The following is a 140,025-nucleotide window of genomic DNA, read 5'->3' as shown; positions in this document are numbered from 1 at the left end:
CCTCACCTCCTCTCCTCCCCTCACCTCCTCTCCGGGAGTGGCTTTCAGAGCTGTGTGGGGCACAGAGGTTTGCAGGACAGTGTCCAGTTTGGTCCTTTGTATAGTGGATGCCCCAGTTATCAGAGCATTGGGACAAGGGGTTGGAATGAGATGGGAGCGGGGGAGCCTCCGTGTTCATAAACATGGAAGATACAAGAGGGTGAGCTGTGACCCAGCCGCTGTGATCCAACAGAAGAGACCGAAGTTCACCATCACCCAGCTGACTGGGGCCAGCTGCTTTCCCTCTCCAAGACCCAGTTTCTCAGATTTTGAATAGGGGGCTCCTAACTGCTTGGCATGGTTATCACATGGGTGTAAATGGTGAACACACTGGGCACAGGGCCCAGCATCTAACCTGGGTGACCTGCCCCTAGAATAAAGATGCCAGATAAAATATATCTTCATATTTTTATTTGCTAAATCGGACAACTGGACTGCTGGGGTTATTGGCAAGTCTTAGAGATATCTTGGTGGTCACAACTGGAAGACGGGTGCTGCTGGCATCCAGTGGGTGGAGGTCAGGGATATGACTCAGCCTCCCACAGGACGGCCCCACATCCCTGGGTTATCTGCTCCAGAATCTCCCCAGTGCTCAGGTAGAGAAACTCTGATGTCAACAGTGCCCAAGAAACCTGAGTTGGATTAAAAAGTCACAAGGAGATGGCACATTTTCTGGAGCCGGACCACAGGGGTGTGGTTGTCGATCATCTTCAGGACAAGCTCTTCAGGTGTTTCTCCCTTCTTGAAAGAAAGAGTATGGACAATAATTGTGTTTGATCAGTAACTGCATAGCTAATGGCATAGTAATGGCATAGCTAACACTTAAAGAAAGTGAGGATTGAACCCAGGACCTCGTGCATGCTAAGCATGCGCTCTACCGCTGAGCTCTACCTTCCCCAGTACTAACAGTTATATGGCACTTGCTGTTCTCATTCTCACAGCAGCCTGGGGAGAGGCCGTATTATTACCTCCATTTTGCAAATACAGAAATTAGGTAACTCGCCCAGGGCCCCATCCTAGTAAGAGCCTGGATCTCGACAGAGGCGGTGTCTGAGGCTGGTCCAGCCGAGGAACTAGTTTGCTCTCACAGATCTCGAGGCATCCCCGACGCACAGGAGTTAGGCCCCGGGCTAAATGCCCCTGTGTCTGCTGTGTGGGTCCTGAGGTGTGTCTGCATCTAGGGCTTTGGGTCCCCAGACAGACAGAGGGCCCAGCTGGGAGGGGCAAGGAGACACCAAGCCAGGTTTTGCCCATCAGAGCCCATCTCTTTCACCAAACATAGGCTCAGTTTCCCCAGCTTCTCCAGGCCGAGGTTGGGAGTGGCTTGGTGTTTCCAGGACTACCTTGGTAATAGCCTGTTCTCAGCTGGAGCTGGTGCGCTGCTGCGGGGGAGACAAAAGGCAGAAAGTCAACAAACCAAGCAGGCCAGCTAGGGGAAGATCAAGCCTGGTGCTCCCAGAAATCTTGGACCCCTTTCAATTTGGTGTCCACTCGCTGCAAAATAAATGTTTGTGTTACAAGGAGATGCAGATACTATCTCATCAGCCCTACTAGTTTAGCACTGCCTCTGCCAACCTCTCACTCCACGTTTGGCAGGGGAAGGAGCGTGGAGAAAAACAGGACAAGGTTCTGTTTGCAAAGCATTTTCATCAGTCAAAAAACTGCCAGGGTTGTGAATATTAAATCAAGCCTGCCTCACGGAGACATACACCGTGCCGTGCTCTGCTGATTGGCTGGGTAGCAGTTATGTTACTCTGGAAGTGACAGCTCTAACACTCTGCAGACTTCTCAGAACTGCTCTGGCTTTTTCTGAACAAAGAACAATCCACAAAAATGCCCATGGTTAGCGATACGTAACAGTCTTGTTTACAGGACCACAGACTCGGGCCTTCTCCTGGGTCTAAAGGGACCCAGTGAGATCACCCATTTAGTCGCCCTCCACCTACACGTGGGGCAGGGTGGCCTGCAGGTCTTCTGCCAGGGGACTGAGTGAGAGCGTGGCCCAAGTGTCAGGCCCTGACAGCGACTTCTCTACGGGCAGGCCCCGTTTTTCCCATTGTAGAATTTATAAGTGGGTTTGAAATGAGAGCAGAGTGTTGCTTTGCCAGGAACAAAGGTTTTCACTGTGTTTCAGTCACTAATCTAAGACACCACAACATAAGCCAGGCGCCCCAGTCCCCAGCTCTAGCCAGTCCCGAAGTAAAAGTTCATCCAAGAGCAATAGCAGTAATAGTAGGGCCGAAACTCACACTTTCTACTTGCGACGTGCTGTTCGACTCCTCACAAAACCAGGAGGGAGGTACTGTTAGTCCTGCCATCTTGCAGAGAGGAGCCTTCCTGTTTTCCTTCTTCTTAAGTCGGGAGAGGCTCCCATCCTGTTCCTGAGCTCTTTGGCAGCTTGTCCGCCTCATTCTGCATGTAAACGATGTCTCCTGTTAGTCTTGAAACAGGCCAATCTCGCTCTTTCGCGTGGTTCTCTCCTCAAGAACCATTTTTCTCTTGCTTTTTAAACCCATAACCCCAGCCTACACCGTAACCACAGAGTGTTTGTTCATGTAGTGCTTTGCCTGGCTTTCTCGTTGTGGAGACACATTTAAAAGGCTTCATAGCATCGGGGTTAAGTGTGTGGATTCTGACATTCAGCTGCTTGGGTTTGAATCCAGCCCTGTCCTCCCTAGCTGTGTCAACTTGGGCAAGTTACTCAACCTCTCTGATCCCTGGTTTCCTCACCTACAAAGCAGGAATAATAGGCCTTCCTGACCCCTTCCTTCCCTCCTTCCTTCCTTCTTTCCTTCCAAGAAAGGCCCCACGGTCCTCCTCCAGCATTTGGGAAGAGCGTTAAGCACAGATCTCCTTAGATACAGTCCTTTATTCAAGGTGGAAGCCCTTTGTGAAGGGCCCAGAGAAGCTGGGCTGAGGCGAGGCTAACTGGCTCCATGTTGAGCTTCTGACAAATCATGAAATGAGTAGGAGAGGAGTGGGGAAAGGGGCGTCCCGAATGCAGGTGGGGCTGAGAAGGCCTGTGAATGGGTTTTTCCAAAGGCCTTTCTGTGCCGCCTCCCAGTCTGGGACCAGGTCAGGGTGCTAATTTCAGTCCCTAAGGCCCTGCTTGTCACCAGGGAGATTATTGGCTGTGGGGCAAGCAGAGAAAAGGCTTTGGGCCTTAAGTGTAGGCAGCTCAGAGCCAAACGCATGCTGTGACCTAGAAGGGGGACGAGACAGAAGGTCCCACAAAGCCGAAGTATCTCCCTGATGAGTCTGCTATAATTCCTGAAAGTCCGCTCCTGGAGCGCGATCACCTGAGATCCTGGGAGAACCAATCATAAAGCTGGTATCAGCTACTGACACCTTAGATTGGATTAGTCCACCCAAGCCTTTTCAGCCTGAAAACTTGCTGAGAAGCCCACGGCCAGTTTACATCAGCAACTCGGAAGAATCTGGAGGAAGTCTGTCTCTCTCTTCATCCCACTCCCCTCGTTAACTAAGGCAGCCCCTGGTGCAGGGAGGCAAGGGACAGTGAGTAAGAACACAGTGTAAATTGTTCTCCATTCCCCTTGTGAACAACCCTCTCTCCAGAATCTACATACCGGGGGCTCTCTCCCTCCTTGCTTCCCTCCTTTGCTGGCATAAACGTGAATGTCAAGGCTAAATCCAAAACACAAGCCTCTGGCTTCTCCAGGCTCCTACTTCTGCCCCAAGACAGCAGGCTTTCTTCTCCTGGTGTCCTCTCCCTACCCAGCTCCTGGACCCTGGTCTCTCTAGCCCCCAGGGATGCAGTTAGACTGAGACAGTGATGCAGAGTCAGAAAGGAGTTTCCATTTCTCCTGGGAAGTGTGGTACCCAGAACCCCCAGGACTGGACAGACAGTAACTCGGGAGCAGGCAGGTGGTAAATGAGCTGGTCAAGGATGTGGTCAAGGGAGAGGATGGGGCACGGAAGAGGGAAAGTGGGGAAGCTCAGTGGTGGGCGCAGGGCGTGGGGTTGGGGAGACACTTAGGGCAGGCCGGCGTGCCCCGGAGAGAGTGGGGGTCCAGGCTGCGAGCAGGCTCTGGGAAGGGCAGCTGATGGATGCGCAGCGCGGAGCCCGAGGTCCCACGTCTTTGGGGACTCTGAGGCACCTCGTGGGAGGAGGCAGGGTGAGGTGTCAGTGACACGATTAAATCTCTTTGACAATGAGCCGCCGGGGCAGGTGAGATGCAGCATAGCAGGGAGCAAGGGGCGCCAGCACATTTTCCCAAGGAAGCGGGGTCCCTCGCATCTCTCAACCTCCATCCCCACGGAGCGCCCGCGAGAGACAGTGATTTATGTGTAAGGAGAATCAAGAGAAATTTCCCGCACAATGTATCTTTCTCTGCCTTCACAGACTCAGTTTCTTCCCAGCCCCAGGGAGCTTATTTTCCCTTCCCCTCTGTAAAGCTCTCTGCAGACTGCATTATCATTTGCTAAATACATTACAGTTCGCCATTTATTTCACTCTGTAGACTTTTGTTGCATTCTCTCCACATCTAGGAATTTCAGTAATAAATCACGAAGGGGGTTAGAGAGGCTCTCTTGCCGTTCCCTTCTTTGTTCTCCCTAACCCCACCAAATCAGGTGGAAGGCTCTCCAAAAGGAGCTTTCTCTAGAATGCCTGCCTTTCCCAGTCCGGATTCCAGAGGGTGGCAGGTACATTAAGGGCAGGCTGTTTTTTAGCTGAGATCTAGAATTTAGGGAATCTCATTAACAGAACCTCTGTGTCTTAAATCAGACACCTTGAGAAACGGAAGATTGGATTAAAAGGTAACATGAGATTTATTTTCAAGCCGATGGCCAGGAAAGATGGAAGAGGCCAGTTCTGACTCTGTGCCTCACTGATGCCACAGCCCTCAGACTCCCCAGCTGACACTTGGCATACCTAGTGGACAATGATTGCTAGGAGAGGGTGGGGAGGGGCCTGGAGAATGAAATGGGTTTATTCTAAGTATAACTTTAAACGTTCTATTACATTTTATAGCTCATTTTGGGGTGTAGTCTCTTTTAGCTGAAAATGTGGGGTAGTTCAACTTTTAATACAAGACAGAAGAAAACTACAGAAAATTTCTGAAAAATTTAATTTAGTGCTTAACTAGAAAGCATTCTTAGGAACCCAGAGAGGCACCAAATACTGTGGTCTCTGTTATGCACGTGTTGAAATTAACTACCTCATACTGTAAGTTACATGAGAAGGATAAAACCTGTTTCATTTTGTAAAGACGTGCCCTGGGTGTGTGTTTGGCAGTGTGTAGAGCAGAAACATTTATATTTCTATTTAAAAAAAAACGCACAAGTGTATATTGTTTAACTTGCATGCAAAAACTTGGATATAGTATTTGGGAACTCTGTCTTTGTTTGAATAGTTTAGTCAACCAAGAAAATCAGTTACTAGAGGTACTGTGCTATTGTTTGTCTAGGTGACTCACTTGGGATGCTTTGATTGATTGCCGTGGTTCTCATCAGCCTCCTCTTCTGTGGAAAGTACTTAAACAGCTCTGACTCTCAGGCGGGGAAGCACAAAGAGCCCTTAGGACTTGGCGCAGACCCCTCTAGCTTGTGTAGGTTGGCTTCTAAAGCAATCTTTCTCCTTGCCTTCTTTGCAGGTGGTCTGACTTCGCATGGAAGGAATTAAGTTCACTTTAAGATAGGACCCCATCTCCCCTGCCACCCCCGCCCCATCTGCAAGATTATATATAAAGATGAAGACTTTATGTTGGGTAGGAACTTCTTCATAGGGCTGTGCTCTAAAGAGATCAGGTAAAATTTGTTGACTGGTTCTTATTCTTTCTTCTCATTTTTCCACTTTTTGCCCTTAGGCATTCATGACTTTCTAGATGATTTTGTTTATGGTTTTGTCAAAATAGAAGTTGAAGTAAATTCTTTCTTCCCTAGAAATGTTTCTTATGCAGGCAGTTAGACTAAAATCAGTGTTGTTTCTTAGTAAGATCCTGGAGAAATGATTTCAGTAATCAAACATTATCTTAGTGAAATCAGGCTGGAGATCGGAAAATTGAAAATAATTGGGTGAAAAATTTGTTATTTTCAACACATCTTTATTTTAGCCATTGCCTTGTTATTAGCATTTGTACTGTGAAGGGGCGTAAATAAGGCAAAACATCAGAAGAGAAGCTGAGTTTTCTGCCAGGTAGTCCTTAGATACATGATCTTGCTACTTAATAGAAACTAATTAGATTAGAAAGGGAATTTGGAGCCTGGTTGCTATACAGATTGCTCTGAAGGACTTGGTTTGACAGTGGTTTTCGATTGGTGCTTTTTTCAGGAAATTTTGTTAACTTGAATTAGAGAAGGTTTTATAGTTTTTATTTAAATTTTTATATTGTATGCAAACATTTCATTGATTTATAAACATTCTGTTTATGAATTTTTATTGTGTATATGGTACTAATTCACTTTCAAGACAGAGGGGAGGAAGGCTTTGCTTGATTCTTTTAAAATACAGTAAGAGATGGTGTATGGAATACACTTAATGTCACTTTAAAAATATAGGATTATAATTAAATGAAAACTGGTTTGTTGGGGTTTTTTTTTCTTTTTTTAATCCTTCAAGTTTTCCCTCATTGTGCTCTTTTCCCCATTGTCAGGGCTTAAAACATACAGTATCATTGTCATCTGTCCCCTGAACAATGGTCCTGAGGTGATATTGTTAATGAGGCTTTTTAAAATCAAACTAATTATACTTGCCTAAAAGAGCCTCATGTGTGTGATTCTAGCTGCCTGGTGCCTTTTGAGAGCCCTGGAGACAAGCTAGTGAATAGAGCTGAAAATTCATTCTGTATTTGATTAAATGGAACAGACTTGCTGCTCCTTACCCCAGCAGGGGCAATGAGATCTCTTGATCCCCGAAGCGGCTCCAAGACCCTGGGAATTCCATTAGTGAGCACCTGAGGAATTTCTGCCCTGCAGTGCCTTTTTTTGCATTGGGTATGTGTGTGTGTGCGCAGAGGGAGCCGAGCAAAGTGGAGATGGGCGGGTGGCGGGGAGAGAGGCTACATTAGCAGACTCCATATGTTAGCAGATCTAAAATCAAGGCATGACTTAACAGCTTATCTTGTAAGAGAAAAGCCCAACCCAAAGGCAGATTGCTAGTCAGGACTTAATTTCAAGCGCGGCTGGGGTGATGTGTCTTTCCCCTGAAGTGAACACCACTGTAAGTATCGAAAAGTCAATTTTCTGCTTTCTCTCCGAAGCACAAGCTAATACACGTTGCAGACTGGGTAAGTTTTCTCTGAATGATCTTTTGATAAATACGTAAAATTGTGTTACGGTTTGGTCTTGCCTGCAAGGGTTGCTTGATGGTTTTAATAACTTTTTTCAAACCGAGAGCAAAATCAGACTTTTCTGTGAAGCAGATTATTTTGCAGAGATGTAATACTTGTTGCAGTAGGCGTATTTGAATTTGCTTTTTTGCTTTTTATGATTTTTTAATTGTGTTTTTGTAACATTTTTGTAACGTTATTGTTACAGAATTTAAGTTCATTTAGGGTATGTCTCTCTCTCCTGCTGTCTTTTTAAGAATTTTTTTCTATCACTGCTATTTTTTAAGGCATCACTTTGCAGACTTGCCAGCAGCCAGCCACAAGTAAATGAAAATATATCTACGAAAAATACTCTGTAAAATCTTCTGAGCAGAATTTTTGAGAAACATCAGTGTGTCCTCCTCCCCCTGCCCCTCCTCCCCTGCCCCCAAATAATTTTTGGACACATTTTTCTGACTATTAGCCCAGTTTGTTTCTTGTGTATTTTTCAAGGAGGAGCTGTTCTGAATCTTGGATAGTATAGTTAATCAATTTGCATCTGCTGGGAATAGTTTAAAATGAATGTGAATTCCAGTGCTTGTTGTTTTTAACTAGTGCAGAGTGCAGTAGCCTATCTGATCGTTAATTTGATATATTTTGTTCTCGATTAAAAGCATATTGTGTGTCACAGTTCTTTCCATCCTATTTCCGTGTAGCCATCTACCAAATTCTCCTCACAATACTTAGTATTTAGAAAATAAAGAAGCCTGTTAGAGAACATGTTTGATTTTTTTTCCCACCTTCATCCTGAGCTTGCCTTCTACTAGTATGGCCAAATGGAAAGGACTCTGGAATGAATGGGTGTAAACACTAAGGTGAGCATTGGGCCTGTCTTGGTTCACAGTTATTCAGGCACTTTGCTGTGTGATGTATTTTGATGGCCAGAGATAATAAAAAACTACCCCAAAGCACATTTTGTTCTGCTGCATATCAGTTGGAATGTGAGTTAGGACTTCAGTTCTTGAGAACCAGTGATGAGCCTTTTAATCACAGAATTAAGGGATTATGAAGTTCCTCATATCTTACTTGAGAGGGGATAAATACACAGGTTATACTACTGAAGTTAGATATACTCTGCTTACATCTTGTTGTCATATTTTTATATTGCTTAATATAAACAGAGAATTCAGAAGCTGACATATAGCTGCTTTTCAGCGATTCTTGTCATAGACTAGCTGATCGCTTTTTATTTTTGTGAGCTGGGGCAGTGATCTTGACCTAAGCCTCAGTTTCCTCATCCATGAAATGGGGATAATAACAATCATATGAGTTACCGCTGTTGTGGGGATTACAGGAGATAATGAAAGTAAAACACTTGGCATCTAGTCAAATCTCTATGAATGTTAACTGCCGTTATTTTAAGTAACTCCTCCTGTACATGTTAGTCTGTTAACTTTGATCCAGAAGTGATTTCTTTTGAAGATGAAGTAATGAGGAATTCTCAGAAGTTAGTAGTAGTATAATGGCTGTAGTTTCAAGTGCGCTACAGTTTCCTTCATTCTGCAATTGAAACTTAAAAGACACTGGGAAAAAATGTGTTGCATTTTTTTTTCCAATTGAAGTATAATACAAAAATGTACACAAGTGTCCAGTCAATGTGTACTCAGTGAACAGCCAGATAAGCTTTTATACGTGCATGTATGTGTGGTAACCCAGATCAAGATGCGTAACATTTCCATCCTCTTGGAAGGCTCCCTGGTGCCCCTTCCCAGACCCCATCACCCCTAGCAGAAAGCGATTCTGACCAGTCTTACCATATGTGAATTTTGCCTCTTCCTGAACTTTATAAAAATGGACTTGCATGCTAAGTTCTCTTTTATATCTGGTTTCTTGCACTGGTCACTCACACATGTCTGAGATCCAGCTCTGTTACTGTGCATGGGGGTAAGTCATGTTTTTAAAATTTTTAGCACCTTTTGCATGTTTTCAAATTCATAGGGGTTCGTTTTATTGGCCCATTGGGTGTGTAGTCATTGGGAAAACAAGGAAATAACAATGCTTCTTCCTAAATTGTTAGCAAATCAGATTCCAGTCACTATCTTAGAAAAAAAGCCATGACCTTATTTTTATACACGAAGTTGGGTTGAAGGTAACATAATCACCTTCAGTCACAATTTCATAAAGCAAATCTTTTGATAACCGCATTCATTTTGTGTGTATTTAGAAAGGAAGGGAGGGAAGGAGCCTCAAACAGAGAAGAAGAACCATCTAAGGAGCTTATATCCTCTGTCCTTAGGATTTAATGCCATAAGCAATACTTAGAATTGTACTGAAGTAACCATTAGCCCAGCATTAGTGTCATATTCTAGAAGAAAACCAAACAATACAATGCTGTCTTGAAAAAAAAAATCCACCAATAACAGAAGAAAATGGAGCAAGGATGTTATTATACTATGGGAAAATTTTGAAGATTGGGAACTCACGCTTGTATCAGGAAGAAGAATTTTGGGGACTAACCTTCTTAGCAGTTGCTGTCAGGCTATGCCTATATGTTTGAAATCTCTGTTTGTATTGTTCGGATTCCCTAATATACGAAATAAAACTTACTTCACCAAACAGACAAGAATACAAGATGATCTCAATGAACCAGAAGTGTTGTCTGTTTTTTAAAAATTTTATTTTGAAGGGGGCTGTGGTTGAGGTTAATAGCTCTTTACTTCTTTTTTTTTTAATGATTTTTTGGACCTAGGTTTTTTATTTTCCCTTTATTAATTTTTGGGGGGGTAATTAGATTTTATTTGTTTATTTTTAATGGAGGTACTGGGGATTGAACCTTGTGCATGCTAAGCATGCGCTCTACCACTGAACTATACCCTTCTCCCAACAATTTCTGGTTCTTGGAAATGTTGATCAAAGATTTTCTGGACATTCTGCTTGGATACAGCCCACTTCTCTCTCCACACGCATTGTCTTTTTCAGCATTTTTAAATTTATTAAATTTCATTATTCATAGCTCCTGGACATAAGGTCATTCTTCACATAAGCCATGTGCAGAGATGGGCTCCTCTGGACTCCAGAGGGGCAGGTCACCCCCTTTACTCTTAAATCGGAGCACCAATGGCCAAGATTTCAATGAGGGTAGAGAGTGTTGAAATAGTGATATACCATTCATCTTTTGTCCCATAGGGGCACTCAAAAGATGCAGATTTTATTTCAAAAGAAGGAAGAACTGTTGACAAATAAAGCTGCCTCGTGAAAAACGCTCTCTTGAAGGGGCCTGAGCTCCTTATGCCTTGACATGTTCTAGTGGCCTTTGCAGAAGAGAGTGTGGAAAGAGTCTCTGCCTTGGGTGAGAGGCGGGACCACATGACCTCCAGGGGCCTTTGCAGTAGGACCCAAGATGCAGGGTGTGGTGGGGAGCTGTGCTCCTTCAGCACCACCCACCTCAGGTTTCAACTCACTGCAGTTTCATTTACCCGGGGTCAGCCACAGTCCAAAAACATTGAATGGAAAATCCCAGGAAGGAATAACTTATAATTTTTAAGTTGTGTGTCATTCCGAGTAGTGTGATGAAATCGCAGGCCGTCCACCCTGAGATCCCCAAACCCTCAACGTGGTTCTGCTCCCAATGTCCAGCCGTCCCCGTCGTCATGGCTCCACGATCCAGGATCACCCCCAGCGGGTGGTCCTCCCTCTGACTCATCATCATCAGGTCAGTACTAGCCTAACGCCACGTCGCAATGCCTGCATCCTTCACCTCACTTCATCTCATCAAGTGGGCATTTTATCACCTCACATCATCATCGTCATCATAAGAAGGATGATTACAGTACAAGAAGGTATTTTGAGACAGAGGGAGACCACATTCATACAACTTTTATTACAGCATATTAAAATTGTTGTTTTATTGTTAGTTATGATTAATCTCTTTCTGTGCCTAATTTATAAATTAAATTTCCTTGAATACACCTTGTTTTGTCTCTTGCAGGCTGTGAACACGTCTCGTGTTCGTGCTGATAATGTGTCGTCATTGTGTACACGCCTGTCTCATCCTTTTCTCACTCCCTAAGGATGATGTGATTTCCCCCTTCATGCAGCCATCCCTCTCACCCCTCTCCTTGCACTGCCTTGCAAATATGACACCCAGATGTCCCCAGTGTATCCGAGTGCTAAAGCAGTGCCTCTCAAACTGTAATGTGCATTTGAATTTCTTGGCAGGGAGGGATGTTAAAATGCAGATTCTGATTTGGTAAGGTCTGGGGCAAATCCTAAGATTCTCCCTTTCGAACAAGATTCCGAATAACGTTGATGATGCTGGGTGGGCCACGCTGAATAGCAACTGAGCTGTCACTTCTAGACCCATGGATGATTTCAACACACAATTCTGCTCCAAAATCCAGTGAGATCAGTGACTCTGCAAGTTCAGATAGACCACAGCTTCAAGTGATAAAGATTAAAGTAAGCTTTAGATAAAGAAAATGTAATAAATGTTGAAGATACTGGGACATCCACTGTCACTATTACTGAAATGCTTGCCAAACATTTTACATATTTAAAATGTGTATTTTAGTTTGGTGCAACATTACTTTGTGCCCAGAGAGCTGATGCCATGTTTTGTCTATTTTTTAAATACGCCGTATTACAGGAGTTTTCCTGGATGTATAGGTCCTAAAAAGTACATTCTGCCTTCTATCTCTTGCCAGGGAAATTTCTGATAGTTATTGGCTTTTTAGGTATCAGAGTAAAAGTAATTAGCATTTTCTATTTTACTACAATTTGATGTCTGTTCAGTGAGTGTGCACACTACCTGGGGGTGAAGCTGGCAAGGAGGATGAATGTCTAGCGGACAAAATGCTACTTTTCTCAGGCCATGAAATTACTGTAGTGGTATCAGAATTTGGCAGCCTCTTTTATCCCAATCAAAAGAAAAATAGCATCATAAGCTAGGGATAAGATTTTTCCTGCCCATTTATTTTGGCTTGTTTTCATGGTTTTGGTCCAAGGACGTGTGTACAACAAAATAACACAGTGAATAAGAGGCAATAAGAATCAGGGTGTGAACATGGTTTCAGCTGGAACAGACCTACTGTTTATCACTCACCACTATTTCAGTAGTTTCAACTTCCTCTCAGATTGGTGACGATGAGAGTGGGTACGAGGAGTCCTCCTCTTTGGAGTGAAGTTAGACTTCATTATTTGGCTTGATGTTACATAGCTTGCAACATATTCAGAAAGTTTGACAATTGGCTATTAAAATGGTCTTGTGAGAGTGAATGCCTGATTGTGATTATGGATGTGATTGTACGGTTTTGTAAGAAAGGTGCTATTTATTCCTCTTTCTAAACACCAGGAAAGTGACATCATTTGATTGAATCTAGTGTTCCCTCCTGCCCAGATTACCCTGTTCACTCTTTGTGAAATTAATGACAACTCATACACCAGAGTTTCGGTTTGGCTTCTCTGCATCTGAGCAGTAATTCCAATAGATCTTGGGGCTGCTAAACCCCAAGAAGATATTTTTATAGTCCTTAATAGGTTATTAAAACTCCTGTGTAGACTGACACTAGATTTACCATTATATTGTGCCCATAATTTACCTCACGGGCTCATGTTTCTTAACTGTGATCACTTTTTAAAACAACGTCATTTTATTGTTTCTTCCATTAAACATTAGATGTTCTTCCAAAATGAAATTACAGGTTTTGTTCTCCAATGAGGAGGATTATAGTACTGATGAGTTAAATATATTTCAGACCTAATTTTAAATATATACTTCTACTTAAGAATGTATTTTCAAGTCATATTACAATCTGATTACAATGGTTCTTATCTCTAAGTTGGTTCTTTTGGTTTCTATTTGTTGACTATTAGGCACTCTTTGTTATGGTTGAGTTTTTTTTTGAGATTAAAACAAAAACAAACATCAGACTTCTACCCTGAGTTCCTAAATCTAAGCTCTAGTCATTAAGTTATTCATGTTTGACTGTAGACCTGTGTAAGCTCTTCCATATAATTTTCATCATACATTTTAGAGCTGAAGTTTTTTTTTTTTTTAATCCCATGGCTAACTAAAGCCAATTTTGAGTCATTCTAAGATGAGTTGTTAACTGCGGTCTCCTATTAGGTTAGCAAACAAAATTGTCATTATTGGTTATTTCTTTTGTATTTAAGGATGCATTTTAAAAGAGCTATTGTCACAGTGGTTAGGTCTTAAAATAATTTCACATTTGTCTCTGTGACAGCAGCCACGGTGGGGTTTTTAATCATACAATACAGCTTGTGCAGAGATTTGATACTCGTTTTTTGCAGCATCAAATAAATTTTAGCTCAGGGATTTGACTAGATACACGTTACTAATGTTAATAAGAGTCTTGTAGCTCACTCCCAAAATGGTTTCTAAATGTGAGCTTTGTAAGTCCAGGCTGTATCCTGTCCCACAGGAAAATAACAGAAATTGTCATAAAGAGAAATTTCCACATTTTACTTCTTTTGGGATTTTTCTTCCAGATAGGTAGATTGTTAGGGAAAACATAAGGAAATGAATGGCCCTGGGGAACAAAGATTTTATCACTTGATCAGATCCATGCTTTCTCTCTGCTACTTATTTTATTTTTTTAATTTAATTTTATTTTATAGTCAGTTTACAGTGTTGTGTCAAACTCCAGTTTCTCCGCTACTTACTATACAAATCAGTTGTCATTATGGATGTCAGCTGGTCATGGACCAGGCACCATGGATTGAACTCCTGAGGCCATCAATGACCAAGAATGAGAAACTGAGTTTTGATGAGTTTTGAGTTTTTCATTCATGCCATTAAGAATTTTTCCCCCTTCATGTTGAAATGCTAGTTTTCCGGGGAAAACAAACAAACAAACAAAAAAAACTTCTCACTTGACGTCTTGTAGAAAGACAGAGTCCCCATTTGCTTGTAAAATTTTCTTCCTAATACCGTCACCCATCTTTGAATCAACTCTCTTTTGGTGAACTTAGTTCAGTACTCTTCAGTACCATAACCAAAGGTTTCTCACAGTCATCTATCAATACTGTGTCTTCAGTTTCCAGCAAAATGACTCCATTTCTTGCTCCATAAATTATTTGTAGTCAAGTTTTGCATTCCCTGTCTTATTTGAAATAATCAGTTGAATTCATCATTTTATATGTCTTTTAAAATATTAAGCCATTTTTACTTCTAGGGGGCTGGATTTTTTTTTTCTAGTGGGCAGTACTCTCCCCATTAGGAAAAGTGATCACATAAAAATGAAGTAGAAAGCTTATCTTGAAATGCTGGAGACGGTGTGGAGAAAAGGGAACCCTCCTACACTGTTGGTGGGAATGTAATTTGGTGAAGCCATTATGGAAAACATTATGGAGATTCCTTAAAAAACTGAAAGAAGATTTACTATATGATCCAGCAATCCCACTCCTGGGCATATATCCAGAGGGAACCCTAATTCAAAAAGATACATGCACCCCAATATTCATAGCGGCACTATTTACAATAGCCAAGACATGGAAACAACCTAAATGTCCATCAACAGATGACTGAATAAAGAAGTTGTGGTATATATATACACATACACACACACACACACACATACATACACACACACATAATGGAATGCTACTCGGTCATAAAAAAGAATAAAATAATACCATTTGCAGTATCATAGATGGATCTGGAGATCTTCATACTAAACGAAGTAAGCCAGAAAGAGAAAGATAAATACCATATGGTATCACTTATTTGTGGAATCTGAAAAGTTAAATACATACATATATACATAAGGATACAAATGAACTTATTTACAAAAAAGAGACAGACTCACAGACATAGGAAACAAACTAGTGGTTACCAGGGGGAAAGGGGGTGGGGCAGGATAAACTGGGAACTTGGGATTTGTAGATACTAAGTACTTTACAGAAAATAGATAAACAACAAAGTCCTACTGTACAGCACAGGGAACTACATTCAGTACCTTATAATGGCCTCTAATGAAATAGAATATGAAAGGAATATATACATGTAATGTATATATGAATCACTATGCTGCACACCAGAAATTAACACAATGCTGTAAACTGACTGTACTTCAACTAAGAAAAGAACAAGAAAGAAAGCTTATCTTGAGCTTGGAAACTAAGACACTGAGTGCCCCCCTGTCAGCAGAGATGAAGGCGTATATCCTGGCTTGGCAGCACAGCCATGGGCCTCTCAGGCAGAGAACTCTGTTGCTGGACTCACAGAGTCTAAGGCAGCAACTGGCCTCCCCTCCCACCCAGCACTCCATTCTGGCCAGCTGATTGCCAGGCCTCTCTCTGTTGTCCTGGAGGAAAGGTTAGTAAACTCAGTCTGTGAGCCAAACCTGGCCTGCTGCCCTCTTGCAAATAAAGTGTTATTGTACCATAGCCACACCCAATATTTGCCATATTGCCTATAAGTGCTTTCATGCCACAGTGGCAAAGCTATGTAATTACAGCCAAGACCATATGAACCACAAAGCTGAAAAGATTTCCTATCTGGCCCTTTATAGAAAAGTTTGCCAAGCCCTGTCCTAGAGCACTGGGACTGTCAAGGAATTTTGGTGTTTTCCTCTTTCTAGGTTATTCCAGAGGCCTAACATGACATCAAAGTGTGATTATTGCCCTCAGAACTCTTGGCTCCTCTATCCTGGCTGATTCTCATTTCCTACTTGCTAACAAAGCTTAGCATCTTAATTTGAGTAACCCCAGAAGCAGATTCTGACATAAGGATATAAATGAAAGTAATTTATTTGGGAAGGGCTTCCTAGAAACCTCATTAAGGGTGTGGGAAAGTAAGATAGGAAAGGAAGTCAACATTTTATGTTATCAAGCAAGTTACCATTCCGAGCAACTGGAGGTCAGTCTGCCATGGAACTCTGGAAGCCAATGTAGAACACCGGGCTCAGTGTTATGCCCGCTGAGGAGTGAGTGAGCTGGCGTATTTATACACCAGCTCTGGCCTATGATTAAGTAGAGGGTTGCTACGAGGAGGGATGAGCTCTGTCACTTCTGGGTATTTTCTGAAGGTAGGATGGGCTCCAGAGAATGTTCTCAGGCAACTGGATGCAGGTGCTGGCCTTCACAAGTCAGGCCAACATACACAGGAATGATAAAGCTAAGTGGGTACAGGTAGGGTACTGAGAATCTGCTATGGAAAAATACAAGATACCAAGATAACTACCTGGAGGTCCTCAGGACGGAGGGTCTGGCTCCCAGAAGAAGAAAACCAAAAAGTTCCTTGTGAAACATGTAGTTGAAGAGAGGTGATCACACACCTCTGTCCGTGTGATCCTGGCCAACCTCCCTACACTCCTGGGGTTCAAGGTGCCCATCGGGACATAAGACTGAGGTGAAATGACTGGCATCGTCCCTGGCCCAGAGAGGGGTAGTGTTCTGTTTCATTTTATTTTGGCAAAATTAATGCTCAGGGACTGAGTCTGTCTTTGCCAGCAAAGTACTTAACACACGTTCACTGCGCGAATTTCACAAGCCAAAAGCACACGGGATAATATCTCTTAAAAAGCCGATAAAGAAATAACATACCTCAAACCAATGAGTGATTAATCACACCATTGTTCCAGGCAAGGGGAGGTGAAAGGAATAAAGTCCAAATTTAGTCTGAGGTGTCCCTGTGTACAAGCTGGGAGAGCACAGATGCCTGAGCCAAACGCTAGCTGACGCCCAGCTGCCAGCACAAAAGGAGAAATCTCCAGTTGCTAGAGCTCATTTTTAGGGAACGAGGGCGCTGCTGTTAATGGGCAAGATGATCTCTTTGCGGAAACTGCTGAGTGGCTTTCCCCACTGCCAGTAAAACAGTCACCCTTTCCACACAAGAGCTAATGCCCCAGACTTCGGAGAGCTGTTTAGATCAGCAAAGGGTCACCTGCCCAGACAAACACTCTCGGATAGCCCCACAAATGCTCAGCACTGACAGACACACCTCGTTTCATTGCGCTTCCCTTCATTGCACTTGGCAAATATTGTGGTTTTTACCAATTGAAGGTTTGAGGCAACCTTTCTTTGTCAGGTGATGAGTAGCATTTTTTTAAGCAATAATGTATTTCTAAATTAAGGTATGGACATTTTTTAGATCTAATGCTATTGCACACCTAATAGACTGCAGTACAGGGTAAAGGTAACTTTCACTTGCACTGGGAAACCGAAAAGTGTGTGTGCCTTGCTTTATTGTGGTGGCCTAGAGCTCAGCCTGTAAGATCTCCGAGGCACGCCCGCATTGCTTCCTCACGTGCTCTCATCACTGAATCCCCAGCAGGGCCGCCAGCAGCTGGGCTACTGGGTGCTCATCGGTGACAACAGTCCGGGTGACGACATCCTGACACAACTGACTTCACTCTTATATCAAAACCATTTTACCTCTAAAAACCACTTTTTTGGTCTCTGCCACAAACAAGTGGATTAAAACGACTTCACTTAAGTCATAAACAAGTGGATTTAAAATCACATCAAACCAATACACAGCTAACTCCTAAAAACCAAAAGATGCACGGATTAAAGTGTTGAAATACTTATTTTCTCCACAAATGGAAATCCTATTATTTTTACTGATTATAACATTAAAAAATATTATAAAAGGTTTTTTTAATCCAGAAGAGTAGAAAATAAGAAATTTAAAATCCTTCCCAAAGATAGCCACATGTAGAAGGGTACTGTGCTATGTAACTTCCCAGACCTTCTATGCACATACGGATTACTGTTTTTACATAGATGAACTCATAGGGAACATACTGGTTTTTAATCTGCTTTCTTTACTTGACAATACGTTGCGGGTAGACTGGCAGACGTTAAGAGGCATGAATCTACCGTATGCTTCTTAACAGTTACACAGTGTTCCATTGTGTGGTTATACCAGCGTGTAACCAATCCAGTCTTCATGGACTTTCATGCTTTCTCCAATGTGCCTATATAATAAATAGTGCTGCCAGGGAAATCCTTGCACATCTGTCTCTGCTTAGTTGGACAGATGTTTCCAAGGATAATTTTCTAGAAGTGGAATTGCTTGATCAAAGAGTAGACACATTCAACAATTTTGAAACTATTCTCAATTAAAAGATTGTATGAAATTACATGCCCAGTCATAGAAGGTGGAGGCCAGTTTCATCTAATACAGGGCATCTTTAACCTTTTGTGAGTTATATTTTTCATGTCTTTTGCCCATTTTTCAACTGGGATTCTCATTTCTTATTTGATTTATATGAGCTCTTTATGTATTAAGGATAACACACCACCAAGATATTGATGATATCAACAGTAAGCTCTGACTGATGGCATGACCAGACACATCACTTGCTTAAATTTACGTATCTCAAATTTACAAAAGGAACTCAGTGGTACCAGGATACCCCATAAAGAGATTAGATACCCATAAAGAGATTAGATACCCATAAAGAGACTAGAAGCATTCTGCAGGGCAGATGAGGGATAGATAAATTCCCAGGTCTCTCAAAATCCTCTCCTGGAATGCACAGTTGCAGAAGATAAATCTATGCCTTGGGCTGCATAATGTCTTCTGGAAACTCAATTACCCCCGCTCCAAGGCCAGCTTCTGTGCAAAAAGCTGAAGCACTTCTGCACCTAGTCTGGTCTGAGCTGAAAACTCCTTAACAATTGGGGGACGAAATTACATACAGTCTGACTGTGGTACCCCCAAGCCTGGCCAAGTGCACTTCTTGACCTTATTGCTGCATGACCCTTTTATCTCTAACATTAAAAAGGAATTGTTTAGGAGCAAACAGGGACAGGGGCAGAGGAGAGGGCAGGACCAGAGGGCTTTATCTCCCTTATTCCCCATCAGCTCCCCTCAGGCCTTCCTCCTCCTCCTCCTTCATCATATTCAAATAGCTAATTACATACATTTTCCGTTGTGTTGCAGTGAAATGTGTAAATAAAAGCAACTTTGGAAAATTGTGATTTGTGTTGGTCTGTAATATACTATTTAAAGGAAAAGGTTGCGCAATGCTATGCACATGTAGCTTGCAACAAAGTCCCTTGTGCCTCTTCTGGAGTCTCTAAAACAGACATGGGCTTCCCATCTGGGGTGGACAAGTCTGCTCTGGGGCTGGAAACTGGCAGAGAGGAGTAGGAGGAGGAACCCCCCTCCCTGGCAAACGCTGGGCACCTCCAAGTACCCGTATCACCTCTCACCAGAATTATTTGTAAATGACAAAAGGATCTGCTTGAAATTATACACCGGGTCCTGGCCTGCTGCCCGGGCACCCCCATCCCACCAGTGCCTGTGGGAGGGAGGACTGCGAGCAAAAACGGGCGTCCCCTTCCAGCAATGGGTGCTGGCAGTAAGCGCCCACCCACCTCCAAGCCTACCACTTGGGCTGCCCTGGACTGAAGTCTCCAGTTACCAACCTCAGTCGGTCCATCTTTGCATGTGTTTTGTTTAAGTCGATTTTCAGCCGTTTGAATGTGGGTTTCAGCAACATGATGGGTTAATTTCTGAATAGAAAATTTGAAAACAGAAAGTCTTTGTTCCATCTTTAAAAATAGAATGAAAATACATCTACCAGATATACTGTTTCCTTGCTGCAAAACTCGGCCTATCAAATTTTACAGACTCTGTGGAGATGAATTGTTCTCCAAGGACAAAGATAGATCCTGGCTTTCCAAGGGCCCTGCCCAGAACTAAAGCAGCCGAGGGAGGGAGTCGGCTGCCCCCAGCTGCCTCATTTCCCAAAGAAGACCGGAGAGCGCCCTCAGGTCAACAGGAAACAACAGGGGCTGTTCTGGTGCTATTTGACTTACCTATCCCCACCCTGTGGCTTCTGACTGACGTTTTTCATTTGCAACATAGTTATGCACACGAAAGTCCCCTTTACAGACGCAATCACTGAGTCCCAAGAGCTATGGCGTCTGGTCCCAGGTCCCGCAGCAAGGTGGCCCCACAGCTGGGACCAGAGACTGAGCTCCAGGAGGGCCAGGAACTAAGAGGACAGGAGGTCCATAGTATTTCATCCCCGCCTGCGCTTCCAGCATTTGCCAGTGGTCCTAACACCAGGGGCCTCTCTTCTGTGTCCCCTGAGCTACGTGCTTACCAAGATGCAGGGCACCAGGGAGGCGGGGCGTGGGGGGCGGGGACGGCCCTGAAGCTCCAGCGCTCAGAGGCCCAGGCCTGCAGCCCCAGCCGCCTACCCGCTGATCCCCTGGGGCCCCTCACACCCCTCTCCACACCACACCCCGCCACCCCACGTGGGAGCCAGCACCCTCACAGCCATCCGGTCCGAGAACGGCCTATGGACGAATCCTACATCGGCGCTCAAATGCCGCCTCCCGCCTTGGGCCCTTCAGTGGGAACCAGTTTTCGGAGCAGTTAATTAGTTAAGCATGTGACTATGGGTCCCACCGTGGGCTCCTGGAAGGCAGGAACTATTTCTTGTACCTCTTGTAACCCCAGTGCCCAGCACACAAGGGCCCAGCTGTACTCCCTCTCCTTCTTGCGGCCAGTATCGCTGTGGGCGCCCTTTCCTTTCTTGAGGAGCCGCAGCGCCCCCCGGTGGCGGGCTGGCTGTACTAAGGCTGCTCGCCGAGGGCGCTTCCGCCTCACCCCCTGCTGGTGGAGACCGGTTACTGCAGGAGTTGAAAGTGATCAACGGGTCACCTTCCGGGCAGGGCCCTCCAGCACTCCACAGCCAAGGTCAAAACGCGGGTGGAGTGTCAGAGAAGCAGGTTCAGTGCCTTTGGGATCCTTGGGCATAGAGACTGGGCTCTGTGTTGCTGTATCTGCGTGAGGCTCCTGTTCTTCCTTTCCTGCTGTCCTTTTTCCCTTCCCGTGCTACCAAAATGCTCTTCCAGGCTCAGCTCAGGCACCACCCTCCTATGCTTGCAACTGCAGATATCTAGCTTAATCAGCCTAGATTCAAATCCCAGCTCTGCTCGTTATCTGTTGTGAGACTATAAGCAAGTTACTCAACTTCACTGGCCTCAGTTTGTTTGTCTATAAAATGGGTCGTAATAATAATACCTGCCCTGCTGGGTTATAAGGAACAAATGCGTCCATACAAGTAAAGTGTGTGCAACTGTACTGTTCCTTGGTCAGTTTCACCGCCTGGGGGCAAAGACCAGGACTGATCCATTGTGTCCTCATATGGTAGGAAAGCAAAAGGTCCCGCACCTGCCAAATGCAGGGAGACAGTCAGACTCTGACTTGAGTTGCAGTGAAAAGAGGGGACAGGAGAAGACCCTCGTCCTCATCTGGGCTATGACACTTTCTCATTGGGTGGCCTTGGACACGCCCCACCCCTCCCTGGGCCTCAGTTTCCTCATGAGTAAGTGGAGGAGGGGTTTAGGCTGTATTGTTACACGCCATTCAGACTAGGGGCCCCAGGACTCCTGATCTCAGAAGAGGAGACAATTTAGGAAAATAGCTTACAACAAAAAAATACCCTTACCCAAATGACGAAGGTAACACTCAAGGATGCCCCATTGCTGACCAAAGACAAGGCTAGACACTAACCCTACAAATTCCCATTCTTTGCCTAACAAATGATTAGCTGAACTGTTTCATCCCCACTGATCAACTGGACAAAATGCCTGTTAACCACACTTTGGTTAAGCTTCTCTCCTTCCTCCAGGCCTCTGAACTGTGGTCCATTCTCTGCCTGGGGCAGCATACAGCCTCTCCTGACAATTGACTGGGCTCAGGGTGAAAAATTCCCTAGCCCTGTCACTCCTCTCTATAAAAGAAAACCACTTTTTGCCTAACTCTACACACATGCATGCTCCCTGTGGCAGTAGTCCCTTTCCCCCTTGCAATAATCCTTTCAAATAAAATCTGTCCTTACTACAAACAAAAAGAAGAAGAGGATACAATTTACCCTCAAGCCTTTTCCTTGGATTGGCTAGACTTTTAGCTACAGCATAAGGCTCCCTGCTCAGGGAAATAGATAAGAGGTGTATTCCAGAGAAGAAGGAGTGAAGTTGGCCTTGAGAGAGCAGGGAGCAGCTCTGGGATGAGGGGGAGAGATGGAAGACCTTCTGCTTCCCCAGGAAGGATGTATCTTTACAGGGTGAAACCAGGGAGCAGAGACACCTCCTGCCTGGGTCCAGGTGGAGACTGGAAAGGAAACCCTGGCTGTGCAAAAAGGGGATGGGGCTACCCTTGTGCACTAGAGGAGGGGGGGGGGTGACACGCACAGGAACGCAGAATCAGCTTTAGGCTTTTGCATCCCGTGTCCAGCCAGCAACACTGCAGCACTGCTCCTGACAGCTAGGGGACTGGCTACAAAGTCAAGTAAACAGAGTGATTCTTCATGTGGGGAGTGCGAGGTCCTGCTTTCTGGGACGAATGCCAGAATATGACATGTGCAGGAGACTTCAAAGGTTAAAAACATATTTAATAAACCAAGGATTTGAATCAAATAAACAACAAAAGGCAAAGCTCAACCAGTTCTCTTAGAGATGCAGAAAAGTTGGAGGGAGAAAGTGTATGGTAGAGACCTTGGTTCAAATCCTGAGAAGGGTTGCTCTAAAAAGTTTGGCCATGTTATTGGAACTGTTGACAGCAGGCAGGCCATGCATGCAAGTCAGCCAGTCACATACTAGGGTCCAAACTCCCACCACTCTGAGAAATTGATTAACCCCTGATACTGTTGAAGAAAAGTATGTGACAGCTCAGTGTTATAGCTCAGTGTTACAGCTCAGATGTGACAGCAACCTGGATCTGAGTAAGAGACCAAGCAGCACTCAGAGTTGGAGAATTCAGGTTTATTACACCAGCAGGCCCAGAGAAGTTAACACTCCAAGCTCTGGACCCGTCAGTAGGTTTACACAGGCTTTTATAGGCTACCAGTCTAGACTTTGTAACATTTTGTAACATCATATGCAAATAAGGCATAACAAAGGTGACTAATTAGAAATAAGCTTTGTAGAAATGGACCAATCAGGAGTGAGAGAAATGGACCAATCAGGAGTGAGGGAAATGGACAAATCAGAAGTGAGAGAAATAACCAATCAGGAATGAGCTCCATGCAAATGAAGCACTACAAATGGACCAATCAGGAGTTAGCTCAGGGAACCAATAGAATTTTAGGGGTAAGTTCCACTTTCCTAGAAGTAAGCTCTTTCAGGGGCAAAATGTGAGATAAAGCTGCTGGGCCAGGGAACCGGATGGTGCTGGCAGGAGAGTAGTGGCCCTGCCTGGGGGGTCCTGCTGGTCCTTTTTATGAGGCTTCCCACCTCAATACCAATGACCCTTTACAATTATACTTGTACTTTGTCTTAAAAATTCTGCTTCTAAGAATCTCTCCTAAAGAAATAACAGTACATGTGCACAAAGATTTCTTTTTAAGGAGATTTATTACAACATTCTTAGCAACAGTCGACAGCCGGAAGTAATCAAAGAAGCCAACAACGGGATAGAAACAGATCCATGAAATGGTATGTCAGGCAGCCTTTACAATGGAGATGTGGGAGAATGGCATGGGAGTTTGCAATATGGTCAGGTACAGTGATTGTGATTTTTATTGGCTTCTTTCTACTTTACTGCCTTCCCACGTTTAATGCATAAAGATGTATAACTGTTATTGAAGTATAGTCAGTTACAATGTGTCAGTTTCTGGTGTACAGCATAATATTTCAGTCATACACATACATACATATGTCTATTTTCATATTTTTTTATTATTGGTTACTACAAGATATTGAATATAGTTCCCTGTGCTATACAGTATAAATTGTGTGTGTGTGTGTGTGTGTGTGTGTGTGTGTGTGTGTGTGTGTGTACGTAGGTAATTAGGTTTACTTATTTATTTTGGGGGGAGGTGCTGGGGGTTGAATCCAGGACCTCATGAATGCTAAACACGCGCTCTACCACTTGAGTTATACCCTCCCCTAGTTGTTTATCTATTTTATATATAATAGTATTTGCAAATCTTGAACTCCCAATTTATCCCTTCCCATTTCTCTCCCCAACCTCCAACCTGGTAACCATAAGTTTGTTTACTATTCCTGTGAGTCTGTTTCTGTTTTGTAGATAAGTTCATTTGTGTCTTTTTTTCTTTTTCTTTAGATTCCACATATGAGTGATGTCATATAGTGTTTTCCTTTCTCTTAAGATGTATTTTTTTTGATCAAGCAAATAATTATTAAAAGTAAAATTTACTGTGGCTGAGGTCAACCACAGCTAAAACCACAACTGGAATCTAGTACAGCTGAACTGAAAAGCTCATCAGTAAGTCATCCGCAATCCAGATATAACTAATATCTGCTGAACATCGTCAGTGCCAGCTTGTTTTCCACCTACCTGCTCCTTTCATCCTCACAATACTCCTGGGAAGTGGGTATCATCAGCCCACTTTCCCCATGAGGACTCAGACACAGTGAGTGAGTGATTGGACCAAGATGCCAAGATTTTGACCTGAAATCTGGAGCAGCAGAGATGTTTGTCTGAAGAGCTTAAAATGCATCTTTTGGTTCCAGGAGGAAAAAAGAACTCGCTCCATGTGGGACAGTTATGCAGCTGAGTGTCCCAGGCAGTTTTGCTGTGGCACCAGGTGAGGCACTGATTGCTGCCCATCAGGGTATGTTATTCTTGCATATTTAAACATGCTGAAATGACTTGCCTAGCTCAAAAGCAACAAAACTGTCACCACCTGTCCTCTTTTCTCCTTGCCCTTTCCCCATCATAGGCTACACTTATAAATCCAAAGGAGGGGAGGGTCAGCTTGATACCAAGAAATATAAACGTTGGAAATTTCTGTTCATGTCCTGGGAAGTTGAAGGTGGAGGAGCTCGACTTGGACACAGTGAAAGGAAAGACAGATGACTCTACAACTGAAAAATAGAGTGGCCACCCCTTGGGAACCCTCCTAAGCCCAGGGCCTGTCTTCTGAACGTGCTGACAGTTCAGCACAAGTGCCTCTTCCCAATAGGAACATCCCTCGGAGCCGTGTGTGTGGTGGGGCGGGGGGTGGGCACAGCAGGTTTGTCAGCCTCTGAGCAGCTGGAGAGCAGTGTTGGCTAAATCCTTTCTGTGATTACTCTTCCAGGAGTCACCCTGGGCTCCCCCACCTACCGCGTCTCCGACAGAGAACCGCCGTGCACATTCGTGGACTAACGGCCCTGTGACGTCCCACAGCAAAGATCTATTTAGCTTTTGTTTGCAGAGAGCTCTCCTGAGGTCTGTTTAGCCAAAGAACTCTTCTTCCTGGAAATAACTCCTCCCCCCTGTTCCAGGGACCATAGTGAACTGGGACGGTGCTGCCGTCCGGGTGGTCTTGCCGAACAGCCTGCTCTCTGCCAAGCCTTGTGCTGGCAGAGGGGCTGACCTTACCTTGGGGCCTGCATGCGTGCTGGGGGAGACAGGCATAAACACACAAATATAAAATTATGAGTAAGGCAGTTACTGGGTGTACTTGATACAAATAAGGGACGGAGCTGCAGAGTCCCCTGGGAGTGGAATGGGTGGCAGGTCAGGAAGGCCTCCCTGAGGAGGAGGCATAAGACCTAGTTTTGAAGGATGAGCAGAAGTCTTCACTCCTGTGGTGGGTGAGGGCAACTCCTTCTCAGAAGCTCCCTGTAACCATCTGACCAGCACTGAGACCTGGACTCTACCTCCAGCTAGGATGCTGGAAATACCTGAAGCGGGAAGGGCAGAGAGACTGAGCTAACGTCTGCTCACGCTCTGCCTTTGTCACCTGCAGCCCCCTCCTTGCTAGGAGCCTGGAGGTCCAGGAGAGAGGGCACTGGTGGTGCTTCAGCCAGACTGGCTATTCACTGGGACCTGGCTTTGTCCTTTGGGTTCTGTAACCTGCCCAGGGAGGAGCCCCATGGGTGTGGCCATTGGCCTGCCCAGGTGATGGGGAAAGGGGGCTGTGACAGGGCTCCAGACTGGGCCTGGCAGGGCCATGGTTTGCTTCTGAAGACCCCAGGCTGTGGAGGAGGTGCAGGGAGGCACTGCAGTTCGTGCGACCCTGACCCTGGACCAATCTTCCCCTTGGACAGGTGACCTCTCTCTCTGCCCTGGATTTCCCCTTCTGCCTGTGACCTGAAACTTCTTCAGATCTTCTCCCTGTTTTTTAACTACCCCTAGCAAGCACCCACTCCATCCCCACTGATTTTTCAGCTCTTAACCCTTCTCAGGCAGGTTTTCCATGACGCAGCCCCCTTTACATCACTTGCAAGCTCAAGGTGACACCACACAAATTGGAAGGATGGTACTGATGCAGCGAAGTCACAGAAGCCCCACAGCAGAGAATGAAAGATGAGCAGGTAGAGAGGAAGGGAGATGGGGAAGGGCCATGGATGCTAGAGGACCCCACTTCCCTTTGCAGTGGTTTGTTGAAAGGAAAAAAGTCAACCAAATTCATCAAATGCAGCCACTTCTGAGGGCAGCAGTTGAGTGGAAATGCTGATGGGGGGTAAGTCACTGGTGGACCAGTTCATAGAAGGATGGATGGGATCAGAGATGGCTGAGACTGGAGGTGTGGGGTGCGGTGGGTCTGGCCTCCTCATCTTTGCTGTCAGCTCTGGCCTCTATGTACACACCTCATGTAAATAAAATCACACAATATTTGACTTTCTGTGTGTGACTTATTTCACTAAGCATGTTTTCACAGTCTACCATGTTGTAGCATGTATCAACATTTCATTCCTTTTTATGGCTGAATAATATTCCATCATGTTTAAATACCACATTTTATTTATCAGTTCTGCTGTTGATGGACACTTGGGTGGGTTCTACTTTTTGTCTCTTGTGAATAGTGCTGCTATGCACATTGGTGCACAGACATCTGTTGGAGTCCTTGGAATAAGTTATACTTAAAAATAGAATGGGGGGAGGGTATAGCTCAGGGGTAGAGTGGGTGCCTAGCAAACACGAGATCTTGGGTCCAATCCCCAGTATCTGCATTAAAAATAAATAAGTAAACAGATAAATCTAATTACCTCTGCCTTATAGAAAAGAAGACTTTAAAAAATCTTTTTTTTTAAAGTACGATTTAAAAAAAAAAAGTTGAGAGAATAGTGTAATCATCTCCCAAATAGCTGTAATAGAGGAGAACGAATCTGACTCTATGTTGGATCTGTTCCTTTCATTGTAACCACCGTGCCCTGCTTTCTAGGCTCAGTCTTGCTAGCTCTGCACCTTTTGTGAAACAATATTGCCTTTAGCCTGAAACACACAGGAGGGTCTATTCTTGGGGCTCTGACCCTTAAGGATGTTAGAACTTCTGCACTTATGTGGAGATTCCAAATTGCAAAATAGAGAATAACCTTTGTTTTGTTGGAAGTTTACAGGGACACCATGACCTGGCCCAGGTGGACGGCTGCAAGAACAAAGAATTCCTGCAGCAAGAAGTTTGCAACAATGAACCACACTCCCTCCTCTATTTTTCTGTATTAAAGGAGCCTGTATTCTGACTGGAGCAGGATGGTTTTCCAAGACATTAGTCTGCCATCCCCTCGGTTGGCCATCTTTCTGAATAAAGTCACTATTCCTTGCCCCAACAACTCATCTTCCGATTTATTGGAATGTCGTGCAGCGGACAGAAAAAGTTTGGACTCGGCAACAACCCCTGCTGCCCTCCCACCCACCCCAGCAGCTGGACTATTTGAATCCCCTGAACACCCCTATGCACTTGCTATTTGCTCCACCCAGAATGCTCTTCTCACAGACAGACAATTCCATCAGAGCAGTTGAAGCAGAGTCTAGACAAGCCTCTGACAGTGTTATCTTTAAAGGGAAGGAGAGATAGGGTAGCAGTTGGAGGGAGGGGGCAGGGGTCCAGCTCCAACAGAGATGTAAACATACTGATGGTCACTCTCCCCACCCTGGGCTGTAAGCTCTGAGCAGGCAGGCTCTTTGTAGGTTTCATTCCCCGCAGTATTCCCAGTGCCTGGAGTAGTCCCAGGCAGCTGAAGAAAAAAATTAAGGTGACTTGTAGCAGCCACATAGTAAAACAAAAGAAGTGAGGATTTGCACCCAGGTGACTCTGAGCACTGAGCCCTGAAAGACCAAACAAGGAAACTGAAAAAGGAGAGGGGCTTGTGATGGGCAGGTCAGCATCTGAAAGCCCCGCCCACCGCTCTGGCTTTTTCCTCTTGAATTCCCCTTGGAAAACTAGCAGGGAGGAGGGGCTCTGAAGGTCTGCAAGGCCTCTTCTACCAGGTTGACAGGGGGTGACAGGGCCCTCTGGGGTCACCTGCAAGCTAGTGGCAGGAGGAGTCACAGGGCTAGGCACCGGGAGGTTTCCCAGGATCCCGGGCTCCTTCAGCTTCCCCAGGCAAACTCTGGGGCCCAGGACACTGCAGTGCTGACTCCCTAGAGGATGGAAAGAGCTGGGGGAGGAACTGAGGGCCCAGGGCAGAGCACCCTCCAGCATTTCAGATAAACCTGAAGGAGTCCTCCAGGTAATGAGCTCTATGGGCTCCCAGCCTGGGGCTTTTGAAGGTGGGGCAGGGGGTGGTCCTTGGAAGAACAGACAAAGGCCAGTGTGGCTGGACTGAGGGGAGCAAGGCCAGGTGGGCTGCTGGCAGGAGAGGCTTCAGGTCTGGCTGAGGATTGGGGCTTTTCCCCAACAGTGCCTCTGAGAGATTTCCTGGGTGTTAGCAGAGGGACAGGAACAGATCTGTCTTTTAAACATCCCTCTCTTGGGTCAGAGGGAGTGAGAAAGGGAAGCAAAGAGCATGCATCCAGGACAGTGTCAGTGGTGGCCTGGACAGGGAAGGGGAGGGGGATACAGAGAGGTGATGAATGCATTTGGAGTTGGGACCCAGGGACGGAGAGGAGCTGACTGCATGTGGGGTGAGGAGGAAAGAGGGAGCAGACAGAGCCCCAGGTTCCGTTTTGAGCAGGTGGGGAGATGGAGCTGCTGCAAGGATGGCGAAGGGGAGAGAAAGAGTTCCAGAAGGCAGCTTGGGGCCAACTGAACCTTAGGCACTTATGAGATTAGATCAAATCTGATACACATTCCTCATGAAATCACTGGGAGGAACTGATTACCGAGGAATTCCCACCGAGGCTAAGGATCCTCTTCCTCCAGTGCATACAAATCCTGTTGTTCCTGGGGAAGGTGACTGTTTATACTGGGGCTGGAACTTGGGGGGAGGGATGTGAGGACAGGAACATAGAGGCAGCACCAGGTGAGACTGTCAGATCTTCTGGTGACAGCAACCCTTCAACTGCCCATCTGTTCCTGGACCACTGTGTGTCCAGCCAGAGAAGATGACTCTGCCAGGCTGTGTGCCCGGGAAGGGGACAGCCTCCCTGCCCCCAGCACTGTGGTTCTGAGTGTGGACAGTGGAACCAGACTGAGTGGGTCTGTAATCCCAGCTCCAGCCGCTGCTACCTGCATGGCCTGGAGTCATGGGCTCTGACCTGCTGGCCAAGGCTTGAACCTCTCACATCAGGTTTGCTTTGGAAATTAGAAACCCTCAGACCTCAGGAAGCTCTTGCCCAACCCTCCCATGCGGGGCCAGTTTTCTGCAGGCCACACACAGTGTGAGCACTGGCTTACACGTGTGCACGAGCGTACACACACACACACACACACACACACACACACACACAAACACATAGACACACGGGCACAGTGACATTAAGTAAGGGCTATGGGCCGGGATCAGGAGAGAAATTGATGTTAGGGTGGTAATAAGACCAAAAACAGGGGGGTTGGAGGCATCACCTACCAGTGACATCACCCCCACACTTGTCAGGTCTTATCCCACACGCGCCTGAGGACATCCCCAGAAGCACGAGCTAGAACCAGCCCCGCTGTGCAGATGGGGAGCCCGTCTATAGAAACACCAGGGTAAATCCAGGATGGAGAGCAGGTAAGAATGAGGAGTGGAGTCTGGAAGCCGGGGCGGCTCCTCACAGCGGCACGCAGACCCGCCCGGGAGCCGCGGAGCGGGCGGGGCGCTGTAACTGCGGGAGCAGTGGGGCTGCGCGAGGAAGGCGGTGCACAGGCAGCAACCCAGAGGGCTGTGTGTGGAGGTGCTGTCTAAGGAGGGGGTGCAAGGAAGTGGACCCCAGAAGTGAGGTCACTTCCTTGACCACAGACCCCAACAGAAACGGAACCTGGTTACCAGGCACCCACATTCTAGTGACGGCCCCAGAGCCAGCTCACTTGGCTGGAGACAGTTGAAGACACAGGATGTTCTCCTCTTGTTTCCCGGTCTCCCGGGGCTTCTCTACCAGGAAACCCTGGACTGAGAGGTTGTTCAGTGCCTTTAGGCGGTGGTTGAACCCTCAACCCCAACGCCTCTGGTCTTTTAGGAGGAGGGCACCTAAGGTAACACGCAGTGGCCTGGAGCAGGCCAGTCCAGGCCCAGCCTCCTCTGGGGGCCCTCCTTGGGCAGGCCCACTTCCCCTCATCTCTGTGTCGGGGAAGGGCGACCTGAGGGGAGGTGTCCCCTCTGGGCGGGAACAGGTTGTTGAACACTTGGTAACCTGGTGGTCCTGTCATGACCACACCCAAGGACAGGGCTGATAAGGGGAAAAGAGGACTCCTGAGGGGCATCTTGTCTGTGCCAGTGGGAATCCAAGGCCCTCAGGTTGACAGGTTTTTTTGTCCCTGATGGAGCTCTGTGCAGAGTGGTGTGTCTGTGTTGGGACTGGAGATGTCTTATGGGTCTGAGAACCAGTCAAGACAACTAGACAGGGCTCTGAGGTCTCTGCCTGGCCGCTGGGCACTGTGTTTGCAGGACTCCACACACGGGATGGGACAGGACCTAGTCCATGGAGATCCCCGCTCCACCTCCCTGCAGGAGGCGCAGGTGCCCCACGACAGCAGCAGAGCCCAGGACGCGCTCAGGGTGAGTGCGAGCGAGGAGACTCCACACCCAGGAAGCCCCGGGTCCCACAGCTGCCCTGCCCCTCCCCCGGGCTCCCTCTTAGAGACCTGCTGGCAAAGGGATCTGATCCCCGTCTCCCCCACCTGCCCTCACAGCCCAGGCCCTGCCTTGGCCAGATGCAAAGTCAGTGCCCACATATGAGTCCGAATTTCAGAAAGAGACTTTGACAGAACTTCAGTTTATATAAGTCAAGGGTGTTTCTGCATTTTTCTATAGATTGTCCTGTTTTGTCTCGATTCCCTAAGTGTCCATATTGGCCTAACAATCCTGAGCCCTCTCACCCCGGGATCAGCCTCTGTGTTCTCATCTCTAGAATGGGTTGCTATGATAGCAGTCACAGGGATGATGCAGTGCATGCAGGGAGGTGCTGGCACTGTGGTGCTGACACAATGATCTGAGACACTAATGCATTTCATCATCGCTCTTTTCCCCTTGTACCGGTGATGCCAAGAACCGTGAATCTGCTCAGGGCTCCCCTAATCCACCTCAGGCACAAGACCTTGAGGCTTGAGGATTCAGTCTGAGCTCCAGCCCCAACCTCCTGGTGGTCCCCAGTGCTGCCTCTGACTCATGTCTCTCCTCTTTCCACCCCAGGGGGGAGCTGGACCATCAGGGAGCAGGGATGAGACCCACAGGGTGTGGAGCCTCCAGCAACAAAGGCTGGAGAAGCTGGTGGCAAACCTGGTGCCCGCCATGCTGGGCGGCAACCCGTCCTACGTGCGCACATTCCTGGGCAGCTATAGATCTTTCGCCACCGCCCAGCAGGTGCTGGACCTTCTGCTCCAAAGGTGAGCACTCTGTCCTCATGGGACATTGGTGACTCCACCACCTACTAGCAGTGACATGTGGGGTTGGACCTCGAACTCTCTGAGCCTGTTTGCCCCCCTGCACACTAGGGTCAAGAGAGGATCGGGCCCTGGGAGGGTAGGAACAGAGGGGGTCCTTCATGGAAAGTGCTTTCTGGGGACCTGGCCCCTGGAAAGGTCAGCTGGAGGGGTGTGGTTGTGCTAATTGGTCACTGTCCTCCTGCCCATGAGGAAGCCCCTGCCTCCTGTGTCACTGGGACTTTGGCCTTGGGTGGAACTGTTTTCCCATGTCAAAGGGGATCGGTGATGCTATTAGCTGTCCCTGTCCTGGGAGAGTGAGAGCAGGGATCCCTTGGAGGGACAAGTGGGGTCCCAGGTCCACTCAGATGTGTGCTATGGGATTGGTTGGGCTCATTCATTCCTCAAATATATAGGAAAGGCCCCTAAGGACAGGGGCTTTTCTAGGAACAACCATCATTTAATGCATCGAGCAGACATCAGCCCTGCCCTCCAGGGCTTCCATTCTCTAGGGTGTCACACTGTCACACTAGACAGCACATCCAGCTAGTATGCTTGGGACAGTCCATGTGACACCTTCCTGCTCTCCTCTAGATATGGATGCATCCTCCCTTCTAGCGAAGAGGACGGGGGACCCCTGCACCAGCTGAAACAGTGAGTTTCTTTGATTGAAGCGGGAGGGACTCCTTCCCCCAAATACTGTGGGAAGCTGTGGGCTGTGTGGATGGACAGGGATGGGCAGAACCCTGCAACCCACACATCCTCTGATTCTAGCTTGAGAGCAGAAGTCTTAGGGCTTCTCCTGGCAAAGAGGAAAGGAGACCCAGAGAGCTGCAGATGGGGCTGTGGTGCTGTGAGGGGCATCTGGGAGGTCAGAGGACTGAGTCAGCCCCTAAGAGAACCCACAGCCATCCCCTCTCCATCCCAGCCCTGCCCCCACCCCTTCCTGGGACCCAGAACACAATGAGTGGACAGCATCCTGCTCACCATCTGGTGGGGCCTCAATGGTGGGGACTCAGCTGGCGCTCAGGGGACCCAGCGAGCCTCAGGGGACAGCTGAGCCCACCCTGTGGGAGGTGAGTGGCAGGGGCAGGAGGAGGCCCAGGCAGGGTCTCTGGAGGGTTAGGCAGCAGGCAGGTGCAGGAGCTAATGTCTGAGGTGTGAGGAGGCCCGGGGGAAGCCTGGGCGGCAGACACAGCCTGTCTGTTCCCTCCTGGGTCAGACACTCATAGAGCAGCTCCCATGTTCCCAAGAGGGCAGTGCCCAGAGCAGACAGCCTGCCTGTCCTCACAGAGGTGCCACCCAGTGGGGAGGGGCAAGGAGAGGGACAGAGCAGAGTGACATGTGTCCCTGAAGAGGTAGAGAGGTGCCCACACCGCTGACCAAGGGCTGTCCCTTCAGAAGGCTTGTAGCAGCCCCTCCTGTGTGTCCAGGCCCGCCTCTGCCCAGATGGCCAGGTGAGATGGGACGTGGAGCAGAGCCGGCCTCTGGATGGGGAGGAGCCGAAGGCAAAGGGGCCCAGGTCCCTGCTGGGCTGCTCTGGGAGCCCAGTGTGTTGGGCAAGGCCCGGTCACTGACTCTGCTGTCCCCCTCACTACCCCCAGGGCCATGACCTCCATCCTGGGCACCTGGTTGCACCAGTACCCAGAGGATTTCCTCCAGCCTCCAGGATTTCCCTGCCTGAAGCCCGTGCTCGCCTACATAGAGCTGAGCATGCCTGGCTCTGGCCTGGAGCACTGGGTCCAGTTTCTCCTGGCAGAGCTGGAGCACCTGGAGCTTCCGGACGCAGAGGGTGATGGTGAGGAAGATGCTGGGTGGGTGATGGGGTGAGGGGAGCGGGGAGGGCAGTGAACCATACAGATTAGAGCCTCCCGAGGCTGGAACTGGCTCAGGAGCAATGAGGAGGCTCAGAACACTCATCCCCTGGACTGCAGTCTGGGAAGGCTTCCTGGGGGTGGAATCATGGACGGAGAGTTTATTGATTGGCAGTGAGGGCTCCCCTGGCTTTGGGAGACACGTGGGAAAGCAGTCCTATTGATGAGAGTTTCCCTTCCTGGAGCTACAGCACCAGCTCCAGAACCCGCTGGGGAAACCCCTCTGGATGGAGCGCCAGCTCCAGCTCTCCTGCCTGCGACAGCGCCAGAGCCAGAGCAGAGGGACGCGCTGTAAGTATCAGTGAGGCTCTGCTGCCTCCCCTCCCCTTCAGGGCCGGGACGCCCGCTGTTCCTGATGCGTCTGTGAATTTACAATTTCTGATTATTCTTAGAGGTGGTAACATATCACTTGCGGCCTGTTGTGTCTGTGTTTCATTGTTAATATAAACATCAAAGTGCCCTACATGTCTTTGTTTGGGTAGACGCACTTCTCTGCACCAGACACACAGGGCGGGGACGTGGACAAGTGACCCAAGCACGTTCCCACCCTCTCCCTGCAGGTCCCGTGAGGCATCGACCTCCTCTCCCTTGTCTGCTGTGGACCCAGGGCCCGACCCAGGGCCTCCATCAACACTCCCTGAGACCCTGCCCTTGGGAAGTGCCCAGTCACCTCAAGATGAAGGGAAGGATTTCAAATAGAAGGCAACCCCAAACCTTTGATCTTAGAGAATTTGTTTTCTTCTAGCAGTGAGACTGATGTGTGTGTGTGCGAATGTTGCCTGTTTGTCTGACATCCATGGAGCTAGCAGCACGCATGCCATTCCTCACACGGCCACCAGAGAGAGGTGTGTAACTGCTTATGACAAACACTGCTCCATTCAAATACGGTCCTTTCCAATTGAGCCTTCATCAGAATATTTTGTAAACTGAGGATTTCTTTAAGCTATAGTGATTTGCTTTTCTCCATTTGGAAGCTAATATAAGTACACTATAAGTCACAAATATGAGGTGAGGCACTGAGTGGACATTGTCCCTTGTGACACATAGACATGTATATAATTCTGTGTCCAGCCCCCATCTGTGTCCACCTCTGTCCCTTCCTCTCTCCCTCCAACTATCTGTAAATATCTATTTAAATAAAACACTTTGACAATCAGTGCAATGTAGTAGAGATATTTTAATTCATGTTGCCTTGTGTGTGTATGATGTAGATTTGGGTAGAAAGAGGTCTGCTCACAGGACAGTGGGGTTGTCCCTGAATCCCTAGGAGACTATTGAAGTGGGGCAATAGGTCTCAGTGGGAGTCACTCACCAGGGAAGATCTCCTGCTCAGCACAGCCAAGGTGGGTCCTCATTAACTCCTACCCCCAGAGCACTGAGTCTGCTTTCCCCTGGGAGCTTTGCTACAATCCTGTGTATCCTAAGGTGTCAGAAGAAAGAACAGTGATTGTAGGAACTGTGGGAGAGGGACAGGTTATGATTTTAATGCCCTGGTCCTCTACCTACAACGGCTTTCCCTGGATTGTATTATAACAAACGCTCAGCCACCTGGGAGCAGAGTCTACGCCTTGATTTTGAGTACATTACAGGTCTCTAGCCCAGCACTTGGCTGAGAAGATGTGCATGTGTTGCTGACTGAATACACTTGAGAGGCAAGATGTGACAGGTTCGGGAATGTATTTGAAATGGAGCCTCTCCTGCAGCTGTCCCGACAGGAGGTCATCATACATAGGCACCTTCCTCACCTGCCGGGCCCTTTACTCCTGAAGACCTTCCCACAGAGCCCCTCAGCCAGGACCCACCTGACCCCAGGGCTCTCCCACGTCACATCTCACCATCTGCTCTCACTTCGCTTCTCACTTCGGCCCCCTTGATTGTCCTACTGTGTGACTCTCCACTCTAGGTCTCAGGGGACAGCTCTCAGGAGATCCCTCAGGGATCCAATGTCAGAATGGTAGATCCTATGGACCTAAAGTTTCATGATGGGACTGAATTTATGAATCAATTACCACATGGAGAAACACAGCTCTGCATGACTGTCACAATGGTTGGTGTTTCTTGAGCAATGAATGTTTAACTCGATATCATAAAACAAATATATTTTTCTTTGCAATGAGCAACCCTACCAAATTTTTCCCTTTCTCTGTTGAGGCTGTAAAAGACCTGACATACAGCAAGAGGAACAGAAGGAAGTGATACTGTGCTATAGTGCAGTATATAATGGTGTGATACTTCTAAAAATTGCTATTAGCCAGTTGTGCTAGAGTTACATTAAAAAAAAACATTGTGTAAGTATTACCGTTTCAATTTCTCATGTTTATATGAAATTCAGAAGATGGTGGTGAATTTCTTCAATTGCTTTCTCACTGTTAATTGAGATGCTTCTGCTTTTTCTCCTCACACTGCTAATGTAGTATATTACACTCATGCATTTTCCTAGGCTGAAGCCTTCTTGCATTCCAGGAATCACTCACACTTGTTCATGGTGTGCAATTCTTGTTACACAGATGGATTATGAATGACTAGAATATAAGTATTTTTCTGCTCTTGCTATCTCAGCTCAGGCTTCCTGAGCCCTGGTAGGGTGGCCGGTGATGGCCAGGACACAACACTGAACCACAGAGGCTTGTGCCTTCTCATTAGTCATGGTAAGTGTTCTTATTAGCCCCTGATTGTTGATTTACATAGTTGTGACTGTCAGACCTGCACTCATCCATTTCCTGCCTCCATGTCTCACTCTCCACTCGTTCCTTCCGGGATTCATCCACTTCTTCCTTGAATCCATCCTTCCTCACTCTCAGTGACAGCCTGACAGCGGCAAACTCTCTTAGGTACTTCAATCTGAAAATGATGTTATTTTGCTTTTACTCCTGAGTGATGGCTAAGATGGAAAAATATATGGACGTTCCTGTGATGTGTCCCTTGGCATCTGAAGATGTCGTTCTGTCACGTGTTCTGCCCTGACTTGGTCCTGCTGCCTGGACTGCTCTTTGCGCTCCCTGTCCTCAGCCTTCCCTCCTCTGTGACAAAGTCTTCAATTGCCCTTCACAGTACAGCACAGTGCTTCAGTCATACATGACATACGTATATTCGTTTTCATATTCTTTTTCACCACAGTCCCTACAAGATATTGAATATAGTTCCCTTTTCTCTACATCCTCTCCGGCATTTATTGTTTGTGGACTTTTGAGATGGCCATTCTGACTGGTGTGGCGTGATACCTCATTGCAGTTTTTTATGTGCACTGTCTGATAATTAGCAATTTTGACCATTTTTTCATGTGGGTATTGGCCATTTGTATGTCTTCATTGGGGAATTGCTTGTTTGGGTGTTCAGCCCATTTTGGGAGTGGGTTGTTTGTTTTGCTGCTATTACGTTGTATGCACCATTTGTATATTCTGGAAATTAAACCTTTGTCATTCGCATCATTTGTGAATATTTCCTCCCATTCTGCAAGTTGTTGTTTTGTTTGGCTTATGGTTCCCTTTGCTGCAGAAAAGCTTATAAGTTTAATAGCTCCCATTTGTTAACTTTTGCTTTTATTTCTATAGCCTGGCAGACTGCCCTAGGAGAACCTTCCTAAGATTTACGTCACATAAAGTTTTGCCTCTGTTTTCTTCTAAGAGTTTTATAGTGTCTTGTCTTATGTTTAACCCTTTAAGCATTTTGAGTTTATTTTTATGTATGGTGTGAGGGAGTGTTCTAGCTTCACTGATTTACACGCCACTGTCCAATTACCCCAACACCATTTGTTGCCTTTACTCCCTTGTATAATCTTGCCTCCTTTGTCAAAGATTAATTGACCAGAAGCTGTGGGTTTATTTCTGGGCTCTCCATTCTGTTCCATTGGTCCATATGTCTGTTTTTGTGCCAATACCATGCTGTTTTGATTACTGTAGCTCTGTAGTACTGTCTGAAGTCTGGGAGGGTTATTCCTCCAGCTTCATTCTTTTTCTTCAGTAATGCTTTGGCAATTCTAGGTCTTTTGTGACTCCATATAAATTTAAGGATGATTTGCTCTACTTCTGTGAAACATGTCCTGGGTTATGTGATAGGGATCTCATTAAATCTGTAGATCACTTTGGGCAGTATGGCCGTGTTCACAGTATTCATTCTTCCAGTCCAAGAGCTCAGGGGTGTCCTTCCATTTCTTTAAGACACCTTTAATTTCTTTAGTCAATGTGTTGTAGTTCTCTAAGTCTTTCACTTCCAAGTATTTTAATTTGGGGGATGAAATTTCATATTATCTTTATTCATTTATGTTTCCAATCGGAACTTTTATTTCTTTAACCAATTTAGAGGAATTTCTTTTATACTTTTACCAAATTATTCTATATCACGAAGGTCTTGGTGTTCCAATCTCCCCATTCATAGTATCTGCTGACCCTTGTTTGTGGTAGATCAGGGTATGTTTGGGTGATAGTGGGTCCTTGCTGGGTTTGGGGTTTTGATGTATATACATGTTTTTTTGTCATGTTAAGGACATTTCTACCTATTGTCATTTTGTTAAGTGTTATCTTGGTTTTTAATCAGACAACAATATGGAATTTTCTCAAGTGCATTTTCAGACCCTATGGAGATGAATATACAATATTCTTCTTAAATATCATTTCCTTCATGTTCCTCCCAACACAAAGGCTTCAGTTACCACCTCAGTAAATATGTCCCCCATCCTCACCTCCTCCCCTTCCTCTGTGTACTTATACCCATGGCACTTATAATCCAGCACTGGCTGCCTGAATTACAGGCTATCTTCCTCCATGTGAGCTGCTATAACAAGTACCTTACACTGGGTGGCATATGAACAACAAAAATTTAATTCTGTCAGTTTTAAATCCTGAGATATCCAGGATCAAACTGCTTGCAAATTCCTGTCAGGTGAGGGCATACGTTCTGGTTCACAGGAGGCCATCTTTCGCTCTGTTCTCACCCAGCAGAAGGGGCAAGGGGGCTCTCTCAGGTCTCTGTCACAAGGGCATTCATCCCATTCATGAGGGCCCTGCCTTCTGACCTAAAGAGCTCCCAAAGGCCCCACCTCCTAATGCCTTCACCTTAGAGGTTCAGCTGCCAGCATATTAATTTTGGGGGGAAATAAATATTCAGTCCTCAGCACAGAACTAGCAAATATTCCCCTCAGAGGAGTCTCTCTTCTAACCCAGAACTCAGACATCAAATATTCCTCAGTGAGTAAAATGTTTTCTAGTCAACGTCTATTAGGGGCAGAATCCACCCACAGACCTGGCTTTATGTGCCTTTGTGTCTCCATCTCTGATCCTGCCTTCTCTCCCATCAAAAGCGGCAAAAATCAGAAAGATGCTCACCTGGCTCCATGGACCAATAACAGGACCCCCCTGCCCCACCACCCACAGCTGACACACTGGATCACAAACTGGAACCCTGTTCTCCCTTCCTCTTCACTCTGAGGCCTCTCCCTTTCTCTTTCCTGAACTTGGCCAGACCACCCAACATCTGGGTGTTTGTAGCACAAGGGTGTTTGGACTGTCTGGTCTACATTTTGCCTGGACCAGGAGCTGTCACATCTTTAGCAGTTGAAACCTGCTTTGTTAACAATGAGAAATGCATAAGCATTGAGCAAACAAGAGTCTCCTGTGGGTTTTTTTAGTGTAATATTTTTTAATACTTTCTGTACTTGAAAAATAATTCTTGTCCTCCATTTGTTTTTGAAGTATCCTTTTAAAAATAAAATAAATTTAAGAATTCTGGGACGATGTCTATGTTCACGGAAGCCCAGTTTTTTTCTTCCAGAACCTCCACATAAACACAGAGCATATTATATTAAAATCAAAACCCATTTACAACAAGTCTAGGTTACAAGGTATTGCCCCGTGACTGTAAAACCCAAGTGGGTGAATAGCAGCCATGAGACCCGCCCAATATCTCAAAAGTCTGGGCAAAGTAGACTTAGCAACAGTGTAAGTAAATGCCTGAGGGCCCTGCGCATGCTCAATACAGTAGCAGCGGGATCCACTTCCCCTACGTCCAAGGCGAGCCCCACGCATGCGCGGTGCTGAGGCCCAGTGAGGACCCACAGCAGGGCCTTGAGGTCGTGCCATGCAGAGTCAGGCAAGGACTTGCAGCTGATTCGAGGAGGAACTTGGTTCACACCGCCGCCAGTGACTGAGGCAGAGCTCCAAGGTAAGGTATGAAAGTCCTTGAATTCTCAAACTGCGGTGCCTGGGCTATGTTAGGACTGAACCCCACAGTGGATGTCAACTATAAGGAGTGCGGGGAGAAAAATTAGGCAGGATGGGAACCTATAAGACCAAGGACAGAGAAGCTTCAACTCAGGGCTAGAGCCAGGGAAAAAAGCAAGAAGTCACTGGGCACAGGCACAAAATTTCAGGGGACGACAAACAACTCAGAAATCAAGATAAATGAGGTTTTAATGCAATAATTATTCAAAAAGCAGAATCAGTGCCAAAAAGTCCTTCATGAGCAAAGTATCAAACTGTAAAGTGAAGATGGGATCATGAAGACCTGTACTGAGTCATATTGGAGCCGGAGGCAAAAGTAAAGCTTAGAAATACCGCCCCCGCCTTTATCACTGCGCGTCAGGAGACTGTTCCGGGAGCCCTCGGAGAGGACTCTGCTCAGAACCAGTTTCCCAATCAAAGTAACTGAAGAGACCTTGCAGGAAGGATTAGTGTGAGCAGTAAATATATGGTTATTTGTAGAAGCAGGATGATGTGAGGGTTAAAAGAAGAGAATGCCTTATGTAATTGATGCAGTTTTGGGTCTTAGATCCTTGAAACAATAGAAATTGAGAACAGGTGGGCGAGGCCTTCAAGTGAGGCTTTGCTGGGACTCGTGCTCCAGCACAAGGGAGCGAGAACAAGGAACAGGTGCCCTTTGCTCTCAGATGAGGCGGGTTGGTTCCTTAAATGGGGGAGGGTGGGGGCTGACTGGTGGGAGGAGCCAGAGGGCTGGCTTCGGTGATGGGCCCACCCCCTTGCTGGCGCTGTGTGCTGGGCCACGTTCAGTGCTCTGCGTTTACTTCTGGTGCCTGCGAGTGGCAGCTGTTTTGTGGCCTTTGTGTATCTTACTGATCATGAGTGCCCCAACTGCGCATGCGTGCAGTTACTTTTCATCCCTTTTAGTTTAGTTGATTTTGTCTTTGATTTGTTTTTGATTGTCTTTGTCTTACCGATGCTGAAAATGCATTCTTCCCTCTGTCACTCACTGTAACTTCGCTTCTGGTGTCTGTTTTCTTTTATGGAAGCTGTGCTTCCATTTTTTCAGTGGAAACTTGAACTCTTTTCTTTGTTTAGAAAGTTTGAAATTATACAAAGCATACATTCAACCTAGGAATTGAAAGCAAAATTTTAAACATTGGAAATGGGGGAGGAATTTAACATAGAAAACCTAAAATAAACAGTTGGAAAGCAAACACTGTGCTTGATGGTTTTGGAAAAGGAAAGTATTGTTTTTCTAATTGAAAATAGATGAACCCTGTCAAGCAATTTTTTTTTTAAAAGTTTATTATGAATAGGACAAGAAATACTGTAGAAAAAAAGTCTTATGAAAAAGGTAATGAACAACTTCATACCCATATACTGACCATATTAGGCTACATGAATAATTTTCAGGAAAACAAAATTAACCCAAATTAAATCTAGGAAATACAAAAACTCCAAACAACCCACTTTCTTAAAAGAATTATAAAAGTTGGTCATGCATCCACCTCGGGGGAGGCCTCAGGAGCTGCTTCCTTCGAGCTGTTGGAAAGCTTGGCAACTGTTTTACAAAGGCAGCTGTATCCCCCCCAGCGTCCATCAGCATCTTCAGGACAGAACTGGGGCTTGTTTATGTTTAAAACATACATGTAAACATTCCTAACCACACACAGCCTGATTATTTTATTCATAGTATTTTCTGTCTCTTAATCCTTTACCCATGTCTTGCCCCTCCCCACCCTCCTCTCCTCCCCAGTAACAACTAGTTTCTTCTCTATCTCTGAGTCTGTTTCTGTTTTGTCATATGTGCTCCTTTCTCTTATTTTTTAGACTCCACATATAACTGATAACATACAGTACTTGTCTCTCTCTGACTTGTTTCACTAAGCATAATATCCTCCAGGTTCGTCCACGTTTCAAATGGCAAAATTTCTATTTTTATGCCTGAGTAGTGTTCCATTATATATATACACACATATATACATATATGTGTGTGTGTGTGTGTGTATATATATATATATATATATATATAGTGTATATATTTTTTATCCTTTCATCTCTTGGGTGACACTTAAGGTGCTTCCATATCTTGGCTTTTGTAAGTAGTGCTGCTTTGAACATCTGGGTGCGTGTATCTTTTCAAATTGGTGTTTTTGTTTTCTTTGGATATCTATTCAGAAGTGGAATTGCTGGATCCTATGGTAGTTTTACTTTTAGTTTTTTAAGGAATCTCCATACTTTCCTCCATATTGGCTGCACCAATTTGCATTCTCACCAGCAGTGTACAAAAGTTCCTTTCTCTCCATATCCTCTCCAACATTTGTTATTTGTAGACTTTTCAATGATAGCCATTCTGACAGGTCAGGTGATGTCTCAGTATGATTTTGATTTACATTCACTGATGATGAATGATGTTGAGCATCTTTTCATGTGTCTGTTGGTCACCTGTATGTATTCTTTGGAAAAAAAACATCTATTCAGTTCTTCTGCCATTTTTAAATCAGGTTATTTGGTTTCTTGAGATTGAGTTCTATGAGCTGTTTGTCTGTTCTGGATATTAACCCCTTATCAGGATGTCATTTGCAAATGTTTTCTCCAGTTCAGTATTTTGCTCTTTTGTTGTGCAGATGGTTTTCTTTGCTGTGGAAAAGCTTCTAAGTTTAATGAGTCCCATTTGTTCACTTTTGCTTCCTTTGCATTAGGAGACAGATCCAAACATAACTATGGCTACAATTTATGTCAAAGAGTGTTCTCCTTTTCTTCTTAGAGTTTTATGGTTTCTGGTCTTACACTTAGATCTCTATTTTGAGTTTATTTTTGGATATGATGTAAGCAAATGTTCATTCTTCTCCATGTAGTTGTCCAGTTTTCCGAGCACCACTTATTAAAGAGACTGGCTTTTCCCCCATTGAATATTCTTGCCTCTTTTGTCCTAGATTAATTGACTGTAACTGCATGGGTGTATTTCTAGGCTCTGTTCTGTTCCATTGACCTGTGGGTCTGTTTCTGTGCCAGTGCCATGCTGTTCTTCTTTCTGTAGTTTTGTTGGATGGTTTGAAGTTAGGACACACAACACGTCCATCTCTGTTCTTCTTTCTGAAGATTGCTTTGGCTATTCAGGTCTCTGTTTCCATACAAATTTTAGAATCATTTGTTCTACTTCTGTGAAAAATGCCATTGGTATTTTAATAGGGATTGGATTGAATCTGTAGGTTGCCTTTATGAGTATGGTCATTTTAACGGTATTCATTCTTCTGATCCTTGAAGTACATCTTTCCATCTGTCTGTGTGATCTTCCAGTTCTTTCATCAATGTCTTATACTTTACTGTGTAGAGATTTTTTTTCCTGTGTAGAGATCTTTTACCTCCTTAGATTTATTCATAGGTATTTTATTCTTTTTGATGGGATGATAAATGGGATTATTTTCTTAATTTGTCTTTCTGATAGTTTGTGCTTAGTGTATAGAAATGTGACAGATTTCTGTATATTGATTTTTTATTTTGCAACTTGACTGAATTCATTGATGAGCTCTGGTCGTTTTTTGGCGGCGTCTCTAGGCTTTTCTGTGTATAGTATCACGTCATCTGTGAACAGTGACAGATTCGCTTCTTCCTTTCTGTTTTGAATTCCTTTGATGTCTTTTTCTTATCTGGTTGCTGTGGCTAGGACTTCCAAAACTATGTTGAATAGAAATGTCAAGAGTACGCAAACTTGTCTTGTTCCTGATCTTAGAGGAAATGCTTTCAGCTTTTCACTGTTGAGTATGATGTCGGCTGTGGGCTGATCCTATGTGGCCTTTATTATGTTGAGGTGTGCTCCCTCTATACACACTTTGTGGAGAGTTTTTATCATAAGCGTGTTGAAATTTGTCAAGAGCTTTTTCTGCCTCTATTGAGATGAACATGATTTAAATTCTTCAATTTGTTACTATGGTGTATTACATTGATATTGAACCATACAAGGTTATTCTTTTTGTAAGAATTCACTAAGCTTCACATTTGTTTTGTGTCATTTGCTATATATCGGGGATTTGATACAAACTAAGAATTCCAACTCCAACACCCAAAGGCTACAGCCCGCGGAGGCAGTCCGTCAAGGAGAAGAAAGGAGGACCCAGGGAGCTCTGGCTGAGGCTCAGGTGGGCAACGAGCCGGGCAGCCCTGTTGCAGACTCACTGCAGGGGGCGCTGCAGGCACGCTGGGACCAAGGAAAGGGCTGCAGTTCCTGTATCTGACCCCTGGGAAGCCCAGAGGGGTGTCCCGTCCAACTCAGAACCGGAAAGCAGATGGCAAGGAGGGCTTCCGGGGGTCCTGGCCCCACGGCTGGTTGGCACAAGCCCTGCGCTCGGAGAGTCAGGCCTGTGCGCGGGGCCCCGAGCACCCGGAGAACAGGCCGGGCCTGCAGCCCAGTGTGGGAGGGCGGAGGCCTGCAATCCCAGGCCGGGAGGAGGCGGCCCACCCCGTGAGGCTGGTTGCTGCCAGGCTCTGCTTGTCCTGGTGGCTCCTTCCGTTGGGCCGACTCCGTTTCTCTCCAGGCCTCCGCATGCAGTCGCCAACCTCACGGACTTCCCCTGGCTTGGGCTCCAGATCTGTTTGCATTGGTTTGGAGTCAGCTTTGCCTCCCGCCAGGATCCCCCATACCCACCCTCCTTCCAGGCCCGGAAAGGATGGAGGCCACTACGCCCCGCCACCCTCAGGCATCACCCTCCATCGAGGAGGCCCGAGCTGCTGGCCTGGGAACAGAGGAGGTTGGAACTGGGGTCTCCCCTCAGGACCACTCGGTGCAGGAGAAGCGGATGGGCCATCCTTCCCTTCTTTGGAGACTGGGAGCATGAGGCTGTGAGCTTGATTGGGTGCCCAGGGACCCCAAGGGAAGGAGCAGGGCAGTGAGAGGTCCGGGGCGGCATTGCCCATGCCAGGACGCCTCACTCCGCCCACTTACTTATCCAAGCAGTGACCTCCACAAATCCCGACCATGGGCTCCTGGCGCCAGGATGCTGGCGAGACCCCAGGAGAGGTCAGACAAGGACAGGACAGGCACTGGGCCTAAGGCTGCCCTCACCACTCGCCAGCACCGGACTCCTTTCCAGGTAGTCCTTGGGCGGTGCGCCCCTCCCAGGGTCTCCGATTGCACCGCAGGGTCATAGAAGTTAACACGGAGGGGACAGCCAGCTGCCTGGGGTCAGTGATGTGGTTTCTGCCACGATCTATTCAGTGTAGAGATGCACACAGGGACTGGAGCCTGGACTTGGGGTCCACCAAGGGCAGTCTCCTGCCCTCTTCACTGCTTCTTGACAGCTTTGAGATGGTTTTGGGGGCAGAAGGGTGAGTTAGACCCACTCGGCTGCCCACAGAAGAGGTTCCAGAACAGGCACACCGAAGGGAGGGCAGGACACACTAGTGGCCCTGAGCAGTGAAGTGCCCCTAAAAAATGAGGTCTGACCCTGGGCTCCAGTCTCTCCCCAACCCACACTGGAAGTCCTTCAGTGCCCCATTCTTTTCCCTCTTTCTTCCACTTGGACCTCTGTTGTCAACTCACTTCTGTGCCCTTCCTCAAAGGACATCGCTCCACTCCGTGGACTGCCGCTGCTGGTCCCTCTGGCGGCCTCCCACAGCTCTCCCTGCACCACAACAGCCCCAGACTCTTAGATCTGCCTCCGATTGGGCATCGTGCCCTAAGAGCTGGGACACCTGGCAAGAGACTGGTCCCTTTTCTCTTACAGCCTCCAATCAATGAGGAGGAAGCAGAAACTGACACGTCTGCTTATATCAGCTGGTGACGAGTGTGTTGGAAAAAAGTTACCCAGGGTAAGGGATGGTGAGGGAGGGGTGTTAGATGGAGAAGCCTTGGTCAAATGACAGTAGTGACGGAGGTTTTTTGTTGTTTATCTATTGCTATCTTGTACATGTTGGACCATGTACATCTCTCTGTTCAAAATACTATTTTGGAGAGAAAGCAAAATTAACAATAGTAAACAAAAGTGAGATTTGTCGATACATAAAATACGATGTAATTTATGTTTAAAAGCAATGGGCATCTGTCACGCCCACCAGCACTTCTAAGGAAAGGGGTGTAGACAGACTCTCCCTGGTGAGTGGCAGCTTCGCTGGCTGGCCAGGAGCCTGAGTGCCCACCTGAGCCTCCTAAAATGAGAGCAGAGAGGGCAGGAGATGGCACAGGGGAGCCATAGGAGGGGACATGACGGAGGGTGCATGAGGCATGGGGATGACAGGACAGCTGGCAGGGGACTGATGTACACATGCTCCTGAGGGCTGGTCACCACTGCTGAGATGTGTCCTGAGTTCCCTTGTGTCCATCCCTCAGGGACCTGAGAGGTCTTTATTCTGTGCAGCCTGATAAGACCTAAGGAGCACGGCGGGGCGGATGGAGTGAAGCACAGGAATGAGGGCTGGCGGGGACCAGAGTGTGAGCACACCAAGACCCAAAGCAAGTACAGTTCTGATCAGCTTGGGTCACTTGTTGCTGAGAGGAGGGATAAGTTTGAGAGGCAACGAAAACAAACAGTGTGGATCCTTGAAGGTCAAGGGGAAACAGACTCCAGAGGGGATGGGCAGCCATGGCCAGTTGGGCAGGGGTAGTTTCAGAATTTGGTTGCAGCTGGATGTGGCTGGAAGCGAGGAAAGATGATTTGCCTAAGGGTGAGCCTAGAGACTGGCTTGGCACCAGCACAAGGGCCCTAGTGGGACATGAGAAGGACCTAAAGGAGCTGGTGGAGATGAAAAAGGAGGAGAGAACGTGACATGCTGTGGAGGCTGCATCACAGGGGCTGATATGGAAGAGATATAGGTCAGGCTTATTTAATCATGTGATCAAGCCCATTCAGGCTGTTGGTAGTGGGGCCAGGGGTGTTTTCTGTAAGGGCAGAAGTGGCGAAGAGCCAGCCCTCATGGGAACAAGGCTGGGATCTGGAAAGCATTACGATCAGAGGAGGCTCCTTGTTTCGTGTGTATGGTCCACGTCTCTTATTTCTGAGACTCTACCCCGAGCTCTGTGGGTTCCAGGTTTCTGTTCCCTGTGATTTCATCCTGCAAGTGGTCCAGGGTTGCCATGGCACCAGTTCTGACCTACATCTCTGTGACTCAGAAGTTCCCATGCTCCACACTTGTGAACACAGTTTGGGGGCTTACTCTTTAAGTCAAGGTATAGTTCCACGGCAGTCAGGCCATCTGCTCCATCTACACATTCAGAAACTGGGGAAGTGACCCTAATGATCGCTGCTTTGTGGGCTCTGTTGTTGACTCTGGCCAAAGTTTCAGTTATCATCTGATGCTCCTAAGCCCTGATTGGTGGACCAACTTGGTGGTCTAAGTATTATCGACTGACATAAATGTGCAGCCTAAAAGTTGAGGGTTATGTTTTATTTGGAGGGAGGGCTCGAGCCAACATGACAGCCTCTCAGATCACTCTGAGGGGCTGCTCCAAAGAGGTAGGTGAGGAGCTAGGATAAATAGGAGCTTTACAACAAAGACCAGGTAGTTGGAACATTAAAAGATTACTTGTTAACTAAAGAAAACCAGGCATCTCAAGTTAAAGAATTTAGCACTTTTCTATGTATGGGAGGAAGCAAACATTTGGGCTCATTGAATTCATTCCTTTGACAAGCATCCAGCTACGTAGGGCCAATATGGTGTCCTTTCTTAGAAATTCTGAGTCCCCTCAGAGCGCACCATTGTGAGTGGCTGCAGAGGCTGGGCTGCAGGCTTGCCTTCACTGGGAGAGTGGTGGATGACTTGATGGCTTCAGTGTTCTTTGTTTACTGATACGTTTTGCAGTATTTTTCGTTCACAGTATCAAGGAATTAATTTTATCTCAGAGCCAGTGTCAATTGTAACTGAAAAGTTTGGGGTGTTCCTCTGTTTTGGAGGGGGGAGGTAATTAGGTAGATTGACTGATTTTTAATGGCACTACTGGGGATTGAACCCAGGACCTCGTGCATGCTAAGCACGCGCTCTACCACTGAGCTATACCCTCCCCCCCAGGGGTTTCCTCTTTACCTGGCACAGTGACCTGGCAAAATCCCCACCGGTTCCTCGGCAGAAGACTAGGAAAAAAAAGTGCACAGTGTGTACGTGTGCTGTTTAAGCTGGTCAGGGGCATCTGAAGTCTGGAAATGGGCTTATGAGGGGCTGCAGCTCTGTAATGTTCGGCCTCTATTCCTCAGACCCAGAGCACATTCAGTTATATAGTTTATATGCAGTTGAATAGTTCATATGCTGGTGCCCAAGTTGTCTCCTGCTCTCTGCCTTCGGGGCACCTGGCTGTTTGCACTTCCTGGCCCCCTTGTGGTTGCGTGGGGAACTATATGACGAGTTCTGGCCAATCTGCTATGAGCCGATGTGTCCCCTTCTACAACAAACCCTCTGCTTTTGAGTCTGGCAATGCTCAAGATCATGACTGCTCCATCAGCCTAGATCCTAGAGTGAGAAGGTGTGAAGTGAAGAGGACCCAGCAACTGGCAATCAAATAGCATGAGCAACATATAAACCTTTGGTATTTTATGTCATTTGGATTCTGACATAATCTAGCGTACTTTGATTGATCCAAGAATTGATGCTGAGAGATGGAGTGACTGGTAGACAAGAAAGATGATTTTGGAAGCTGTTTCATGTGGATACCTTTGACAAAACTGTCACCTACAATAACTCGGAAGGCAAATAATGAAGATAGTAAGCTTGGTGCTCCAGGAGAGGGAGACTAGAAAACAAAATGCTAATAGCATGTGCTGGTTGGTGTTGGCTGCAGCCTGGCCCCACCACATCCTTGAGGCACAGGAAATGAACGCTTGGCTCTTCACTGGAGGGAGTTTGCTGAGCTGGGCACAGCCTTGAGGTTTGGGCCAAGTCTGCCTAGTGCCCCCCGCTCAGCCACCTGACTCTGCAGCACACACACCCCCACCCCCATCATGCTGCACATCTCTTCCTCCTGTCCTGAAGCTTGTCCCCATGGAAACACAAGCAGCTGCAGACCCACTTGGCACCTCTGCATGCTTACTGGCCTGCCGGGACAGCCTGCGGAGATGCGGGCTGTGCCACTGACTTCTGCTCCTGCCTGGCCCACCCCACGAGCAGCAGCCGGCGCTAAAAGTGCAGCACCATGGCCTTGGGGTTCCTCTCTTCTGATGCCTGCTGGGGCCACGGGGCGCCTCCCACAAGTGCAGGGGCGGAGAGCTCCTGGCAAGGCTACCCAATAAACACAGTGACTGGGACATGGGAGTTTGTGGGCCACTTCTCCCTCCCTCCTCTGAGGCAGACCCCTTGGCGTCATGATGGTTCATGGCCTCTCAGAAGACGTCTTCTGAAGCCGAGCGTACCCTTTTGCTGTGGCCAGCTCAGTCACGCCTTCCCGATGCCTCCCCTCCCTCTTTGCCGGTGTCTCATTCCCACTTCCTTGGGATTCACTCCCTCTAAAAGTGTTAACATCTCAGCTTTCGTCTCAGGCTCTTTTTCTGAGGAATGAAGGCCAAGACACAGCTCATTCTTCACACTTTGTTTTACAAAAATTACCCTGTGACATCAGTTCTGCTCCACGCCCAGTCACTTAGCACCTCCTCCTGTTTTCTGGGCACCAGGAGAGACCTCAGGGAGACAGTGGTGACCACAGAAGGTGTGGTCCTTGCCCCCAGAGTCCTTGGGGTGGGAAGCGCCAAGGGAGATGAAGGGAACAATTACCCATTACATAGAAAACAGGAGAGGTCAACTGTAGAAGCTCAGATCTTCTACTATTTTTTTTTAAATTGAAGGATAGTTGATTTACAACGTTGTGTTAGTTTTGTTGATGAGTCCAAATTCGTTCTGCTCGCCGCAAGACATGCCAATAAATTGGGAAACAAGGTGTTAGGGCAAGGAATAGTGACTTTATTCGGAAAGCCGGCAGACCAAGAGGATGGCAGACTGATGTCTTGGAGAACCATCCTGCTCCAGTCAGAATACAGGCTCTTTTAATACCAAAAAATAGGGGAGGGGATTGTTGGAAACTTCTTGCTGCAGGAATTCTTTGTTCTTGCAGCCAACCAGGTAGGCCAGGTCATGGTGTCCCTGTAACTTCCAACAAAATAAAGGTTATTCTCTATTTTGCATCTTGCCTTCTCCACATCAGTGCAGAAATGCTAACATCCTTTAAGATCAGAGCCCCGAGAATAGGCTCTCCTGTCTTTTTCAGGCTAAAGGAAACATTGTTTCACAAAAGGTGCAGAGCTGGCAAGACTGAGCCTAGAAAGCAGGGCACAGTGGTTATGTTAGAGCAGGCAGATAGCTAGATGTGAGCAGAGAAAGGGAAACACAGACCAAATGGCAGGAATTGGGCAGAAAGGAGGGGCACGGGCCAATGCAGAAGCCACACATCATGTAAGCAGCAGGGATCCTTGGGCAGAGAAAGAAAAGCAGGAACCTTGGGGATGATAAGAGATCATTCCTTTTGGGATGACAAGTGGCCTGGAGAAGAACAAAGAAAGGTGAGAAAAGGCAGAAATTTCTGGTGTCCGAATGTAACCTTTTGCTCATTATGCCCTCATTTCAATAAAACTAGCCTTGCAGATCAGAAGTAACCATCATGCACCGACGCCAGGACACTTCTGATCCAGACTAAATAAGGATAAAAACCCCTTCTCCCTGTGGGAAGGAGGAGTTGGGATGATAATCAGGAAATACGACCCCAAACCCTTCCCTCCCCAATGAATATTCTGCCCATTCACTTTTACACCCTATGTAGCTAACTTGCCAAAGAAACTCAGGGCAGCTGCTCACCTGAGCCTGCCCGCTCTCCCCTGAGAGTGTACTATCCATCCTTTAATAAATCCTCACTGTACCTTTTTTAAACCTCTAAGTCTTGTCTCTGAATTCTTTCTGGGACGGGATAAGAACCTGGAACACCAGTTGCATCTATCGGCGACATCTTAAGCTAAAGGAACAGATCCAACATAGAGTCAGATTTGTTCTCCTATATTACAGATTCTGGTGTACAGCATAGTCATTCAGTTATATGTGTATATATACATATTCTTTTTCATGTTCTTCTCCATTACGTTATTATAAGATATAGAATGTAGTTCACTGTGTTATACAGTAGGACCTTGTTGTTTATTTGTTTTACATAGTTTGTGTCTGCTAGTCCCAAACTCCTAATTTATCCCTCGCCACTCCTTTCTCCACTGGTAGCCATAAATTTGTTTTCTATACCTGTGAGTCTCTTTGTTTTGTAAATAAGTTCATTTGTATCTTTTTTTTAGATTTCACATATAGGTGATATCACACGATATTTGTCCGTCTGACTTACTTCACTTAGTGTGATAATCTCTAGGTTCATCCATGTTGCTGCAAATGGCATTATTTCATTTTTTTTATGGCTGAGCAGTATTCTGTCACATCTTCTTTATCTAATCATCTGTCAGTGGACATTTAGTTTGCTCCCATGTCTTGGTTATTGTAAATAGTGCTGCTATGAACACTGGAGTGCATGTGTCTTTTTGAATTATAGTTTTCTCTGGATATATGCCCAGAACTGGGGTTGCTGGTAAATCTATTTTTAGTTTTTTAAGGAATCTCCATACTGTTTTCCATAGTTGCTGCACCAAATTACATTCCCACCAACAGTGTAGGAAGTTTCCCTTTTCTCCACATTCTCTCCAGCATTTATTGTTTGTGGACTTTTGAATGATGGCCATTCTGACAGATGTGAGGTGATACCTCATTGTAGTTTTAATTTTAATTTTTCAGATAATTAGTGATACTTTAGAAGCTTAGGTCTTTATATCCATCGCTGATCGACTGTAAAACCTGTGCTCCTGGAGAAAGGGTATAGTGGCTAGATTTAGAGACATTCTGCAAGCCAGATCATCACTTTCCTGAAAGCCAGCTACAGTGGATGGGCAGGGGCTGGTGAGGTGAGTACTTGGGCCATGGTAGTCATCTGCGAAGACTTGGCCAAAGGCTCTTCTAGCAGCTTATGGGTCAGTTCAGTGACACAGGCTGGAGGACAGTACACTCTGGTGACTCGAGAGAAGATGACAGATTTGGAGTGTTAAACCTTTGGGAGGAAGGGACTCTCCCCCAGAGAGAGTGGAGTGGAAGCTGGGAGTCCATATGTCATGACCTCTGATCACCTCTTCTCATCCTGGGACTCTGTGCTTCATTGAACATCAGTTGATTTTGGAGAATTTCATTCCAATTACTTACTCAATGGAGCAGAAATTTTTCGTGCTCTGCCCAGGTCCTGTGGCCCCCATCCACTGGTCCTGTATGCCCACCCCCTTCTAAGTGCTGGCATCTGGGTTTCCTCACCCCTTGGGTTCTGGACTGAGCTGGAAGTGCTTGAGTGTGTATGTCCCTCCAGGGTAACCTGTAGCCAAGCACTGCCAGTGAAGGGAACACAACTTCCTTGTCAAGGTTGGGTCGACTCCCAAAGGTAATTTATACTCCAGCATTCCCAGCAGAATCAGGCAGAGGCTATGACTTCACCTGAAATGGCACCTTTGACTGCCTTTCCCCTTCCCTACTCTGCTCACCCCACTCCCAGGTCTAGCGGAGCCCATCCCATCCTGATACTTCAAATGTGTTCTTGAATTTGAAGTCCCCGAATTTCTGAATCAAAAGCAGCAAGAGGGCCATCTAGGTGGCCATCAAGAGTGCCAAGAAGAGTGTCCCCACTCCTGGGGCTCTATGCAGATGGGCAGGGGCAGGGGCTAGTGGCCGGCAGGGTGGGGTCATGGCCTGCAGAGTGCCGGCTACAGTCCCTCCCCCTTGTAAAGCTTCAGGGGCACAGGCAGGAAGGCTCAGGAAGAGTTCCCTGGGCCTCTCCTGGGTCAACCCCACTCAAACACAGCACTGGTGCATGGTCTGATCGGGAGCCAGTTCTGAACAAAGGACAGTTGAGGCCCAAGACCAGGACAGAGGGGGAGGCAAAAGGGTGGGGAGGGGAGCTGTCCCTCAACAGAATGTGCTCTGGCTGATGTGGCCCTCAGTGAGGCACATACGTGCTCAGATGGGTACCTCCACTCTTCTCAGGGGTGTATGAGGCCCGGTTCTAAGGGGAGGCTTCATCACTCCTGATGCCAGTTTCCTCCTCAAAGCCTAGCTTTGCCCCCACCTCCTGCAGACTTCTGTCTCTGCGTCCTTTGCAGGTGCTGGACCCAGCAGGGAGCTTTGCCGGTGTCATGGAGCTCAGAGGTATCCAAGGCCTTACGCCCAGGCCCCCTTTCTTCCAGCATCTCCAGGAGCACTGACCGGAGGCAGGGGCAGCAAAATCCATGATGGAGAGAAAAGCAGCTCAGCTTCCTTCCATGAGTTTGGAAACAAAATACTCAGGAATCCCCAAACCTGGATTCTTTCTCATAGGGAAACATCACTTCTGTGCAAAAGTCTAAAGATCAGAAACCTGAACCCAAGGAAACTCCAGTTCAGGGCTGGGCTGCTGGGGAGAGGGGTCTGAAGCTCTGATTGTGCTTTTTAATCAGACCCAGGATTTGAGGATGGGGTGGGGGATGATGGCCATTGTGCTTAAAAAAATGTTTAGGTTTTTAGGCTCTGTAAAATCAAATAACATTCTTATTTCAGGTCCCCAAATTAAGGTAGTTTGTTATAATTTGGGCTTTTCCATCCAGCCCAGCCCTGGGTGCTGCTGCTGTGCTGTGTGGAGGGTCCCGACTGCGGAGGGGAGCTGGAGAGGGTGGGAGAGGCCAACCCTCAGAGCAGGGGGCCAGATCCCTGAGCAGGCCCACATCCCGAAATTCCACTTCCAGCGCTGTGGGAAAGCAAGCTTCAAGAGGGACCAAGTCAGTGTTTATGGAGAGACTTCCTGATATGGATTCCAATAGTCAATTAAAACTTCCTCACGGACAGTCTCTCCCTCTAGAACTAACAGAGTGAGCTAGCAAACCAACAACAAAACCCCAGCCTACTACTCAGCCATAAAAAAGAATAAAATAATGCCATTTGCAGCCTCATGGACTGACCTGGAGATAATCATACTAAGTGAAGTAAGTCAAACAGAGAAAGACAAATACCATATGACATTGTTGCAGAAAAAATGTGTTACAGCTCAGTTGTGACAGCAACCTGGATCTGGGCGAGAGACCAAGCAGCACTCGGAGAGTTGGAGAACTCAGGTTTATTACACCACCAGACCCAGAGGAGTTAACACTCCAAGCTCTGGACCCCATCTGTATGTTTACACAGGCTTTTATAGGCTGCCAGTTTACCCTTTGCAACATCATATGCAAACAAGGTATAACAAAAGTTGACTAATTAGGAACAAGCTTTGTAGAAATGGACCAATCAGGAGTGAGAGAAACAACCAATCAGGAGTGAGAGAAATAACCAATCATGAGTGAGCTCCATGCAAATGAGGTACTACAAATGGACCAATCAGATGTGGAATCTTAAAAAAAAAAAAAAGATACAGATGCACAACTTATTTAGAAAACAGAAACAGACTCACAGACATAGAAAACAAACTTATAGTTACCAGAGGGTGAAGAGGGTGGGAGGGGATAAATTGGGAGTTCAGGATTTGCAGATAATAACTACTATACATAAAATAGATAAACAACAAGGTCCTACTGTATAGCACAGGGAACTACATTCAATATCTTGTAATGGCCTATAATGAAAAAGATTTATACAATATATGTATGTATAAATGAACCACTATGCTATACACCAGAAATTAACACATCATTGTAAATCAACTACACTTCAGTTAAAAAAAAAAACATTTTGAGAAGAAAGCGTAGAATACAGGTAGCCTAAAAAAGACCAGAAGTGCCTAAAAAAGACAGTGTGTGCCTCCTCGTCCATTTCTGCCCCCGCCTCTCAGCCTACAGGACATAAAATACACAGTCTCATTATATCTCAGAGCAGAAGTCAAACTGGGCACGCCTAAAGGTGGCAAATGGAACACGTGTATCTAATTTTGCTCTCTCTCCAAAACTTCCATTAAAATCACAGTAAGTGGAATTTTTTTTTTTTTTACTAAGTGGACATTTTTAAAGGCATATTTCCCCAAAGATGTAGAGGAAACCACAATAAAAATCTGGAACCTTGAAGCAGGTGGATGAGTGGAAACCAACTCAGTAGCCTCAAGAAAGCCAAGTCCTAACTTAGCAACGGGAACAACCTGGAACCATCCATAATCATGCATGATCCCCCGAAGGCTTTGCTGTGAGCGGCACCAGGTGCCTCAGGAGAGGTGACGGGGAGGAGGGAGGACTGCAGCACGCTCTTCAGATCTTCAGCGTCCTCCCCACTCTGCACAGCTGCCTCCACATCCCAGCAGACTGGAGGGTCGTCTCTGAAACGGCTGAGAGGGTCTGTGTTGGGGGACGGCCGGCAAAAGTGAGCGTGGGGTTACTGACCCAAACCAGGAGGCGGGTGAACGCTGAGACTGCCCCCTCCCCCGCCAGCCCTCTTCTCCGCCTGGCTGCTCTCTGGAAAACTGGTATCAGGGTCCCCTGACAAACAGCCCAGCCAGACATCCCCGTGAAGAGGCGGGGTGGGGGGACTCACCCAGCCTCTGGCCCCACAGAGGAGGAACACCAGCACACCCCCTGCAAACACTGAGGCCGGCTGGGGACCAGGGGGCCGGAGCGTCAGTGTGGATCCCTCTGAGGTGGCTTTAGAGGACAGTGGAGCAGCTCTGTGACACCCTTTCTAGAATATGGGGTCCCTTAAGCCTCTTGATCGGCTTTGAGGCTTTAACAACAGGAGAAGTCTCTTTCCACATCCTTCTGAGTAAGAGTCAGCAGTGTAAGCCTTTTATTTATAAATATGGAGGTAAATAGCAGGAAAAAAATGCTAAAGGGTTGAAAATGGTTGCATCCAGGAAGTGGAACTGGGGGAGCAGCGGGGATTGGACTGGGCACTATTTTTTGCATCAGCCTTTCAGTACGACTTCATTTTTAAAGGAGGTGCTGGTATCAGTTAGATCACACAAATAAAAGCTACAAAACAAGTCTAGGAATTCCCTTCCCTGGCAGGTCCTCGAGGATTTATGGGGCGGGGGTGACGGAGGGGAGACGGCACTCTTCAATCCAAACAAATCCTGGTTACTCACCCCTGCCCACTATTTGCAGGTGCACAGTCTGAGCAGCGACTCAGGGGCAGGGTGGTGGGAGGAGCTGCTTTTCAGCTGGTGTGAAATCGTAGGCTTCCTGGTCCTTGGGGAGAAGCTGTGAAGTTTTTGTTCTCAGAACAAGGATTCCGAGAAGCTTTTAGATGATCAGTGAAAGGCGAGGCTCCTGGTGGAGACCACAGCCTCTCGGAGTGAAAAGAGCAGGGAGGCAGGGCTGGCTGGAGGGTCCGAGCTATGGGGTCGGAGTCCGGGCCTCCATCCCCTTTGGTGGGGGTGACCCAGGCAGTGGAAGCCAGTTCCTACCTCGGCCTCTGTCTCCACTGCCATACTCTGTCCACCCCTCCCCAAAATACCCAGCACCTCCTGTCTCTCCAGTGAGGCGCTGTGCCAAGCGCAGCTCACCTGCTCAGACTCCCTCTCCGGGTGGCGGGGCTGCCACACACTGGGGTCCCCTTGTCTCTGGGCAGCCCAGGCCCCCTGCAGACTCCGCCCGCACAGTGTTGGTCAGCTCTGCCGGCTACAAGGACTGCAGTTTATCTGAGGAGAGGGAGAGGCAGGACCTGCAGCCGCGCACCAGGGCTGGGGGATGGGATGGATAGTGGGGCCTCGAGGCCTGGAAGTTCTGGTCAGACTCCGGCTGGCTTGGCCAGCTCAGGGGACCAGGCAAAGCTGAACAACCGGGCCTGGCGCAGATGGAGTGGGAATGGGTGGTTCTGAAGACTCCCAGGCAGCCCTTGAGGGGACCCAAGAGAGACGGCCTCCAGCCCCTGGAATCACGGCCCCCACCTCCTGGCCTCTGAACACCCCTCGCCTCGTCTTCTACTCCACAGCCTTCAACTTTATGGCGTCGGGGACCCCTCTGGAGTTCTGTGCTGCCTGTGGAGAGAGCCCTTTTCCAGAGTGTTTTCAATGCACAGAATAAAATAGACACCCCACCAGAAACTAACACAACGTTGTAAATCAGCTATATGTCAATTAACAAATAAATAAACAACAACAAAAAAACACAGTTACAAAGGAAACCAATCAGTGAAATATTGTTACCAAAATGTTAAATAATAAATCTGCGATGGAGAATATGTGTGTTTTCTAACAAGTCAGGAATAAGACCGGGTTGGGGCTTCAAGCAGGGCCGTAGTTTTGAAGCAGTGATGAGCAAGACCAGTGCTGCGTCTCGCCTGCAGCGACTCTACCGCCATAGAAAGGGAGCCGCGATCTCCACTGGTGACAAAGTCACGGGTAATACTAATGTGGGGTTTTGTCCACGTTCATAATAACGGGAAATGCTAAACTTCAGCTAGAGGTTAGGGCGAACATCAGTATCTTTTTTTCCTCACCCAAGCTCATGGATGCCCTGAAGTCCACCTGTGGACCCAGGCTGAGAACCCTGCCTCTCCCCCTGGCCCCCACACCTAAAGCTTCTGCTTGTCACGGGCTCCTCTCCTGTGCCCCTCTGCCCCTCAGCCCCTCAGCATCAGGTACTAGACCCCCTCCGCCACCCCTTTCCTCACTTTTCAGGGGCTCTGACAGGCTGGCGGAGGTCTGAATCCAGACCTTGCCCTGAGCGGTTGCAGGCTGGAGAGTTTGCAAAGCAGTGGCAGCAGGGAGAGCAGACGGAGCAGGGAGCCACGGGGACCTGCAGTGGGTGGGAGGAGTGGGACTCACCGCGTGTCCAGGTGTATGCGTGGGTGGCACTGGAGTAAAGGTGTGGGTCAGTGCCCATTACTTTGTGTTCAGCAGCGTTTTTTAGAAGTCCTGGTGCCTAGGCCACACCCCAGGCTAACTGAACCAGAGTCTCTGGGGGTGGCCTGCCGGTGTCATAGTTTGTTAAACTCCCCAGGGACTCCAGTGAACTTTGGGGCCTTGGCGTGGAGGCAGAGGACAGAGCAGTGGGCGGGAAGAGAGAGGAGAGAGGCTCCAGAGGGCGGGCATAAGGACACCTGTGTGCTGACAGGGAGCTTGGCCCAGAGCCTGAACTGGCCCCCAAACAGGGAAGACGGGACAGGAGAGGGGACTGGGGTTCCCTGAAGTTTTCTGCCAAGTTTGAGAACCCTAATGCAGAGGGTGTCAGCCATCACCAGCCCCTAACTTTGGCTGCCAGAAACTGCTAGCAGCTTCTAGAATGAGCTGGTCTTCCAAGAGGAGAGGACGAGCACTCTCCCTACCAGCCCACGGCCCTGCAAATAACTCAGCTCTGCAGCCCCCGAAGGTGGGGACGCTGGGGTCTCTGGACGCTGTGGGGCCAGCCATGCTGGGCTGGAAGCAGCCATTCACGCCAGCTCACTTCCCCTCTCTGGGAAAAAGGCTGAGGCCCGCAGACCTGCCTTACCTCCTGCTGCCCCTCGGCGCCCTCCCAGAGGGTCTGGGTAGGGATCACTCTGCCACCAAATGGCCCATGACAAGAACCGCCTAGACCCCAGAGGGAAAAGGGAAGGCTCGCTAACCCGCCTAAGCCTCAGCAACCAGGTGACTGAGAAGGGGCCAACACTGCTGAAACCTGCTGTGTTCCACACACCATGCCAGGTGCTCCAAGTCTCTTGTCAGATTTAAGCATTGCATCCAACCGGGCTGGCGTTGCTCTCTCCATTTGATTGATAAGAAAGGAGGCCCAGAGGGCAAGAGTCGCCCGAGTTCATGGGGCAGGCCTGGCTGGCCCCAGTGTCCTCTGGGCATGGCGCAGACATTTGTGCTGTGCAGAATTGGCAGCCCCAGGCAAGGCAGCCCCTGCGAGCCTGGGGCCCCGACCCTGGGGGGGGGGGGCAGGTTAGCATGCTCTGCGTACTTTCTTCTGAATGAAGCAGGTTTTAATACCTGACTCTGTGGGTGAGGAACCTGAGTCTCAAAGATGTTCCTTGTCACTTCCTAGATTCTTATTGCAGAGATGGGCAAAGCTGGGCTGATGGGAGAGGGAATTCACAGTGTTCACAGCTTTGGGATTCTGCTGGCAAAGCTGACATGTCACATCAAAAGAGAGGCCAATTCATGGATAAAGAAGATGTGAGATACAGACACACAGACAGACAGACAGACAGACAGACAGACACACACACACACACACACACACACACACACACACACACACACACTGGAATACTACTCAGCCACAAAAAAGAATAAAATAACATCATTTGCAGCCACATGGATGACCTAGAGATTATCAAATGCATGAAGTCAGTGAACTAGAGAAAGACAAATATCATATGATATCACTTACATATGGAGTCTTAAAAAATGGCACAAAAGGACTTGGACTTTCAAAACAGAAACAGACTCACAGACATAGAAAAGAAATTTATGGTTACCAATGGGAAAAGGAGGGGAGGGTTAAATTAGGAGTTTGGGATTAGCAGATACAAAGCACTATGTATAAAATAGATAAACAGCAAGGTCCTACTATATAGAATAGCTTGTAATAACCTATAATGAAAAAGAACATGAACAAGAACATATGTATGTATAACTGAATCACAGTGCTGTGCTCCAGAAACAAAACACTGTAAATCAACTGTACTTCAATTTTAAAAAAAGACAAAGACAAATCAAATGCAAGATTCAGAAATCTCCCACTGCCACTCGTGCAACGCTCAGATAAACGAGGGCTTGTGGGGTGGTCCCTGGGAAGAGACCCACACATACATCATACGCCAGAATTGTTCCTCACTGAGAACACCTCTGTGTTTCGTGTAGATTTCCATCCTGCCCCGTGTATCTTCATACCTGTGTTCTCTGGGCAGCCAGAAATCGCTCTGGGTTGTCATAAATCAAAGTGGGTATCTTCTTCCACCCTAAATTTCATTTTTTAAAATCCAGTAGCAAGTTCTCGCTTTTGCTGGGCTGCTGGATATGCCCAAGGGATGTGAAATCCGGACCACCCACTTGATGGGTGTTTTTACACCCACATGCCCCTCTGGATACGTAATTAGTTCTCTAGTTAAAAGTTCGTTCTTTTGGCTAAAGCTCTAAACTGTTCTTAGAAGCAGTGATCAGTACATATATGTAAACTGAAAAAAATGTGCAGTATGCTGTATGTATGTGTTTGCATGCAATATACTGTATATGTGTCATCAAATTGTAACAATGCTACCTAATATAACTGAAAAATAGGGGGAATAAAAGTTCGTTCTTTCGGCCTTACTCATGTTTTCCTTGACTTTCTGTTTCCAAGTCCTCCCTTGCACCTGTTAACCGGTCCTGACTCCCCCAACAGAAGCCTCCAGCTAATGGGGGCTGGGGGGCTTTCTGAGGGGTGACTGTATTGTCTCCCTCCTAATTACACAGCAAGCTTGCCTGGGGCAGCCTCATGACTACACTCTGCTGTAGTTTGCTGAATGCATGGTGGCGTTCGGATGAGTATGAAGTTGGAAACCCACGGACTGGACTCACTGAGACAACACACATGGACCAGGCAGGGGGGACACCTCTGAGTGCCCCGGGTCAGGACCCCAGGCCAGGAATGTGGACACCAAGAGGTGTCAAGCCCAGGAGCCACCACGGTGCTCCTGTGGGAACAGGAAACTGTCCCCCGTGCTGCGCAGACTCTGCCCCCAGCTCTCCCCACCCCACCTCCCGCACTTTGGTAGCACACGCTGCGCAGGAGGGAAACTGGGGGGGGGGGGCACCCCAGAAGGGGAGTAAGGGAGGAAAGAGCAACAGAGAGAGAGGTTGGCCACAGAGACATTAACAGGGCCACTGGGCCACCCCGCTGGCTCTGGGAGGGCAGATGCACACTGGTCGGGGGAGGAAGGGGTGCATGGATGGAACTTCTAAGCCCAGAGCAGGTAAGAGGGCAGAGGTATGCCTGCTGCTGTATGGCACAGACAGCAGGAAAGCAAGGGTTTTCTGAGTTTCTGCGTTTATGGCCCCTCCTTCAGCCATGGGAAGGAGGGAGGGCTCTGTCCTGACAGGGTTTGCCTGCAACCCAGCAGGTTCCAGGTGAGGGAGGGCCCAGGTGAGCTGCTGGCCAGGTGCCTATAGGAACATGTTCATTGAGACATTTAATATTCTCCTGGCAAATCACCAGGGAGTTTCCCAGGAGTCTCTGAGTAACCAGATAGCCCTTGCCAGCCCCGGGATGAGGAAACTGATCCCCAGGAGCAGACAGGATGGGAGTGGCATGGGAATGCCATTACAGTGCAGCTTGCTAGGCCAGGCCAGGCTGGAGGGCAGGAAGACCTGCCTCCCCAGACCCTGGGTGCTGCGGCCAGAACTACAGAAATGCAGGGACCACGGGCTTTCCTTCCAATGGCTTTCAGGACTTCTCTACAAAGGACAGGAATTCTGGGGCTCAGAACACCCGTAAGCAAAGTCGCCAACAGGGGCCTGTGGACAGTGTCCATGATGCTGGTTGAGGCCAGTCCCCCAACAAGTGTGGTTTTGTGCCTGCTGAGGGCCCCCTGCTGAGATGCTTCTAACTCCTGCCTGATCTAACATCAAACATCCACCCTACCGCCCTGGCCCCCCAGCTGTGCAGACACCCAGGCTTCCTTTCTTCTTTTTCTGTATATATATATTTTATTGACGTATAGTCAGTTTACAACGTTGTGTCAATTTCTGGTGTACAGCGCAATGCTTCAGTCATACGTGAACATACATAGATTCGTTTTCATATTCTTTTTCACCACAAGTTACTACAAGGTATTGAATATAGTTCCCTGTGCTCTACAGTATGAACTTGCTTATCTATTTTATATATAGTAGTTAGTATCTGCAAATCTGGAACTCCCTATTTATCCCTTCCCACTCTTTCCCCCCCAGTAACCATAAGTTTGTTTTCTATTTCTGTGAGTCTGTTTCTCTTTTGTGAATAAATTCATTTGTCTTTCTTTTAGATCCACATATAAGTGATAAAATATGGTATTTTTCTTTCTCTTATCTGGCTTCCTTCACTTAGAATGACAATCTTCAGGTCCATCTATGTTGCTGCAAATGACATTATTTTATTCCTTTTTATGGCTGAGTAGTATTCCACTATATAAATATACCACAATTTCTTTATCCAGTCATTTGTCGATGGACATTTAGGTTGTTTCCATGTCATGGCTACTGTAAATAGTGCTGCTATGAACATTGGGGTGCGTGTATCTTTTGGAATTAAGGTTCCCTCTAGATATATGCCCAGGAGAGGTATTGCTGGATCATATGGTAAGTCTATTTTTATTTTTCATTTATTTATTTTTTAACTTTTTTTTATTGAGTTATGGTCATTTTACAATATTGTGTCAAATTCCAGTATAGAGCACAATTTTTCAGTTATACATGAACATACATATATTCATTGTCACATTTTTTTTCACTGTGAGCTACCAAGATCTTGTATATATTTCCTTGTGCTATACAGTATAATCTTGTTTATCTATTCTGCATATGCCTGTCAGTATCTACAAATTTTGAACTCCCAGTCTATCCCTTCCCACCCCACCCACTTGGAAACCACAAGTCTGTATTCTATGTCTATTAGTCTATTTCTGTTTTGTGTTTATGTTCTTTTTTTTTTTTTTTTTAGATTCCACATATGAGCAATCTCATATGGTATTTTCCTTTCTCTTCCTGGCTTACTTCACTTAAAATGACATTCTCCAGGAACATCCATGTTGCTGCAAATGGTGTTATGTTGTTGGTTTTTATGGCTGAATAGTATTACATTGTATAAGTATACCACATCTTCTTTTCCAGTCATCTGTTGATGGACATTTAGGCTGTTTCCATGTCTTGGCTATTGTAAATAGTGCTGCTATGAACATTGGGGTGCAGGTGTCATTTTGAAGTAGGGTTCCTTCTGGATATATGCCCAGGAGTGGGATTTCTGGGTCATATGGTAAGTCTATTCCTAGTCTTTTGAGGAATCTCCATACTGTTTTCCACAGTGGCTGCACCAAACTACATTCCCTCTAACAGTGCAGGAGGGTTCCCTTTTCTCCATACCCTCTCCAGGATTTGTCATTTGAGATACTCAGGCTTTCTATGCCGGCCCAGGGCAGCTCTCAGCCCTTCCCCTTTCCATGCCCCTGGTGCTCCCCCATGGGAGGGGCCTCAAAAGCTTTTCCCACCTCCAGCCACACCAGCAAAGCGTGAAGAGCTGGCCGTGAGTCAGTGCGGAGCTGTGGGCGAGGGCTCCAGGTACCGCAGCGCATACTTAGCTGCTTCAGAGCTCCCTGGTGCGGCAAGTGGGATGGTGGGGGGTGAGTGTGATTGCTCATAAAGTCCCAGGTCAGGCTGAGCAGAGGGTGGCTCAGGCTGGTCCAGGGGGACCCTGGAGACGGGCCAGGCAGAGAGCTGGCACCACTGCCCACACACAAGCAGCCCCTGGGGTGGGGTGAGAAAATAAAAAAGCAAGAACATCCACAGGTGAACTGGGAGGGCTGACCTCCCAGCCGACAGTGGGAGAGGAGGGGACCCACACTCTGCTGGCTACGGGGGCCGGTGGGGGCGGCATGGAGGCATAATGCACATGGGCTCCAGGACCCCTCCCTGCTCTGCTCTCTCAAGCCCCACTCCCTCTGGCTTCCAGGCAGGTCTGGCCATTGCGAGGCTCCTGAGAAGGACAGGAGACCAGAGGGGAGAGTGGTGGGCAGTCTCACCTCAAATTCTGCTCATCACAGTGCCTCTGCTGGTGACCACGTCCCCCCCAAGGCTCCAGCTCTCTCTGCCTCTCCCTGTTGGACAGCCCCAGCCCCTGGAATCCCACCTTCCACCTCTTGTCCTCCCAGCCTCGGGTATGGCAGTGCGTCCTACTGTGGCTGATTTCTGGATGCCTCAGTGTCCCCTCAGATCGCCTTCCACCACTTGTGACCAGTCCCTAAGCCCTCTAGAAGGTCTAGATCAGCATCTTTCCCTCTGAATGTGTGACGGATCACCTGATTCGATAGGTCTTGAGTGTTTCTAACAAGCTCCAGGTGAGAGTGATGCGGTCAGCCCTTGGACCACACTTTGAGAATCGAGGACCAGGGAGATCTTTACTTTCCTGAAACAATATGCCAGGCACTCTGCTGGGCAGTAGGTCACCACAGTGAAACAAACAGACCTGCTTGCAGTCCAGAGAGGGTGACAGACCCAATCAGATGATCATCACTGTAATTGATACCATTGGTTGGTAAGTGCTCCAAGGGATGGACAGGAGGCTGTGAACATTGGGTCCTCAGGATGGCTTCCTCGACACCGTGATGAGGCAGTTTGAGCTGAAACCCAGAGAAGGGGCAGGGGAAGGTTTCAGGGCAGTACCTGAGCAGGGGCTGGGTGACCACAGAACGGTGTGTCATCTGTGGCCTGAGAGGAGGCCAGCCTGGCCAGAGCGCAGTGAGGACTCCCCCGTGAGTGGGCCAGAAGCTCAGGTCACCAGACACTGAGCTGGCCCCTCCTCCCCCACCAGGAGGGTCTGCACCTGGGCTTGACTCTCCCTGCCGCGATCAGACCTCCCCTTCCCCCACAGCCTGACTCCAGCTTCCAGAAAGGTCTCCAGGTGCTGGCAGCTGGCACTCTAAGACACCTCCCTGCTCTGCTGGCAGCCACACCCAGACTGCCTGGCGCCGAGCCTGGCTGCTCTTCCCTGATACAAGGTCGTCGTGGCTGCATTAACACAGGGGCAGCAGCAGGGGGTGCAGGTCCATGCCCAGGCACACAGTCCGCTGCAGGGGCCGCCTGGCCCGTGCACACAGACACACAGCGGGGGACACGTGCCTCTTCCTGTTCACCTTCAGTGGTTTAGTTTCCGCTACAAAACCCACTTCGTATCTCTGGGTGATATTGTAGTGTTTGCCTTCACCCTCTTGCCACATTTGGGCCTTGTCGATAAACGGAAGCCATCGAAGGGTTAACCATGACAGAGTCTGGGTTTCCAAAAGCTTTGCCTTTCAGGTGCGTCTTGAAGAATGGCTGACAGAGTCGGGCAGCAGAAAGGGGGAAACCACGGAGGGAGGAGTCGCGTGCGGGCATGGCAGCGCGGCTATCAGCTCAGGGGTCCCTTGGGCCACAGAAGCACCAGGGGCCAGCGGCTGTCACTGAGCGCTGAGACCAGCCTGCTCTCAGCACTGGGAGAGGAAGTCTGCCAGGCCGGCCTCTGAGGGCATGGGCACTGGGAGCTCTTGGAGGACCCCCCAGATCCATTTGTCCCTGCGCCAAGCCTCTTCCCCAGCCCCACACCACCCACCCAGTGAGCCTCTAAGCCAGAGACCCACCACGGAAGGGCCTCGGGAGGACGCGGGGCTGAGCTGAGAGCTGCTTTGGTGCCTGTTGGGAAGCGCGCTCCCCGCTCTGAGTGCGGGTGCTCCCACCCCAGCCCAAACCTGGGGCTCTCGCGGAGCTGTTGAAGACTCAGGGACTGTGGAGGAGGAGATGGCATCTGTCTCCACTCCAGGGCTCCTCAAATCTCAGCACAGTGCCTCAGGACACGGCACCCACATGGGACGTTCCTGGAAGCTGAGCAGACCCCCTGGAAAGGGCGACGTGCACAGCCTCCATCCTCGCCAGCTCCAAGGCTCTGCCTTCTGCTCCCACTGCCTCCTCCAAGAGGCAGGTGTGGACTGGGGTCCCCTCCGCCTCTGACACTTCCCTCAGTCGAGGCCTGCAGCCCTGGGTGAGCTCCCAGGTTTCTACCAGCTTTGTGGAGGTTTTTTTGATTTTTTTTTTTATCTTTATACGTCAATGAAAAAGTTTATTATCAAACAACAAAGAAATGCTTCGTGATCTGATCTCCCCCTGATTGTTCTCTGTCCTGGGGCATCCACTGAGCTCCATTTCTGACACGGGTAACCCATCCTGGTGGTGGGATGGTTGTGAAGATGTGACGGGTCACGTGAGCAGACATGAGGGGCAGGTGCCCTGTGAAAAGGCTGAGGCTGGGCTCCGCAGACAGCCCTGGGGGTCCTGGGGGCAGGAGAAGTCTTCCTGAGGAGCTCATGGAAGGAGAGCCTGGCCAGAGGGGAGGACAAAGGCGAGGAGCCAGAGCCCGGCAGTCTCCCCTGAAATACACACGGACACACACTCTCATACTCACTCGCACGGACACACACACACACACATTCACACATGCGTGCTGCCATCGTCAGGGACCTGTGTCTGAGGGAGCTGGGGGCACCGAGTGACGGGGCATGTGCACTCCCAGCTCTGCTACTTAAAGGTGGGGACGGACCCTGTGACTGTGAGTCGCCATAACTGTGACACTCTCCTGTGTGCGTCACTGGACACAGAGCAGCACCAACCGCAAGAACAGCTTTGGACTGGGTCCACGCGGGACACAGGAGCAGGCAACCGGCAGACCAGGCAGGGGTGCTGAGGATGGAGGCAAGCTGGGAGACTGGACACAGCTAACGTCCTGAGCCCTCCGTGCCCTTGATTTCTCTGTGGGCTTGAGAAAGGACCCCCCCACCTCAGGATGAACCCTCCTTCGGGGCCGAGAGTCCCGCCGGGCCCAGCCCAGGAGCCCAGCTGCATGGCCACCCCAGCCTCCCCCAGCAGGTGGGACAGCTCCCGGAGCAGTGCCTCCAGCCTGGACCACCCTCCGCCCATCAGCCCCACGGTAAGCCTGGGGCCAGGGTGTGCGTGCAGAGCCTTCCCTCCCCAGCCCTGGTGCCCTTCCTGGGGACACACAGGGGCTTTGACAGGGAAATAGAAAAGACCCAAGCTGTGCTGTGGGACCCTGGGCATGTTGCTGGACCTCGCTGAGCCTGTCCTACACAGAGAGGCCAGTAGAGGAGATTGTGGCAAGTTTTCCTTCCCTGCGGAGAGCATTCAAGGAACAGAAGGGCCAACCTTGTGGGACAAGGGGCTAGAGTGGGCCAGGCCTGCCCTTGGCTGCATCCACTTCTAAGGGCGGTAGGATGCCCCCCGAAGCCTTCCAGAGAGGAAGGCATACCCGGGGCCTCTGGATTTGTCCCAGCCCAGAGTGAGGTGTTGCATGCCTTCTGCTGCCTCCAGCATTCTAGCCAGGGCCCACCATTAACTGGAGAGGGATGATGGTACCCTCAGGACTATGGGATGCTGGCCTAGGTTCTGGACAGGATGGGAAGCTCCAGGAGCTGTAGGAGCCAGGGCAGGACAGAAATTAAACCACTCGCTTCCCTGGAAAGGAGCTGGGAGGGGAGAGGTCTTTAAAGCCCTCTGTACTGGCCTCATAGGATTGTGACCTCCCTGCAGTGACCCGGGAGTCCTGAGTTTCCTTTTTAGAGGATCATTCTTTCCCTCAGTCTCACGCCAGGCATCGAGGTCAGCCCTGCAGTTATGTAGCCGGGGGAAGACAACCTCCTTCTTTGAAGTCTGGTGGGGTGTGGGACTCCTGAGGGGAGGGGCTCCACCCCACCCCACCTCCCTGGGTTCAAGGGGACTGGAAGACCACTGCTGACTGTCTCGGGCAATTGGGAAGGGGCACATAGAGAAGAGAGGAGCCCACCCATGAAATGGCTCTGCCTTCTCCCTAAGGAGAAATAGAGTCACTCCAGCCACGTCCCTGCTAGCCAAACATGTGTCTGTCCATCCCACCAACCTCCAGCAGGTGATCTGAGCACATTCCTGGAAGCCTCTGGGCCATAGTATAGGAGCTTGGCTTGGCTTTAGGGAGATCTGTGTTTACCCTGCAGCTCAGCCACTGTGTGGGCAAGTGTCTTTGCCACTCTGAGCCCACCCACTGGGGCGGTTTCTTACCTGCTCTCCTGGGAACCCTAACCCTCCCTTCTTAGGACTATCTGAAGGTGACAGGGTCACGTGACGTCCTTGTTTCTCTGTCTCTCCACAGGCCGCCAGGGCTCAGGCTGCTGCCTGGGTCCCCTTCCCCACGGTCGATGTTCCAGACCACGCCCACTACACCCTGGGCACTGTGATCCTGCTGGTGGGGCTCACGGGGATGCTGGGCAATCTGACGGTCATCTATACCTTCTGCAGGTGTCTGGTCGGCAGGGTGGGGCCTGGGCACTGAGGGCAGCCAGCCATGCAGAGACAGGGCAGAATGCAGGGCGGGAATGCTAGTGCCAGTTCTGCCAGGGCACAGTTGAGCCTGGGCGGGGAGGCCAGGGCCAGTGGCCTCAGGCTCAGGACTCAGGCCTCTATCTGCAAACCCAGGGAAGGGGCCAAAAAGTAGTCCAGGGAAGCTTGAGTGGCACATGCCATCTGGGCCCCAGGCACGCCCTCTGTGTAGGGCGAGTGTCCCAACGACACACGTCTCTGCATATTCTGCCCTGCTCTCAGCTCCCCTCCACCATCACCTACCCCAGTGGGCAACCTCCCTCTGCCTCAAAGAGCAGCCCTGGTGCCAGGGTCCTGAGTCCTCAAGCCCTTCAGCAACCAGCCCTGGTCACCAACCCCGGCTTCCTTCCTTACCTGCCCCATCCGCATGCTGAATGGCTGAGACAGGCAGGTGGAGAAGCGAGCCCCTGGGTCCGCCACCTATTAGCTGAAATGCCTTTGGGCAAGTTACTGATCCTCTATGAGCCCACTTTTCTTGTCTGCAAAATGGAGATGTGATTTACTTCCTGGAGTCAATGTGATGATTAAGTAAGTTTGTGTGAGTGCGGTGCCCAGCAAATGAGTGAATCATGGCTGTGCCACTTACTGAGTCTTGTGATCTGGCACAAGACACTTCACGGGTGGGAGCCTCAGTGTTCTTATCTGGAAAATGGAGGAGGGGCAGGGTAGATGTGAAGACTGGATGATTACAGGAGATGAGGTTTGTGGAAGTACCTGGCCCATAGGGCACAATTGTCAGCTCCTCTCCCCTTTGCCAGCCCCGAGGGTGAGGACTGCAGAGACACTGAGAGGAGGGGGACAAGGGAGGCAAGAGTTGCTGTCTTGAGGGGTCTCCCCTCTCAGCCCACACTACCAGGCTCCAGCGCTGTTTGGCTGGTACTTGCTGAGCAGTGGGATGGGTCTGTGGTCCAGCAGCTCTTGCTTGTGTGCGCACGCGTGCGTGTGCACTTGTATTTGAGGCAGAAGAGCCTCCTGACAACTTCTGACCCCTCACAGGAGCAGAGGCCTCAGGACACCTGCCAACATCTTCATTATCAACCTCGCAGTCAGCGACTTCCTCATGTCCTTCACCCAGGCCCCCGTCTTCTTCGCCAGCAGCCTCTATAAGCAGTGGCTCTTTGGGGAAGCAGGTAGACACTCAGGGCGCCCTTTGGCTGGAGGGAGGAGGAGGGTTGGGGCAGGGGATGTCCACAGTGGCGGGGAGCCCAGGTGAGAAGGTGATTTGCTCTACCTGGGCAAAGAGTGGGCAGCCACGCCCAATCTCATGAGTCAGCAGAGGGAAGACTCCACTTCCACTCCTGAGGCTTCCGCCAGCCTCTGGCCGACGTGGCGAGCGGGCAGGGCAGACAGGAGCTCAGGCTTACTTTCCCTGAGAGGTGAGGGCAGGAGCTGAGCAAAGCCATCCCCAGACCCTCCCTCCCCTGGGGTATCTGATGGGCTCCCTGCCAAGGACTGAGGTCAGGGAGCTGTGCCCACAGGCTGTGAATTCTATGCCTTCTGTGGGGCTCTCTTTGGCATCACCTCCATGATTACCCTGACGGCCATCGCCCTGGACCGCTACCTGGTGATCACGCGCCCACTGGCCACCGTCGGGATGGTGTCCAAGAGGCGGGCGGCGCTTGTCCTGCTGGGCGTCTGGCTCTATGCCCTGGCTTGGAGTCTGCCACCCTTCTTTGGCTGGAGTAAGTGGGCTCAGGGAATCAGGGGGAAGGAAGGTAGGCTGGGAGGGGCGCGTTCAAGGGGCAAGTAGGTGGACTTGGGTCAACCAACTGGCAGGGGGGCCAAGGGACTGTCCAAGCCTCCAAGCAAATGGATATTCAGGGGGCACAACTGTCAGCAGGGGGAAGCGTGGCTGTATTATCAGCGGTCAGTCCCATCCCCTAATACCGAGGGGAAGACCACGTGGTTCCTGGCCGGTGGGGACACGTGCGTCTGATGGGGAGTTTGCATTGAGTCAGACAGGCAGGGGTTGGGGTGTGGGGCCTCAGCACGTAGGAGGGTTAGCCACAAGGCATCTACCTGTCTGGGGCAGGACCGGGAGGCTCGCTGAATTCTGCGGGAGTAAGAGCCTGGGGCTGCAGTGAGGTCTTTCTCCCTAACTGGCAAGACTGGGCAGCAGTGGACTTTGCCAGCTGTCTCCTGCTAGAACCAGCCTGGAAAACTCTGCTCCACGTGCCTTGGCTTCCTCACTCCACTGAGCAGGGCTGGGGCCGGGGCCAGTGTTTGAGACTCAGACCCCACATCCAAAGCCTCTGCTGGATGAGGAGCCCGAGCCAGCGCTGCCCTGAAGGCCGAGCACCCGCCCCTGGTTCCCAGGTGCCTACGTGCCCGAGGGGCTGCTGACCTCTTGCTCCTGGGACTACATGAGCTTCACGCCGTCAGTGCGCGCCTACACCATGCTGCTCTTCTGCTTCGTGTTCTTCCTGCCCCTGCTCGTCATCGTCTACTGCTACATCTTCATCTTCAAGGCCATCCGGGAGACAGGCCGGTAAGCGCCAGGCATGAAGGAGGGGCTCGGTGCGGGGGGGGGGGCCATGCCCCTTCTTCCGGGCTGCCCGCGGCTCACATCTGTGCCCGCCCCCAGGGCGCTCCCGGCCCCAGGTGGGCAAAGACCAGCTGAGCACATGTGCTTGGCAGGGGAGGTGCCTACAGACCAGGACAGCCCTGCAGCTTAGAGAAGTCTCAGGAGACAGGGTCTTCTGAAGCGGGGGCCGTTAGGCTTGGTCAAGGGATCTGGGGGGCAGAGAAGACACCACAGGCAGAATCACTGGGAGGCAGCTTAGGCTGGATGTAATGGAGAACTTTCTGGGAGTCAGGGCTGCCTGCACTGAAAGGGATGGCTAGGTCCAAGAAGGCTCTCTGACTGTAGCCATGACCCTGGCAGTCACTGCAACCCAAATGCGGTCAGACCCAGACTCTGCACGCTTCCTAGATCTCTCCAGACATTCAGGGCCTGCGAGGGCAGCGGTGAGTGCCCCCGGCAACGGCAGCGGCTGCAAAATGAATGGAAAATGGCCAAGATCGAGCTGCTGGTCATCCTTCTCTTTGTGCTCTCCTGGGCCCCCTACTCCACTGTGGCCCTGCTGGGCTTTGCTGGGTGAGTGGTGACAAAGGGGCTGGGGCAGAGGTTGAAGGGGTGGAAGAAGGGTGAGGAGACCCTGGGACAGTCTCCCCCGACCCAGCCCAAGCCCAAGCCAGCCATCCTCACACGCTAGGTCCAGCCTCTCAGCCTGTTCTCCACCTGCTGTGAGATGCCCCTCCTGAGCTCCCAGAGGCACTAGGAGACGTGCTGGGGGAGCTCTGGGCCCTGCTGGATTTGGCCTGAGGGCCTGCCTGTGGGGCTGCCAGGTCCGCCAGACCCCTTGGGGATATGCAGCTCTCCCTGAGGTTCTGGTTCCTTCTTCACCTGGCCTGCGGGCACATATCCAGGGGTGCTACTCACCTCCTACCTTAGTCCTGTGGGGCTAGAGTCTGCAGCAGCACGGACGTAGACCAGACTTCAGAAGCACTTTGACACAGTGAGACCTATGAATCCTTGCCAGTGTTTGGGTGTGATGGGCAGTACTCCTCCTTGTGCAAGGATGGCCTGTTCCCTTCTTGGGCTCTCCTGTGAAGTTACTCTCAGAGAGCCAGGGGAGAGGTGGGCCTCAGGGTTGGGGGGCTTGGGAAGAGCTGCACAGAGGGCCAGAGTCATTGGGGATGGGGAGGGCTTCTTGCCAGGCAGCACAGGCTCCGAGGGACAGTGGGACCTGGTGAAACCCCCTAGCCTGGCACGTCTTCTCAGCGCCTCTCCATCAGTTGCTCCCTGGGATCCCTGCTAACCTCAGATCGGAATTCTCCCTGGCCTTGCAGACCTTCCCCTGGGGGTGACTTGGTCGTGCTGGTTTGGGCCAGGCTGGGCTATGCCCTGAGAGGGCTTGGTTGGCCTAGAGGAAGAAGGTTCCTGAGACAGTGGGTGGGCTGTGGAGTCTCCAGGGAGGGCCAGCTGGCAGGGGGCCCACGGCTGCTCTGTCCTAGGTACGCACATGTCCTGACGCCCTACATGAACTCGGTGCCAGCTGTCATCGCCAAGGCCTCTGCCATCTACAACCCCATCATCTACGCCATCACGCACCCCAAGTACAGGTGTGGCCCTCCTCCAGGACCCTGCCCCAGCTCCCCGGGCCCACCCTCACGGCATGGAGAGCCTGGGCCTATAAATGGGGGCAGAGGCCAGCCATCTTTCCTGTCTCTTGTATATGCATTGGGTGGGGAACTCCAGCCACTGAGAGCAGCCAGCGACACTGGGTGGGGTGTGGAGCTGGTGTGACCCTCTGCTGCCCCAGCTTCCCAGAGGCTCAGCTTCGAGAGACATCAGAGCTCCCTGGGCAGCATCCAATTCCTAACTGGGATTTTCAGAACTGAGACCAAAAGGCAGCTAGGATTGGCTAATTCACCAGTGCTGCTCGCTACAAAAAGAGGCCACCAGACAGTGACAGGCCAGAGAGAGCACAGCAGGGCGAGCCCCGCTCTGCCTCAGGGGCCCTGAAAGAGGCTCGGGGGTGGCTCTGGCCCAGAGCGCTCTCTGCTGATAGAATCCCAGCGCGGCTGGCCTCTTCCACCAGGGGGCCTGCAGGGCTTCCATTCGCCTGGTGGTGTCGGTGACTCCCTGAGGCCAGCTGCAGGCTTGGCCCGTCCAGCTCAGGAGCGTTCCTGGTCCTCATTTACAGAGATGTGGCTTGGGCCAGCCACTTGAGGGCTGAAACTGAGCATCAGGCTGAACCTGCCACCCTACAGCTCTCCCTCCATGCCCGGGACCCAGCGTCTGTCTGTCCATCCCCCACCCTGTGAGCCTGTCAGTCTCCTTCACCCCAGCACTTGTCTGTCTGTCCTCCTAATCCCAGTGTCTGAATGTCCTCAATTCCCCACTGGCTCTTTGTTCACTCCCATTAGCCCAGTGTCAGTCTGTCCCTCCACCCCTATCTATGCAGTCTGTCTGTCCATTCCTTCTAACCCGAGGTGCTGTCCTTGCAGAATGGCCATCGCCCAGCACCTGCCCTGCCTGGGGGTGCTGCTGGGCGTGTCGGGTCAGCGCACTGGCCCGTACACCAGCTACCGCTCCACCCACCGCTCCACACTGAGCAGCCAGGCCTCGGACCTCAGCTGGATCTCCGGACGGAGGCGTCAGGCATCCCTGGGTTCCGAGAGCGAGGTGGTAAGGAGGCTGGGCCCTCACTGGCTAGCACCTCGCCATTCTTTCCTCAACCAGGCCAGCCTTAGGCCTCTGGGTGGGGCTGCTTCTGAGACTCGGACCCTCAGAAACCTGGGACGTTGGCAGGAAAAGCCCTCACCACTGCCTCATGTCCTTCCCACACATCATGCTCCCTGACAGGCAGGGGAACTGGGGCCCTGTTCAGCCAACAGAGGCAACAGTTCGGCCCAAGGTCATCCAGCAGCAGAGCCAGGACTGAACATGGCTCTTTCCAACTCCAGGTCCACTTTTCTTCCATACTGGCACTATCCCAGGGCCTTAGAGCCTCAGATCGAAAAGACTAGCATCTCTCGCCCTAGATGGGCCTCTAGAGAAACAGGCAAGAGCCAGCTCAGGGCCCTCTGTCCATAGCATTAAGCCCCCTCCTCCTGGGAGCCTTGAGGATCTCACTGGGGTAGAGTGGAAGGAGCGTTGGCCCTGGAGCTAGGGACTTGTGTTCAAATCTGAGTTCAAGTCCTTACCGTGTGAGCTTGGACAGGTCAGTCACCCTCTCTGAGCCTCTGTAAAGTAAAAACTGCCATCTCTACATCCAAGACTAGATAGAGTGTCCACATGATGGGCGCTAGACCCCACAGTTGTGGTCAGCCATGGGAGCTACCAGTCCGCCAGCCCCTCCTTGGGGCCTGGAGCTATGATGTCCCCTGATATCCCCAGGAGAGTTCCCTGTGCCTTGGGCTTCTGACCCAGCTCCTCCATCATTGTGCCTCCAGAGTCCACTGTGGGCCTCACCAAGAGCTTCCGCTGACCACTTCCCACTGCCTGCGTCCCTGGGGGTCTCGGTTGAGGGGCTGAGAGAGGAGTGGTCAGACGGACCTATCCCTGAACCACTGTAGTGAATGTACATCAAGGCATGAATCTTAGCCATTAAGAGAGGCCTAGACCCTCGTGAACCATACCCATCCTGTACACTTAAGCAAGCACACAAGCCCCCAAGTGCCTGTGCGCACGCATGCACACACACGCACACCCCCTAGCACATGCACTCACAGTTTGCAAGGGTTTGGGGACCAGCAACCCTGCAAACAGTGTCATGGGCCTCACCCCCGTGAATATCCATAGGAAGGATGGAGAAAGGCCTGGTCCAGGAGAGGGCAGAAGCAGGACTGTGGAATGTCCCCCTCAACTCACAGGGACTCTCCCACTCCCCCCAGGGCTGGACGGACACGGAGGCCACTGCTGCTTGGGGGGCTGCCCATCAAGTGAGTGGATGGTCCCCCTGCGGTCAGGGCCTGGAGGATGTGGAAGCCAAGAGCCCTCCCAGGCCCCAGGGGCAGGAAGCAGAGGCTCTCGGGAAGGTAACTGGACCCAGCACCTGCCAATCTGTAAAAGGGGTGGGAACAAGGAGCAAGTAGCCCAGGGAGTGGTCAGGAAAGGCGGGGGACTTATTCTCAGTGTCAAGGCCAACACCCTCTGGGAATTGCCCCCTCCCTGGACCTCCCAGCTTTCCCTTGCCCACCTGTGGGTCCTGGGGGTCTCTGGGACACCAAGGTGTTCTGAGCAGGCCTGAGTCTGAATGCACCCGAGTGTGACTGTGTCTGAGAGCATCTGTGTGTGATTGTGTGACCTTGACTGTGCAGGTACATCGCAGGTGGTGACTCTACTGTGCTGTGACTGAATGTCCAGCATGGGTGCAAGTGTGTGTGAGTGACCATGTGCCCTGGCACATGCTCTCTGTCACTGTGACACCCCAGGGCATGGGATTGTCTGCTCTGAGCTGAGCATGTGACCGAGTGTGAGTGGCAGCTACCTCTCTGTGTCATTGGAAGTAGGACCTACCTGGAGGGGGTGGAGCTGCTGAACCGTGTATGTGCTCGCTATGAATGCCCTGAGATTAGGATGTTGCCCAGAATACTTGCAGCTATTAAAAGAAAGCCAGCTGTCAGCCCAAGTGCCTATGGAACGGAATGTCGATGGTGATTAGAGAAGGCCAGGTTCTGGAACGCTGGAAATGCCGTGTGCACAGGCCCAGAGTCTGCCCTTCCCCCTCAGCTGACAGCTCCCCACCCTGCCCTTCCACTCACACCCACACAGCGCCCCCAGCTCCCGGACTCTCTCGGGCTTCCCCAGCAAGACCAAGACCAGAGGCACTTTCCTGCCTTCCTTCCCCAAGGCCGCTCCCCTGCCTGTCCCCCAGAGGGGGAGCCCTGGGGGGGCTGCTCCCTACCGTTGCGGGGGGGCCCCTGCCTCTATCAGCGTTCCCATCCCAGGGAGCACCACTGCCCGGAAAGGACTCCCTCCCCAGCCCTGGGCCCGGGCACTGTGCGTGACCACAGAGGCCAGGGCAGAGGCCGGCAGCATCCCCCAGGCTGGCGGGCGAGGTAGTGATGAGAGGCACTGTGGGCTGGGGTGGGGCACCAGGCAGAGAGGGACAGCACATCGGCCATCACCTAACACGTGTGATAAGCGCCACCATCGAGGTATCAGCACACGGGGTGCTGAAAGCAGGGGCAAGTCCCCAAGGGCTCCCAGGAAAGATGGAGGTAAATCAGGGATTGCCAGGCAGGATGGGGCCGGGGGGGTGGGGTTTGGCTGGTCCAGGCTGGGAAACAGCCTGTCCAAACACAGCGGGGCACAGGGGAGCTCGGCATGTTCTGGAACAGAATGTCTCTCTGTGACCCCGGGAGCAGTCAAGGGACCCTGGGAGCAGTCAAGGGACCCTGGGAGCTGGCGGTAGGGACGTAGATGGAAAGAGGGGCCGGAGGTAGTAGGAGCCATGGGGAGGCCCAACCAGGTGCTGGCCTGAGAGTCTCCTGTCAGGACCCTGGAGGACAGGGAGCCCATGGAGGGCTTAGTGGGGCACTGAGGTGGGCTTGGTCAGCTTGGCAGAGTAGCTGGGCCTCTCAGCAGTGGCAGGGGAAGGACAGGTTGAGTGGAAGGAGCTGGCAGAGAAGACGGGAGAAGCCAGTAGGACAGGCAAGGAGTGAGGCATTTAAGGCAGCAGGGAGAGAGGAGACACCTGCGCGTGCGGACAAGGAGTGGAGGGAAGTGGAGAATTGGATGGTGGGGGTGAGGAGAGCTCAGTCTGGACCCCAGGAGTCTGAGAGCCTGGGGACATCCCAGGGGGCTATCCCACAGGCCGCACTGCTGGAGAAGGCCCATCACCCGGCCAGGACAAAACCTGGTCCCTCCACGCAACCTCCCTTCAGCACGCGGTACCCCAGACACAGAGGGTCACTGGGAGACTATTCCCAGGGGACATTCCTTGGCTAAACAGATGTATGCTGTTTGCTTTCAGACCAAGGGGCTGCTCCCCAGCCTGGACCCCAGGATGTAGCGTGCCCATCAGCTCTGCCTTCCTCCTGGGACACGTCCAGCCCCCTCAGGTCCCCCTCACACACACAGACCCAGGATTACCCTGTGGGCCTGGGGGCTTTGGAAGTGGACTTGTCACCCACGCTGTGCTGGATTCATGGCCACATCCCACACGTCCCTGCTCTGCAAAGCGGTCTGCACCCCACTTCTCAGCTCAACAGGCTGCACCCCAGGCTCAGTCTGAAGAGTGGACACCCTTCCGTTGCCTGCAGTCGTCTGCCTCTCCTCAAATGCTGTGTGCTGCCATTGTCCAAGTGATGACAATGCCGATGGCTCCAGGGGACACAGCCAGCTGCTTATGAGCTGCCCCTGTGCCCCGGCTGGGCATTTCCCTGGCACGGGAAGGGCAGCACTGCTTCTCCCGCAGCCAAAGCCCAGTGCAGACCTTTATGCACTGGAAACTGCTACTCAGCCCTGGCTTTCCGCTCAGTGCACGGTTCCCACCACCGCCCGCCCTCTTGTGCCATGTGCGTTTGGGGCACACGCTCCTGTGTGTATGTATTTGCTTGCACACTAAGCATAGGCGTGCACACACGGCGCCTGTGGCTTGTTTCAAATCAGTGGTCTGAGTTCATCCCAGGGCTGTGTGGCTCTGGCAGGGTGTGGAGAAATAAAAGCAGAGAAGGTCTCCTTGGACAGCCACGATCTCTTCTTGTTGGTGCTGCGATGGGAGAGAGACCCCAGGCTTGGCCTCTGACACCCGCAGCAGCCTCTCTTCCTCCTCTCCCTCTGTCTTCCACCTCGTGAATTTCACTCCCCAAACCCCCACCTCATACTGCAGGGAGCAGACTGGAGGAGGGGCAAAGGCCAGGCTTGCCCCATCCCTGCTCCCCAAGGAGCTGCTCTTCTTGGGAAGCAGCTCACGCCCAGCCTGTGAGCACCAGCTGCTCTCTGGCTGGCTTCAGTTCTCCCAGGGGAGGCAGATGAGGGAGGCTGGCCTTTCTCTTTAAGAGCATTCTTCCGGCTACCCCTCCCTTTCCCCAGAGGCAGCCTCAGGCATCAGATGGTTGCGTGTGTCCAGAGAAAGAGCCTGCAGCTCCAGGTACAGCCTAGCCCGGGGCTCCCCGACCATGTGCCTTTCCCCACACCTGTCATGCCCTGCTGCTGGGTCCTCTTCAGCCTGGCAGGACAGATGCCCCCTACCCCCAGGAAAAGGGATAAAGCCAAGGATGGATTGGATGGGGCCTGAGGAAGGGGCAGGGGACGGGATGGGGGAGGTCGGGGTGCTGGCCATGAGCTGCTGGCCTCCTGGGCCAGGGCCAGGCAGCGAGGACAGCTGGGCTCCTGACACAGGGCAGAGGAGGTGGTGAAGTGAGGGAAAGAACACAGGTCCCTCCCTGGCCTCTTCCACCTGATAGTTCTGTGGCCTTGGGCAGGTTACCGAATGCCCCTGTGAAGTGGGGACTCCTTGCCATGCTGGTTGTATGCGCTAGGCCCAGGGCGTGAGGCGGGGTGCTGGCAGCTGCGAAATTACTCACACCCAGGCCCGCATGAGTCTTCAGGGCCCAGCTCAGGCCAGAGTCTTCCAGGAGGGCCGAGAACAGCCAGCCCGGTTGCCTTCCCTGAGCCTCAGTTTCCCCAACAGGGAACCAGAGTGGGCCTTGAGCTACCTCCAGACCACACAGGGCCTGAGATCTCTTCTGAAGAAAGGTATCTTGGCCCAAAGACCACACTGGCAGGAATCCCCAGGGGCACTTGGAACACACTGTCTCTGGGTTATGGGCTGACCACACCACACACATTTTCCCTTCCTTGTCCCTTCTGGCCCCTTGTCCCAGCAGCTGAGCAAATGGCCTCTCCTCCCCTCCTTCCTGCCCCCTGCCATTCCGGCGCAAAGGGCACGGGGGCCTGGCGTGCGACACTGGCAGCTGGAGCTTTCCATGCTGCTGTCAAGTTTTCCAGAGCACAAATGAGACAGGAGAGCCAGGAATAACTGCTGGGCCCCCAGAGGGTCTGGAGGGTGTGGGCCAGCCTCAGACCTGTTTTCAGACCCTGTGCTGAGGGTGCAGGCAGGGCCCCCCACCACAGCCAGGTTTGGGCATCCGGAGGCGCCTGCAGCCGCTGGGAGCCCATTATCTGGCATGAGTTCCCATAGGAATAAGCTCAGGCTCCAGCCGCTGGGAGCCCATTATCTGGCATGAGTTCCCATAGGAATAAACTGGCCTGGGTTTACTACCTGTGTGACCTTAGGGAAGTCACTCAACCTCTCTGAGCCTTGGTTCCTGTGGGACAAGTAGCAGCTTCTCAGGATCTGAGGGGATTATGGTATGAGGGGCCTGGAGCTGAGCTGGGCCAGGTCCAGAGCTGCTTCTCTTATTGTGATTGTTTTCGTGGCTGGACAACCCTGGGCCAGTTACCCAGCTCCTGAGCTGACACTCTGTCCAGACAAGAGGGAGGCTCAGCTGGGTCCTAGCCACCACCAGGGCTCCGCACTAGATAAGGCACAACTTCAAGGTCCTCGCCAGGGAACACAGGGCAGCAAAGACCCAAGTCACAAAGCCCCCTGGCCGAGGGAGCTCAGCCACGGTCTTCCAGGCAAGGAAGTGGGTACAGCCAGGTGGAGAGCGGGGCTGGGCAGAGTCTAGGCTCTTCAGAGAGTGGAGGGAGCAAGGAGAGGAGAGCAGGGAGGCGAGAGCATTATCACTAACCTGTACATTGCCCACAGCCTGGTACCCACCGGGGCGGGGCATGCTGGGAGAAGGGCGTGTGCGTCTGTCCATCCATCCTCCCTGAGGTTCTTGGAAAGATGAGCACGCTTTCCTGGTCTAGCGGCTGGGACTAGACCCACCTAGATACTGCCAGCCACAGGCCCTTGGTTTGGGCCACAGCTGTTGCCCACCTGAGCTGGCTGGCCTATTAGAATGTGAAACAGGGACAAGCGGCTGGTGTTTTGAGCAGAGGAGGAAAGGCCAGGCAGGCAGGTGGGCAGAAAGTACAGTGCCTTCCTTTCTAAGCCCTACCCTGGGAGGGTGGGCTCAGGGTGTCCCCAAGCCTGGAGTATCTCCCTGGGAGTCGACAGCTGCTTTTGGGAGACAGCACTCCTAGAGGGCAGGTGGCAGGCGGGTGGATAGTTAGCTGGACAGACCACTGACCTTGGCTGCCCTGCTGTCGGGGCTGGGAGCTGGGCTGCACTGGTAACTGGTCTCCAACACCCACTCCTTCCCAGACCTCAGCTAACAGACTCCGTCTCCCTCCGCCTCCCTGGGCCTCACACTGGCTGGCTTCATGGGGCTGGGCCTTCCTCACCTGCCTGAGCCCTGGCCACTCACCTGCAGCTGCCCTCCTGCCTGTCTCACGTCTTGTTCCCCATGCTCACCTGAAAGGGCCATGAGTCCTGCAGCGTCTGTGATCAGGGAGTAGCACTGTCTGATGGGGATGTCACAGATCTTTGGTGACTGTCTGAGTAACTCCCTCGTCCAACTGGTGACACTGAAGTCCAGAGAAGCTAGCTGCTTGAGAGGAAGCTGTCTGTGAGAAGAGACTTTGTTTTAACCACTGCTGTGTCCCTGGCACCCAGATCAGTACCTAAGACACAGTAGGTGCTCAGGCAACACTTGTTAAGTAAAAGGACTTCCCCATAAGTCCAGCAGAGGCGGGGCTGAAGGCCCCAAGGCTCAGGGCAGATTGTGAAATGTTCCAGGGCAAAGACAACCCCTGCCTGGTGGGGTGAGGCTGAGGCTGAGCTCCGGCAGGGCTGGTGCGGGCACGAGGGGGCAGGCTGAGGCCCGGGGCTGTCACTGGAGGGTGATGGATAGGCGGGGGTATCTGGGCCTCTGCCCACCTGGAGGCAGGGAGACAGCGGAGACTTGCCTTGGGCCTGGGGGTGGGGCGGCGAGGGCAGTGGGGAGGCACTGAGGTGGGCAAGCCAGGCAAGGCCTGAAGGGTGCTTGGCAGAGGGGGCAGGGAGACAGTGACCCCCCCCCCCGAGGCACAGTCCTGGCTGGGGAACCTGATGTGGACACTGGGGGGAACTTAAGAAGGAACGCCCCTCTCAGAGGAGCTGTGGGAGCCCCAAAACAGCCACAGGGGCCACACTCCTCTGAGACAGGCGCTGGCCTAGCTCCAGTGCAGGGAAACGCCTCGTCCTCCATCCTCCTGCTGCAAGTCCGCCTCATTCTACCCCGAGAACCAGACCCACCACCCTGGACACAGGGTCCCAGATACTAAAAAGACACCCAGAGCCTCGCATACTCCATCTGATGACACAGTGACACATGGGCAGTGAGCCCCAGTGGACACACCCCCACCCCAGCCCCAAGGCCCTCCATAGCTCCCCAGCCCACGGTTGCAGGTCTTCTCCCTGCATCAGGCAGGACCATCCACCCTCACTCTCCTGGGTCCACCAGCCTCCTACACCCGGGACGGAGCCCAGATCTCCCCCAGCCCCACCACCCTCAGGACCTCCTTCTGCTGCTCCCTGCCCCATCCCTATGGGTGGAAATTAGCCCCCTGGCTCAGTGGCACCCAGGATAGCCAATTACCTCATCCAGGGTCTATGCGCCACCTGGCCCCAGCCAGCCCAGGGCTTAAATTGCAGCACAGAGGCCTTAAGCTAGACAGCAGGAAGAATGTCCTTACTGCGGGCAGGGGGTATATTGGGTTGTACTAGAGCCAATGACTAGGGGGGACTTTTAAAAATAGAACCCAAAGCTCAGGCCGGGCATCAGGGGGTGGGCATAATGGCCTCTCAGCTCCCTTCAGGGGCACACCCCAAATCACCAAGGCCGTGGAACAAGCTGGACTGGGTGCTGGGCCCTTCCCAGGGCTTGGAGCCTCGATAAGTCCTCTGGTGGGCCACTGATACCCTGGGATCGGGCAACCCAGGCTCAGGGATGCTGGCCAGGCAGCCCTCCGGACACTCAGCCCTGCCCTCCCAGCTGGGCTGTGGTGTTTCCTGCTGGGGTGATCAAGTCCTTCTGCATCAGGAACTTCTTCCCTAAGAGGATGCAGAGCCCTCTGGAGGAAGCCTATTTCCACCGCAGCTATGACCCGCTTTTCACAGTGGGCCGATAGATTCTCAGGCGTCCTGGCCTGAGCCTTTGCAACAGGGAAGTGGCGTATTGCGGTGGGGGGACTGGCAAAGGCAGGGCCTGCTCATTCTCAGCAGGGGCTGGCATCCCCGGGCATATGCACTGCGAGCCTGAGCGTGGAGGTCAGGCAGGCAGGGCTGGGGCTGGCTTCTCACTTCAGAGCCCAGCAAACTGAGATTCAAACTTGCTCATGAACTCCTGAGTCCTCAGTAACCCCTAACTCCCATGCCTCTGGTGAGGGACTAGTAGAAAAGCACGGAGTGGGGCCCGTCCCCTGTCCGCTGCAGGCACTGGGCTGCAGCTCCCCCTGTGAGGAGGCCGGCCACCTGCAGTCTGGGTAGTGACTCCCGGACCCACCCTACCCTGCCCACCAGCCCCACAGCAACAACCCTGAAGCAGTAGCAGGTCCTCCCTTTGGCGGGTCTCAGCCTAAGGACCCACAGAGAAGTGGGTTCAGGAGAGAGACTCAGAGGATGGAGGGGAAATGCCTTTATTCATCCTGGACAGGTGCGGCTGGGCCTGCAACGTGAGCTGCCCTCTCACCCCAACCCTCTCCAACCCCAGCCGTTTCTCCAGGAAGTGGGGGAGGGGTGGCAGCAGCTCCAAATGCCCAGCCCCCACCCCTGCGGGAGCAGCTAGGCCAGAGGCTGGGGCCGTGGTCTGGGACCTTGTCCCTTAGTGCATGTTGTGGCCCCTGGCAGTATGACCAAGGCATACGCTTTTGTTTGGCTCTGCTGCTCTCAGCTGTGTCACCTTAGAAAAGTCAGTTCACTTGTCCAGCCTCAGTTTTTTTGGTCTTTGACATTTGTAAACCACAGACTCTGCATTCTAGATTCGGTTGACCTAATGGAAGATACATATGGCCTCCCTGAGGGTCACCACTCTCACAGGCACCAGCACTGCTGGGTCAGGTCACTGAAGCAAGTGCAAAGTATGTCCTCCCAAACTCCAGCTGGGGCCGCATCTAACCTTGGTCCTCTCAGTCTGCGACAATCATCACAGCAAAGCCTCTCAAGTGGAAAATGATGTGAGTCTGACGTGGCTTGTTCCTGGGGAGTCCCTGCCAGCTCCTAACGCTCTTGTTGAAGGCTGGCAGGCTCTTTCCCAGGGTCAAAAATCAGACTTGGAGTCTCACCCAGCTCCAGGCTACATGCACCTGTGTCGTGACCCCCACTCCTCTCACTGGACCACTGCAGAAGTGTGAGGTCATCTCTGGAGAGTGAGCTCTGGGTCAGGAGACCGCATGCACAGCCGCTCAGTGCTGCCTCTGCCCCCCTGTCCTATGAGGCTCTACCAATGCTCTTTGCAACTGGAGGACAGTTCTTTGTCCAGACGATCGCTGGGCAAAGCAGAGCTTCTCCCTCGTCTTTCTCCTTCCACAGACACCAGCAGTTCTAGGAGCAAGTGGATCTGTGCAGTCCTTGTTCTTTTGTTCCAATCCAGGGTTCAAGGACCTTCGCTGTCCTCCACTCGCCTCAACACCCTATTTCCAATAGAGTTACATTACCGGCTGAGGTTTCAAATTATGAATGGGGGTGCATAATTAAGGGCATAATATTCAGTAAATATTAAATAAATTATGTCAGTAGTTCAAGACTTCCCACAAAGAAAACACCAGGCACAGATGTTACCATACCAAATACTCATGGAGCAGATTAATGTGACTATGTCCAAAGTCTTTCCAAACGAAAGTAAAACACTCCAGAGTTCATCTTACAAGGCTGGTCTTATCTAATATCAAAATCAGAGAAGGACAGCACAAAAATTAAAAATTACAGGAGATCCTCTGTCATAATCACTGGTAAAACAATTCTGAACTAATAGTAAGCTCAATCCAGCAGTGTTCAAAAAAAAATCATTGTGGTCAATTGTATTTATTTATAAAAATATGTAATTGATTTTACATGCATGCCTTCAATTAACCACATTAAAAAACAGATTCATGGAGAAAAATATATATCCTCACAATATATTCAGAAAAAGAATTTAGATAAATTCAACATTCATTCATAATTTGTAGAAAACCACAAATAGTAGGGAAATGCTCTAATCTAGATAAAGGATTTATACCAAAGCCTTCGATAAATATTATTCTTAATGGTTACATGTAGGGAGCGTTCGCTTTAAAATCATGAATGCCTGCATCAAACATCCCAGTCAACATTTCATTGGAGAGCTAGTCAGCACAATGCTTTGGGGCTTCTGTTTTTTATTTTTATGGAAACCTAAAGGATTCTACTGATCAATTTTTAGAATAAGAGAGCTTAGCCAGCTGAGTGAATATATCAATAAATAAATACATTTTTCACATTGCCAATAAACAGTTTAGAAACTTTATTTTAAAAATGAGACATCAAATCACAGGAAAATATATAAAAATATGACAATACCAAGTATCATGAAGGATGTGAAGTCAGGAAAACCTAATAGGCTGTTGGGAGAAATGCACCATATTTCTCAATTCCAAAATATCCTTTATTGAAGATATTCCATTATTTTAAATATCACTCCCCCCAAAAAACTGCTAACGCAGTATTTTTTATCACTTGTAATTTTGGAATATATTTAAAAGGTCTATTTTGGACTTACTAGACAGAATTTTTAGCAAGTATCACTCTTGTGCATACAAAAATGAAGAAAATTAAACAAAATAAGTGGGTTAAGGTATTCCTAAAAACTTCTTACACCCACAGTCTGAGGTTTTGAATCACTTTGACTCAGGGGAGCATAATAAAACAGTTTTTTTGTTGCTGTTCAGCTTGGAGTGGTCTGTTACACAGCAGAGGGTAACTGGCGTGTCCCTCATTCACAAAGGACTTTGACATCCTTACTGGACCTGCTTTCTTTTCCAGAGCCTTCCATCCACTGGGTCACACCAATGACCACTGCAACACTCTAGACTCCCAGTTCCTTGACATCCTCCCCTGACAGTGACGTCCTCATCTAAGACACCTCAGCTACCCTCTTTCAGTTGGCAAAAAGGCAGGGTCCCTCCAGGATTTGAGGGCCACCTGAGAGGGTTTGGGATGAAGAATAGATGGAGGCCTCGTCCTCCCACCCCTCCAACAATCCTTTGTACGCTCCACAGGATTGTCAACAGGTAAGAGGCTGAGCAGAGCTGCAGGTCACAAGGTCACCATGACAACCTTCCTGTCCATCAAAAAGGACATCACAGGGAATTCTGCCTCCTTGGGGCAGAGGGAAGGGCCACACTGAAAGTGAGGCCATCGCCAAGCTTGCTTCTTCCACCCCCCGGGCAGGGACACCTTGGTCAAAGGGCTGGAGGGACAGGGGGCCCTGGGACCGGGCAGAGGCAGCAGAGGCCACCTCCTGAGGTGGCCTGAGTGGCCGGCGTTCAGTGGGGCCTCAGGAGCGGCCAAAAAAATGGGGGAGCGGTAGGCCCGGGATGCTGGGACCCACGCTTTTCCTGCTGCTGCCTCCAATGCTGAGTGCGGGGAGCCTCCGGCAGAGTGGTCCAAGCTGGAAAGACCTGCCCCACCTCAGTCTGGACTGGGGGAACCTCTACCGCCACCTCAGCCAGGACGCAGGAAACTTCCAACACCTCGGCGACCCAAGTGCCAGGGCCTGGAAGAGCCGGGCACAAGATTCCTGCCAGAGCTCATATGACCTCTACTTCATCTTGGTTTAAAGGGACTTGGCTTAAAGGGACATAGCTTCTGTGAGGGGAGAGGGAGGAGTGGCCTCAGTCAGATCCAAGGAATAGACCTCTGTGGCCTCCTGGTCCTGAGGCAGAAGGAATGCCCCAGCCATTTATTGCCTGGGACTTTTTCTTTTGGCAAGGGAAAAGAGCCACCGGTTCCCGGACGGCTCTTAACTTGGCTTGGAGCTATGAACTGCGTGCCTCTTAAACAGCTGGAGAGGCAGGCGATTGCTAGGAGCTGCCTTCTTAGCACTTGTGAGAAGCTCACTTTGGATTTTGGGTTGTGGTTTTTTTTGTTTTGTTTTGTTTTGAACCAAATGACCCTGATTCTCATTGGGCCCCAGAGAGATTACTGTGTTTTCTTGGGCGTTCTCTTAATGTCACTGCTTAAAATGTCCTTTGCTTTGCTGGTTCTGAGTTTTGCTTCTTTGTTGGATAACTTGGAGACCCACGGTACAATTTGTGTGCACTTTCAGTGCAGTTTGGTCTGTCTGCGTGTGGCCCTGGGACAGCTGGGCTGTGCGTGAGGCTCCTTCTGGCGCTCAGAGAAGGAAAGGGAGGGGAGTGGGTCCTCAGGCTGGAGAGCTTGGTTCCACTTTCCACTCCTCTGTGGGGCTGAGGATAAATTTTACTTATTCAGTAGTAGCAGTGGTATGACTCCCAGTATCACTCAGGCACTTCACAGTCCCCAAAGCCCTTTACTGCACATGTGTCATTCTCAAAACAGTCCTGGGGTATAAGGCAGGGAAAGTATTTGCATATGCAATCTCCTGGAAAGAGGGCTGGGCTCCCAGAGGTTGGGTGAAGTATCCCAGAGGCTGGTGGGGGTGACAGGACTCAGGCCTCCTGTGTTGCCCTCATTCCGGCATCTCACATTGTGCTTCCTCTGGTTCCTCGGATTCTCCATGGAGACTGACGATTGAGGGGATGCGTGCCCCAGCCCACCAGCTTCTAAGCAAAGGCAGCAAACACGGGAGCACCCTGCTTACTAGAAGAGAAATCCCCTCCTCGTGGTCCACGGGAGCGACTCTGAGCACATCTTGTCTGGGTCCTTAGCACAGCCCAGGGTGGGAGTGAGCCCCCCCATGGGCACTGGGTTTGCGGATGAATGGGCAGGGGCAGGGGACACCCTCTTTAGGTCAGTCTTTCCCGAGAGTGGCAGTGAATTCAAAGGGTCCTCTAGGCTGCCATCTTGTTACAGTGCCCCTGCCCTTGGTCTCTGCAGTCAGGCCCAGGGTGGGCACAGCACAGCCCCAGGACGGATGGGGGAGGCACAGGTGGGTCACGTGAAGTAATAACTGAGCACTTATTATGTTCCAGGTGTGTGTTGAACATTAAGAGCACCCGACAGCTGAAGGGAATAGGTTCCACTTCCCTATTTTAGGGTGATGAGACTGCGGCTGGGAGTATTAAATGATTTGCTCAATGTCAATCAAAGTTAGTTTGCTGTAAAATACTAAATACTGGGAGGATGCTCCCCTTTCCTCTCCTCCAAGGACGGTGTGAGGTAGGGGGACTAGAAAGGCACCAGAGAAATGGCTTTTTGAGCTGGGTTATCCCCACTGACCACCCCTTACCTCTTTTGGTTTCTGAAATGCCAGGAGGCATCACTGATCCCTCTGATCACAGCTGGTGCGGCTGTAGCTCAGTGTGCAGGGTGTGAGTCTTGCCACGAAGGCTGAGAGGGCAGCAGGGAAGGGAGTCCCCGCTACCCCCATTCAGGCTCCAGGACTGACTGCTCCACATACCCTGCCCCCACCGAGTATTGCCCATGTAACGATATTAAGTCTGCTAATCCATGAATATATAATGTTCGCTGATGAAAATTCAATTAACAATCAAGCAAAGTAGAAGAATTAGAGAATTTTATTCTAGCGACGCTGAGGATTATATACCCAGAGACAGACTTCTCCACATCCTGGACAACATTTGTTACTTGTAGTCTTTTTGGTGATAGGTGCGAGGTGATGTCTCACTGTGGTTTTGATTTGCATTTCTCTGATGATTGATGATGTTGAATATCTTTTTATGTCCCTATTGGCCATCTGTATCTCTTCTTTGGAGAAAGTCTATTCAGATCTTCTGCCCATTGTTTAATTGGAGTGTTTGGTGGTTTTTTTTATATTAAGTTGTTTGAGCTGTTTATATATTTTGGATATTAACCGCTTATCAGTCACATCATTTGCAAATATTTTGTCCCATTCAGTAGGTTGTGTTTTCATTTTGTAGATGGTTTCCTTTGCTGTGCATAAACTTTTAAGTTTAATTAGGTCCCATTTGTTTATTTTTTTGCTTTTTTTCCCCCTTTGCCCTAGGAGACAGATCCAAAAAATATTGCTACAATTTATGTCAAAGCGTGTTCTGCCTATGTTCTCCTCTATGAGTTCTATGGTTTCCAGTCTTACATTTAGGTCTTTAATCCATTTTGAGTTTGTTTTTGTATGTGGTGTGAGAAAATGTTCTCATTTCATTCTTTAATAGGTAGCTGCCCAGTTTTCCCAGCACCACTTATTGAATAGACTGTCTTTTCTCCGTTGTATGTTCTTGCCTCTTTTGTCATAGATTAAGTGACCATAGGAGTGTGGTCTCTTAATGTGCTCTTCCATTTTTTATAAGGATCCTAATGTGCTCTTAAATTCAGTTTGCTAATATTTTGCGGAGAATTGTTGTGTCTATTCATCAGGGATATTGGTCTATAGTCTCCTTTTCTTGCAGCGTCCTGACCTGATTTTTGTATCATGGTGATGCTGGCCTCCTAGAATGAGTTTGCAAGTGTTCCCTCTTCAATTATTTGGAAAAGTTTCAGAAGGATTGGCATTAATTCTTCTTTAAATATTGGTGAATTCACCAGTGAAGCTGTCCGATCCTAGAATTTTCTGCACTGGAAGGTTTTCGACTACTGATTCAATCTATTTACTCATTATTGGTTTGTCCAGGTTTTCTATTTTTTCCTGATTAAGTCTTGTTAAGTTGTATGTTTCTACAATTTTTTCCATTTCTTCTAGGTTGTCCCATTGTTGGCATTTTGCTGTTCATATATACTCTTACGATTTCTGTGGTCTGAGTGGTAATGTCTCCTATTTCATTTATAATTTTATTGACTTGGGTCCTTTCCCTTTTTCTCTTTTTTAGTGTAGCTGTAAGTTTGTCAGTTTGTTTATCTTTTCATAGAACCAACTCTTAGTTTGATTAATCTTTTCCATTGTTCTCCTGTTCTCAATTCCATTTATTTCTGCTCTAATCTTTATTATTTCCTTTCTTCTGCTAACTTTGGGCTCAGATTGTTCTTCTTTCTCTAGTTCCTTGAGGCTTAGAATTAGGTTATTTATTTGAAATCTCTTTTATCATTGTAAACTTTTGTCTCAGAATTGCTTTAGTGGCATCCTGTAAGTTTTAATACATTGTATTTCTATTTTGAGTAGTTTCAAGATATTTTTAATTTACCATTTGATTTCTTCTTTGATCCATTCATTGTCCAAAAGTGTGTTGTTTCATTTCCACATATGTAGATTTTTCAGTTTTCCCTCTTACTAATTTCTTGTTTCATGCCATTGTAGTTGAAAAGACACTTGGTATGATTTTAGTCTTCTTAAATTTGCAAAGACTTATTTTGTTTCCTATCATATGATCTCTTCTGGAAAGTAATCTGTATAGACTTAAGAAGCATATGCATTCTGCTGCAATTGGATGGAATACTCCGTACATGTTTATTGAGTTCATTTGATCATAGGATGGTGCAATTCCAACATTTCCTTGTTGATTTTCTGTCTGGATGATCTATCCATTATCCAATAGTTATTGAAGTCACCTACTGTTATGGTATTGTGATCTTTCCCCACTTCAGATCTGTTAGTATTTGCTCAATATATTTAGGTGCTCAGATGTTGGGTACCTATTTATATATGATTACTGTATCTCCTTGTTGCATTGACCTCTTTCATTCTTTTACTGTTTTTGGATTGAGGTCTATTTTGTCTGAGTATGGCTACCCAATTTCTCTTGGTTTCCTTTGTATGGAATATCTTCTTCCATCCTTTCACTTTGAACCTACATATGTCTTTAAGGCTGAGTGAGTCCCTTGTAGGCACATATAATTTGGTCTTATTTTTTTATCCATCCAGTCACTCTGTGTCTTTTGTTTGGTGAATTCAACCCATTTATATTTAAAGTGATTATTGATACGTAAGGACTTAACTAATGTCATCTTACTGATCGCTTTCTGAGTTATTTTTATATTTCTATTATATCTTTTCCCCTCTGTTTCTGCTTATCTTTGTAGATTGGTGTTCCATAGTAATATATTTTGTTTCTTCTTTCAGCCTTGCTTGTTTGTTCAGTATTTCCATGGGAAAATCAGGGCTTAGAACTTCCAAGTCTGCCATTTTGTGGACCTCAATCTGCTACTAGTTTTTGTTTATAATTTCATTTTTACATTTATCAAGAAAACACTTGAACATACATTTAAAATAAAACAATTTTACAAAGTTGACAACAAAAAACTGAAAACTCCTGCCCCCTTCCTGCCCCATCTGATTCTTCTCTCCGGATACACCCACTTTCAAATCCTCCAGATTATCCTCTGGTATGATGACCATGCTTTTAATACCATGCTTACACTGACTGCTATTTCTTGCTATTTGAGGTTTCAATTTCTCTATTCACTCCTTACTATAGGGGAAGATAATTTAGTTTTCTTGTAGCTCAGCTCCCCTACATGATTCTGCCTCACCCATTTCCATTCTTCCAGCAGAGTTATATCACTTGGATGTTTTGGCTTTAAGTTTTAATGGTAGAGATGTCCTGAAATGCCTGGTGATCCTTAACTCTCCATTCTCACTTTACAGTGGGGCACTAAATCATGATTGGAGCTCTGTGTACCAGAAGCCCACATGGTCGCCCTTGTTCCATACTGCTTCTTTCTTAGGGACCTGTAGTGGTTTTCCCATGACCCATGAGCACTCATGTTCTTCCATGTTCCAGAATCTTGACCTTCCTTCAAAATAATCACAAACTGGAAACTTACCCAGAGTAAGTGAGTTGGTTGAAGACTCTTGTTTCCTGTAAATCTTCTTTGGAAGATCCTTTCACTTAGAGGGAAAGCAGAGGAGAGTAGTAATGAGAAGGAAAGTTTAAAGTGTTACCATTAGTAAAGAAAGGAAATGTCTTGCACTTTAGCATGGAAGCTTCTGATAGAAAGTTTATATTGTAGGTCCGTTGTCAGAGTCTAGTGTTTGCTACCCAGCAATTGTTGAACACAGACAGCCATGTCACACACGTCTGCCTAGTGCAATGTGTAGAGTATGGGTTTTGAGGTTAGATCTGGGTTCAAATTCATGCCAGCTATGGAAGTATGATAAATTCAATGACTTGTAAAAGCCTCAGCTTTCTTATCTGTAAAATGGGAACAATGCTGACATCCTGGGGTTATTCTGGAATTGGAAATCATGTTTGTAAAATGCCTGGTACATATGCCTCAGTGAATGATAATCTTGATAATGTTAGAAGAATCTACCCTTAGTTTCATCACTGTCTGTTGACAAATTTAGATGCAGCCTAGAGGAGGCAGAAGGAATGGTAGGCAGGACCAACTAAGAGACTTTTGTTGGGACATAGTGCCAAAGAGGCCTGACACCACCACCACCCACACCCACACCCACACCCACACACACACACACACACACACACACACACATACTTTAAAAGGGCAGGAGAGGAGCAGACAGCTGGAAATGGCTTGTTCCCAAGGGGAACTGAGGGACCAGAGGAGTCATATCAGAATCACTGGAGGCTTTTCCAACCAGTGCAACCTACATCATTTCCTGTGTGACAGCTCCACTGAGTCTGATCAACCATCCTGGTTTGCCACCAGAAGTCCCTCATCCTTCAATGTTCCTGAGTCCCAAGCACACACATCTGGTTGGTCACCCTTCCCACATTCATAATGACAAAGTCAACACCAGGGTGACCCACTGCAGTTGCTGAGGGAGTGTGGCAGCTTGCAGCTATGTAGGGTGGGGAGGAGTTGCTAAAATGTCCGCTGAAAGCTGGGGAGGCAGAAATTCTGCCCACACAATGGATGCACCTCATCCCTCTGACTCAGGTATTCATTTTCAGGTCAGGAAGTGTGGACAGCTATGGATAACTATTTACAACCTTGTGGAGGATTTGGTCGGAAAGTTCAAAAATTATGGTTTCTCCAAGTTGCAGGGTGTTTCCCCTGCCAGGCAGAGTACACAGTTGTTTAGACTCGGTGGTTATAGGACTCCCCCGTGTCAGGGAGGTATTCTGAAGCAGAAAAAAAGCACAGAGCACACTGGTTCAATCAGGTCTCAGCAGCCTTCTTGGATCCTGCCTGGGAGTCAGGCCATATTGTAGGGGACACAGTCAGCCCTGGAGGATCTCACAGATTAGAAAACAGGCAAACCAGTTACACAATAGCTAAGCACCAGGTTAAATGGTGCCAAGGGCCAAAAGAAAAGGACAAAGTTATTTATAAATAAAGTAAATTAAAGGAAAAAGCAAGAATTCTTTAAAAAAAAATCAGGGATGGCTTTTTAAGGGATGTGGAATTTTGAACTGTGTCCCCTGAGTGCTATTCCCTTTTCTTAGAACAGGCTGGCTCTGAGGACTCCTGGGATCTGCTGGAGCAGATATGTGAGCCCTTTATGAACACTGGCCTGTACCGGGCACCTGCTGTTTGTGTCCCTCTCTGCTCTGGGCTAGTGGGGGAAGTGGGGAGGCAGATTCAGAACCAGGAGGCAGGGTTAGGGGTTGTCAAAGTGCTGGGGGCTTCAGTGGATGGAAGCTGGGTCCCTTGGTGGGTCTGAGACAAGGTAGCTCATGAGTGTGGTTCTGAACACCAGGCTGGGCTGGGGTGCAGGAAGGAGGCATGTGGTGCAGGAGGGAGGCAAGCATCCTAGGTGAGACATAGGTGGACACAGCAGTGGGCTCAAAGGCCTGGAGATGGGAAGATATGGAGCTCCTGAGTAGCTGTGAGGTTGAGAGTCTCACGATGCAAGAGACTGGATCCCAGTTCAGTGGGTGAAATACCAAAGTGAGTTTGAGGACATCACGGACTGAATGCTCCAGGATTTGTGGTGCAGAGCCACGTTCAGCACCTTGGAGAGAAGCTCAGACCAGAAGAGGAGCCCAACAGCAAGGCTGCAGGGGAGGGGACGTGGCGGTGCCAGCGCACGGAGACAGCGCTCCTCAGGCCTGGCTCCCAGGAGAAGCAGGAGTGGGGCTGGCCCCTCAGTAAGCTGGGGGACGGTGTGGTTCTGTGTGTCCCTGTGGCCTGCATTTCAGAGAGAGAGACCTGAGTGAGTCTGAGGTGGAAGAAAACAAGTCAGTGAGGAGCTGTCAGGCAGGAGGCAGAGGCAGCAGGGGGCTGGGCGTGGGCCTCTGGTGGGGAGACAGGGGTGAGCACATTGGAAGCCAGACCCTTCCCATGGGACCAGCAAAGCAGCATCCCCCACGGGGAAGAGGGGGACCACGGCCTCCTCCAAGGTAGGGGTTCAGAACCGGAACCAAGGGAGCTGTGGGGAGGCCCTTGAGAGTCTCCCGGGTCCTCTCTGGAGAGTGAAGGCGGGGACATATTCCTCAAGGGAAGGTGTCAGAAGTGAAGGTGGGGCTCAGGGGAATGGAAAAGACGTGAAGCTGTCTGTGATGGGTGATACATTACAAAGTGAAAGGCTTGATGAGGGCATAAGCAGCCTGGTGTCCTCTCCACCTGCAGAGCTGGGAGTGGGGATTGGGGTGCAGGGGGAAGCACAAGAAAAAGGCCCGCTCAGGCAAGAGTGAAGACTGGCCGAGCTCAGTCCCGGGCCAGAGACTGTGAAGGGCTGGGAGTTCCAGCACATTCGGAGTGCGGTCGACAAAGCAGACATCTTCCCACAGGTGCCAAGAAGAGGGGCCGGTGTTTGTGCTGAGGTGGGCAAAGCTGGGTTTGGCCTCCACTGGCCCTGGGTCTCAGGCCTCCTGCGCTCCTAGGTTGGGTCAGGCCTGGCAGACCTGGGGCCCTTGGATCTCACCACAAATTGGCATCTCTTCGGCCCAGAGTGAGAGCCCCTTAGTCTTGCTGTGATAGCTCAGTCCGCACACTGGATCAGCCTGACCTAACCCCACCCCGCCTCATGTGTCCCAGCCCACCCCTCGCCGTCTGCTTTAATAGCGGCCGACAGCCCATCCTGGTGAGCCTGGGGTCGCTGCTCTCCTCCTGCGTGGACCGCCCTCAGGCTTCTTTTCCAGCTTATGATCTATTTCTCCAGGGGCACATGAAGTCCAGGAGCGCCAGCACTCTAATGAAGCGGCCTGGCCACTTCCTTAACACGGATCCCAAGGGGAAGTGGCTTGGAGGGACCAAGTGGACCTCAGGGGTCTGTGGCAGGGGCTGATGGGAAAGGGCGGGGGTGTCAGCAGGATGACTTTTTCCAAACTCAGCCTTGTCTGTTGGAGGACCATGTGCCCTCACCAGAGACGTGTGAGCACTGGATTCCCAGGTGCACGGCCCTGGGTGACGCCCTCTCACCACGGACAGTCAAGGCAGGGCCCTTGCTGAGTCCCTGAGGTCTCCCTTCCTGAGACAGGGGTGAGCACATTGGAAGCCAGACCCTTCCCATGGGACCAGCAAAGCAGCATCCCCCACGCCCACCAGACAGGGGGCAGAGAAGTCCTGAGTGGCCAGTTCCTAGCGCTGCCTCTTGGAGCGAGGTCCTTGCCCTCTCTGTGCTGCAGCTTCCTCCTCTGTGCAGTGAGGATGAAACCACCCCCAGGGAGGTTTCTAAGAACCAGACGGTTCTTATTAAATATGAGGTGCTTGACCTACGGTTGGGCTGCATGAGACAGAAAAGGGAAAATACAGGGGCCACGAGCAGACAGGGATCAGCTGAGGGAACAAAGGCCTTGATGTCCCCCTGGCTGCCCACACCTGTGTCCACCCAGTTCCAGCTCCGTCTCCTTTCCCTTCAGCTTCCGCCCTCGGGTTGACTCTCATCCTGTGACTGAGTCTCCGACAGTGGGAAAGGCTGTGCTCGGCCCTGAACCCTCAGCACCTGGACTGTAGGGTTGTGGCTTTTGTCAGGAGAGATGCGTGGCCTGCAGGGAAAGGCAGGGAGCTGGGTGGGAGCTGCTGTCCAAGCACCTTGACCTCAAGTCCTGAACAGCAGGCCCCACAGAGCCCGCAGGAAAGGCCACAGGCGCCGCCCGGACCAGAGCCCAGCTCCTGCCTTTGCTCACCTGAAAGGCTGGTCCTCGTCCAGGGAGGTCGCTGGAGCAGCCTTTCAGGGCCAAGGCTGTGCCATCTGGTCATAGTGAGGGTTCACCAGGAAGAGCTCTGAGCCGTTCTCAGCCTCCTCATCTGTCAGATTGGTCCTGGGCCTCGGCCCCTTCTCCCTCCAGGCGCTCTGGATGGCGGATGCGGGGGTCGGGGGGGCCTCTCCCCAGGGAGGGGTGTGGGGAGCAGCGCTGTTGGCCTGGCAGCCTGAGGCGGGACCCTCCAGTGCCTTGCTGACCAGACCGCTCCTTGCTTCTGCAGACAGGAAGGCTGCCAGCCTGATGTTCACTGTGGCCGCTGGACCACTCCTGCCACCACCTTTACGGGAACCCAAGAGCCAGGTGAGTCCCATCCATCATCACCAGCTTTGTGCTCCGTGTGCTTGTGTGTTTTACACTCAAAGCCTTTCTTTCTCTTAGATTAACAGGGCTCGGAATATGAAGGCCAAGGTTTACTGCCTGGGTGTAAAAGACTATCAGAGAGACCATGTAATTCAGAACAGGTAAACCAGTTGGGGAAAGCTTTCAAAGGTAGCTGTCCCAGGGTCACCCTGAGGACTGCCCTCTGCCCACCCCAGTGTTCAGACAGCAGACAGCCACTGCAGATGAGCAACGAGTGTTGTGCAGACCTACACACCAGAGGTGCGGGCGGGGGGCTTCCCGGATCCCTAATGATTGGCTGCTGGCAGATGCCAGGCGGTGGCCCTTGGAGTCTAACATGGCAGGAGGCAGGAGCCTGTCTCCTGGGATGGGACCTGCTGAGTCCTCAACCCCTGGCTGTGGGCCAAGCCACCTCCTCTCCTTGTAGCTGGATCAGATTGTTACAGGGAAGGCCCAAATGGATGAGACACCCAGAACCGCTGACAATGAAGGCTTTTTTACATCGGTGAGTGTGGGCTAAATGTGAGAGGGGGGAGGAGGTGGTTTCTCACCGTGGCCATGCCTGTCACTCTCCCTGACCCTGCCACCATCCCTGTGTTCCAGCTGGTGGGAAATTCCTGTAAGGAAGGTATGGGTGGAGACACATTCCATGCCTGTGTGGGAGGTACGTGCTGGGGTCACTGTCCTTGGTGGCATGGTGCTTGGGTATGTGTGGTGTGAATGCACCTGAGTGTGCCTGCTTGTGTGAGTGTGGTGTGAGTGTGTGTGGGGTTGGTATTGTGTTGTGATTAGTGCGTACGAGTGTTTGTGTATTTGTGTGTGTGTGTGCACACGCGCCCATGAACATGGTGTCTGAGTGTGTGTGTGTGCGTGTGTGTGTGTGTGTGCCTGAGGAGTTTTTACAGAAATGTGTCAGATATGTCATTGTGCCCTGAGTATGAAATTAAAGGTATGTTTATGTGGGGTGTGTCTGCTGGGGGTTGTGGTGTGAATATGTGTGTAACTACCATTTCTTCTGTTTTAACTAAGATATACTTGACATACAGCTCTGTATAAATTTAAGGTAAACCACGCAATGACTTGATATACATTTACTGGGAAATAATTACCCCTGTAAGCTTTGTGTAACTACTTTTTTAAAACTCAAAACCAAAAGTTTAATTAAGAAAAGATAGTTTTTAAACCCTGAACATAACACTAGCAAATGAAATCCAACAACATATAAAAAAGACAATACATCGAGACTAATTAAGGATTCACCCTGTAAATCCAAGTCTGATTCAATATTTAATTTATCAGTGTAAATTACCACAGCAGCAAATGGAGAAGGGAAACATAATTGTCTTAACAGATGAAGAAAAGCATTGGACACAGTTCGATTCCAGCATCATACTAGGAACACGGCCTGACAAAGGCATCATGCGAATACTCACAGCCAGCGTTACACCCAGCAGTTAGATGGGGAAGGCCTCTCCCTGAGGTCTGGAACTGGATAAGGCTGCCCTCTCTCTCCTGGGAGTGTCCCCCCATCAGTGCGGTGAGGATCCTGTGCAGGTCCTTTTCTGACAGGAGTGAGCGCTGTGTGTGCCGGCTCGTGTGTCCACATCACTGCGGTTTGTGCCACTGAGGCAGGGGACGAGTACATGCTTCCACAGGGACCAGCACTCATCTAGATGCAGCTGGACAATTGTCCCTGGGACACACACAGGCCTGTCAAGCCCGAGAGAGGATGCCAGTTGTCACCTATGCCCTGGGGTGTCCCAGCTGAGGTGACAGGTGCCCACTGTACCCCCTCTGCCTGCGTGGCCCAGCAGCGCTGCTCTGACTTTGAAAACTGCTGTCATCTTGTTAAAAGCTGCCACACAGCATGTCAGTCCCTTGGAGGGAAAGCTCAGGGCAGGAACCTGGACCCCAGTAAAGTCAGAGCTGCTCATCAGGGTGTTGCTCTGAATAAGTCAGTGGTCCGAGTGTGAGGAGGCCGGGAGGGGGTGAGCAGGAGGCACTCGGCTTCCTTGGCCTCTCGGGCTCCCTCCTGGGCTGGGCAGAGGCCTCTGCTGGCCTCCCTGCCTCCAGGCCTGTGCTCCAGCCCATCCTGTGCCCAGGGCCCGAGGGACTGAGAGAGCCAGCTTCCCTAACCCAGCCTGACCAGGGAGCCTGAGGCCCCCTAGCCGGACAGCTGGGCCCCCCAAGGTCCAGCCTCTGCTCTAAGCCCACCTGCTGCAAAACCTTCCTCAGCGCTACGGGATCCAGCCCACCCAGCCTTTGAGAACTTACCCTTTCTTGGTCACCTGGCCCCTCTGGCTTCCCACAGCCCTGTCTGCGCTCTCATTAGTCATGTGTCACCTGCTGTGAACTATGACTTCTGCTGGGTTGTGTCTGTGGCTTTATTTTATCATTTAGTTCTGTTTATCTTCCAACCACTTGTTATGGAAATGTTTTAAGTCTACAGCTAAATTAAAACAATTCACAGTGAAAACACTTACATCCACTACCTGGATTCTACAATTAATCTCTGACCATGTTTTATTTCCTCTCTCTCTCTCCATCAATCCACCTTATTTTTTTTGATGCATTTCAGAGTAAATTACAGTCATCGGCTACCTCACTCCCAAACCCTTAGTTCTGCAAATCTTTACATGAGGAATAATTTTTGCTGAGTTCTCTTTTCAAATCACAGCAAACTTAAGTGTATCATTTGATGAGCTCTGACATGACTCCTGTGTAACCCCAAAACCCATGAAGACTGAGAACACTACAGTTGTCCCCAGAAAGTCCCCTCAGATCCCTTCCCAGGCAATCCCCACCCCTCCCCCCTGGAGGCAGCTACTCTCTGATTTCTTCCTCCACAGGTTAGTTTGCTGCTTTAGAGCATCTGCTCAGTGACTCACGTGGGATGAACGCGGTGTCTGGCCTGTGGCACTTGGCTCCGTGGTTTGGGGATTCATCCTTCATGTGCGTTTTGGGGTTTGGGTTTGCTCGGGGCTTTCACCCCAGGAAGCAGGTTGGAGGCAACCCTGGTCACTCTAGTTCCTGTGTGTGACCAGACCCAGCGAGTGTCTGCAAAGAAGCCCAGCAGGTGGGGCACAGCGGTGGTGGCCATAGTAGGACACAGCGCAGAGCAGGGCGTCCCCCTGAGGTCCAGCGTCCAGGTCTGACCTTTGGATGTTGTCCTTGCAGATGAATATGAATTGATGATTTCCAGAAAAGGCTTTAATAACGCAAAGAACAAGGAGGGAGTTATTTGTAGGTTCAAGTTCAAAGACAAGCAATTCTTCGGTAAGTAGCCCACTTGGTTACTTCCCACGCTTCCCACACCTCGCTGCGTCCCCTCAGCCAGCTCAGCCTTCAAAGCCCTTGCTGACCATTCACTGTGGACACTGTGAGGACAGAGGCAGCGTGGACGAGTGGAAGGAGGGACCTGGCTAGGGAGCCTGGCCACCTCTCCCTTCATCTCAATCCCTCAGTAAATCTAGAGCATCTTCGACCAGCACTTACCTCTGCAGAGGCTGGGTTTGGGGTCCTGGGCCTCCCTCATTGCTGTTCTCCCCTAAACCTTTCTCAGCTCTCACTTCCCTTGAGAGACAAGGACGTGAATCGCACGAGTCTGCTGGTGGGGTGTGGAGGCAGCTCTAGGGCCCTGAGTCCATGTCAGGTGCGCTGGTAGCTCTCCCAGGAGGGTGTGGTCACCTTGGATAGAGAGAGGATGCCAACTGCCGGGCCTGGGCCCTGGATTCCTGGCTCAGGCCCACGTTACATGTGTGACCTTGACCTAGTGAGTGTTCTGGGTCAGCCTCTACTATCTGTACTATAAAATGGGGCCAGTGTGGTATGTGCACTAAGCACTTTCATGAATGTGAAGCTACTGTTTGGAAATACTCAGGCATCAGGTGTCCCTCCACGATGGGTGAGTGGCCTGAGGAAGCACATGGCTAGGGCAGCAGATGTGCCCTCGGTGCTGAGGTGGGGCTGATTTCCCCCCAACAGGGTGCCTGGGGACAGTGGGACTTTCTGCTTCTCCCTCAGCTCTCCCAGTGAGCCCTCTGATACAGTCATTTAATATGATTAGATCATATTCAGTGAATTCCCATTCCAAGGCCATCTGGTCAACCCAGACAGACTCCTCTCCTCCAGCACACTTCTGGGCCATCTCTCTTTCTGCCATGGGCACATAGAATGGGCAGGACTCTGCCACTGCCACACCACAAAGTGTGTAGACGGCCTCAGGAAGTTAGATGCCCCTTGGTTTATACTTTCTCAGGAGTGGTTAGGGACTGGGTAGCTCATTCGCATGGAGAGCTAATGTTAATTGAGCACCTACTACATCAGGCCATGTGCTGTGTTACTTTACTGTCCCAATTAATTCTCAAAAGAGACTTACTGCTGTTCTTTTGCATGGAACTGGAAGCAGAGTCGGGGCAGTTGAAGAGCTTGTCCAAGGTCACAGGCTGGTTCAGGAAGAGCTGGAAAGTGGGCAGAAGTGATGTGATTGCCCGTCTGGGCCTTCGACCTCACTGAGATGGCAGTTCTTGAAGGTGGGACGCAACCTCTCCTTCAGGAAATGTGCTTCCTCTGTGCTTGGCAGCTATACTGCTCTCCCACCCCGGACATCTCCAGTGTTTCTCTCTGAGCTGGACCAGGGCCGGGGCTCACGTGGGAGAGCCCATCCCACAGTCCTGAGCTCCTCTGCTGGCCACCCCGCTGCACCTGGCTGGAGGCTGGCCGGAAGTGGCCAAGCAGGGCTGTTTATTGCCGGGAGCTCTGATGCCCCACTGAGGACTGATTTGGCTCCTTTTAATTACACTTTCCGCTGATTAAAATGTATGGTAAAACATTTTAGAAAATATAAAGAAGCACAAAAAAGAAAAAAATTTAAATCAGAGTTTCTATGTTTTATGTTGTCTGTCTTTAGTGTGTGAAGCTTTTTCTAATTTAAGAAGGTTTTTTGATGTGGCATTTGAGTGAAGTATTCAGTTAATCAGTTAATATTGGTTTGAAAACTCCTTTTCAGTCAACCATGCTCTTCTGGGCCATGGTATGGGGGGTACCTGCCATCACCTCACTTTCTGTACTCTGGACTGTGAACACCCCACTAAAAAGTTAATTTATACAAATCATGAGGTTTTATTTCACTTAATTCCTACCATCCTCTTCTCAGATGCAAAGCCTTTCCCTTAACCATACTTGGTGACTAGTTTTCATTATCATTCCCAATGAAAGACTAACACTGTTCAAAACTTCATAGCTCATCTGACAATTGAAATAGGTCCCAAAAGCTTTCCACATGGAAATGAACCATTTGTAGAGAATAGCCCTGACCTGTGGCAAGAAAGAGAAAAACGATTTTTTTAAATTATTAGAGATTGTTCATTATAAAAATGATACACAGGGAGCAGGTATAGCTTAGTGGTAGAGTGTGTGCTTAGCATGCACAGGGTCCTGGGTTCAATCTTTAGTACCTCAGATAGATAGATAGATGGATAGAGAAAGAAAGAAAGAAACCTAATTACCCCCCCCCAAAAGCCAGAGATTTATTTTTAATGGAAAAGAATCTCTCTCTATATATATACGTACGTATATGTATAACTGAATCGCTTTGCTGTGCACCTGAAACTAACATTGTAAACCAATTACACTTCAATAAAAAATGAAAATTAAAGAAAGATATGAAAAGCAGGAAAGCAGGAAAATACAAAAGAGTAAAGAATAAAACATCACCCCAAGTCTCAAACCCATAAGTGCCTGTAATATGTCAAATACAGTTTAGTAAACCTCATTTTCCTTAAAAGACAGACCAAAAATTGCAGTGGAGTTAAAGACACTATTGAGCATCACACAGACGTTTCTTCATGAGACAAACTAGTCCCCCCACCGACGCCACAAAAAACCCTAAAGTTACAATGAGTCTACAAAACCACTAAAAGATTAGGGCTCTAAGTGGAGAATCTTTAGTTTGATTATAATCTGTGTGTTTTTAAAATTTGTGTCCAGGTGTATTTTTGAAATAATTTTAAAGAACGACATTTAAAACTACCTTCACTCTTAGGGAGATTCTCCCGGGGTTTGGCCCTGAGTATGGTCCCTCCTGCAGAACTTCCTCCCCCTCTGATCACAGCCCAGTGGGTGCAGCTGCAGGAGAGACCTGGCCTTTGCTCCTACCCGGGAACACGTGCAGACCCTCATCTGTCCACCGGGGGCGCCAGGCGCCCAGCCGAGGTTCCGGCCTCTGGGAAGTGGTGGCCTAGCTCCTAGGACCCAGGGACGCCCGGGTCATGAAGAAGGCCAGGGAAAGAATTGTCCTCCCGAATCACCGATGTCGGAAGTGGTGTGACCCTGGGGGACCACTGGTCCTAACTTTCAGAGGAGTCTGGGACCCGGGGAAGCTGGAGCAGGGTGGGGAGGGCACTGACAGGAACGCAACCAGGCAGAGCAGCCGGGCCTCCCTTCTCTCCTTACAGCAGGGACGCAGCGAGTTAGGGCTCAGGACAGAGAAGGCTCCACAGCTGCCAGCTGTGCATTGTCTGAGCCCCGTGAGTGCGCCTCCCAGCTCCCCCAAATAACAGAACACACACACACAGAGGCCCCACCCCCTCCTCAGGCTCCCCTGTGACAGTAAATGGCACCCTCACCCACAGGCGCTCAGGTCACTCACCTGCACGTGGTCCTGGATCCCCCTTGGCCCCCACCCCCACATCCAGTCCCCCCGCAGGTCCTGCTGCCTCTGTGTCCAAACGCACCCGGACCTGCAGCCCCTCCACAGACTCACTGCACTTAAAGCCAAGCCCCAACCCCTTCCCGGGGCCCCCGAGGTGCTGGCCCCCCCCACCCCGCTCACCTCTTTCCCCTCAACCAGCTCAGCTGGGTACACCTCAGGTCTCGGTCACACAGCCAGGAGCCCTCTCCTCGGGGACTTTCCCTGGCCGTCCCCTCAGCTGGCCTCAGCCCCAGGACCACTGCCTCAGAGAGACCTCATCTTGCTGGGAATTTTAAATAATATACAAAAGTAGCCAAAGTTGTGCAGTGCACTGGGAGCTGCCTCCATCTCCCTCAGTGATGGTCAAGCCCGGCCAGCCTGGCTTTACTGATCCCTCACCGTTGATTATTTTGAAGCAAATCCCAGACATCACACCATTTCCTGTATAAACATTTCACTTACTTTTAAAGAAAAATTGTCTCTAAAATACAGGACAGGTCACCTGTTCTTAAACAGCTGTCCCTTCCCTTGTGTGTTGATGTCACAGCACTTTCCACTTCAGCATTTGTTTGTCCGTTGTTTGTTACTTCATTGTCTGTCTCCCTCCCCAGTCCCTCCAGTGTCAGGCCCTGGAGAGCAGGGTGTCTGCCTGTCTTGTCCCCACTAAAGCCCGGAGCCCTGCACAGTGCCTGGTGCACGGGAGGTGTCAGAACAGGGCAGAGAAGGGAAGGTGCTTCTGCCAAAGCGTGAGCTCTGCTCACCAAGAGCAGGCAGAAGGGGAGGGACGGATCGACGGACAAGTCCATTGACGTTCTTCTTGTGTGGTTGTCTTTTAGATAAAAAACCTATCTCTGTGGAAGATGCCACCATAATATGCCCAGGAGTAAAGACAGAGAAGCCAGATGAGTAAGTGCCCAGCCCGGAGGCCACGTGGGCAGGTTTTGCCGCCATGAAGTGTAAAGAATGTGGGATGCCACCTCTCCTGAGGCAGCACGTGTCTGTCTCCAGGAGCGCTCAGGGCACCCTCCGCACCTGCTCTGGCTAGTGGTCCTCTGAGCTGCTCGGGGATGCTCTGTGGCCCAGGCTCTGCAGAGGAGGGCAGGATGCAGGAGATGATGTGCCCTGGGGATGGTACCTTTGCTCCAGGCAGCCTTTTGGAGCTAAACTCACTTACTCTGTAAATACAAAGGAGTTGGGATGGTGACACCGTACTGCCATCCATGGTCACTTGGCTCATGGCCAGGAGGACATCTGATCCCATGTGGGGCTCCTCACTGCCTGGGCAGCCTTCATTGCAGAGGTCGACCTCATAGTGCTTTGGGATGAGCTCTCCTTACCCTCGCTGTCTGCTCTGCGGTAGCCCCGAATGCCTGATGTTCAAAGTCATTACAGTGAGGAGACCACGAGCTACAGTGTGAGCCAAGTGGAGGAAGTGTGTGTGTCCGGCCTCGGGGTCGCTGCCTGCCCTTCTTCTGCTGCAGGGAGCTGCGTGTTGACTTCGGCCTGAACCACGGGACCGCCGTCATCAACACCGATGTGCGCATCAGCAGCAGGACACGTGCGGCCGCAGGGGTGTGGCTCCCGGACCCAGGGCCGCCCTGCTCCCCGCGCGGGAGGGCGAGACGCCCCGGGAGGCCAGTGCGGGGAGCAGCGGGCCCTGGGCAGGCCTGGCAAGCAGCCTGTGCAGACAGGCCCCTAGAGCAGCTCAGGGCCCTGAGCCCCACATCCAGGAGCTGAACCTGCATCAGGCTTGGGCAGTGCCCTGGGACTGTTACTAGAAAGAGCACCTGGGGTACAACTTACTGTCCAGAACTTGAAAACCTCTGCTGTCTCTGTGAAGCCAGGGTCATTGAAGGCACTTGGAAGGGACAAATTAGAGCTCTAAACAGACTCCAGAAACGGTGCTGAGGCTCTGCCCGTCCCGGACCCACCTGGCCACCCCCACTGGCCTGAGCCTTGTGCCGGGGAGCTCCGGGCTCCAACTCGGATTCCAGTGGGGTGAGTGGGAGAGGCTGGGACACTGTGTCCTAGGACACAGAGTCCAGGACCTCTGGGACACTCAGGTCCTCCAAATCGGGGTCCAGGGCACAGGGGTCGGGAGGACTGGACCAGCTGTGGCCGAGCACAGTCAGGGACTGTTTCCACCGTGTGGCTGAAGCAGCTGACAGGGCTCTGAACCCAATCCTGACCATCACAGCTCCTGCCTCCTGAGCTTGTCTGGTGACACAAGCTGTCACATTGCAGACGTCATCAGCTTCCGAGTGCCTCTCCTCCTTTCTCATGCTCCTCAGCTGTTCCTCTCCCCTGACTCGCTCTGGTCTCTGCAGGGATACTCCTCTGTTGATGGGGAAGCTGTCAGGGCCGTGGGGAGGGCGGAGGCTCAGCCTAGGGAAAGGGAGTTGGGAACACAGGGCTGCTGCCCTGGGACCCACTTTTCCAAGCTCCGCATCATCCGGGCACCTTAGCCTGGAGCTGCCCGACATGGACCACAGAGAGCACTAGGCGGGAGTGAGGTTTCCCCTGGAGGAGGGACACCTGTGCCGAGTGGCCACTGCCCTGGTGTCCAGTACCAGCTGGTGAGGGTGCCAACCATGTGACGGTCTCCCTGTGTCTGTCTCCCTTGTCCCTGCACATCCCCCGGCAGATCAGAGACTGAATCTACACATTTCCCACCAGGGTCCCACCCCCTGCAGCTGCCCGTCCACAGGCACATTTAGGAGAGACCTCAGGAGCAGCCTGGGGCTCCGGGCCCAGCACAGGTCCCCTCAGCCTGACTGGGCCTCTCCTTTCGGCTGCCCTGCTTCCTGGGCACAGGCTCTCTCTGCCCTCTTCCCTGCCCTGCTTCTCTCAAGCAGAGCACGTGACTTAGGGAAGGGCTGGGCAGTGCGCAGGTCCTCAGATGCAGCACACGTGCCGTGGTTATGAACAACAGCACGAGAACAGATCCCGTCCTTAAGCCCCCACGTGGCCCTGGCCTGTGCTGGGACTGCCTGTGATCTCTCTCTGCAGCTCTCAGGTGCTCGCCATTTCCTCACTGCAGGGGTGGGGACAGAGGCTCAGAGACATGCAGTCATTTTGCCCAAGACTGCAGAGAAGTAGGGGAGAGAGGCTCCGGGGATGTGATCAGGGTCTCCCGGCTGTGTTCTTGCACCCCCACATCTCAGGGGGCCCCAGCTGCCCCTCCCTCACCCATCCGTGTATCTTAGCTCTTTGTGGCCCTCACAGAACCCCTGTGTGTCATACTAGGCAGGCATTGAGGGCTGGGTTGTCACTGGAGGCCTTGGACCTCCTTGACAGGGCCATGGGGGAGCCGCTGAGCAGGGTCAGGCATGGGGTCCGTGGCCCAGGGCTCCAGAGGGGCTCTCTGGGTCCCAGCCCTGACCTCCCAGCCCCACTGTGGTCCCTCTACATGAGGTAACATGAGGGGAAGGGAGAGTGAGCTGATGGGGGAATCAGCCGTGGGAAGCAGTAGGTGGGCACCTGGGAGGAATCACCAAGAGCAGCCCCCGGACTCCGACCCCCTACCTCCTGCAGAGTGGGCCCCCGAGACCAGCCCTGGACCAGCGATGCCCACAGTGCCCACAGGTGTCATGATGATGGTCACAGTGCCTACAGTTGTCACAGTGAGGACCACAGTGCTGAGGGCTGTCACCGTGGTGACCACAGTGATCAATGTTGTCACAACCACGACTGCAGTGACTATGGCTGTCACAGAGGGAGAGGCCACAGTGCCTGAGCTCATCCCAGAGGGGCTCTCTGGGTACCCTAACCTCTTAGGATCTTTCTCCTCAGGTAGGGCAACCAAGTCGAAGGGAAACTGGGCAGACGGGGAGAACTGGGATGGGATCTGAGTGGCAGGGGAAGCTGTCACCCAGGTCCAAGCCGAGACTCTGCTGTGTGCTCTTTCTTTAGGCACAAGGGTCAGGAGCAAGCCTCCCAACAGTCCCCCAGCAGCCTCCCCCGATGCCACCTCTCCCGGTGACCTCTCCCCATACAGCTCTTACCCCATCAGCGTCTACCCCACCCACCCAGTTCGTCCTCTATACCAACCCTCTCTTCTTGTCTTGGCTCATCCCGGCCCTGCTCCTGCTCATGCTGCTGCTCTGGTTCATCTGTCACCTGTGCTGCAAGAAGGTGAGTGACCCCTGCCCGCACAGCCTGTGTCCAGCCCTCATCAACCCCCCAAGGGACCAGACACATGTCTGCCCCAGGACACTGCCTGTTGGCAGGTTCCCATCAGCTCCAGGTCCTCAACCAGCAAACAAGGCACAGACTCTGCCTTTCATCCAGGACAGACACAGCCTGGGCTTCCAGGGGGCCACCTGCCTCCTGCTTTCACAGGGAGGTGGCCTGTGGGCTGTCCCAGGCCTGAGGAGAAGGGACCCCAGGTCCCTGAGACCAGGGCTGCTTCACAGCAGTCAGGCTTCTGGGGGACTCAGGTGGACCAAAGCTGGAGGGGCCTCTGCTCTTGGGGGAAGAAGAGGGGTCTGCATGGGCACCGATGGCCCAAAGGGAGGAGGACCCTGGCCGGGTGGATGCTAACCTTGGGGACACCTGTGCCTTTGAAGACAGCACAGTCCCTCCACATCTCTAGTGCCTTCCATCACTCCTTCCTCAGTCATGACTGTGTCACCAGGATGTGCAGGGCTCCGTCCTGGGCCCAGAGGGACAGAAATGAAGCAGCCCCACTCCTGCCCACAGGAGCTCATGCCCTGGTGGCTGGTCTGGTGTGGAATCCTGGGGGGCATAGAGGGTAAATGTCCCCTTCAGGGGGTGTGGCAGGTGTCCTGATAGAGCAGGACAGTAGCCAAGGACAGAGACTGGCCCAGGGAGGGGGCCAGAGAACTGGGTGAGGAAGAGGACAAAGCAGAGCTGAGAAAGGACACGCCAACCAGCAGAGAAGCAGCAGGTCCGGTTTCTGCAAAGAGGGGACGTGGGGAGAGAGGGGCCGGGGGAGGGGGGCGGACTGGCACCCCTGAGGGCTGGGAGGCCGGGGCTGCGGGGACGACGGGAGGGGAGGGAGGAGGAGGAAGGGGTGGGGGTGCTCTCTTGTCTTCGTATGACGTCAGGGCTGCTGCTGAGACTCCCAGGGGGGCCTCTACCAGGGACCAGCAACCTTAGTCTGTCTGCCTCCCCCTCGGCCCTGCAGGGAGGGGCCGACTCACCTGTGATAACTGAGGAGCCTGAGGCTCAGGGAGGTGGAGCCTGATGGTTACAAACCCTCAGGCAAGGGACACCCAGACTCACACCCCAAAGCCCATGTTCTGTCCCCCTGCTGCCGCTGAGCAGGGTCCCCTCCTGTCTGCAAAGCCGAACCAGAGCCCCACAGGCCCCTTCCAACCTATGATTATGTCACTGTGCCCCACAGTGATTGTCCCTCTCTGATACCAAGTAGGCAGGGAAAAGGTGGATGGAGGTAACAAGAGCCATCATGGAGGGAGCTGTGACCCCCAGGCTGGGGTGGGAGGAGAAGGAGCCAGTTCATGCCAGAGGCCTGTCCCCAAAGATGTCACTTCGTTGGAGATAAACTTTATGGGCACTGGACTTTGACTGCTTGAATTTTGATCACTTCCATTCTAGACTGTCAAGGAGCCACCACCAACCCAGGAAAGAGCAAAGGTAAGCGCTGTGTTTGGTCCTGATGTTGTCAGCCTGCCTGATGCACACACTGACCCGCACAGGGAGGCCTCCGGGCACCGATGGGGATATGTCCCCCCCACCTCCCCAGCTCCCACCTGCCTGGGCAGGGAGAGCTGGCAGCAAGAGGATGGTGACAGAGAGGCACAGAGGGACCCCAGGGAGGACATGGGACTCACCAATATCACCCAGACAACACACTCCCCATGTTCCCAGCACGGCCTCATTCAGCCTTTGTCACTGAATCAGCAACGTGGTGTGGCCTGTTTCAGGAACAGCTATGATCCCTCCTGAAATAAATGGGCTTTTTGTCAATTCCCAAGGGATGTGTGTAGGCTGGTCCCTCCCCAGGACTCAGGTGAGCTTTTGAAAAAGGACCCTCAGGTTTCAGGGACCTGGTCCCCTTTCTCCAGGCTCTGAGTCCGTTGGGCTCCATTCCCTTGGTCTCCATCTCCATCTGTTGTCAGCATGAGGGTCTTGGCTGGGGGTGACCTTTAAGGACATGGGGCTGAAGAGAGGGGAGGGAGGAAGGGCATTGAGCTGTGAAGGGGGTGCAGCCCAGGCGAGCCCAGAGACCAAGGGGCAGGGAGTAGGCTGTGGCTGACCAGGGCGGGTGCCCAAACCAGGGCCCATAAGAGGCAGTTGGAGCAGGGGCACGGTGTCCCAAGAAAGGGGACCTGGGCCTGCGATCTGGTGGGAAACAGGGTCACTGCCCAGGGTGGCATCTGCGCTGGTTGCAATGTGGCCTGGGGACACTGGATCTGCCAGTGTTGGGCGAGTACCCCCCTGTCCCTGCTCATGGCCCAGCGTCCCACAGCCTCCATCACGTGACACAGCCCCAGGCCCAGCTTCTCCAACGAGGGCGGCTCTGGGCACCAAGGGGACAGGACAGAGTTTGCTGGCCTTTGTAGAAGGCCCATCTCTGTGAAGCAGAAGCGTGTTTCTCACACGGAGGACTCTCTCTTACTGTGCCCGCCACTGCTCATGTGTCCTTGATTCTCCAGCAAACATTCCCTGAGTGACTAGAACTTGACAGGTGTTGGGGCAACAGATGTCATGTGTCTGCAGCCAGGAGCTGCCAGATGAGGAAGCAGACAGGGTTTTCTCTTCCTAGGAGCCTGAGGAGACATGTCCCATGCAGACATGCCCCACGGTGATTGTCCCCTGTGGGTGCCAAGGAGGCCGGATGGAACGGATGGAGGTGAGAAGGACCCTGGGGAGCAGGAGGGGAGGGGAGCCGCTTCGTGCACAGGCCTGGGCCCGTAAGGCATGGCCCGAGTAGAAATGAGCTACCGGCTGTGGACTGCAGTCACTGAGTACCGGAGAAGAGCCAAAGGCCTCCTGACCTAGTGGCCCAAGAGACGCCAAAATGTATGCGGGCTCATGCTCGCACCACCACCAGGGTTCCTAGCAAATGCATTTCCCCCTCAGGCTGGGGCCAGGGCTCTGGATGTTCAGGGGGGTGGCTCCAGGTGGAGGCTACGGTGCTGTCTTGGTGGTGGTGGTGGGGACAGAGCCCTGGGAGGCCATCTCGAGTCTGAGGGGACACGACCCCTCTAGTGGCAGCGTCTATGCCTGTAGATTCCTCACAACCACACCTCTTTTCAGGGAAAACTGGATCATTTGTGTGACTTTGTTCAGCGTTGCAGCCAGGCACCAGTGATGTGGCGCCCGCCCAGGGCCGTGGTAAGCAGGGCCCAGGGACGCTCCCCGTGGGCTGGGGTCTTGTCTTTGCCCTTGACTGTTGCCCCTGGGGCTCTGAGTCAGAGAGCCCTGTCTGGGCATCTGCCAAGGGGGACGCCCAAGACGCGGAGACCTGATGCTCACGAGCTCCCCCGGGTGATTCTCAACACATTTCCCCTGCATCCTCATCCCAGGTGTGTCAGGAACTTTCTTACCCAGAGCAACACCCAGCACTTCTGATCTTCAGTAAACAGGGCTGGAGAGGAGGGCAGGCAGAGAGTCCTGCTGGCCTCCTAGTCCCTCCCCACTGCCCACCCGGCCCTGTGGGACTGCTGGCTGCGCCCCATCCATGAGGCCCTCCTGGGCTGGTCACTCAGGTGCCAGGAGTGACATGGTGAGACATGGTGGGGGACATGGTGATACCCCGTCCCCAGTGTTATCTGGAAACACTGGCTGCTTTTACCAGGTAGTAAACATGCCCTCCTGGGTCAGTGCCTGTGACAACGGGGAGGAGCCAGATCATTCCAGTTGTCAGCCTTGGAATTTAATACAATGGCAGATAACTTTACTGAGTCCTTTCTGTGGGCTGGGTGCTCGGCTAAGAGCTTCACATGTTTTCACTGCTCTGATTCTCCCAGTAACTGTGAGTGTAGGTCCTATTTATCCCAGCTTTACCGAAGGGGGACTGAACCACAGAGAGGCTGAGTGGCTTTTCCCAGGTCACTTAGGATGGGAGAGGCAGAACTGGATTTAAGCCCCGAACCTGGCCCCACCATTTTTACTACTTTGCCCCCTTTTGGATCAGCACATGGTCTCATGATGGTTATTTCCAGACCTCGAGACGGCTGCCCTACTCAGGCCTCCAAATCCCAGGAGGGCAGTGCTCCTGCTTCACCTGGGAGTCATCTGCCTGGACATCATATTCCATGGGGGTGTCCCCATGCTCAGCACAGATGGGGCCAGGGGCTCAGAGGACACTGTGGTCCCAGGGTCTGTAATGAGGGCTGAATTAACTGCATTCTCTGAATCATGCAAAGACTAGCTTGGTGACTGGGCAGGGGGTATTTAGAAGCTCTGGACAGGGCTGAAAGCCCCTGGACACTGCTGATGACACACTAGAGATGTGCACACACCCAGCAAGACATAATCTGGTGACAGAGATGTCAGGGCAGCTGGGACCCAACCCTGGGTCTGAATCGAGCTCTCAGTCCCAGCCTTACTTGCATGGAAGCTGCATTCTCCTGGAGCCTCTGTCCAGAACCACAGCCCCATTGTGGTCAGCAGAGTCCTCGCGCCAGCCTTATGCCCTGAACAGTGGAGACACCCACCCAGAGATGCCCACTCAGGAGCAGGAGGGACAGAGCCAGACAGAGGGTTGAAGCAGAGGGAGGCAAGAGACCCTGGGTGGACAAGGGGAGGATTCCAGAAATAGCCTCCTGCCCTGCGAGGTGAGGGCAGGGGCGCTGAGCCCCTCTCTGAAACAGGCACATTCCAAGGGCTGCTCTTGGAAGCTCAGGTTGTGAGGGTGGCAGAGTGATGGGTTAGGGGCCCTTACAGCTGCCCAGGGCTCTGCCGGGACCCTGAATGCCAGCTCTCCAGTCCCCCCAGCAGTGTGAGCTCGCAGTGACCTGTGTGCTTGCTGAAGGCAAAACTAACGCCTGAGAGGTCAGGGAAGTTGCCAAGGCCACTGGGAGAGAAAGTGGCAGCAGCCAGAGCTGCCTGAGATCAACCTGCTCCTCCTGAGAGGGGCTGGGAGCCTGTAACTCTTCCTTGTGGACGTGCCCCCCCACCCCACTTCTCTGCCCCGTCCCCCCAACCTCATCCCTCCCAACTGTCGTCCTGGAGACCCGAGTGTTGTAAGATTTCTGTGGGTACCCTGAATTCCAGCAGGTGTGGGAGTCCTGGCTCCTTCTCATGAAGCCTTCAGTGCATTGGTCCCAGGCCTTAAAGTGAGTCATGGACTAAGAGATGGGGTGTCAGCTGGAACCTGAATCTCTGCAAACCAATCAGCCCCAGCCCCAGCCCTGAGTGTGCAGAGTGTGGTTCTGGGGAGAGGCTCCAGGACAAGCAGGTGGAGAACGCTACTTCCACAAAAGGAAGGCTGGGACTGAGAACTCGATCTGCCAGGCTGCTTGGGGACACATTACTCGGAAATGGCCTCATGTTCTTCTTACCTGAGCCACAGGCTCTCTGAGTGAGAGATGGTCTGGAATCAGAGGAGAGAGCACACTCAGTGGGAAACTCTGCAAGACTGAGCTTGGGACACTCGGCCTGGCCCAGCCTGGCCCAGGCAGGGGGATTGGAGGTGTTGGTCAGGTGTCCTGCCAGGACAGACGTAAGCCATTTGTCCTCTCACTGCAGGCCACCTCATGTGCCCTGCAGCCCCCTCGAGGAGCTCTCCTCAGACAGAACCTCCCCCAGGCCCTTTTCACCAGGCTGGGCTGGAGAACAGAAGCCACAGGGCAGGCGGTTCCTGGCAGCGCAGTGCTCAGCCTCTCTCTCCTCCATCCGGGCCCCGATCTACAGGGGAGGCGGATTCCAAAGTGCTCATTCTGGGTGGGAACTGCAGTCAGGCCTGCCGATGTGCAAGTGCTTGGGAGTTAGCAGTGGAGTCTGGTGGTGAACTTGTAGGAGCCACTGCCTTGTAAAAGCCCAGTCCGCTGCTTGTTTCAGTGAATGCAGATGTTTTGTACTTCAGCACAGTACAATGCAGGACATTCCCAGAGGCTCAGTTTACCAAAAACCTCAGCAGTTTTGCAGCAGAAGTAGTTGGTCTTGTTTGCTGTAACTTTCTGCAAAGTGACTGTATGTCTCTGCCCCACCCCGCCCCGCCTTCTAACCCCCAGAGGAAGTTTTCTAATAACGGTCCCTTCCAGACCACCTCTCCCTGCACACAGATACGCAATGATGCAGACGATGATGGTGATGATGATGATGATGATGATGCAATAAGACAGTCTAGTTTCTTAGTCTTGAGCCAAACCGAGACTCCCACCCGAGGTCCTGATCCTCTTCCTTCACTGCCTTTCCCAGGGCAGCCCACTCAGCTCATGGAAATCAGTTCTCCTAAATCCATCAGGAAAATCACATAAAAGTGGGAAGCCCTCCCCTGTCTCACTGCATGTGATGCTGACAGTGATATAAGTGTCCCCAGAGAGTACAGCCTGGGTGATGTCGCCACCACACAAGACCCTTAACCTGAGGATCTCACTTCTTTGTCACAATTAACAGCAGTGGTTTATACGGAGCAGGGATGGCCAGACACTGAGTACTTTACACAAGCTCGTGCTTTTCATCCTTCCAACAACTGGATGGAGGAGGAAGCTGACCCTTACTCAGTGGAGTCACCTGCCCAGTCACACAGCCGTGAAGCAGGAAGACCAGCGCCAACAGCCCGGTGCCCAGCTGCTCCCTGCGAGCGTGGCCGCCTCTCTGTCCTGCCAAGTGGGCACTGCTCCGCATTTTGAAGCTCAGGAAACTGAGGCTCTGACATTACGTGATGAGCTCAACGTGACAGGGCTATGGAGAGGCTAGCAGGGCTGCAAATGACCCCAGGAGAGGCTCACTTCCCAGCCCAGTCTATGTCTCCTGAGCCCTGCTGTCAGGGAGATAGAGAAATGTCTGGAAAGTGCTTCCTTCCTCATGCAAGCAATTGTGAATATTAATGTCTTATTTTCACACTGTGTTGTTTGCAGACTACGTCTAAATTTGAGCTCACATGTATTTGCTGGAAACAGTTGTCCAGGGTAACGATTAGAGCTGCAGACAGGCCGTATGATGCGTTCATGGCCAAGGAGGTCCTGAGTCTTTGTCCTTTGACCCCGCCCACAGGTGTGTGTGATAAAAGCTGGGACAGGGCTTCAGCCCTCCAGGAAGTCCTAGCTTGACAGCTGTGCTTCAGGAAACTCTCAGATCATGACTTTGGGATAGTGAAGGAAGCAGTCTTGATGACCCCTGCACCCCCACTCCTCACACACATGCAGGCGCACACACACACACACACACACACACACACACACACACACACACACACACACACATCCTTATGTAGCAAGCAGGAAATCCAGAATTGGAGCCAAAGCTCCAAAGCACTGGAAGTTAAGGTTCAATCAACCACTTGCCAATTGTGTCAAGAAACATCCCTTCGCTGAGGCTGAGCTGGTGTAAGAAGCGATTGGTCACTGGCTTAGATCTCTTCATTAATAGAAAACCAGAGGGGAAGGACACCAGCACTTCCCAAGCCCCCTGCTACATCCTGTACCCCCTTATGTCCACACAGCAGACTCAGGGGCTCTGTCATCTCCCGGGGTCTCCACTGCTGTCTGAACGAGGTCCTGAGCTCAACCCCCAGTGCTTCCATTAAAAAAGAAAAAGAGCTTGTGAAAAATTCAAGAGGGTTTAGGTGTTCTGTTTTCCCAGTGTGGCTACATTACTGGGGAAAACCACCATTATTCTAAAGGGTTGCCGAGGATTTTAAAACCTAGGGTGATGAAAATGACAGTCCCAGGAGGAGAAGGCAGCGTTCAGTGGCCTTTGTCACCCACGGGCACTCAAGGTGACACTTCATGCCTAAGTGACAGGTTCACGGAAGCGGGAAGCCTGCACGCCACATGGAGCCCCTGTGGGGACTGGTGGGGCTTTCTGGGGACCAACAGGCCCAGACAGACCCAGCAGGGGGATCAGTGAGACTCTGGGCAGCAGGAAAACGGTGGGCTTGAGCAGAGAAGGTGCTCAGCAGGCCCCAGAGACCAGGGAAACCACAGCCTTCTGCTCCCAATTCCAGCGGGTTCTCGTGACCTTCTCTCTCTCTCTCTCCCCCCTGCAGGGGAGATGCATCAATGTTGCCCTAATGAAGCCCCACTGTGGGCAGGTGCCCTGTGGCCCCAAGATCTGCGTTCAGCCCAGCCGGGAGTGCTTCCCCATCAAGAACTTCTGCTCACGGTGCCAACACCCCCTGTCCATGTGCCCCAGGCTTCCCTCCAGGATGCTGCCGCTGATCCACCCCCCCGCCCCCTCGTACCCTATTGTCCTGAGGAAGTAGACATGATGTGTCCCACTCCCAACGGCTGCCTGTTCGTCACCAAGGGCTGTGATGCATGCAGTTATAGCCAAATTCTGCCCTTTGAACAAAGCCCCAAACATCCTTGAAATATTAATAAAATCCTGTGTCTCCTTCCCTAATCTTATGCAGAGAGGAGTACTTGAATTTCTCACCTCCTTCACTCAATTTTCCTGGTTTCCATTTTTTGGCTACCTGCACTCCAAATGTGTCCCAGAAAGAAATGACGCCCTCTACTGTTCACCAGCTGGAAGTGCGCCTTCTCTTTCCAGATTCCCCCAAACCGTCTCCAAGCCTAGGGGAGTTTTAGAGGAGACTCTCCATTTCCCTGGAGAAGTTCAACCTCTGTTACTTGCCATCTGCCACCGTAGAAGAAACCGTGCTCCCGACAGAGATGTTTTAGCGTTCAGTGTCCTCCCCACCACCCAGCGTGCGCACACGGTGTCTCTGACTACTCCAAGCACCGCGCACACAGCCCCCGGGAGCATTTCCGGAGGGGCCCCCAGGGGGACCAGAACTAGTTGTCCCTAATCCATGTTGATAGTCAGTTAAAACACTCTCCACCCTCCCCTCCAGCTCCTTGACTGTTACATTTGTGCCTTTCAGTTGGATTTCTGTAAGACCCCTATAGGTAAAGGTATGTCAGGGTTGGGTTGTGAATATGTATGGATTGAAGTAGACGGACAGTGAAGACCATAACTTTCCTTATGTTCAAAATAAAAGAAAATAAAGGAAAACAAGGTTTTGCTGGAATGGCCCCTGTATATGTATGCAGGGATTGTCTGCAGGGCTCCCCGAGGTCACACAACTCTTAACCTTCAAAGCATTTGTACCTGGAGTTGCTCTTTCTTGGGACGCTTGGGGCTGTCTCAGAGATGGGCTGAGCCTCCACTCCTGTCACTGCTTGGGCCTCGGATCTGCGTCCTGCCAACAGCAGGGACAGAGGGGGTGACAGCCTCTCCCACCCCCTCGTGGGCCTTTTCTGTCTCCGCCAGCACATCGGTCTCCCAAGCTGTTTATTAGAAGGCTTTCCCTGGCACAAAATGCCAGGCACAGGCATTTCAGAGAAATGAGCCAATGAGAAAAGGAAGAACTAAGGAGAGTGCTAAACCCCTGTGGGCTGGGACCCAGTGGTTTGATCTGGGCCCCATTCAGAGACCAGAGCAACTGCAGGTGCTTAAAGAGAACACACACCCACTCCATACCTCGCTCCCTGACATCCCTCAGGAACGGGAGGCCTTGTCAACGTGTTGGTTTTGTTTGATTTTGTGTCACAAGAGTAAGAGGCGGTGGTTGTGTAAATGCAGAGAATGTTAACGAGGGATGCCTGACACTTGGCTGGGAAGCCATTGTATCCATTTGCTTGGGCTGCTAAACCACAGACTGAGTGGTTTAAACAACAGATATCTGTTTTCTTACAATTCTAGAGGCTAGAAGTCCAAGATCAATGGGTCTGCTGGGTTCCTTCTGAGCCCTCTTTGGCTTGTAGATGGTCATACTCTCCTTATGTCTTTGCACAGTGCCCCCTCTCTATCCATCTGTGTCCTAATCTTCTCTTCTTAAAAGGACACCCAAAAGAATAGATTAAAAAAACAAATTTCGTCTGTATAGCACAGGGAATTATAATCAATATGCTGTAATAACCTTTAATGAAAAAGAATATGATAATGAGTAATATGTATGTATATGCATGACTGAAATAGTATGCTGTACACCAGAAATTGACACATTGTAACTGACTATACTTCAGTTAAAAAAAAAGATACCAGTTATACTGGATGGGGGCCAACCCGTATGACCTCCCTGAAGTTAGTTGCCTCTGTGAAGACCACATCTCCAGTCACACTCTGAGGTCCTGGGGGTTAGGGCTTCACCAGGTGAATCTGGGGAGGACACAGCTCGGCCCACAACAGCCGTTTATCAGCTGACACCCTCAGGAGCCCCTCTTCAAGTGGTGGGCTCTGGGGGTCAGTGGGGTCCTGGGAAAAGACTCCTACAGGCTTTGTAGATAAAGAGGCCACAGGTCGTGCTCAACTGATTGTTACAGAGAGTTGACGACCCCAGGCAGGTCACCCTCCCTCAGTGGAGCCCGCAGCTATGTGAATGCTCACACACCTGCCTGCCCTCACACACACAGTGGGGGCTCCTTGGAGGCATCTCCTGCAGGATGAGTTCCTGGAAGTCTGAGGCAATGCTGGGTCAGGACCCACTTTTGCTACAAGATCAGGAAGGACCTTGGAGACTCATCATCTCCCTTGACAGATGAAGAGCTAAGGAAGTGTGGGTGGCAGCCCCGCTCATGATCCTTGAGATTCTGGGGGCTCCAGTGGCATCGAGATGCCCAGCATTGTAGCCCATGAGCCCCAAGATGACCTGGGGTTCTCAACCCAAAGGTGCAATTCCTTGTAACTGGAAATCCTGGACTTTCATTCTTTATTTCCCTGCTACCCATGGGTGGTAAGCATTCCAGGGAAGCAAACTCTAGCTCAAGGAGCAGATGGCCAGCTCTGGGAGATTCTCATCATGCCGTCAGGAGGCCATAATGGGGAAGGAGGCCAGGGGCAGGAGTCCCACCCTGGATGGGGCAGGGTTTGGGGCTGTCTCAGAGATGGGCTGAGCCTCAAGTAGCAGCAGCCTAACCCAGGGAGCCCAGGGGACAGAAGGCTCAGTGGGCTAAATGGGTATCTTCGACAGTGCCCCCTAGGGGCCTTCCTGTGGTATAGCCTCAGGTGTTAGGTGTCCAAGGGCTTGTTGAGGACAGGATGACCAGAGGTTGGCGTGATACAGTAAATTATTCCAGGAGATGGCGCTCATAGCTTGCATTTCTTTACTAATCCAGTTTAAAAATCAGTTTTAAAACATCAGGGTTAGTAAATTCATGGAATGAACACGATGGGGACTTGTCTCACCACTTAGTTGATTTCAGGCCCGCCCTGTGTCCCCTTTTATCAGGTTGTCAATGATGAGAGCTTTTATCTTGCTTTCTGGAGACTGGAGATATTTCTTTAAAACCTGGAGAGATGGGAGAATACTTGGCGTGGTGGGGGGACCTGCACTGCCCAAAGCCTTCAGCGCCCACTTGTCTGACCCACAGGCCTCCCACCAAATGTGCAGCTCCCTGTTATGAACAGCAGACTCCTGGTTGGGGCGGCCAGGTCGATGCCAGAGGGCCGGCCCCAGCCCCTCTGCCAGAGCCCAGCCTGCCCAATGTCAGGGCCCCGTGTCCTGTCATTCTTCTCTGCCATCATCTGCCCTTTTCCCCACGATCATCATCTGTCCCTCATTCACTGCAGACATCAGTACCACATTGATGCTGCCCAAAGCCCAGAGCCCACTATTAACCCAGGGAACTCCACATCCACGGGATGACCCAGCCAATGCCATGACATCTTGGCCTCCAAGGCCCCGCCCTGCTAGCCACCTCCATCCCCACACCCACATCCCATCATAGTTTCCATCTCTCCCTGTCAGCAAACCCCTGTCTCCCCTCCTACTCACTTGCCTTGTCCTGACAGGCTCTGCCCAGCTGCAGGCCTCCAGAAATCTGGGCCCCATCACGCCATTCCCCTCCGTGCCCTGTTCATACGGCCTCAGCGTGCTCGGGCTAAACTTGGAAACCCTTTTTGATGACCCGCAAGGCTCCTCGGTATTCGCAGCCTCCCCTGCTCCTTTCCCTGGTGACTCTGCAGCCCTTCTCACCCTGAACAGGCCACAGCTTCCTACGTGGCCTTCCCATGTTCTAATGGGTGCCAGCTGTGTCCATGTGCCCACACACCCCATCTGGACAGGGACCCCACACCAAGGGCATCACTTAGCTCTGTTTTGCCTTTCTGCTCCTTCCACCCCTAGCCCCACTCCTGAGCTGACTGTGATGAGTCATCAGGGCCTGTGAGACGACATTTCCTCAGAGGAGCCGCCCAACACCGGGGCCCAGACAAGGCTGGATCCCCTGCCGTATGTTCCCACAGCATCTGCCTTCCTCTCTGCTGCTCACCTGCTTCGTGGACCATCTGTGCTCGCCCTGGACCAGGGCTGCAGGTTCTGCATGGCCTGCTGTCAGCTGAGTATTGGAAACAGCAGCACCCATCACTCGTAGCAACGACGAGGGAAACGTGAGGTTGGAGATCTTGTGAACTTCCTCCCCACCCACCCCACCCACCACGCCGCGCCCCACCCACCCACCTGGGAAGAGTTAACATCTCACAAGAAATCCGGCTTGGCCTGGTTGGGTCCTGAGCGCCTGCCAGGCACCATGCCAGCTTCTGCCAGCCTGACTGTCTTGTGTGGGTCACACAGAGCCCGCCTGAGTGGTGGGAAGGGGGGGTCACAATGATTTCACCCGTGAGGACCCGGCACAGAGGACTCAGACAGTCACCCCAGTGTGCGGCACGCTGGACCCAGCTCTGTCTGACACCCCGGCCAGGGCTCACTCAGCAGGGCCCAGGGAGCACCGTGGCCTCGGACACCCTCTTCCTGCTTGACTCCGTGACATCACCTGGCCTTCCCCAGCCAGGTGATCCGGGGAAAGAGGATCACTCTACGGGGCCAAAGCCCACGGACAGGGCGGAGAGCCACCCACACCCACCCAGGAGTGAGGGAAAGCCCTTCACGAGGAGGAAGGAGCCACAGGGGCAGGCTGTGGGCACAGGCAGGTGGGTGAGAAGTTCCCGAGTGGACGTGGGGTGACGCAGGACGGCGGAGGCCCAGAGTGACGTGAGACCCGATGGACGATTCTGGGGTGGGGTTGTTGAGCCGAGGGGACCATGAAAGAGCAGGTGGGGACCTCCAGGCTCTTGTCTCTGGGATGGGAAGGTACCCAGGTGATCCCAAAGGGTAGCCAAGCCTCAGAATCACCAACCAAGGGGGAAGAGCAGAGGGCACAGGCAGGAGATGCGGGGGACAGTTAGGTGGCAGAAAAGTGATGGATAAGAGTGGCAAGCAGTGCTGGGCATCCCAGAAGCCAAGCAAGGAATGAGCTTCGACAAGAAGGTGAGGTCCTGGCGGCAGGAGCTGGTCAGGGCGGGGCCTGAGCAGAGGGCGTGAGCGCTGGCTGGCGGGAGCAGGCTGGGTTCTCCTGCGGCCTCCCGGGGGCAGTGTGCCTGCGGGCTCTCAGAGGGCGGGCCGTGCCTGACATCTCCCTGCACCAGGCTCTGTGTCCTGTCTTGGCCTCAGAGTCCAGTGTCTCTCTCTGGGCTCTGCCCAGGGCCACCACACTGCGGTGACCTAGCTAGGGTCATCCTCCCGACTAGGCTTTGGCCAGACCTTCCTAGAAGGTACCCGCTCCCCAGACACTGACCCTCGTGTCATGACGTGGGCGCCCCTCCATGAGTAGCTGGGGTCCTCAGAAAGCTCACCAGTGAGGATGCCTGAGTGCTGGCCTGCAAGGCCCCCAAGGACAGTGGGGAGTCTGTGGCCACGAGCAGGGGATTTGTCAGTCCCTGCCACCCAAGACGGCCACAGTCTTCCTCTTTTGGTGGCATCTCACAATGTTGTGTGGTGACCGATCCCCAGTTCTCACGGCAGCTCTGGGCAGTGGCCGCTGCCCCCGGCACAACTGTCTCCCCACCCCCTGCATGCTGGCCCGGCTCCAGCCCCACCCACTCCAGCTCACAGGTCCAAAAGGAACAGCCTGGGGACACTCTGCGTGTAGAGAAGAGAGCACTGGAGCCAGGGTCAGGAAACCGGAGGGGACAGTTCTTACCTGTAACCCATGTGAAATAAAATTTACATTTTACTGTTAGATGAGAAAAATGTCAACATAAAAAGTTTTCCATCTCTTTTTGTGAAGGAAAAGCCGGGCTGGTCTAAGAAGATAACTGACAAGCCTAGGAATGTAAAGGAGAGGCTAGGCTAGGCTAACAAGATAACTCACAAATCTAAGTATTGGAATACTGATCTGAGTTCTGCTGGACTAACTTGTAAATCTAAGTTAATTAGTGTTGGTTTGCTGTTCATGTTTTTTGCTAGCCAGCTGGATTTTCAAAGAGATCTATCTGGCTTTGGAATGTTGGTTTGCTGCCTCCCTGCCTCCACTTTTGTGATAATGATGCTGCTAAAGCTGTTCCATGCCTATTGGCCGAATACCCCAAGCTTGTAATTTACCCTATAAAACCTCATGCGCACGTCTTGGAGGTGCTCAGAGCTTCGGAGCAAAAGCCCCTCTGAGCCCGCCGGCGTAATACATCTGAGTACTCCAACCCTCCGAGTGGTGCTTGTTTCTTGGCTGGCCTTTTGTTTCCGTAACATTTCGACCTTCTCTCCCCAGCTGCTGTGCGTAGTGTATCTGCATCACACATCGACCAATCTTCCCGGTCGGCAGAAATATGTTCTCAACAAGCAAAAGCAACATTCTCCTAGCGACGACGCTACAACTCCTTCAAAGATAACATTCCTGCTCGACCTTGTAAGGGGCCACGATGATGCTCAGCTCTGGATTGTGTAAACAGTTAATAATACTTCATTTAATGTACAGCCTTCTGTCTCAAAAAACTTACATAAATTGACTTGTAACAGGCGGAACAGTTCTCAGAGCTTTCCGAGATGCTCTTCTTAGGTTATAATCCTCAAATTTTCCTCGAATAAAATTTTCTATTTCTTTCTTAGATCGACTGATGGTTTTTCGTTGACACCCTGAAAGGCTTCACTGAATGTGAAACAGTCACACCTCTGTGGGGCTGTTTTTCTCTGGGGCTCCAGGAGCAGCAGGGGTGCTGGAGGCCCTGAGGGGTCTCCCCAGGATGGAGGGGCTGCCAGGGCATCTCTGAGGCACAGGTTCACCCTGAAGGGCAAGGGGAAAGTGGTGCCGAGGAATGCTCCAGGCAGGGACCCCAGGGAGGGCAAACTCCAGAAAGGAAAAAATAAACTTCTTCCAGGCAGATTCCTCCCTCCCTTGGCAGCCAGCTCATCCTGCAGGGCCCAGGGCAGAGCAGGCAAGTCAGAGAGGCCTGGGGGATCGTGTGGCCTCTTCCCACAAAAAGTATGACTTATGCAAATTATCTAACGTTGGAGTTTCCGTTTCTTAGTGTATTACATGGATTTTCCACCTGCTTCTTAGAGTTGTGGCAGAGATTGCAGGGGACAGCGTACACCGAGTGACTGAAGAGGGATCTAGGCATAGAGACCCCCCCAATAAGCGAAGCCTGCCATTATTGTATGCCTTTGCCAGGCCCCCTCATTGTGTGGTTCATTGTGGAGAAGCCATAGCAGTTAATGAATTCCTTTTTTACAGAAATCAGGTTGAGCAAAGACCGAGTGAATAGCCATGTTTACTAAGTGGGGCTTTCAAAGATTGTAACTCAGAATTTCCAGTCTGCGTAGCAGCCCCAGCCCAAACATTTGGCAGCGAGTGGTGTAATTCCACAGGGCAGGCCCAGGCTGGTGTCTGGGTGGGGGAGGGACCCAGCTTCAGGCAGAGCCCAGGGGGCGGGGCAGGGCCGGGGGTGGTGCTGGGCGGGGCCTGAGGCCTGCTTGCCGCTGCAACCACGCCCAACCCTGAGAACCATCTCTTCTGAGAGCAGTAGGGGCCGAGTTCATTTGCAGAGTCTCTGGGTGGAAGGAGGGCTGACCGGTGTATCTTCATCGCCCCGGGGAAAGGCGCCGGCAAAGTGAACGAGATGGCCTGGTGGAAAGCCTGGGTGAGTGTAGAGTGAGCAGAGGCGGAGGGTACCCGCGCGGTGATGGTCTGGAGGGAGGTCAGCTCCGGCAGCACTCTGCTGTCTGCCCAGCCGGGCACCACACGGCCCGCCAGACTGGGGAGGAAGACGAGGAGAAATGGCTCTGGCCCTAGAGGCGTTCATGTCCATCCGGGATGGGAACAGAGGAGACGGGCAGATAAAGGAGACTTGAAATGCTCCCAGGAAAGCTGAGGGGCTGGGGGAGCCCTGAGGAAGGGTGCCTGAGGGGAGGGGTCAGGCTGCTAGAAGAGAGGGGGAGTCACGGTTGAGCCATATGCGCGTGCGTGGTGTGTGCCCATGAGTATGTGTTCCAGGAGGAATCAGGCAGATGTTCCCTTAAAGAGCGAACAGTACGTACAAAGGCTCAAAAGAGTGGGAAGCTTGGCTGTAAAGAGAAGTAGATCCCATTGGCTTGAGGGTCCTGGGGGGAAAGGTAGAGGGTAGGGGGAGATGTAGGCAGAGCTAGAGGAGTAGGCAAGGCTGGGTCCTATGGAGGCATGCATGGCAGGCTAAGAAGCTCAGGCTCTACCTTAAGAGCAATGGGGAGCCACTGAAGGAGCTTGAGCTGGAGAGCAACCTGATTTGAGAGGCTGAGGTTGGAGGACGCATCCATGCCCACACCTCAGGGGATGGGAGGGGGACCTGGCCCGCAGGGACCTTGCACAGTTGAAATCCAGGAGTGAAACCTATGGGCTGAGTTAGGGAGGACAGCACACCTTGTCCCCAAGTCTCTGTGTCCCAGCTAAATGAACAGATTCTCAGAGGTGTTTCGTATGGGGTTGAGTCTGAGGCGGTCTCATGCTAAGGAGTTGAAAACACAAAAGGGGGATGAAGACGATGAGCAGGTGATGTCCCCTGGGCAGGCATGATGTCACACGCTCTGCACTCCTTCCTTCCCTTCATCCCCAGGGAGCCCTGGGACATCAGGGCTGCTCTTTCCATTTTTACAGATGAGGAAACTGAGGCTCATTGATATCTAGTGACTTGCTCTGTCCCACAGGGAGCAGGCAGGGGTCTAGCATGAAATCTCTCTCTGCCCCTGTCCCCAGGCTCTTTGTGAGCCTTACTGGGTGACCCAGACTTATCCTAATGCAGGAAGTCTCTTTGTTACAAAAGTCACAACCCAGGGGCTCTCAGATTCAGACATACCGGGCCTGGACAGGTGGGACCAAGAGGAAGCCAGGGGCAACGTGGGGCAGCCCCAAGTGTGGCCCCAGCAAAGCAGCCAGGACAGGTTGAGGAGCCGGGGCGGCCTCCAGTTTCGTCCTGGCTGATGGGAATCTGTCTTGAGGAGGCAGACGTGGCAGGGAGAGCCCAGTGCTGGGCACTTTCCAAAGTCAGCTGCTGCCCCAGGTGGCCTGATTCTGGGCCTTGCTCCCAGTGGGGCGGGGGCAGAAACCCATCCTCGGGGCCCCACCCAGCCAGGCAGACAGAGGCCTCCTTGTAGGGACCTGGCCAATGTGGCCGGACAAGGATGACACTCACTGAGCAACCACTGTGTGCTGCACATTCCTCTACGCCCCTCACATTCAATATCTCACCTGAGCCTCGGGACACGATGCATTATAGATACTAATATCCTTACCCACAGACGAGGAAATGGAGGTACAAGGAGGCTGAGACGGCGCCCGAGGCTGTCACACTAGTAAGCAGCAGAGCCTGGGTTAGAATCTGAGCAGCCTGGTGCCAGAGCCCAAACCCTGTGGGCCTCACCACCCACACCCATGAGAGCAAGATTCCAGGTAGACCCCACCTGGGACTGACCACCAGGGAAGAACAGATGACCTCTGAGGCCCTGACCAGCCCAGGACTGGGACCAGAGCGGGCTGAAAGGTCTGCTCAGGGAGGCCTGCCTGCGGGACGGGGCCCTGTCTGTGCCTCTCTTGTGGAGACGAAGCTCTGTCTCCCGGGTGCCCCGGGTCAGCCCCGAGACGAGGGCAGGCCGAGGCGTGGCAGCTCCCCTGATAGCTTCACAGACACGATATAGATGTAGTCACTGACTGGCTGAGTCACCTTTCCAGAGAAGACGTTCCTGTCTGGACTAGCCCACTCCACCCAGCCCAGCAGAGGCCTAGGCAGGTCCTTCTTCCAACATGGGGGCCTTAGATCAAAAATCCGGAGCCCCACCACACCATGCTGACATCTGGGGGTCTGACGGCCAGGAAACTATCTTGTTTTTCCCTAAAACCACATCACAGGAAGGGAGACGGAGGCTTCTCCATGCGGAGAGATCACAGCCCCTGGGGAGCTATTTACAGACACGGCCACCGGAGCCCAGCCTCAGACCCGCTGAGTGGCCCGCTCCATGGTGACAGGGACACACAGCCTGGTCAGTCACTGCTGCACAGCCCCCAGAGTGCCAGCCTGCAGAAAAGAGCAGAGGGGGAGCCCCTCCTAGGGGGCCCCCAGAGCTCAGCACTGGGGTCTGAGATGACCCCACGCTCCCAGATGACCTGCATTCCCTTGGGCGAGGTTTCTTTCAGTGAAGAGTTCCAGGAAAACTCAAAGTCTGGAAAAGGTTGAGTCATTGGTAGATGGAGCTTCGCTTCTGAGTCGAGCTGTGGATTCAGTCTGAGAACCGCCATTTACTAGCTCTGTAACCTCGCCGGGCGCTCCGAGCCCAGCCTGTAAATGGGGCATTCGCACCTGCTTAGGGCAACGGACGGGGCCATCGAGGGGAAGGGCACTGCATCCAAAGCACCTAAAGCAGCTGACCCGCAGGGCCTGACACACGGGAGGTGTTCAAATCACTGACAGGAGTAGCAGCCGCTCATGATGCCACACACAAGGGAGGCAATGTATGCCAGCCCACAGCTGGGCAACATCTGGGGCCGCACAGGCTCTCTGGATGAAATTTCCATAAGGAATTACTTCTAAAATTTTCTTCTGTGAAACACGGTGCTAAGAAGTAAACTAGGAAAGTCTGTCACTAGATATTTGAAATTCCATCAAAAGCTATGGAAAGACTCCTTACCTTTTACTCAAAAGAAATATCCGTACAGATATACCATGGGTGGGAAGGGAGGAGGAAGGAAGGAAGGAAGGAAGGGAGGGAGGGGGGGGGAATGAGGGAGGGAGGAAGGAAGGAAGGAAGGATGTGGTGACTGGAGGGGTAGTTGGGTGGTTGGATGGAGGGATGGAGGGATGGAGGGATGTGGTAGTGGGATGTCTGGGTGGAGAAGGGATGAACAGATGAATGAATGACTTGGTGGGAGGATAGATGGTAGAGAAAATGAGTGGATGTGGGGCAGATAGGAGCAAATGAACAGGTGAGTGGGAGACCAAATGCAATGGGACTAAACTCTCTTCCATTTGAAGGATCTCTGAGTCTCCCTGAAACTCAATTCCCATCTCCAATCTTCCTCCTCTACCATCCCTCTCCCAAATCGCATACTTAAGATGGATCATTCATTTGCACCTGAGAAACTCTGCAGGGCACACGTCTCAAGAGCCCTCAGACAAGATCTGGATTAGAGATTTGAAGTCAAGGGCCAAGGTACTTTGGTTATCCAGTTAATTCACAATTTTTAAAGCACCAAACTTTTTTATTTTTTCCCTAATCCTCTGCCTCCAAGAGCCTGTAGACTTGCAAAAGCCCTGAGCTAGCAGGATGTTCAGCTGGGTGCCCTGGTTCTGGTAAATACCCACTTCTCAGGAAGAGGGCAGATTGAGCTCAGACCATGCCTGGCTTCCCAACCTCGTCTGCACACTCCCCAGGCAGCGTGTTCAGCTCCTTGAAGCCTTTCCTTCCTTGATCACTGTCCTTATAGCTTTGGAAAGGGTTGTCCCTTCCTGCTGCCAGCCAGTGGTGCTGGAGGGAGCTGGGGGTGGCCGGGCCTGCTCAGATGGCACTGGCTGGGAAACCCAGCCTGATTCAGAGTCCACGCCCAGGGCAGGGGCAGGGATGGGGAAGGTTTTGTGGCTCTGGCTGACGCCAGCCTGTTAACCAAGGAGCCATTCTGCAGAGGAGACAAGGCAGTCCCACAGAGCCGTGAGGGGAACCAGCGATCCCTCCCAGCCAGGCTGAGCAGGCACGGTCTCTGGGTGGTGGTGGGGGGTCCCCTCATGTATGGAATAGGTTCCCTACACAGCTAATCCCTCTGAGCGACTGTCTCTGGGTCATCTAGCCTCATAGACCGCCCGTCGCCCCAGTAAAACCACTGCTGGCCTCTGAAGGACACTCCCTCTCTGGTGTCCCAGCAAGCCCCAGCTGGTCCTCTCTCAGGCCCAGCCCCCCACATTTGGGGGTTGTTTTTAATTTTTTCTTTCAAGACAATGTTCATCACAAAAATCCAGGAAATGCAAGTAAGGAGAAAACAAATGTCCAGCTGAGGAGCTAAGGAGCCAGCGCCACAGAGGAGACGTGGCACAGGACTGCCGGGTGTGCGGTCCCCACGGGGCAGCTGGCCGTGGGAGACACAGGAGGGAGACGAGGCTCCCGACACTGAAGGCTGGAGTCCAGTCTTACACCCTCTTCCTGACGCCCCACAGTCAGCGTGGCGGCTCTGTAAGCGGCCCCGGTACCAGCCACCGTTGAGGTCTTCCCTCGTGCTGTCTGAGCCTGCAAACCCCAGCTCTCCGGGGCTGGCGCTGGCGCTGAGAGCTGGGGTTCCACCAATTGGCGTGGCCAGGTGGTGCTGACCAGCTCCTCAGGAGACACCTCCTTCCAGCCTGAGGGCCGGGCTGGCAGGACAGGCCTCCCCTTGGCCGAGGGGCTAATAGGCACCGGGGGCCTCTGCAGGCCCGACGTGGAAGGGCCACGTGGCCGCTTGGTGCGACGTGGACAAAGATGCCCCTTCCTCAAGACACAGCTGCTGGAAACTAGCATATCCGGAAGCTGCGGCCTCCCAGGTGCCCCTCCCCCAGGGAGAATGGGCAGGGCCTGGATGGATGCAGGTTCCCAGCCTCTGGTCAGCAGGCGCCAAACTGGTGCTCACCCTGCTGGGATAGGCTGCAAACTGCCCTGCCTTCCGGCTTTGAGCGGGCTGGGTTCTCTTGCAGATTGAACAGGAGGGTGTCTCGGTGAAGGGCAGCCCCCACTTCAACCCAGACCCCGACGCAGAGACCCTCTACAAAGCTATGAAGGGGCTCGGTGAGTTGCCTTTCCACCGGGGCCCTGGAGAGGGGATACCAGGTGCAGCATGGTCGGGGGGGCCTCCCCATAACCCTCTGTGACTGACTCCTGCCACCCAGAGAATCACACAGGCCCCACCTTCCCCAGCACAGGTCTATATACAGCCCCAAGACCAAGGAAGGGGGGAAGGCGGTTGTGAGTAACAGGGGTGCGGGAAGGGGGACATTTGCTGTGTGTCCCTGGGTGTCCTTGTGCAAAGGACTTCACCACACTCAGTCACAGCTTTCTACCTTGTAAAATGGCCCCAAAAACTCTGAACCCTGCGTGTTACAGTGAATTTTGGATGGGATGATGTTGGGAGTTTTGTGGGGCTGACCTGGGCCCAGGGGGCTCCAGCCACACAGGGGCTGCAGCTTCCCTCCACATCCCCCCCTCCGCGCCCCACTTAGGCGGGCCACAGGGCCGGCTCCATCCTGTCTCCAGCATCTGCATTCCTGTGAGCCTGAAAGGGCTGGCCAGGAGCCTTTGGGATTAGGGGATTTGGGTAGCCCGGCCCAGACAGCCCTCATGTCAGATTTACAACCCCTGGCAGGATTTACCCTCTAACCGGCTCCGACTGGTGAATTGGGGCATTAACAAAAACTGCCATTCCCAGATGAGCTTAGAAAGCATGTTCAGCCCTCGATATCCTGTGATATCTTTACTATCATCTCCATTTTCAAAAGGAAAAAATGGAGGCTGGGGGAGATGAGGCTTCTAGCCCACCCAGCTGCTGGGCCAGGGCTCAGAGCCAGTTTTCTGGCCCCTCCGACCTGATCTTCCCCCATGGCCACCAGCACAAGGCAGGTCAGGGCAGGAGGTCCCACCTGAGCTCCAAAGGCCCTGGGTGATGTTCAGGGGCTATCAGATGACCAGAGGGTCCTCAGAGTTGATCGCTGTGAGGCTGGGTCTGGGCCATGCCCCAACATTGTGCGGGTGGCAGGGTGGACAGAAGGATTTCCTGACTGTCTTGTCTGCACTGTGAAAATCATCAGGTTTTGAGATCTTCAGATGGTGTGTCCCCACTGCTTGGCCATCAAGCAGCTGCCTTCCCTCCTCCCCAGCCCTCATCTGCCCCTTCCCGGGGGGCAATGGGGATGCTCACACTGTGCACCCTGCAGGCACCAACGAGCAGGCCATCATCGACGTGCTGACGAAGAGAAGCAATGCGCAGCGGCAGGAGATCGCCAAGTCCTTCAAGGCTCAGTTTGGCAAGGTAAAGGGGGGCCTGTGTGCTGGGGGGGCCATGGGGACCAACACTGCCAGAAACAGCCGGGGACGCAGCCCCACTCTGGACCAGGCCCTTGTCCAGAGCCTGACCTGCTGGCAACATAGGGTAAATGGGACACAGTCACACTAAAAAAAATGGTGTACTTTTTCTCTGAAAATTGTATTTCACTCACCATCCTGTGTTTTATCCGGAAGACTTTCTGATGGCCCTCCATGGCCCCAGCTTGGTCCCGCCTTCTGTCATCTGGTCCCAGCCTTCCTTTCCCACCTTCTCTTTCGCTTGCTCTGTTTTGTATTTGCTCCATGGCCCCATCCCTGAGCTGTCTCCCTGCCTCTGTACTTTGCTGGTCCTGTTCCCTGAGCCTGGAATGCCCTCCTCTCTCCCACATGCCGGAGACGCAGGCTGGGCTCCACTCTGTGCTGTGCCACGGGGCTGTCTCCCTGCGTTGGAGCTGCCACAACGGCGCCTCCTCCTTCCTGCCCTGCGGGAACTCCAAGGGCCGGGAGCACACAGCCTGGACCCTTTGTCCCTCCTCCCACTTCCCACTTCCCACCTCCCGCTGCCCACAGGACAGAGCCAGGCATCGGCGTGCTGCGTAAACACGGGAATAAATGTGCGCAGTGTGTGGTGGCCAGAAGCCTCCACTGGTGCACATTGATTATGTGGAGATTTAATCCAGGAAGATGAGTGATGAAGCCCAAACACTCCGTGGAGGAAATCAATGTGCTTTTCTAAAAAAAAAAAAAATTTCTCTCTCTTAATCTTCACAACTATGCATTATTCTCTGCATTCGATACTGGAGGAAACTGATGTTCTGAGAGGTGGAGGATGTTGCCTAAGATCCCAAGGCCTGTCAGCAACAAGGCTGGGATTTAAATCCAGGTCTGGCAGGTCCCCTGGTCCTTCACTGTGCTGTGCAGGGGGATCAGCTGGGTGTGGTCTTGTGGCTTCTCCTCTTGGAATGAGACACACGTGAGATAGGTTCCTTAATTCATTCCTCGCATTCATTGAGTGCGCATGGGCTCAGTGACAGGGATTTGATGGCGGGCAATGACAAGCTTGTATTTTGGGCTTACGGTGTGCCCAGCACCGCCCTGGAAGCAGAGCTGAGCCACACACATCTCTCTGCCAATCCCCTAAGCGATGGTGTACAGCGGGAGGACCGCGGTCTCCACTTCATGGGACGGAGTAACGATGCTTAGAGAGGCTGAGTTGCTGGTCCCAGAAACCCCAGCCACCCCCGCGCGGCATAGCACACGTGGGGATCCAGCCAGAGCCCCTGGGCCCCCGTTGCCACCTGCTGCCTGCACTTCTGCGGGCGCAGTGTCAGAGCATCACCCCTCCTTGCTCCTGCCCTAGGACCTCACCGAGACCCTGAAGTCGGAGCTCAGCGGCAAGTTCGAGAGGCTCATCATAGCCCTCATGTACCCTCCATACAGCTACGAAGCCAAGGAGCTGTACGACGCCATGAAGGTAACCAAGCACGTGGAGGGGAGGAGGGGCGGGAGACACTCACAAAGACTCGCTGAGGGAGCGACGCTGGGACCCCTTTTCCAAGAAAGCCTGGCGCTGGGTGCTCCGAGCGGCCTGTTTGGAATGAGTCCAGTGAGCTTGCAGCCTGCAGCTCAGACTGCTGCCAAACAGACTGGCCTCCACTGTCGTGCGGCCATGGTGAGGCCAAAATCAGTCCTTCCCAGGTCACTGCAAGACCAAGGTGTACAGGAACTAGGAGCCAGCCTCTGCAGTCTTGGGCCTGGTCCCCTGGCTTCCAGTTACTTCCCACGGTTCCTTTCGCGTTCGCAGATGGTTAAGAGGGAGTCAGGACCGAGTAACAATAATCATCTCCATTGAAAGGACACTCACTGTGTGGGCCGCCGGGCACTTTACATCTATTATCCCTGCTCCACCTGCAGGGGGGGTGGGGGCTTGTTACCCCCGTGTCCTGATGAGGACCCTTAGGCTCACGGTGGTGGAGGGACCTGTTCGAGACCACCCAGCTATGGAGGCTCAAGCTGAGACCTAGCTTTCCCATCACACCCCTTGGCCACGGTGTCTACCACTAGGAGACAGATGCACGTGACTTCCCTGGTAGCATCCTCCAGCAGAGGCCCCCATCCGAGTCGGGCAGAGCAGTGACTGGTCCTTCCCTTTGCCTCTTGCCGTGGGCAGAGCAGGAGGGCACAGGTGGTACTCTGCAGCAGACAGAGGTTTTTATCCACAGGGCTTAGGAACCAAAGAGGGCGTCATCATCGAAATCCTGGCCTCTCGGACCAAGAACCAGCTGCGGGAGATAATGAAGGCGTATGAGGAAGGTAAGGGGCCTGCCGAGAGGGAGGGCGCAGGACCCCGAGTTAAAGGCTAGCTTGGGAATGGCCACGAGCTTTGGCAGCCTAGCAGGGAACAGGGACAAGCAGTGGACTGGCCCCATTGGAAAGGACCCTTTCTGGGCTTTTCCAACCATGGATGTTGAGTGCCTACTGTGTGTCAAGTCCCATGCCTGACAATGAGATTGGATATGATTCAGGCTCTGTCTCTGAGCTCCCTAAGCCCACGGGCTGCTGGGGGGAAAGGCAGGCACCCCCTAACTCTCTGCCCCTTGACAATGTGGCAGTGCTGTGGGGCACAAGCTGTGTCAGCAGTGGATGGGGCTGGATCCCTCCCGGCCGGGCACAGGCAGCCGAGGGGGCCGTGCAGGGGCCTGCTGCGGTGGGGAGCACAGAGCACAGACCAGCTTCCGTGGAGGCTTCCTCCTCCATCCTCCAGGAGGCCTGCCTGGTGGGGAGCCTGCCCGAAGGGTCTGGCTTCGTAATGCAATGGAGCTCAAGTGGCAGCCCCTGGCTCTCTGGCCTGGCCCATCTTTGTGCTTTGGGCTTGGCTGCCAACCCACGTTGCCTCCTAGCTCTGAACAACCACCAGGGGATGGAACCTCAGCCTCTCAGACGCCTGGGCAGGCAAACCCTCCCCACGGCAAGGACTTGTCCTTCCTGGAGGCTTTCGTGGGGAGAAGTGTGGAAAAGAGGGCGGGGAGGAGGAGAGCTGGTCTGAGCCTCATGGTTCTGTTTGCCCTGCAGACTATGGGTCCAGCCTGGAGGAAGACATCCAAGCAGACACCAGTGGCTACCTGGAGAGGATCCTGGTGTGCCTCCTGCAGGTATCCCAGGCTCCTGGAGCCCCTTGTCTGGGGAATCCCAGCAGCTCCCCCCAGGGCAGGGCTGCTGGGGTGCGGTGGGGTGGGGGCAAGGCGGTTGCACAGCCACTGTGGCCCGGGCTCACTGGGTACCTCCCGGTGTGGCTGGAGGGTCCTCAGTGCAGGGCCCCTGCACCTCTCCTGACTCAGCCACACGAGGGCACCCGGGAAGTGGGAGGAGGCCCATCACTGAGCAGGTCCTTCTCGCCAGGCCCCAGGCCAGACACTTCACTCACCTTAGTTCACTGAACCCCCTAGCTCTCTACGAGGCATCCCTAACTGCTCTCATTTTTCTGGTTAGAGAGTTGAGACCTGGAGAGGATAACTGTCTGCCCTCTTGCCCGACTCTGCCCTCTGCCCCAGTGGCTCCACTCAGGCTCCTCCCTTACAAAGCCACCTCTTCTGTTCCCAGGGCAGCAGGGATGACTTGAGCGGCTTCGTGGACCCAGGACTGGCCCTCCAAGATGCACAGGTGGGGGGGTCTCCCTCAGCAGCTTTCACCCTGCTGGCCACCTGTCCCCACTCTCTGCCATCTAGACCCGGGGGCTGGTGCCTCACCCAGCCCCTCTGCCCGTGGGGGGCTTCTCTGATGCTAGGCTGGAACCCAGCTCAACTCTCTGCAGACTTTGACCGTCTGGTGTCTATAGAGGAAAGTGAGGGTGTAGGGGAGGAAGGAGACTGATTTGGGTGGGATCCGCTGAAGCTCTGCCCCAGCAGGAGCAACCTACGAACCCAGGGATCCTGGGTCTCTGAGCCCCAGATGCATGTAGTCAGCCTTCCATAGGTCTGCCTGCTGGCAGAGAGCTTAGAGGTGCCCAGAGGCAGAGCCTAGTATCAAGAAGAGAACTTAACCAGGGATAGCGGGCTCCTGTCAAAAATCAGAGGAGCATGCCGACCTGGGAAGGCGGATGAGGGACCATCCTTCACCCGCTTGCTCACCTTCACTGGCTTGTTGGGGGTGTCCCAATGCCAGGATCTGTACGCAGCCGGGGAGAAGATTTGCGGGACTGATGAGATGAAATTCATCACCATCCTGTGCACACGCAGTGCCACACACCTGATGAGAGGTACCGGGGAAGGGAGGCAGGGAGGCACTGTCAGGTGGGACCTAGTAGGGGAAGGGGGCGGGTGGAGGCGCTCTGGCCACAGGGCCTCTCCCTTCACACTGAATAGCCAGTGTGTGGCCTTGTCAAGTCACGGAGTTGTAGAGAGAGCCAGGGAGCCCTGCATCCTTTCCCCGACAACCAACTGGAGGTCAGGGTGGTGCACTGATGTGCAGTCTCTGATCTGAGATGCTGGGGAGGGCGGGTCACACTGAGATGCGCATGTCCCCTAAGAGAAGGCCTCTCTCCACAGTGTTTGAGGAGTATGAGAAAATCGCCAACAAGAGCATTGAGGACAGCATCAAGAGTGAGACCCACGGCTCGCTGGAGGAGGCCATGCTCACAGTGGGTGAGAGACGGAGCCCCGTGCTCAGACTCACGTGTGTCCGCCGGCCCCGGGGTTCTGTGATGGGACAGCGCCAAAGGCAAAGGGCCGAGGGTGCAGCAGCAAGAGACGGGGTCCCCATGTTCACCTTCAAGGTGAACCTCCGCTCCAGCCCCTACTCTCAGCATGGACCCTTCACCCAGGACACTGGAACTCTAGTGGGGGTGGGGGGGCACTAGTGTCCTCAGTGAGCTGTGTCCGGCCAGATTGTTCTCTGGGCTGCTCACACAGTGCCCAGTGCTGTGTGTAGTCGTGTGTGTATGTGTGTGCGTGAAGGTACGTGAGACCGTGTAGTGTGTGAATGTGTGTACGTATGCACACGTTTGCAGGATTGTGCCAGGCCCAGGACCTATGCTCACTCACAGCAGCCACACAGAGAACGTTCTGGTTCTGACTGTGAAGCCCTGAAGAACTCACCTATCTGGGTCTTTAGCTAGGGTTCCGGTCCCCGCCTCAGCTGCTGATTGAAGAAATGACGATGTGTAATTGGTCCAAAGTGAGGGATTGGTGGTCTGATGCTGGGGAACGCTGAGAATCTTCCCCAAAGCATGAGGTCAGGTTCATGTAGGAGGACCCGTTCCAGAGCACAACCTGGGGTCCAGAGCTGAGGTGACAGGGAGACGAGTCAGTGCAGAATGAAGAACTGAGCCCCAGGGCAGGGGGACTTCCCTCCTCTATCCCAAGATGGAGCCAAAATCACCTCCACACCAGGAGGTCCCCCATTTGGTGCCAAGCAGCCAGGAAGCCAGGAGAGCTGCACCGTGTGTCCCAGTCTCCAGGGTGAACTGGGACATCTGCATTCCCCAGCCGCCTTTGACTGCCGTGATAAATCCAGTCTGTGTGAGCATCTAAGCGTGCCCCCCACTCCAGTCCCAGCTTCCAAAGGCAGCCCCTGGATCCAATTTAAACTCCTGAATAACATCTTCAGGCAGGGAAAAATGAAGCCATGTGGTGCCCTCGGGTGCTGGGAGCTTTCTGTTTTTCTCCTCGAAGACTCCCGTCACTCATTCCACAGGCGAGGACAGAGCAGGGCAGGGAAGTCAAGTAACGAGGGCACACGGTGCCATCAGGTGGGGTCTGAACTCATGCCTACCTCCCTCCAAGCCCTCACTCTTTCTGCTGCCTGAGTTAAAACAACAACCTCCCCACCCGGACACCAAGTCTCTGAAACACCGTGCATGAAGTGAGCCTGAGACCAGACGCCCGGGCACCTGCGTGTTCTGGGGCCCAGCCCCACCCGTCACAGGGGGACTCAAGCTGCAGGGGCCCTCTGCTAAGTGACATATAAAGCGGGCACTTAGAGGCCAGTGGTCATCATAACAGTGGCTCCTCCACGGAGCTGAGTGGCTGGACTCCTGGGGAAGACGGCTCTGGAAAGTTAAAGCCCAGGAGCTCCCCTGGGCGGAGCGGTGCTCTGATGGGCCAGCCCAGCCCTGAGCGCCCCAGTGTTTCCCACGCCTCGCCTTCTGTCTGCCTGCTCTGGGCTTTGCACCCGTATCCAGTGCCCAAGGCCTCCTTCCCTGCTCCACCTCTCCTGACACAAAGCCTCTCATTTTAAGATGAAGCAGGGCACAGATAAGTAGGCTAAGACTTGCATAATGCTAACCTTTAAGATTCGAGGCAAGAGTTGAATAAATAAACACATACACAGTGCCGCCTACAACCTCTGGTTGCTAACACAACTTTCCTGTTTGCCAGTTAAATGCACCCGGAACCTCCACAGTTACTTTGCGGAGCGACTTTACTACGCCATGAAGGTGACTGGTCTGTCTGCTGTGCGCCTTGCCCCCGACCCTACACGGCACCCACGGCAAAACCAGGATGCTCAGAGCCACCACCCAAGTCTTCGACACTTGGGTCTCCTCTTATCCCAGCCTGTTGTGGGTCAGAATAGTTTTAGTTCTCAGAGGGCACATCGAGGCTGGAGAGGGGAAGCCGCATCTCCTGAAGGCTGGCTGTGAGCAGGTGTATTCACAGGTGTTCACCGCGCTGAACTTTTACAACAACCCTGTGAGACCCATGTCGTAACTGCCCTCCTAGAGATGGTGAAACCAAGGCTTGCAGTCCAAGGTCACGCAGCTGGGAAGTAATAGAGCCTTGATTTGAGCCCAAACCAGTGCAATTGTCCTTTTCATGTATAATTTTATTTATGTCTAATTGTCCACGTGGCCTCCTTGAGAAAGCCCAGGTCAGGACTGCCAGGAGGTTAAGGCACCCTTTGAACGGACACATGCAGAGGGGGATGGCCACACATGACAACTCAACTTCCCTGTGTGTGTCCAGCTGCCGGTCTAGGGTCGCCTGCTGTCTGAAAGCTGCACTAGCTGCTCAGACAGATGTTCAAAACACTCGTATCGAGTTGAGGTTCTGGTTCCACTAGAACCACAGTGGAAAACAGACAGTCAGATGAATTCCCCGGGACTAAAGTTGGTGCCCACCTTCCGTGATTGATGGTTGCGAACATCACCTAAAGTCGGAGCCCCAAGGTCTCTGGCTACATCTGGCCAGGAAATGACAGAGGGCGTGGGATCCCCTTGGCCACGTGGCTCCCTCTGACATGAGAGCGTTCAAGGATAAAAGTGAGCAGGAAGGTCCTGCATGTGGGTCGGCCAGTTAAGCTGAGTTCATGGTGTTGCTGCCCTAGGAAGAGGTCTTACTCCTGAAGCCGTGTGCATTTTGTGTCTAGAATCTGATGTGGCCAATCACACGCTGCAATTTGGGGGCATTTGGCTTCTAATAAGGGAGACACATGGGCAGTGAGTGAGAGGAGATCAAGGGATCCCTTAGCGCATCCCTCTCAGTGCTTCACTGCTAAAGCAGGGGCTCATTCCTGTATCTCCACCCCCTGTGAAAGCCCCCGGGACCCAACATAGATCTGTCCGTCATCACAGAGATGGACAAAGGCACACGGTGATGGTTGGGGGGAGGGTATAGCTCAGTGGTATAGTTCATGCTTAGCATGCACGAAGTCCTGGTTTCAAAAACAAGGACTTTTTTTTTTATTTAAATAAATAAATAAACCTCATTACCACCCCCTCCACCAAAAAAAAGGAAAAAACAAAGAAGAAGTGATGGTTGATTGCTGTGTCTTATCCAGGGAGCAGGGACTCGGGATGGGACCCTGATAAGAAACATCGTTTCAAGGAGTGAGATTGACTTAAATCTCATCAAGCATCAGTTCAACAAGATGTATGGCAAGACCCTCAGCAGCATGATCATGGTAAGCCACGAGTTCCCAGTTCTCCCAATTCTAACACCAGTTTGAAACAGAGACCTTACTGGGAAACCTGAATCCTGCAACTAATGTCCAAAGTCACAGGTGTCCACCCCTTCCCAGTGGGCATCAGGACCTTGCATTGCTACGTGGTGTGTGCAGGGGTCAGCAAGGAGGTGGGTGCGGTTAGAGCCTGGCGGGGAGTGGAGGCCCCTGTATATTTCACACAAAGTTAGCTGTGCCTTTGACTTACGGTTGCCCCTCTGAAAATGACACACTGAATCATCAAGAGTCAGTGAGAGCAGATAGTTTAGTAGGAATCGAGGCGTGGCAGTCCCATCCAGATTTAAGTAGTTCAGGCAGCAAAGTTTTACAGAGATAAATCAGATGGGCTCCAGTGGGTTGCCTAACTTGATTCCAATTAGTGAAAGTTCTGGAGCCGAGAAAATGCAGGGTGATTATCACTTCACGAGAAATAGCTCTCCTGGCCATCTCCTGATGCCAATTGAGACCTTGACAGCTTCATTACCAGACGTCAAGTCACGAGAAACACATCCCTAAGTCTTCACTGGCTATTAAGTCAGGTCTCTAGTCATTCTGCAAACATCTACTGTTCACTACACTTTCCGAGAAACACATAGCTTACCGTATGTTGAAAAGACATTTCTGCTTTAAGACGTTTCCGAATGGCTCAGTAGGTAGGTGGGGGTGGGAGGGGTGGAAATTATTCTTGGTTTTGTTTTAGGAGGGCTGGGTGAAAATCAGCAGAGGCTACAGCTGTGTCACTCAAAGGGCTAGCTTTCCCAACACTTAGTCCCAGCCAGTGTCACAAATTCCTACAACCACACGTGGTTTCTGAGGCATCAGAAAGATTTCTATTCCTTCTCGCCAGTCCAGTTAGAGCCACAGTCAGACTCCAGAAGGACAAAAGCACTGCGTGAAAATGATTACTTTTGACCCAACTAACCTGTAGACCTCATTATGGAGAGAGATGTATTAGGCTAATTAGTGCATAATCACTAATACAGCGCCTTATTTAAACCTACATGAAGCCCACCCTCTTAGGTTTTACCTGAAGTTTACCTAAAGAGAAAATTTCCTAGGAACCGTGAGTAAGTTGACCAAATATTTTCTTTTTAGCATAGACCACCCCCTGTAGACGTCATCAAAGCAAAAATGATTTCCAACAGCAATACCAGCATTAAAAACTCTGGCATAGAAATTAATAGAAAAATGTATAAAAATCCCATGATAACTTTATACTCATATATTTGAGAGGGTAGACAAAATGAATGGCTTTTTAAAAAAAGCCATATTACAAAAATCTTTTGGGAAGTAGTGAAAAAAAGAAAAAAGATATTTAAAATCTCTAAGAAAAGTTCAGGCACCAATGATTTTATAAGCAAATTTGACAAAACAGTTAAGAAATTAGATAATTTCCATGAGACGTAAACTGCTGTAGAGAATAAAAAGGTGGAACTAGTCCCCAGCCCTCACACTTACTCACCGAGTGGCCTTGAAGAAATCCCATACCCTCTCATGGTCCCATTTTCCTCAACCACATAGAAAGGGAGCTTTCCTGTTCCCCCGGCTCTGTGTGTAGATCCTTGGCTGGCCAGTCCTATCAGGACCTGCCTAATAGCTGGGGGGCCTGGGAGACCACAGAAAGGGGGTTCAGCCACTCGACCTCTGGGGTCTACCCTACTGGTGACCAACGTCACTTGACCCCTACGTGAGCAGCTGCTATGCAGCCAAGCTCATGTTTTTCCTGCTATTTAATTCTCGCCACATCTCAGCAAGGTTCATATCATCATCAATGTCATATCATAAATGAGTTTGAGTCTCAGAGTGACAATGAGACTTGACTCAGCCACGGGGTCAGTGAGTGATGGAGCTGTGGTCCAGGTTCTGCGTGGGCTCAAAGCCCAAGCTCTCTCTACTGCACCCTCCACCTCCAGGGTGATGGAGAGGACTCCAAGCCAGGCCAGTGCCACAACCACCGCCTTCTAACTCTCGTGTCCCTCCTGTCCCCAGGAAGACACCAGTGGCGACTACAAGAACGCCCTGCTGAACCTGGTGGGCAACGACCTCTGAAGGCTCAGAAGGACAAGCGCAAAGGCCAAGAAGGCGGAGGCACTGGATCCTGCTTGCTGAACCTTGGCCGTGGATCGGGGTGGGGGTGGGGGTGGGGGGAGCCAGAGCACGCCCTTCAGTCTTCTATCTCCCAGCTTCCAGTGTTTTGCAGCCAGTTCCTCTGACCCGGGGGAAGGGTCAGCCTGGGGCTCCTACCTCCACCGAACTCCCAAGTCAATCTCAGGTGAGAGCACACGGCCAATATCTCAGCACAGATCTGGCCTGACAAGTGCCTCCGCCTGAGGATCTGCCGGTGCTGGGCCTCACTTCTTCCTTCCTGCACAGAAGCTTCCTCAGCCTGGGTCTCAGAGTCCCCTCGGTGCCAGCTACAGAGAAACTCAGCCCCACCCTCATCTACTGATCTGGATCTGCAGAGAAGGGACCAGGGAAGATGGAATTTTGACAAGTCTCTCAGGGGGAGGGTATAGCTCAGTGGTAGAGCGCACGCTTAGCATGTGCGAGGTCCTGAGTTCAATCCCTAGTACCTCCATTTTTAAAAAATTAAAAATTAATAAATAAACAAACCTAATTATCTACCCTCTCCCCCCTCCCAAGAAAAAAGCTAAAAAAAATGTTTTAGTAAGTTTCTCGGCTGAGACATTTCTCTTTCAGGCAACCAGAGAAGGTTGTGAGAGCCCGTTTGTCTCACAGCACGTACTTGTGGGCAGCTGAGAAAGGAACACGTATATCCAGGCCAGCTGGGCTATCACTAACATTTGTTCACCAGCATCATCTGAGATGCCAGGCTAGAGGTGGGAGAAAAATGCTCTCGCCATCCTGCCAACAGAGAAAGCTGTAGCTCAGTGTCCTGACCCAAGGACACTGCGTCCTAAGAGGCCCGGGCTTCTCTGGTCCTCGATCACATTAGCCATTTTTCCTTCCATGACACAAGCCTGGAACATCTCTAATCCTGATCTAATCCTGACCAAACGGCAATAGCAACTGGTTAGAGGAGAAGCTGAGGTGCCTGTGTTGTGCTTTCCAGAATAATAAAGATTTATACATTGGAATCTAAGTGTCTTTGGATTTTTAGTGGTGACCAAAGTAGTACCAATTCAGTTTGTCAGTGGACATCAAAGAAATGTGATTAAAAAATCCTGCTGATCAGACCTGAGCACACAGGTGGGCTGTGTCTCCTTGTGGGGACACTCTGAGTGGGCCTGCTGTCACCCGAGGGATGGCTCTTCTAAACCCCTGGCCTCTTTGGATGGCCCGGCCTCTTCCCGGCAGGTGCGATCAGCGGAGTTCTTCCTTTAACTTAGCCGCATTCTGCCCCACGGAGCCTCCTGCCCCTGAGGGCGCCATCTAGGGCCCTAATGCTTAGCCTTTCTCACCAACAACTTTCTGATCTCTGAAGACAGCCCACATATTCTGCCAAGACTTCTTCTGTCAAAGCTGAATGTCCCCAGTCCCTTCAACTGCCCCTCCCGAAGTCCCATCTGGGGCCAAGCCCTCTGAACACACCCTCATTTACAAACCCCTTTCAGAGCGCAGCCTCGAGGAGCTGGGTGGGGGGTGGTTTCATCTTTCTTTTTTTTTTTTTTTTTTTAAAGGGCTGTGAGGCCAGGCTGAAATCCTTAAAGCTGGATTTCAGGGCTGTCTGTGGCACCCCAGGGAAGGCTGCCAGGTGTGATGATTCCTTTTTTGTTTGGCTTTGTTCAAGTCCCACCCCGGACTTTCCTCCAGTGCTGAGTCACTGCGTCACGTCCTGCCAAAGCCCTTTAGAAAGGACTTAGAGGTTCCCTCCACCCTGTGATCCTCTGGGAAGCTGGTCCTCTGGGCAGAGAGCTCCCTTGCAACCTGCCCCCAAACTGGCCTCACACGTCCAGACAGGAGCCTGGAGAAAAGCGGCAGCCAAGGATACGGCCCAGGAAACCTGGTTGTGTCCAACTACGTGCCCAGCAAGGGAATCCCAGAGCCATGCAGTTCACCCATCACTCC

General features: G+C 51.4%; 4 protein-coding genes and 1 long non-coding RNA gene across 11 annotated transcripts; 4 read left to right on the top strand and 1 right to left on the bottom strand.

Moving 5' to 3' along the window:
* Window positions 1–30,997: 30,997 nt before the first annotated feature.
* Window positions 30,998–34,988, top strand: LOC116667228 (ral guanine nucleotide dissociation stimulator-like). The gene is made up of 6 exons (XM_032491651.1): window positions 30,998–31,106; window positions 31,740–31,933; window positions 32,564–32,623; window positions 33,574–33,767; window positions 34,035–34,134; window positions 34,404–34,988. The coding sequence occupies exons 1-6, from the start codon at window positions 31,011–31,013 to the stop codon at window positions 34,540–34,542; spliced, it is 783 nt and encodes a 260-aa protein (XP_032347542.1). The 5' UTR covers window positions 30,998–31,010; the 3' UTR covers window positions 34,543–34,988.
* Window positions 34,989–64,159: 29,171 nt separating this feature from the next.
* LOC116667230 lies at window positions 64,160–69,198 on the bottom strand. The gene is made up of 3 exons (XR_004324044.1): window positions 68,657–69,198; window positions 68,425–68,549; window positions 64,160–64,295 (listed from the first exon to the last, which is right to left on the bottom strand). It is a non-coding gene; the product is annotated as an uncharacterized LOC116667230 (long non-coding RNA).
* OPN4 (opsin 4) lies at window positions 64,295–99,849 on the top strand. Of its 3 annotated transcripts, XM_032491639.1 has the most exons (17): window positions 64,295–66,631; window positions 67,844–67,989; window positions 69,067–69,200; window positions 69,549–69,752; window positions 70,387–70,558; window positions 71,003–71,167; window positions 72,088–72,195; window positions 73,084–73,264; window positions 74,473–74,616; window positions 76,557–77,675; window positions 84,516–84,763; window positions 94,857–94,936; window positions 95,015–95,097; window positions 95,403–95,480; window positions 95,579–95,639; window positions 98,153–98,251; window positions 99,381–99,849. In XM_032491639.1, exons 1-10 carry the CDS (start codon window positions 66,488–66,490, stop codon window positions 76,593–76,595), a joined length of 1,437 nt encoding a protein of 478 aa, XP_032347530.1. In that variant the 5' UTR covers window positions 64,295–66,487; the 3' UTR covers window positions 76,596–77,675; window positions 84,516–84,763; window positions 94,857–94,936; window positions 95,015–95,097; window positions 95,403–95,480; window positions 95,579–95,639; window positions 98,153–98,251; window positions 99,381–99,849. The 3 variants fall into 3 exon arrangements, with proteins under 3 accessions (XP_032347530.1, XP_032347529.1, XP_032347531.1); XM_032491638.1 differs by lacking the exons at window positions 76,557–77,675; window positions 84,516–84,763; window positions 94,857–94,936; ... (3 more) ...; window positions 98,153–98,251; window positions 99,381–99,849 and having other exon boundaries at window positions 74,473–75,199; XM_032491640.1 differs by lacking the exons at window positions 71,003–71,167; window positions 76,557–77,675; window positions 84,516–84,763; ... (4 more) ...; window positions 98,153–98,251; window positions 99,381–99,849 and having other exon boundaries at window positions 74,473–75,200.
* Window positions 99,850–103,063: 3,214 nt separating this feature from the next.
* ANTXRL (ANTXR like) lies at window positions 103,064–114,167 on the top strand. Its single transcript, XM_032491653.1, has 6 exons — window positions 103,064–103,202; window positions 105,579–105,800; window positions 107,247–107,285; window positions 108,418–108,504; window positions 108,912–108,989; window positions 113,812–114,167. Exons 2-6 carry the CDS (start codon window positions 105,630–105,632, stop codon window positions 114,025–114,027), a joined length of 591 nt encoding a protein of 196 aa, XP_032347544.1. The 5' UTR covers window positions 103,064–103,202; window positions 105,579–105,629; the 3' UTR covers window positions 114,028–114,167.
* A 7,354-nt stretch (window positions 114,168–121,521) lies between these two features.
* Window positions 121,522–139,094, top strand: LOC102513963 (annexin A8). 5 transcript variants are annotated; one of them, XM_032491648.1, is made up of 13 exons: window positions 121,564–121,679; window positions 125,118–125,214; window positions 126,720–126,852; window positions 127,953–128,047; window positions 129,422–129,535; window positions 130,284–130,374; window positions 131,134–131,213; window positions 131,662–131,721; window positions 132,223–132,316; window positions 132,606–132,701; window positions 134,436–134,494; window positions 135,835–135,957; window positions 137,986–139,094. In XM_032491648.1, the coding sequence occupies exons 3-13, from the start codon at window positions 126,798–126,800 to the stop codon at window positions 138,043–138,045; spliced, it is 927 nt and encodes a 308-aa protein (XP_032347539.1). In that variant the 5' UTR covers window positions 121,564–121,679; window positions 125,118–125,214; window positions 126,720–126,797; the 3' UTR covers window positions 138,046–139,094. The 5 variants fall into 5 exon arrangements, with proteins under 5 accessions (XP_032347538.1, XP_032347537.1, XP_032347541.1 ...); XM_032491649.1 differs by having other exon boundaries at window positions 121,566–121,679; window positions 126,720–126,810; XM_032491647.1 differs by lacking the exon at window positions 125,118–125,214 and having other exon boundaries at window positions 121,522–121,679; window positions 126,720–126,810.
* The last annotated feature ends 931 nt before the right edge of the window (window positions 139,095–140,025 follow it).

This window comes from Camelus ferus, chromosome 11, assembly GCF_009834535.1.
Source record: "Camelus ferus isolate YT-003-E chromosome 11, BCGSAC_Cfer_1.0, whole genome shotgun sequence".
NCBI classification, from domain to species: Eukaryota; Metazoa; Chordata; class Mammalia; order Artiodactyla; family Camelidae; genus Camelus; species Camelus ferus.
Note: the sequence above shows the minus strand (reverse complement) of the source record. Positions and strands in the feature narration are given on the sequence as shown.

Coding starts and splice junctions, on each gene's coding strand:
- LOC116667228 (XM_032491651.1), top strand. CDS start 31,011: ATGGGACAGGACCTAGTCCATGGAGATCCCCGCTCCACCTCCCTGCAG. Junction 31,934..32,563: donor CTGGACCTTCTGCTCCAAAG/GTGAGCACTCTG, acceptor GCTCTCCTCTAG/ATATGGATGCATCCTCCCTT. Junction 33,768..34,034: donor TCCGGACGCAGAGGGTGATG/GTGAGGAAGATG, acceptor CTGGAGCTACAG/CACCAGCTCCAGAACCCGCT.
- LOC102513963 (XM_032491646.1), top strand. CDS start 121,659: ATGGCCTGGTGGAAAGCCTGG. Junction 134,495..135,834: donor GACTTTACTACGCCATGAAG/GTGACTGGTCTG, acceptor TGTCTTATCCAG/GGAGCAGGGACTCGGGATGG. Junction 135,958..137,985: donor CCCTCAGCAGCATGATCATG/GTAAGCCACGAG, acceptor TCCTGTCCCCAG/GAAGACACCAGTGGCGACTA.
- OPN4 (XM_032491638.1), top strand. CDS start 66,488: ATGAACCCTCCTTCGGGGCCGAGAGTCCCGCCGGGCCCAGCCCAGGAG. Junction 66,632..67,843: donor CTCCGCCCATCAGCCCCACG/GTAAGCCTGGGG, acceptor GTCTCTCCACAG/GCCGCCAGGGCTCAGGCTGC. Junction 67,990..69,066: donor GTCATCTATACCTTCTGCAG/GTGTCTGGTCGG, acceptor GACCCCTCACAG/GAGCAGAGGCCTCAGGACAC.
- ANTXRL (XM_032491653.1), top strand. CDS start 105,630: ATGCCACCTCTCCCGGTGACCTCTCCCCATACAGCTCTTACCCCATCA. Junction 107,286..108,417: donor CAACCCAGGAAAGAGCAAAG/GTAAGCGCTGTG, acceptor TTCTCTTCCTAG/GAGCCTGAGGAGACATGTCC. Junction 108,505..108,911: donor GCCGGATGGAACGGATGGAG/GTGAGAAGGACC, acceptor ACCTCTTTTCAG/GGAAAACTGGATCATTTGTG.